The sequence below is a fragment of the Scyliorhinus canicula genome, chromosome 1, assembly GCF_902713615.1.
Source record: "Scyliorhinus canicula chromosome 1, sScyCan1.1, whole genome shotgun sequence".
Lineage (NCBI taxonomy): Eukaryota > Metazoa > Chordata > Chondrichthyes > Carcharhiniformes > Scyliorhinidae > Scyliorhinus > Scyliorhinus canicula.
In genome coordinates, this window is record NC_052146.1 from 186,180,998 (window position 1) to 186,302,893 (window position 121,896).

Consider the following 121,896-nt stretch of genomic DNA (forward strand, 5'->3'; position numbering starts at 1 on the left):
CTCAATTTCTGCACCACCACCAAAATGGACCCCATCAGTCTCGCGGCAGATACGGAGGAATTCATCAGGCGAATGAGGCTCCGGGAATTCTTCCACAGACCCCAAGAGGCCGACAGCGAACCCAGGGACACGACCAATGAACCGGAACAGCAGACCGCGAGATCTGCAGTGCAGCAACCGAAAAGGAAAGAGTCAAATTGGACCCCTCCGGAAGGCCGCTGCCCTAGACTCGACATGTATGCTCAAGCCGTCAGAAGTCGTGTCAATGCCAGATTCATCACTCGCAATCACAAGGCAGCCTCAAACGTCACCCAAGCACAACGCAACGCCATCCGCACTCTCAAGACCAACCGCAACATCGTCATCAAACCAGCAGACAAAGGAGGGGCCACCGTCATACTGAACAGAACAGACTACTGCAAAGAAGTATACCGACAACTCGACAACCAGGAACACTACAGGCAGTTACCCGCAGATCCAACCAAGGAACACATCCGCCAACTCAGCAGACTGATCAAGACCTTAGATCCAGACCTTCAGAACACCCTACGTGCTCTCATCCCACGTAATCCCCGCATTGGAGATCTCTACTGCCTCCCGAAAATACACAAGGCCAACACACCAGGCCGTCCTATCGTTTCAGGCAATGGGACCCTGTGTGAGAACCTCTCTGGCCACATCGAGGGCATCTTGAAACCCATCGTACAAGGTACACCCAGCTTCTGTCGCGACACGACGGACTTCCTACAGAAACTCAGCACCCATGGACCAGTTGAACCAGGAACATTCCTCGTCACAATGGATGTCTCGGCACTCTACACCAGCATCCCCCATGACGACGGCACTGCTGCAACAGCCTCAGTCCTCAACACCGACAACTGCCAATCTCCAGACGCAATTCTGCAACTCATCCGTTTCATTCTAGACCACAACGTCTTCACCTTCGACAACAAATTCTTCATCCAGACGCACGGAACAGCCATGGGGACCAAATTTGCACCTCAATATGCCAACATCTTCATGCACAAGTTTGAACAGGACTTCCTCACCACACAGGACTTTCAACCGATGCTATACACCAGATACATCGATGACATTTTTTTCCTTTGGACCCACGGCGAGACATCACTGAAACGACTACACGATGACATCAATAAGTTCCATCCCACCATCAAACTCACCATGGACTATTCTCCAAATTCAGTTCCATTCTTGGACACACTCGTCTCCATCAAGGACGGTCACCTCAGCACCTCGCTTTACCGCAAGCCCACAGATAATCTCACGATGCTCCACTTCTCCAGCTTTCACCCGAAACACATTAAAGAAGCCATCCCCTATGGACAAGCCCTCCGTATACACAGGACACCACTGACAGAGTACCCTTCGTCGTCCAGTACTTTCCTGGGGCGGAGAAACTACGACATCTTCTTCGCAGCCTCCAACACATCATCAGCGAGGATGGACATCTTGCCAAGGTCATCCCCACACCCCCACTACTGGCCTTCAAACAACCGCGCAACCTCAAACAAACCATTGTTTGCAGCAAATTACCCAGCCTTCAGAACAGCAACCACACCACAAAACCCTGCCAGGGTAATCTCTGCAAGACATGCCAGATCATCGACATGGACACCACCATTACACGTGGAAACACCACCCACCAGGTACGCGGCGCATACTCGTGCGACTCGACCAATGTAGTCTACCTCATACGCTGCAGGAAAGGATGTCCCGAAGCGTGGTACATTGGCGAGACCATGCAGACACTGCGACAACGAATAAACGGGCATCGTGCGACTATCAACAGGCAGGACTGTTCCCTTCCAGTTGGGGAACACTTCAGTAGTCAAGGACATTCAGCCTCTGATCTCCGGGTCAGCATTCTACAAGGAGGCCTTCAGGAGACGCGACAACGCAAAATTGCTGAGCAAAAACTTATAGCTAAGTTCCGCACGCATGAATGCGGACTCAACCGGGATCTGGGATTCATGTCGCATTACATTCGGCCCCCACCAACAAGCCTGGACTTGCAGAGGCCTACCGACTGAACTGGCTTGGGACAATTCACACCTCTTTAACCTGGAGTTACCTCTCTCTCTGCATCTTTGATGATTTGATTGCCTGCAGGTGCTCGCATTCCGGGGCATCTCTGACTGTGTCTATATAAACATTTCTGGAACAAGCCTTTCCATTCACCTGAAGAAGGAGCCGTGCTCCGAAAGCTCGTGTTTGAAACAAACCTGTTGGACTTTAACCTGGTGTTGTAAGACTTCTTACTGTGCTCACCCCAGTCCAACGCCGGCATCTCCACATCATAGGAACATAGGAATAGGAGTAGAAGAACGGGAGTAGCCAGTCAGTCCCTTCGAGCCTGTCCAACCATTTAATGAGGTCATGGCTGATCTATGGCCTAGCTCCATATGCTTGCTTTTGGCCCATGTCCCTTAATATCTTTTGATGTGGAGATGCCGGCGTTGGACTGGGGTGAGCCCAGTAAGAAGTCTTACAACACCAGGTTAAAGTCCAACAGGTTTGATTCAAACACGAGCTTTCGGAGCGCAGCTCCTTCCTCAGGTGAAGGGAGAGGTATGTTCCAGAAACATTTATATAGCTATAGACAAAGTCAGAGATGCTGGACAATGCTTGGAATGCAGGCATTTGCAGGTAATCAAATCATTATAGATCCAGGGAGAGGGATAATCACAGGTTAAAGAGCTGTAAATTGTCTCAAGCCCGAACAGTTGGTAGGGTTTTGCAAGTCCAGGCCTGATGGTGGAGGGTGGATGTAATGCGACATGAATCCAAGATCCCTATTAATATCCCTATTAATATCTTTTGTCAGTGGAGCTGGGGCGGGTGGATATGGTTAGCAGGATTAGCTCAGTCCTCGCTGAGATTGAAGATACCCCCTCAGTTAAAGTTAATCCATTTGGGGTTTTTCTTTTGGATTTGTATATTCATTGAATTAAGAATCCTGGGCAGAGCTTGTAGCCTGGGGAGGACTGGGTTCCTATGGTTGAGTTTTTCTTTCCCTTTGTTTGGGTCTCAGCATTCCTCTCCTGGGCTATTGTGGTGTTTGGGTTTTTGAGGAGGGAGGTTGCTCTCGATATCCTTTCTGTGACGGTGGTCGCTTTGAGCTAGGCTGGGTGTCCCCTCTCTGGAAAGGCAGAGGTTCAACGGGGGTGTGGGTTTTTTGAGGTGGGTTGGAGGCCCTGGAGTATAGTTTTTTTTTCATGTGCTGGTTGGTGCTGGGTTAGACTAGGCCTGGTGTTGTACCTATTATCCTGTTGCCCTAGGGCCTCGAGATATCCCTCTCCGAGGGAGTTGCGAGGGGCTTCTTGGGAGGCTGGGTTTTGTTTCCTTGTCTCTCTGGTGCATGGTGGCCTGGATCAGGTTCTGTACCTTGGTGGATATCCTCTTGGTGATTGAGTGGCCTGTTCTTCTCTCACTGGGAGTGGTTGTCATCTGGTGGGATCGCTTGGTAGGTCTGGGTTTATTTCGCTCTTCTTTTTCACCTTGGGAAGCCCTCGGGGTTTGACCATAGTCTGTTGCCAGTCCTCTCTTCCACTTGTTTCTTTATAATTGTGGTTCTAGGGCAGCACGGTGGCCTAGTGGTTAGCACAACCGTCTCACTGCGCTGAGGTCCCAGGTTCGATCCCGGCTCTGGGTCACTGTCCGTGTGGAGTTTGCACATTCTCCCCGTGTCTGCGTGGGTTTCGGCCCCACAACCCAAAAATGTGCAGAGTAGGTGGATTGGCCACACTAAATTGCCCCTTAATTGGAAAAAATAATTGGCTAATCTAAATTTTAAAAAAAAAATAATAATTGTGGTTCTGCCTTGGGCCTGTCCTTGCTGTTTAGTTTGTTATGTAGTATGTGTGTAACTCCCCGTAGATCTGGGGGTTTCCGTTCATTTTCTTTTGTTTTTGCAAGGGTGAGTATGACATCCATTCCTGGCTCTTAAATGGGTGCAGATGGTCTGGAATATGGAAAGAAAGGTTGTGTTGGGTCATTTGTGCCATTGGCACTACTGTAGTTGAATGGGATATATATTGGTGCACACCTTACCGTGGCGTGGGAAGTTTATCCTGATCTCCTGTGTTGATTACAGGGTTGTGCGGCGTGAGAGGATATGCGGCTTTTTTACCATAGAATTTACAGTGCAGAAGGAGGCTATTTGGCCCATCGAGTCTGCACCGGCTCCTGGAAAGAGCACCCTACCCAAGGTTAACACCTCCACCCTATCCCCATAACCCAGTGACCCCACCCAACACTAAGGGCAATTTTGGACACTAAGGGCAATTTATCATGGCCAATCCTCCTAACCTGCACATCTTTGGACTGTGGGAGGAAACCGGAGCACCCGGAGGAAACCCACGCACACACGGGGAGGATGTGCAGACTCCACACAGACAGTGACCCAAGCCGGAATTGAACCTGGGACCCTGGAGCTGTGAAGCGATTGTGCTATCCACAATGCTACCATGCTGCCCTTTTTGTCATGTTTTCATGATTTTATTTCTCACTTGGTCGTTTGTGGGGCAATATGAGCTCCTAGTTCTGTCTAATGATTGTAGTAAGCCATTTATAATGTCCATTCCATGCTGTGCTCATGTAGTTTAAGCTGTTTCTGTTTTTTCCCTTCCTTATGGTGATGTGTTATTTTGTAACTTTGTTGTTATTTTCTAAAATGTAAAATCTCATTAAACATATTTACTAAAAACATGTCCGCCTTCAGGTCCGATTTTGGGCTGGAGGGTTGGGCTGAAACAAGAGTCAGGGTGGGCGATCCCGGAATGAATGAGTAGGCTTCCGGGTGAGAAGTCAGGCCGGACGCAAGGCCTGTCTCTGTGCCCCACCACTGCATTTAAAGAAATACAAAATAATAATAAAACAAATAAACATGACTTCAGCCCTCACTCCCCACACTCTCCTCATACCCCTCCACACCAACCCATGCCCCCCAACCCATTCCCATGGCCCCCACACCAATGTATGCTCCTCAACCCACTGCCATTGCCTATACCCCTATACCATCTTAGTGCCAACCCATGACCCTCACCCACCACCCTTTGCCCTTAACCACCCCATGCCAACTCACCTAGTATCCTTGGTCAATTCTGGCACCTTCTGGATAACTTTGACAGCTTTAACATTTCCTGCATAGCCTTGACAGCTGGACAGTTCCAATGATTTTATGCATAAAATGTGCCAAAGAGTGCCTTACTTTTTCACACTCTGGATTCAATACTCTTGTTCTTCCAAAATACAGTGGAAGCAGCTGGTGATTTAAATGACAAGTCGCCTCTGCAATCATGGATGCATGAGCCCAGGCCTGACTCCAGTCCTGCCCCCGTCAAGATGTCCTGTCCCTGCGAAGATGGAAAATTCTGGGTTAAGGGGGTGGAATTAATGTTTTCAGCCATTTATGGGATTTTGCCATGACAAAGAGGTCCCAGCATCTCAGAAGACCCTCATTATATCCTTTTAATAAACCCAATAAATTAAACAAAAATGACAGCCTCTGGTGGGGCAGTGTAACTAAACACAAAAGTCAAACGGACACTTATTCAACCAAAATGTAATTACCAGAAGTGATGATGCATCCCAGCCCCAGTGACGGCCACCGGTCACGGAAGGCCAGAATCGTACCGGTGCGCATCGCGTGCTCCCTCTCCAAGGCCACCCGGCCATGGATATAGCCAGGGTACAGGGGAGGATAGTCAGATCGGATAACATCCTTGACTACCTGGACCTGTTAATGGCCATCTTGGCCAGGTGCAGGAGCAGGCTTAAGAGGAGGTTCTTCTCCCACCCCACCCACTTCTGCGCCGGGTGAAGTCTCTCTTTAAATACTAACTGCTGCAGTTCATAAAGAAAAACTCAGATATCCTCCTCTTAGTGTTTCTCAGTGCTTGTGGGTTGTGGTTTTATTCTTTTCCTTCCTCTTTTGAAGCAGATGATTTTGTGCTTCCTCTCTGCTGTCTGTTGCCTCCTTTCACGCTGTCCACTGCTGTGTGGCTCCAGACCCTGGGCCCCAGGTGTTGACAGAGGCCTGTTGATGGAAGCAATTGAAGTCTGAAACCTCCTAATGGAAATTAACAGTAAAATTAATTTTAAAACTGCTCTTATGCAGTTAGTCTTGTGTGGAGGAAGTGCCAGAGGTTTTCATCATGATCCTGCTGGTCATGGCCGCAGAGCCCATTGGTGAGCCTCCTGGCCTCGGATCCCGAACTTTAAAGTAAGGCTTTGGAGGTGGTACTGGAAGTCGAGCCCCAGTAATAGGGCAGCGCAGCGATGGGGAAGGACATAGAGTTTAAAGTTAGTGTACTCTACGCCCTGTATGGTAAGGGTTGCGACACAGTACCCCCGGATTCCTATGGAATATAATCCGGAAGCCAGGGAGATTTTCTGGGTTGTGTGTGGGTAAAATTGGGAGGGAGCAGCGCCTTACCGTATCTGGGTGTATAAAGCTGTCTGTGCTCCCGGAGTCGAAAAGGCAAGTCGTCTCGTGTCCGTTGATCCGGACAGTCATCGTAGATTTTGTGAGGTGATGAGGCCGGGACGGAACGTGATGGAGGCGAGCTTTGGAAGGTGATGGGTAGGCCGATCGGAGGCAGCAGTGGCCAGCGTACGACCGGGTGAGCTGGGCTCCCGGGAGGCTGCGGAATGGTCGCAAGGTGGCGGCCCCATGGATCGTGCGTGCCGTCAGGCTTGTGCCGTACTTGAATCGGGTGATGGCGGTGCCCATGAGGTCCACAAGGGTACCGCGCGGTCGGAGGTATAGGCCTCCATGTTCTGGAAGGCCACCTTGAGTGAGTTTGAGAGCTGCACTGTCTCTGGGAGGCTGAGTGTACCCCCTTCTAGCAATCGCTGACGGATGTAGTTTGATTTCATGCCTGCGACATACGCGTCCCTGATCAACAGCTCCACGTGTTGGGTAGCCGATACCGCCTGGCAGTCACAGTTCTGGCAGAGTACCCGCAAGGCACGCTGGGTGATTCCCCAGGGCGTTGTCGTCTTGTGGCAAGAAGGTGCCTAGCATACACTTCGGTAACAGACTTTACATAGTGTCCCTTCAGCAGCATTATCGCCTCCGTATACGAGGAGGCGTCCCTGATGTGAAGAAAGACTTGCGGGCTCACCCGTGCGTGGAGGATCTTCTTTTGGAGGTCGGTGACGTCGTTGGTGGAGGATCCGAGGTAAGCTTCGAAGCAGCTTAGCCAGTGCTCGAATGTTGCAGTGGCGTCGGCTGCCTGTGGGTCCAGCTCCAGGCGATCAGGCTCAAGTGATGAATTCATCTTAGATGTTTAGTTTATTAAAGCCTCAGTTACGTTCATCACTCGTCGTGTGTTCATTGATCGCATATCATCTTGATAGGTTTTTTTCAGCTCAACAGAATTAAAAACAAAGGTCAGAATGTTCCGTCCATTCACGCCAGCGAGATTCTACGATCCCACTGCAGTGAATAGAGTTTTGGCCGGGCTCCAAATTCTCTGTGCGCACTGGAAACAGGGATGATGATGCACCCCAGTCCCCACGGCACCCACCAGTCACGGAAGGTCTGATTCATACCAATGGACACTGTGTGCTCCCCCTCCAAGGCCACCCGGCTGCAAATATAGCTGTGGTAGGGCGGCAGACAGTTGGATCGGATGGTCTCCTGGACCAACTGTTGCCTGTACCTGTTGATGGCCACCTTGGGCAGGCCTAACTGCAGGCTTACAAGGAGATCCTCCTCCCACCCCACTCTTTCCTGTACTGGGTGAAGTACCTCGCGCTCGATCAACCAATGCTCTCCACCTGTACATCCTTAACCTTACTAATATAGTTAACATACCATTAACAGATTCTTTAAATCAAAACTTTACAACAGAGGCCTGGTGACTCAGTGGTAGCATCCCGACCTCTGGACCAGAAGCTCCGGGTTCAGAAACACCAAGACTTGTTGGCCATGGAAGGAGTGTTCATGTGGTTGAACAGGCTGATAATCAGCTCGGGAACCCTTCCACCACTCCCCCAGTGTTACCCAAAGGGAAAAAGGAAATGTAAAGATGCGCTGAGGATTTTGTTTCAACCCATATCTGTACACCACATCGCAATATAAGACATCTCTTTTCTAGGACTTTGATATTCTTTGTGCAGGCATCCATTTTGTAAAGCAATCCGACATTTGCATGTACCCACTATATCTTGGAGATTTCTTTCTAGTATCTCTTTTACATTAGCATGGTCAATCCTGAACCTTTTTTCAGTCATGTATATTTGACATATATTATCCCACAAGCATTTTGTTAAATATGCAGTATCCCACAGGGAATTATTATTGATCTAGCACTTGATGGGCACTATTCTCAGAACGCCCCCTGTGTAGAATCTCTTCTCAATATTTGGCAAGTAAAGCTCCATTTCTATTGTTCTTGCAACTAAAGTATTTTAGCCATCCTTTTCATTTTCTTAGTTTCCCAGACCAAGGGACAACATTTTTACCCAATCAAGAATATTATAAAACCAAAAGTACTTGAATATGCATCACTAAAAATTACCACTGTCTTTCTAGTCACCCAAGGCTGGAAACTTTATATCGGCATTTTCTGTATTTAAGCACAATTTACCAGGTACAAGTAACACTTTCTAGATAAGATTGCTGATTAAGGCTTCTCCAGACCTATTCCACTGAATATCTCACCCGATGTATTTAAGACCTCTCATATCTAATGTCCATTCTTAAATTCCCATTTAATTTTATTTATAAATAGGTGGCGCGGTGGTTAGCACTGCTACATCACAGCGTTGAGCACCCAGGTTCGATTCCGGCCCCGGGTCACTGTCCGTGTGGAGCTTGCACATTCTCCCTGTGTCTGCGTAGATCTCACCCCCACAACCTAAAGATGTGCAGGGTAGGTGGATTGACCACACTAAATTGCCCCTTAATTGGAAAAAGATAATTGGATACTCTAAGTTTATTTATTTTAAAATTTATTTATAAACAATTGCTCAAATTCCACAGAACCTCCTCACAGAAAAACACGAGCAAGTATTATAAAGATACACCCCCTTTGTTGTACCAGCACAACGTTGCTAGATCTGTTTTCAGTTGAGGTATGGGTAGCTTTCAGCAAGCCAGAGGCATCACTCAATCCATAAATACTTTTGTTTAGTTTCCGCAGCTTTCAATATTGCTTAGGTTTCAAAAACACATCTATGAAACTGCCTTTTTGTGGAAAAGAAACATTAATCAATCAACCTACAGCAGGGTTTTTCAAACTCCGGGTTGCACGCGACAATACAACCCCGAAGGCTGCGACCAGCTTTTAAGAATGCTGGCCGTGGACAGTACCTGATATTTTGTGCCATTTGAGGGGGCGGGGCAGCACTTGTACTCCCACGACGTGAAGTACGGGTCGGAAAGTGGTCAGTAGTCCATGAATGGGGTGGATGCAGCTACTGGACAGTGAGAGGGAAGCCAGGCCAGGTTTGTCGGTGAGGAATACTGATCAAATGAGGCCAGTCAATACGACTGACATATGTCAACTGGAAGGCACCTACCGTCATCTCTTTGTGCCCCCAGCCTCTGGAAACCAGGAAGTCAGTGCTTTTGGTGAGAATGGAGAAGGAGATAATTTGGATGTTTAATAATGTGGATGGGGGCGGCACGGTGGCACAGTGGTTAGCATTGCTGCCTACGGCGCTGAGGACCCGGGTTCGAATCCCGGCCCTGGGTCACTGTCTGTGAGGAGTTTGCACATTCTCCCCGTGTCTGCGTGGGTTTCACCCCCACAACCCAAAGATGTGCAGGCTAGGTGGATTGGCCACGTTAAATTGCCCCTTAATTGGAAAAAATGAATTGGATATTCTAAATTTATAAAAAAAAAAAAAAAAATAATGTGGATGGAGCGGTGCCATTGGATGGAGATCCTGCGGAAGAATGGACATGTAGTCAGTGAGAGGAAAGGATCATCATGCTGGCATGAACAACTCACGTGTGATAAGTCATCTGGGTGGGGGCTGGTGGATGACCAGAGGCATTCAAAGGATACAGTCTGTACTCAGCAGTGTGAGCAGCCAGGAGCCTGTGAGTAGCACCAAAGACGAGCATTTAAAAGACAGACTGCAGCAATGGCAGTCTGAGCCACCCCGATGGACGGACTCGGAACCAAGTCGCTCACTATTACTGCCCCAGCAGGGCAGCCACCCCCAGCAAGCCCAACAATTTTCAATGTTTTTCAGTGGTTTGTCAGCCTCCCACTCTCCCTCTCCAACCATGGCACCCAATCCCTATTTGTGAAGACTTGTGGCACCCCCAAGACCTCTGCCTGAGAGGGGTGGAGCATTGTGGAAGGGTGGAGCATACTGGCTCCAACCCACTAAGTACATGTAAAGCCGGTTCGTATGGACCCGTCAGTACGGGGTGCAAAACCCGTTTTCACCGTCGGGGAGGGACCAGATCATGGGTCCCTAATCGCCGCTAGGCGCGGATCTCGATTTTGGCCGGACGTCCGATTCTCCACCCGATCACAATTCGCGGTTCCGGTGTCGCGAGGCCGAGAAACCAGCCCAATATTTTAACCAATCTGTTCATATTGTCAAGGTGGAACTACAATATCAGATAGCACAATTAAATGAATCTGCGGTATGGACGGCACGGTAGCACAGTGGTTAGCACTGTTGCTTCACAGCTCCAGGGTCCCAGGTTCGATTCCCAGCTTGGATCGCTGTCTGAGCGTCGTCTTCATGTTCTCCTTGTGACTGCATGGGTTTACTCCGGGCGCTCCGGTTTCCTCCCACAAGTCCCGAAAGACGTGCTTGTTAGGTAAATTGGACATTCTGAATTCTCCCTCCGTGTACCTGAACAGGTGCCAGAGTGTGGCGACTAGGGTATTTTAGGATGTAAGCCTATTTGTGACAATAATTTTTTTTTTTTTTTTTTGGGTTGTTTTTTTTTTAAAATTTAGATTAGCCAATTATTTTTTCCAATGAAGGGGCAATTTAACGTGGCCAATCCACCTACTCTGCACATTTTTGGGTTGTGGGGGCGAAACCCACGCAGACACGGGGAGAATGTGCAAACTCCACACGGACAGTGACCCAGAGCCGGGATCGAACCTGGGACCTCAGCGCTGTGAGGCGGTTGTGCTAACCACTAGGCCACCGTGCTGCCCTATTTGTGACAATAATAAAGATTATTATTAACCCTACCTACCAGACTTGCAAAGTTCAACTTATGAAGCAGTCTCCAAACCAGGGCCAACTGTACTCCCAAATACCTGGGGCGGGATTCTCCGCGTATCGGCACAATGGTCCGAACTTGGTGGCAAAAATGGCGCGAATGACTCCGGCGTCAGACCCCCGGAACGTCGCGAATTCTCCGGCTGGGAATGGGCTAGCAGTGGCGTGACGCCATTCGCGACGTCACCCATCATGGACGTGCGCGCCGTCAGTGATGCCATGCCGCGTAGCAGCACAAAGGACGACCCCCCCATGCGTCGCAGCACAAAGGATGGCCACCCCCCGCCCGTTGCAGCACAAAAGAAGGCCCCCCCGGAGACCCGTCAAAATGTCCGCCTGCCGCGTAATGCTGAGGTTCCAGGAGCGGGACATCGAGACGCTCCTGGACGCAGTGGAGCAGAGGAGGGAGGCCCTGTACCCTGGACACGGCCGCAGGGTCGCACCACGCCTCAGCCGGCGCCTGCGGAGGGAGGTGGCAGAGGCTGTCAGTGCCGTGGCCGTGATAGCAAGGACAGACGTCCAGTGTCGCAAGAAGATCAATGACCTTGTCAGGGCAGCCAGGGTGAGTACCCCCCCCCCCCCCCACCTCTGATGGGCGGCACAGCCCTAGGTGCAACTGACATGGCTGCACCCACCCATATAGCCTGCAGTGGCAGGATGGGTTGTGAACCTCTGCCAACATACACACAACCGCTGGTCCGAATGTATATGTCTGCCTAACACTGTTGCCCTTAATCCCTGCCACCCTCCCACCCCCCACAGGAGAAGCGCATTCACAACAACCGGGAGCGTGAGAGGCACCGGAGGGGGTCCACCCGAACTGCGACCACTCACTATCCATGAGGAGAGGGCCCTGGAACTTGTAGGCAGACCCGGGGACTGGGAGGTTGCGGATGCAGAGGTACGGGGCGCACCACCAAATAAAACCCCCCCACTGCCGTTTCCCCTTCCCCATATCCCCTTCCTTCATATCCCCATTCCCCCATATCCCCCTTCCTCCATATCCCAGTTCCCCCATATCCCTCCTGCCCATATCCCCCATATCCCCGTCCCCCATATCCCCCTTCCCCCATATCCCCCATCCCCTATATCCCCTTCCCTATATCCCCTTTCTCCATATCCCCTCCCCCATATCCCATTTCCCCCTTTCCCCATATGCCCCATCCCCTATATCCCCTTCCCCCATATCCCCCATCCCCTTCCCCCATATCCCCCACCCCCTATAGCCCCTTCCCCATATCCCTCTTCCCCATATACCTCTTACCCCCCATATCTCCCTTCCCCCATATCCCCCTCCCCATATCCCCTTGCCCCATATCCCACTTCCCCCCATATCCCTCTTCCCCATATCCCTCATATCTCCCTTCCCCCATATCCCCATCCCCCATATCCCCCTTCCCCATATACCCTTCCCCCATGTCCCCCTTATATCCCATATCCCCTTCCCCCATATTCCCCCATCCCCATATCCCCCCTTCCCCCATATCCCCATCCCCATATCACCCTTCCCCCATATCCCACTTCCCTCATATCCCCCATATCCCCGTATCCCCCATACCCCCATCCCCTTCCCCATATCCCCTTCCCCCATAAACACTTATCTCTCATATCACCCTTCCCCCATATCCCCGTCCCCATACCCCCATATCCCCTTCCCCCATATTCCCCCTTCCCCCATATAACCCCTTCCCCCTTATCCCCCATATTCCCCCTTACCCCATATCCCCCCTTCCCCCATATCCCCTTCCCCTATATCCCCTTCCCCATATCCCCTTCCCCCATATCCCTCTTCCCCCATATCCTCCTTCCTCCATATCTCACTTCCCCCATATCCCTCTTATCCCCCATATCTCCCTTCCCCCATATTCCCCATATCCCCTGTCCCCATATCCCCCTTCCCCCATGTCCCCCTTGTATCCCATATCCCCCATATCCCCCCTTCCCCCATATCCCCTCTTCCCCATATCCCCATGCCCATATCTCCCATATCACCCTTCCCCCATATCCCCCTTCCCTCTTATCCCCGTCCCCATACCCCGTCCCCTTCCCCTATATCCCCCTTCCCCATACCCCCCTTCCCCATCCCCATATCCCCCACCCACTATATCCCCTTCCCTATATCCCCTTCCCCCATATCCCCTTCCCCTATATCCCCTTCCCCATATCCCCCTTCCCCCATATCATCCTTCCCCCATATCCACCTTCCCCCATATCCCCCGTATCCCTCTTCACCATATCCCCCGTATCCCTCTTCCCCCATATCCCCCTTCCCCCATATCCCCCTTCCCCATATCCCCATCCCCCGTATCCCTCTTCCCCATATCCCCCGTATCCCTCTTCCCCATATCCCCCTTCCTCCATATCCCACTTCCTCCCATATCCCTCTTATCCCCCATATCACGCTTCCCCCATATCCCCATCCCCATATCACCCTTCCCCATATCCCCCTTCCCCCATATCATCCTTCCCCCATATCCCCCGTATCCCTCTTCCCCATATCCCCCGTATCCCTCTTCCCCATATCCCCCTTCCTCCATATCCCACTTCCTCCCATATCCCTCTTATCCCCCATATCACGCTTCCCCCATATCCCCATCCCCATATCACCCTTCCCCATATCCCCCTTCCCCCATATCATCCTTCCCCCATATCCCCCGTATCCCTCTTCCCCATATCCCCCGTATCCCTCTTCCCCATATCCCCCTTCCTCCATATCCCACTTCCTCCCATATCCCTCTTATCCCCCATATCACCCTTCCCCCATATCCCCATCCCCATATCACCCTTCCCCCATATCCCCGTCCCCCATATTCCACATATCCCCCCTTCCCCCATATCCCCTTCCCCCATAAACTCTTATCTCCCATATCAACCTTCCCCCTTCCTCCATATCCCACTTCCCCATATCCCTCTTATCCCCCATATCTCCCTTCCCCCATATCCCCCGTCCCCATATCCCCTTTCCCCCATGTCCCCCTTATCCCATATCCTCCTTCCCCCATATCCCCTTCCCCCATATTCCCCCTTCCCCCATAACCCCTTTCCCCATAACCCCTTCCCCCATATTCCCCCTTCCCCCATATCCCCTTCCCCCATATCCCCCTTCCCCATATTCCCCTTCCCCCCTATCCCTCCTGCACCCTATCCCAGTCTGTGTGTCTAACCATGCATGCTGTATTGTGTATTGCAGGACCAAACGTCGACGACCCGTCCCTGCAGATGGCAACCGCCCCCAGGACGATCCAGGGCGGCCACGAGCCAGGAACAGACCTGGAGCAACAGGGAGACGACGCCCCCATCTAGCGCGAGTGCGGTGACGCCGGCGGGCCAGACCCAGCGACGAGGGGGGCAGCCACAGGAACAGGCCCCCGTCGCAGCCGACCCAGGACACACCTACCCAGCACACTGATACCCAGGAGACCGACGCACTGGACACTGACGCACAGGACACCCACACACAGGGGACGGATGGACAAGAATCACCACTCCAGGGGACCCTCGACTCCGGGTCGGATGAGAAGCATGACACAACGCCACTGCTATCTCCTACACCCTCCACCATCGCAGAGACACTCACCTCGGTTGGGCACTTTAGCGATGAGGCATCTGGGACACTAACTGGTGCGCACAACACCGCCGTCCCGGTACAGCAGGTGGAGGCAGGAGCAGTCGAGGGGTTGGGCGGTCAGAGGGCAGCCTGGCGCAAGCAACCATCTGCTGCCCAGACGGGTCCCGGGTTCCTGGAGTTACCACACCCACCCATAGACCCGTGCAGTCACGGACCAAGGGACAATCGAAGGGGGTGACGGCTGGCTTGCAGCAGCTGCAGACGCAGGTGGAGGAGTCCAGCCGTGTGCAGGAGCAGGGAGTGGTGCCCGTCATGCGTGCCACCCAGGCCGAAACCGCACAGGTAGCGTCCGCGGTGGAGGCAATGGGTGCGACGGTGTCAGACATGGGGAGCAGGGTGCGAGGCCTGGGGCGTTCCGTGCGGGTGGCGTCCATGGCCCAGCACATGGCCGCCCTCTCACAGGAAGCCGTGAGCCAGAGCTAGCAGCAGATTGCAGAGGTGCTCAACGCTGTGGCCCAGTCTCTGCAGGCCGTGGCCCAGTCTCAGCAGGCCATCACTGAGGGCATTGGCGCCATTGCCCAGGTGCTGGCTGGTGTCGCCCAGACACAGACAGGGATGGCCAACTCCCTGGCTGCAAACTTGCAGATACTTGTTGATACCAGGGCAGGCCTCCAGGACTGGCAGCTTGGTGTCGGGGAGGGGGGGGGCATTGGATGCTCAGTCTGTTCGCATTCCCGACCCATGTAGAGGCCGGGGGCCATCGGGCACCCTGAGGAAGGAGGAGGTGCTGGGGCCGTTCCGGGTCCCCATGTCGGGGAGGTCCCGGAACACCGCGACACCTCGGACTCCCCCCCACACCCCACCCCTTCCATCCCAGGTGCATCTGGTGGGCAGGACAGGCTGGCATCTCGCCATTCCAGTCGCCCGAGCCGCAGCCTGGCCCATCTCGGCCGGGCCACCCCAGGAAACAGCCGCCAAAGAGGTCCCTAGTCACAGGGCAGGAATCACAGGAGTCCACCTCCAGTTCTGCTGTACCATCTGGGGAACCACCTAGACGTAGTCAAAGGGCCCGTAAGGCCAAAATATTAGACACGGGTGCAGGACACAGATTAGTTATAGGGTTTAGGGCACGTGTATGAACTGTTTGTTATTAAAACCTCTTTCACACCTACAGAAGCTGCCTTTGTGCTCTGTCCGATGCGTGCGGGGGTGTGGTGTGAGGTGAGCGCCAGTGTGTGTGTGTGAGGGGTGATAGAACATCGGCCTCAGGTGAGTGTGCCCCCCCCCCCCCCCGGTTGCCCTCGCCATCCCCCCGGGCAGATGACGGGTCCGTGCGCTGCAGTGTCACGGCCGCTTGCAGGGACAGTCTGGGTGAAGGGGGGTACTGTGGCCATGGGTCAGACATTGTCCACCGATGTAGAGCCCAGAGCTCATTGCAGAGCGGGTTGTCATCATCCTCCATGGCCGACAATAGACCCGCTTCCACTGGCGACCGTGTGAGCCCGGCCTGATGTTCCGCAGGTGGACGTGCATGCGGGTGGGGTGAGGTGGTAGGCTGGTGGGTGGTTGGGTTGAGGGTGGTAGGCTGGTGACGTAGTGTGCCATCTGTGCCCATACTCGGCGATTCCCACGCCCACCCCTACTCCGTGAACCGGGCGGCTATCAGCCTGTCCTGTGCCCGCTGGCCCAGCCGGTAACAGTGGGCAGCCTTCCGTCCATGTCCAGCCCATCTGTCCTGACCATTGCCGCCATCCTCCTCATCTGGCGAGGTTTGCGCCTCGTCTTGTTGCTCCTCCCCTTTCCCCTCCTCTGCCTGCGGCACATTGCCCCTCTGCTGGGCTGTGTTGTGCAGGACGCAGCAAACCGCAACGATGGTGCCGACCCTATCTGGCGGGTACTGGAGGGCCCCTCCTGAAACGCATCTTTACCAGCCCAAAGCACCTCTCTATCACACTCCTGGTTGCTGCATGGGCATCATTGTAGCGGTTCTGCGCGTCAGTCTGTGGCCTCTATATAGGTGTCACCAGCCACGACCGCAACGGGTAATCCCTGTCGCCCAGCAACCAGCTCAGCCGGGGGTGGGGGGGCGTCCCTCGAACATGGTGGGGATGAAAGATTGCGCCAATACGAATGAGTCATGTACACTTCCCGGGTACCGGGCGCAGAAGTACAGGATCATCATGCGGTGGTCGCAGACCATCTGAATGTTCATGGAATAGATCCTCTTCCTATTCGTGAACACGGCCCTGTTATCCACAGGTGGCCGCACAGCGACGTGCATCCCATCGATCGCTCCCTGGACCATGGGCATCCTGGCTGCCTGGTCCACAGGGTACTGGATGTAGCGGTCCGCAATGGTATATAGGGCATCTGTCACTGCACAGATGCACCGGTGCACCGATGTCTGCGAGATGCCAGACCTGTCCCCACTTGGCGTCTGCAATGACCCCGTGGCATAAAGGTTCAGGGCCACCGTAACCTTGACGGACACGGGGAGAGGGTGTCCTCCCCCAGTGCCACGCGGTGCCAGGTGTGCCATCAGGTGGCAGATGTGTGCTACGGTTTCCTGGCTCATCCGGAGTCTTCTGCATTCCCGGTCCGTGAGGTCCTGGTATGACGAGCGGGGCCGGTTTACACACAGCATCCTCGCGCGTCTCCGTCGCCGTGGCACCACCACCTCCTCCTCCTCCTCGTCCTGTCGGGTGGACTGCCTTCCAGCCTGGGCACCTGCCTCCCTGCGGCACACTCCTCTGCAGTCGCCTCCCTGGCAAGCTCCTGCTCCCCCAGGGAAACATGTAGAAGTGCCGCTCCCGCCACGGCGGCCAACATTGCTGGGTGACGACCAAACAAAACGGCCTGGTGGGGGTGGGGGTGGGATAGACGACATGTCATCATTGCCCATACCCCCCTCCCCACCGTAGCCAGGTGCCATGGGCTGCATGGGCGTGACTGTTGGAAGCTGGCCAAACACTCCCCCCCAACCCCCTCCCCAACACGTACACTCTCCACCCCGGCACGCCCCCCCCAATCCACCCGCCCTCCCAAAACCCAACCCGCCCACCCCAAATACCCCCCCTAAGCACGCGCCCTCTCTTTCCCGGCACTCGCCCTCTCCTCCACAGCACTCACCCTCTCCTCCACAGCACTCACCCTCTCCTCCCCGGCACTCACCCTCTCCTCCCCGGCAGTCACCCTCTCCTCCCCGGCACTCAACTTCTCCTCCACAGCACTCACCCTCTCCTCCCCGGCACTCACCCTCTCCTCCCCGGCACTCACCCTCCCTCCCCGGCACTCACCCTCTCCTCCCCGGCACTCGCCACCCCCTCCCCGGCACTCACCCTCTCCTCCCCGGCATTCGCCCTCTCCTCCCCGGCATTCGCCCTCTCCTCCCCGGCATTCGCGCTCTCCTCCCCGGCACTCGCCACCCCCTCCCCGGCAGTCACCCTCTCCTCCCCGGCATTCGCCCTCTCCTCCCCGGCACTCGCCACCCCCTCCCCGGCACTCGCCCTCTCCTCCCCGGCACTCGCCCTCTCCTCCCCGGCACTCGCCCTCTCCTCCCCGGCACTCGCCACCCCCTCCCCGGCACTCGCCACCCCCTCCCCGGCACTCACCCTCTCCTCCCCGGCACTCACCCTCTCCTCCCCGGCACGCGCCCCCCAACTCCCTCGCCCTCCCCAAACCCCCCCCCCAAAACCCAACTCCCCCAGCACGCACACTCCAATGGGTCCTGTGCCCCCCCCCCCCCACCAACTGCGGCCGTGCCGTCACTTATCCTGCGGCCGCCCCACACCGAGTCCTACCTCCGCGCTGGCCGACATCAACCAGAACGACTGGTTGACGCCGTTAAATAGGTGGTTCGATTTGACTTTAAATAGGTGATTTGGCGTCAGCCCATCCGGCCCGGAGCATTTGGGCGGCCCTGGGGCCCATTCCGTCGGCCAGGTCCTCGCCAGCAGCCGCCGGGGGCGTGATTCACGATGCCCCCCCCCCCCCCCGATTCTCCGACCCAGCGGAGTGGGGGGGGGGGGGGTCGGAGAATCCCGCCCCTGAAGTGCGTTGTTGCAACCCAAAATGACAACCCCCGCACTCCAATTCCTGCCCCTGGAGAAGACACCACAAAACACACTTTTACTCAAACTCATCTTGTCGCCTCAAATCTTCTAAGCAGTCGCATTATATACCCCACCGAAGAGCTTGGGTCTGAAATATACATCAACAGATCATCATCGTACACGGACACCTTATGCTCCAATCCCCCCTCACTATCCTCTTCCATTTATCCGAGCACCTCAACGCTATGGCCAAGGGTTCTTTCAACAGTGCAAACAGAAATGAGGACATGGGGCATCCCTGCCTTGTTCCCCTGTGCAATGTAAATGTTGTGAGGACCACGAAGAATTCAGCACAGATTTGTAGAGTCAAACAGAAAGTAACTTTATTTACAACAACATGTACACAGCAGCAGTAGTTCACCACTGCGTCCTTCTCTACAGCACTGGCCAGCTCTATTTATACACCTGCAACTACTAGTGATTGTCCTGCCCCCCCCTCATTGGGGTAGCTTATATTCCCTTAGGCATGGGTAACCAATTGTCCCCAGCCAATAGGATCCGGGCAGGTTATAACAGTAAAGTACCCTGAATTCATTTCATTTGTTCGCACACGCCATTGGATCCTAAAACAATTTTACCCATGCCACAAACTTAGGCCCAATCCCAAACCTCACCAACACTGCAAACAGAGAGCTCCACCCTACCCGATCCATCGCCTTCTCTGCATCCAGCGCCACCACCACTTCCAACTCACTTCCTTCTGCCGGAGAAAGCACCACATTCAACAGCCGCCACATGCTTGACAACAACAGTCTGCCCTTTATGAACCCCACTTGATCCTCCTGTTGGTCGTTCTGGGTGAGTGTGCTTAACACCCACCTTGGCTCTGTTTCTTGTTCTAAGCTCTGGAGTCGCCAGGTGCCGTTAAGACACCGCCACAAGCTTCAAGGTGAAGTTCAAAGCAATAAAACCGTACACCAATTAGTAAGTCCAAACAACTAGAGTTTATTATAATACAATTATAATAACTACCCATGCACACGCTAAAGGATTAAACTTACTCCTACCGCTAAACAACTAATGCTTATCTCGAAGGAACTGCTGGGTCAGGGAACAAGGCCTCTTGCTCTGCTCTGGTCTGCAGACTTCGGATTGTTATCAATTGCAAAGGGTGTCAGGAGTGCCTATTTCTGGTAGCGGTCGTGTTGGTGGCTGCTGCTCGACGGCTGGAGTAGAAGACAGGAGCCCGGAGACAGGAGACTGAACCATGTGTGGGACCTTTCTTTTATAGGTCCCGGGGGTCCGCGCCCCTTTGGGCAGACTCCTTTACCTGCTTGGAATCGATTGGGTCTCTTCCCAATCGATATGTTTGAACCCCCCCCAATCATAGGGCAGTTCCTTGGTTGCTGGGGCGGTTCTTGGGACCTATTGTTTTGGGCTTCTCTGGCGCCACTGGGTCTGGCCTTCCATAGAATGTATCGATTTGTGCTTAACTTGTGTCCATTGTATCTGGGACTCGCCCGGTATTGCCTCATTAGTATGTTAACGGGTTTTCTTTCACAGTGCTGTCTGGTCTCTGCAGCAGTCAAAACCGATTTCTGCAGTCATCCCAATACACAATCGCCTTGCAAGCTGCTTGCTTTCCAACATGTCCATTTTCCCTGCATTCCTTGCAATCTTCCATTTTGTGTTGGGCAGTGGCCACCCCAGGTGGCTACACTCCCCAATCATCTTCAGAAGGCACTCCTCCAACCAGAGCGTCAGCACCTTCGCCACTATCTTGGCATCCATGTTCACCAGAGATATGGGCCTATATGACCCATACTCCACCGAATCCTTGTCCTTTTTAAGCAGCAATTAAATGGATGCCTGACCCATCATCTCTGGCAATGTCCCCTTAGTCACCGCACCCTCAAACATCTCCACCAACAGTAGCACTAACTTATCCTTAAACTTTTTATTAAATTCCACCGGAAAACCATCCTGTCCTGGCACCTTGCCCTTCTGCATTCTCCCTGTCGCCACCTGCTCTTCCTCTGGCTCCTCCAATTCTGCCCTCTCCTCCTCTGCTACTTCCAATCATCCCAAAAACCTCTCTCATATCCGATTCAACACATCCTCCGGCGGTTCTGATTTGTACAAATCCCTGTAGAACTCTTCAAAATCCTTGATCACCGGCTCCGGTGCCACCACCAGCTCTCCTGCCCCGCTCCAGACCCGAACAATCTCTCTCGTGTGGCCGCCTGCCGGCAGAGCTGGTCCACCAAGAAGTGGCTGGTCTTCTCTCCATACTCGTACACAATTCCCTTTGCCCGCCTCAGCTGCCAAACCGCCTTTCCTGTGGACAGAAGATCAAACCTTGCCTGTAGCTCCTTCCCCCTTGCTAGAAGACCCAACGTCGGGTCATCCTCGTACCTTCCATCTACCTCCACAATATCCTCCATCAAACTGCTGCCGTTCCTCCCTCACCTCCCTGTCAACCTGTGCCTTAAACAAGATGATCTCACCCCTCACTACCGCTTTCAACACTTATCATACCACTGGTGGCAAAACCTCCATTCCTATTAAACCCTCCATCATCTTCAATCATCTTCCCCATTTTGAAACAAAACATCAGGCCAGCCAACAGTCCCACATAGAACTTCCATACCGGCCTCTGAGCTGACCCCTCCTCCATGATCACGCCCACCCAATGTGGAGCATGGTCCGAAATCACGATTGCAGAATACTCTGCCTTCCTTACCTCAGCGAGCAGCATCTTCCCCATCACAAAAAATAATACACTGTGTACTGGCGAAAGAAACGAATGCTCCCTATCCCGCAGGTGCCAAAACCGCCACTGATCCACCCCTCCCATTTCCATAAACGTGGCTAACACCGTTGCTAACCTCCCTTCTAATGCACCCGTTACTATTACGTACCTACTCCCCTGGTCAGCCACTACCTTCTCCATCTGGAACCTCATCCACTTACCCACCAGAATCGCTATCCTCCCCAGGCCCTGTTGTCAAAGCCCGAGTGGAACACCTGACTCACCCAGCCCTTCTGAAGCCTCACCTGGTCCTTCATCCTCAGGTGGGTCTCTTACAACAGCCACACGTCTCCTTTCAAGCTCTTCAAGTGCGAGAAGACTCTTGTTCGCTTCACCGGTCACCCAACCTTTGCATTTTCCACGTCCCTGTCCCCCCCCCCCCCCACCCCCGGGCCTGCCTATCCACCATAACCACTACTTTTGCCCCCGCCCAGCACCAGCAGGCAGGGTCCAGCACTAACCGAGTCACTGTCAGCCCCCCACCCCTTTCCCCTTCCCAAAAAACCCCAACCACGTCCTCTCGAAAACACCTTACCCAGTATCATCCCTATCCCCCCACCGTTCATACCTCCCAGACCCACCAAAACCTCTCCATACAGGTTCCAATGACTGTGGCCCCTCCCCCATCTTGCTTCCATCTGTGTATACTTTAAAAAAATAAACTTAGAGTACCCAATTCATTTTTTCTAATTATGAGGCAATAATCCCTAAACACCCCATTCACCCCCGCCGGGTCCAAAACCATGTTCTCCCCCCCCCCCCGCCCCCCCCCCCCCCTTCACATTCCCGATCTCCTTCGCTGCCTCTTGTTTCCTCAACTGTTGCATCAGCATCCTGCTCACCTTCTCATCATATTCGTACACTACCCCTCTCGCCCTCCTCAGCTGCCCAACCCCCTTCCCCATAGATAACACCCTGAACTCCATCTGCAGCTTCTGCGCTCCTTCAACAGCCCTGTCTCTGGGGCCTCCAAATACCTCCTGTCCACCTGCAAGATCTCCTCCACTAGCCTTTCCATCTCCACCCGCACCGCCTTCTCCCTGTGCGCCCATGTCAAGATAAACTCCCCTCTCACCACTGCCTTCAATGCTTCCCACAATGTGGCCGCCGAAACCTCGCCGGTGTCCTTTAGCTCCGCATACCCCCGGATGACCTCCCTCACCGACTCACAAACCTCCTCATCTAACAAAAGCCCCACATCTAGCCTCTATTGTGGGCGCTGGCCCCCTCCCTTATTCACCCGCAAGCCCACCCAATGCGGAGCATGATCCGACAACACTATCACGGAATACTCCATGTCGACCATTCCCGCCAACAGGTCCTATCTAGGACAAAAAAATCAATTTGGGAGTACACCCTGTGCACATGTGAAAAAAACAAAAATTCCATCGCCCTTGGCCTCACAAACCTTCACAGATCCAACCCCCCCACACGTACTCCATAAACCCTCTCAGCTTCATTGCTACTGACGACACCCTCCCCGACCTCAAACTCGACCCTGTCCAACCTTAGGTCTAAAACAGTAATAAAATCCGCCCCTCCATTATCAGGCGATGTGAGTCCAGATCGGGGACCTTTCCCAACACCCACCTTATGAACTCCATATCACCCCAGTTCGGAGCATAAATATTCACCAACATCACCGGCATCCCTTCCAATTTCCCACTCACCATCACATATCTCCCCCCCCCCCCCAGAGTGAGCCACTATACTCCCCTCTTTGAATGTCACTTGTTTATTAATCAAAATCGCCACCCCCCTCGTTTTAGAATCTAATCCCGAATGAAATACCTGCTCTACCCACCCTTTCCTCAACCTAGTCTTGTCCACCACCTTCAGATGTGTCTCCTGTAACAGAGCTATGTCTGTCTTTAGACTTTTAAACGTGCAAACACACGGGCTCTCTTGACCAGCCATTCACCCCTCGCACATTACATGTGAACAGCCTGGTTGGGGGGCACCCCCCCCCCCCCCCCCCACCCTGCCGATCAACCATAACCCCCCTCCGCCCCGCTGATCAACCATAACCCCTTCTGTGCCAGCCTCCAGCTCCCGTCCCACACCTTCTCAGGCCTGCCCTCGGACACCCACTGTCATTGACCCTCCTCATACCATATTTTAGAAACCCCTCCCCTGTCAGCAGTTCCCAACCCTCCCCCACCACAAAATAACAACCTCAACACACCAACCTCCCGCTCACCCCCACTGTGCTTCCATGAACTAGCCCGCCCAGCTAGCCTGGTGCCCCCACCCATGGCGCCTAGCATCCAACACCCCCCCCCCACTGATTCCCCTCCCCCACGCTCAAACTTAACAACCCCACCAAACACGCAGAAAAAAGCAACCCACCCACCCCCCACCAAGAACAAACCCAGAGCAATGGTCCCAAACACGGTGCAAAAATAACCCAAACAAACCCCAAAGAAACAGAAAGAGAACATCTCCTCCAAAGTTCAGTGTCATCCACCTCATGCCAGTTCGTTGTCCCTGACAAATTCCATCGCCTGCTCAGGCGTCCCGAAATACAGCTCCCGACCCTCATAGGTCACCCACAGGCATGCTGGGTACAACATGCCAAACCACCTCCATCTTAAAGAGGTTCGCCTTCACTTTATTGAAGCCCACTCTTCTTTCAGCCAACTCCTCACCCAGATCCTGGTACACACGCAGTTCGTCACCCTCCCAGGTACAGCGCCTCGTCTGCCTGGCCCACCTTCAGGATCCGCTTCTTGTCCAGGAACCAGTGCGGGCGCACCACTATCACCCTCGGCGGCTCGTTTCCCTGCGGCTTCTTCATCAGCACCCTGTGCGCCCAGTCCACTTCCAAGGGCTGTACAAATGCCCCTTCACCCAGCAGTTTCTCGAACATTCGAGCAACATACACGCCGGCATCCACTCCCTCGCTGCCCTCCGGCAGTCCCACAATCCTCAAATTCTGCCAGTGAGACCGATTCTCATGGTCCTCCACTTTCTCCTGAAGCCGCCTCTGGTTGTCCTGCATCATCCCCATCGCTGCTGCCATCGAGGCAAGCTGCCTCTCGTGCTCTCCCACCATCTCCTCCACCTTCTGGATCGCCTGACTAAGCCCTCCAGCCTCGTCCCAAGGTAATCGATCCCCGCATTATCGGGTCCACCACAATAGCCAGGTCCTCCAGATTCTCCTTCCTCTGCTGGGTAAACGTCTTGTTAAGGAAGCCCACCAGCTGCTCCATCGACCACTGAAAGGGCAGGGCCGATCCCTGACCCTCTGCCATCTTCACCTGAGTCGCAGCTATCTCTAACTGTTCTATTTTTTTCAGCCACTTCTGGTCCACGAATCCATCCACTGGTGGGACACTCTCTCCTTCCACCCCTCCTGCACCTTTTTAAATCAACAAATCTGCCCGTTCGCCGGGGAAAAGGTCTGCAAATTCCACCACGAGTGGGAGCACCAAATGTGCAACCACTCACACCATGGCCACCACCGGAAGTTGATACAGTAGCAGAGTTAACATGCTTTCCTCTTGTGTATGCAAAATTGTTTTCTTTGGATCACAAACTATCTGTAATCCATGGTATAGGAGGCGATGCACTGATTATTAAAAGGACTCAGCCCATGCGAATAGAGTTTGGCCCACATGAATTGATTTCTCCAGTCTGGATAGGCCCAGAGGACCAGGCCATTCTGGGTCTGGATGTTCTCGCCCAACAAGCAGAGACCAACAGACCAGTTGCACCTCAGTCACTGATGGGGGACACCTAGCCCCTCAACAGATGGCTCGATTCCAGAGAAGCTGGTGGGGTTGAGGCTTCAAGAAACATGCCCAGGTAATGGCAGACCATTGTGTCACCTGTCGGAAGAACAATTCAGGACCTATGTCTCAGTTAAGAGCTCCTGGCCCTGCAGGACCATTCCAGCATATACAGGCTGATTACATTACTCTCCCGCCATGTCAAAGGTACACTGACATCCTGGTAATAGGGGAAAAGTTCTCCAGATGGGTGGAGGACGTCCCGGCCAGAAGAGCGACAGCTAGACACACAGCTAACTTTCTATGCAAAGACTATGGGCGCGATTCTCCAATAATGGGCCGACGTTCCCACGCAGGTGAATAAAAACGCGCAAATCACTCTGGACTTACCTGGAGTAAGTCCAGGATGATTCTGTGATTTGCAGGGGGGCTGGCAGGGCCCCCGAGTGCTCATCGCAGCCCCACTCCACCCCCGTGCCCTGACCGTCAGTCCCCAGCATATCCCAGCACAGGGATTGGATAGGACAGTGTGATGGCCTGGCCAGCACGCATGCAGGGATCACGCAGGTGGAAGGTGCTACTGTGGCATGAGTCAGAAGTTGTCATACGATGTGGACCATCAGAGCTTATGGCAGAGCAGGTTGTCATCATCCTCTGTCCCATGGACCAGACCCTCTGTCACTGCCAACCCAGGGCCCCCAGCTCGTAGTACTGCAGATATATATAGCGGAGGATGTGCAAGCTGGCGATTTGGTGGTGTGGGAAGTGAGGGGGTGTGGGTTTGGGATGTGGTGTCCGTGGCCCTGGCCAGAATCCCCCTCCCATTGCCTTTTTCCTAGTCGGTGAACCTGGAGGCGATCAGAGTGTCCCATATGCATTGGCCCTAGAGATGACGTTGTACGGCCTCCTGTGCCTGCCCGGGCCCCATGCCCTGCACATCTTCCCCCTCATCCTCCTTGTTGGAAGAGGCCTGCCCTGCCTCCTTCTCCAGCACCTTGCCCCTCTGCTGTGTGATGTTGTGGAGGATGCAGCAGGCCATCACGATGTGGAGACCCTCTCAGCCTCGTACTAGAGGGTCCATCCAGAGCGGTCCAGGCACCTAAAGTGCATCTTCAGGATGCCGAAGCACCGCTTGATCACACTCCTGGTCACTGTATGGCCATTATTGTAGCACGTCTCCGCGTCGGTCTGTGGCCTCCGGATAGGTGTCATCAGCTACGGCTGCAGATGGTAACCCCTGTCGCCCAGGAGTCAACCCCCCAGACTGGAGGGGGGCTGGAAATGACCGAGTGTGTCAGGATGAAGGAGTCACACTGCCCGGGTATCGGACGCAGAGGTGCACAATGCGCCACTGATGGTCACATACCAGCTGGATGTTCATTGAATGGTACCCACTTTAGTTAGTGTAGAGCGTCCTGTATCTGCAGGTGCCCGTAGGGTGACATGCATTCTGTCTATCACCCTCTGGACCGGGGCGCCTGGTGATGGCACGAATCCCACTATCCGGGTATCCTGGTGGGCTCGGTCCACATGGAACTGGATGTATTGAGGTGCCTGGGCATGTAGGGCCTCCGTGACGGCGCGGATGCACCTGTGAACCAAGGTCTGTGAGATCCCGAACAGGTCCCCACTCGGCAACTGGAAGGACCCCGCCGCATTGAGGTTCAGGGCAACCGTCACCTTGGTGGTCACCGGGAGTAGATGTCCTCCCACATCCCCAGGTGTGCCATCATTTGGCAGATGTGTCGGACTGTCTCTCTGCTCAGCCGCAGTCTCAGATAGCATGCCTGGTCTGTCAGATCCTCCAATGACAGACGGTGCCGGTATACACGAGGCCTCATGCGACGCCTCTTTGGCACCTCCTCCTCCTTGGCCTGTTGGGCGGCCGGGCCTCCAGCCTGTGTGGCCGTCACCTGCTCCTCTGCAGCCGGGTCCTCTGCTGGCTGTTCCGCTGCTGCAGGCCCCCCCCCACTCTCTGAGCAGCCCCTGCTCACCCGGCTGCAGGGCATCTCGCAGAGCTGTGACCATCGTTACGGCGGCCAGCATTGCTGGTTGAACGCCAAACACCATGGTCTGCAGGGGGTGGAAGACCAACATATTAGCATGGCATATATTCCCATGCCCAGCCAGATTCCATGGGCTACACGGGTGGCCCTGGGTGGCACTGCGGGTCCCTCCCACACATGTCCCTCCACGACCTCTTGCACCCCTGCCCTGTCGGTATCCGGCACCGTTTGCGCCCCTGGTCCTGGTGCCCGTCCCTGCTGCCAGGATTACCATTGGCTTGCACTGCCCCCACCGGGGGCAACCGTGGGCGGTTGCCCGGTGGGTGGTGTCCGATTGGGCGGGGTGTTCTGGGCGGGGAGGAGGGGCTCGCTGTGGCAAGGGTTGGGGTACAGGGGTGGGTACATTCCCTGAACTCACTGAGACACCCCTTTTCCCAAGCAACATCCAATTTTAGATCCAGCTAATAGTTACCACTCAATACTGCTTAGGTGACCAAGCTTTGGAAAGATCTCTTCCTGGTCCAGCGAGTGCACAAAACTGCGCCTTTTAGAGAGGAATATCTGCAAACTGCTGTGGCTCCAAATGTTAGATGGACCAGACCTCCAAGGCACGGATCATAGATAGAATTGCCCTATCTGACTGCTGGATAGAAAACTAGTCTCTTTCCCCAATGAGGGTGCTAGCAGTTATGTTCAGTCTCTTTGATATCCCACCCTGTGGATTTGGCTGTCTACATCTTTCAAATTTCTTGCCTTTAAAGGTTATCCTTTGTGTAGCCCCACTGATCTCTAATAAACAATGTTTCTCATATAGCCATTTGCACCTCAATGTTTCCAGACAGTTGCTAACCTTGTTACTGGGCAAATTGCATCTCATTATTCCTCTGGACGCCTGCTAGTCTTGTTACTTGTCTGTTATATTATTTATTTTTTTTTTTTTTTAAATTTAGATTACCCAATTATTTGTTCTATTAAGGGGCAATTTAGCGTGGCCAATCCACCTACTCTGCACATTTTTGGGTTGTGGGGGCGAAACCCACGCAGACACGGGGAGAATGTGCAAACTCCACACGGACAGTGACCCAGAGCCGGGATCGAACCTGGGACCTCAGCGCCGTGAGGCGGTTATGCTAACCACTAGGCCACCGTGCTGCCTCTGTTATATTATTTTGATAACAAGCTCACAGTTAACCTCCTTAATTTCCCAAATTCCTAACAGTATTAAACTTGAACTATCAGTGTTTGTGTAGGTGGTCTTCATTTTGAAATGTCAAAACATTCTGTTGTTGGTTGCCTTGCACTGTGTGGGCATGGCTTAAAGTCCCTGCATTGTGGCAACAAGTTCCATATCACTTTCTTGATTCCATCTGCTGACTTATGCTGCAAGCATAGCCCTAACTATGAATTTCTAAGCTACAAAATTGAGGTTACTCTTATTGCGAGTATGGCCCCAAATATTAGTGTATTAGTTGAAAACGAGGGGGCGTAGGGGAGGGAAGCTGATTTACACACTGAGTAAAGGGCTAAATATGTATTCTAGCCTCCAAAAATACCAGTAACTTGTATTTTCTAATTTGAAAACAGGCACAATATTTGCTTCTGTCTCTGCCATTTCCTCATTCACCATGATAATTTCTCCTGTCTCTCTGTCTTTAACGAACCTGAACAGAAAATGCTGCAAAAACTCAAATGTCAAAGTTGGAGTGATATCACCCCCACTTCTCTCTGGCATCCTACACTGTTCTCGTCAAGCTCACATTAGCTCAAGGAACAGCACCTCATCTTTCAATCGGACCCTCCCTGTACAGCCTTCCGAACTCAACATTGAGTTCAACAATTTCAGGTTGTAACCTTTGTTCCCTTTTTATTTCTGGATAGCAGGAATTGGTAGATTTTATTTCCATCTCCTTTAGGCCCATCTTTAGTTTCCTTGCTTCTTCCACAGCCATCTCTACTTGCACTTTCATCCTTGATGCACACCTATCTACTTCTTTGGCACTAACAAGTCCAATTATCCACCGATGATCCTGGTCATGGGTTCGCTGGGTCATTGCATGGCTGATGAGCCCGATCTTAGAGCCACATCTTTGACCGCACACTTGTCAGGTGTTTCCGGGTTGTGCCATTGGTCCTTGGACTCTAGACCGCTGGTATTCGTTTCTCAGGCTCTAGGAATTGTCCTATTATAGACCTCATGGACCGACCCTTTTCTTAGCCCCACCCCCCCACGCCTGGCTCTGTACTTGCTTAAAATCTGTCACATTTCTAATTTGTTCTAATTCTGTTGAAGGTCATTGACCTAAAGTGATAAATGTTTCTGTCTCCACAGATAGTCTGACTTCCTGAGCAACATTTTTTTGGCTTTTATGTTAGACTTCTGCAGTATTTTGCTTTTATAAATTGTCACTGTGCGGAGTCTGCACGTTCTCCCCTGTTGGCATGGGTTTCCTCCGGGTGCTCCGGTTTCCTCCCACAAGTCCCGAAAGACGTGCTTGTTAGGTGAATTGGACATTCAGAATTCTCCCTCTGTGTAACTGAGCAGTGGCCACTCGGGGATTTTCACAGTAACTTAATTGCAGTGTTAATGTAAGCCGACTTGTGACATTAATAAAGATTATTATTATTAGATAGATTCTGACTTAAAGTGTAACCTACTTTTATGCCACACCAGAGCAAAAGCAAATGCGGCTCTATCTTTAAATGAGTTGACAACATGCCTCTTCACAAATATCCCTTTCTGGGATATATTAGCGCTGCATGTCACATGAATTACCACATGTTTTTCCTATGCAGTGTTGTAGTTTCGACGAAATAGCACTGTTTCCCCTGAATAAAGGCGATTGAGAAAAGTTGTGATTTCGAAAGTTTTGGAATAAAATATATTTGCAGCCAAGTTTCGCAAAAATACATATTTCTTTCACCCGATGTGCATTCAGAAGCGTTTGTTTCGCATTTTCAGGTGACCATGTGTATTGTGAAGGAGGTAGCCATGATGTGGCGATGCCGGCGTTGGACTGGGGTGAGCACAAAAAATCCAACTGGTTTCTTTCGAATTACTAGCTTTCGGAGCACTGCTCCTTCTTCAGGGAGGAAGGAGCAGTGCTTTGAAAGCTCGTGTTTGAAACAAACCTGTTGGGACTTTAACCTGGTGTTGGAAGACTTTTTACTGTGACTGAGGTGACATGGAATCTTAACTTTCATATATGAAATATATATGTGTAGATACAGCGTCTGCTGATCCAAAGTCATTATTGTGTTGAAAGCACCAGTTTCTCTCACACAGACCAATTCAGGAGTGGCCACCACATTTATTTTCGATCTGAAAAATGACCTATTTTAATGGCGCCTAACTATTCTGAAAGTGAGGTTAAAATAACTTGCATTCTTTTGCCAAACCAATTCACATTTTTATTATCGGCCCTTCCGTTCAATGTCGAAATCTGATCTTTTCGTTATTTTCGCCTGTAAGTTTTTTTAATTTGTCCACCCTCTTGTTAATGGAATCGTAAAAGAACGGGTGCTAGGACCGCGCAGCGCCACGCTCCGAGGCGACACGCTCCGAGCCGAGCCGCGCTGATAAAAGAGCCGCTGTCAGCCTTTGACGTCAGTCACTTTGCCCGATTTAAACTGTCAAAGATGGCGGCAGACAGCGAGTGGAGAGGGTCACGGACCTGTGGCGGCGGCGGCGACGGCGACGTTGTTGAAGACGAGACCACCACTGAAGGTAAACGACCCGACCCGACGAATATGTCGTTTACCTTTAATCGTGCTCCGGGACCGCTTGCGGGAGGAATCCGCCCCGCCCCCAATGTGGCGTCCGGTAAAAGTTCGTTTGGAAGAATTTGAATAGCGCCGCGCGGCCGAGCAACTGCTCGCGTCGAGAGAGGGGGGGGGGAAGGGAGGAGGCTTGGCCTCACCTTCCCCGACACCCCGCGCGCGATGTGCTACTGCGCAGGCGTGGTGGTGAGGAGGAGGCGAAGGTAGGGGATTGGTGCGGAGTGATCTGTCCCCGCGCACGCATTGTGAGGCGGTCCCAGTCGGGGCGGAGAATCGCCTGGGAGCCCATGTCTCTAGGCGTTGGGGAAAGATGCTGCTGAAAGCGGCAGAGAGATCCGAGGAGATACGCCTCGGGCTCAGGCGGCCTCCGGGACGTAGAGTCGGTGAGTTTGAAAAGAAGAGGGCAGATCTTTTTGTTTGCGGGCGGCGGGCGGCGGGCGGCGGGCGGCGGTCGGGGGGGGGGGGGGGGGGGGGTTTAAACGTGGAAGGAGTTTTTAAAATTTTGGTGTCACACCTACATCCAGAGGTCCTGAAATCCGGGGTGCTCAGGCTCCAATAAAGAAAAGCGTTTACTTTCCCATTTTAAATAAACAGCGGGTACGGAAAGCCGCAGATGTCATGAGGAGCCAGCCTTACTGCCGCGCAATCCCGCAATCGGGGGTTTCGACTTTTTGAACAGAATCCTCTCTTTACAGCAGCTACCGTGTGGGAGTGTAAACAAACCCCTTGTGTCTGGGGGGAGGCGGGCAGGGAGGAAAGAGAACCGGCGGAAGTCAGATGAATTGGCGGAGAGTGTTTGGGAGGTGCTGACATTGTGGCCGAAGTCTCCCGCACCCCTATTGGCAGTTTTCTCTCCGCCCATGTGTTGGGGCAGTATCACGTGTTTTTTTTTCGAAGAAGAAAGTTGGATGTGGCAGGATTTTATTATCGTTTTGCAGTGCCCTAGCACTCTGAGCCTCCACCTGCAGCCGTGCCCGCTTGCCGGAGGATTGGCGCCCTCTTACCGGCCTGTGGCTCGCCGCTGCTGCTTTACCTCTCCCCGCCAGCGCTCCAGCCGCACCTTTCCCTTTTGGGGGGGGGGGGGGGGGGCGGGGAGGTGTTATATAACAGCACGCGGATCCTCCAGAGCACAGACAGCAAGGACACTACTTTAGGTGTGAGTAAAGTGTTTTTAATCCCCGCCTGCTTTGACATGAGCCGAGAGCAAGTTGCCTCCCCTTGCCTTTAACGGGTGGGCACAGTAATAAAATTTACAGTGCTCACCCCAGTCCAACGCCGGCATCTCCACATCTTTAACGGGTGGGGTTAAGGGAAGGACTTGTTTGCAAGGTACGTTCAGGAGCTGGCTGGGTGAAGCTGGAGCCGGGACACACATCATCCCGTCTCTTCAGTTTAGGCGTCGCCACAATTTATAGTCGATTGTGATTTCCGTACGAAGTCGTGACAAACAAAGCTTGTGCACATCCAGTCGGGGAGCACCAATGTGCGGCGGGTCTTAATATTTTTGTGTTTTGTTCGCATTCACTTTGACCTCAAAGATCTCCGTCATTTATTGTTATCGATCCTGGTCCCGGGTCTTTCACTTCAGTGTTATTTCGCTTGTGTCTAATCGACTACAGTGGTCATCGTTAATCGAAATGGGAGGCTCGCGAATGAATTCCAAGGCAGTATTTTTGGCACTATGCATTTTTTCCCGAGACTCGAGTGAGGCTGTTAATAATAGGTTTTGGAATGATGGCCCAAAGACGGAAATTATAAGCTAAATGCTCTCAAGATTTTGAAGTACAAAATTGAAGCATTAAAAAAGTATAGGTCCAATATTAGCGATTAACCACCTGTAGAACATGTTACATAATTCTGGCAGTTATTGATGCACTTGACATTTAACACAAACTTTCAAGTGCTTGTGTGGACTTTATCCCTCGTGATATGGATGGTTGGGGTGTAGCGTTTTGTCAGAATTTTTAACCTGCAATTTATCTTCTAATAACGGATGGCACAGTGGTTAGCACTGTTGCCTCAAATCCAGGGACCCAGGTTCCATTCCCGCCTCGGATGACTGTGTGGGTTTTCTCCAAGGGCTCTGGTTTCTTCCCACAGTCCAAAGATATGCAGGTTTGGTGGATTGATAGTGGCAAAAGGTTAGGTGGGGTTATGGGGATAGGGTGGAGGCGTGGGCATAGGGTGCTCTTTCCATGGACCGGTGAAGACTGGTGCTCTGGAAAGAAAGACTTCTTGGAAGCTGTGCCCTGCATACCCTCTAACTCTATCTTTTACACTCATTCTATGCTTCTAAAACTTCATTCTAACTCTTTTAAACACTCTAACAATGTTACTGCCATCAGACTTTTGAATGGACCTACCTCGTATTAAGTTGATCTTTTCTCTACACCTTGTGTTCACTGTAAATTATATTCTGCAGTCTCTCCTTCCTTCCCTATGTACAGTATGCATTGTTTGTACAGCATGCAACAAACAATACTTTTCACTGTATACTAATATGACAATGATAAATCAAAACTTGATAGACCGAATGGCCTCCTGCACTGTAAATGTCTGAAAGCTCGTGTTTGCAGCAAACCTGTTGGACTTTAACCTGGTGTTGTAAGACTTCTTACTGTGCTCACCCCAGTCCAACGCCGGCATCTCCACATCATGTAAATTTTATGATCTATAATGACTAGATCCTTGATAAGGTTATAGCAACTAACTCCAGATTCATGTATCAAAATCCTAATAATCCATAGCTATTTGATGTAAAGTAATTATTTCATGTTTTTTATCAAGCTATTGTACATGTTTTTTATTCAGATTTCCTCCCAATCTCCTGAAAGTGATCTGTTAAACTATCATTCTGTAGGTGCTAATAGCAGTTGTGTATCTTTTTCAGATGCTGCTAAATGCTCGGTCAGTGTGTGAACTATTTGCAGGTGACATAGAATTTACAGTGCAAAAGGAGGTCATTCAGCCCAACGAGTCTGCACCAACCCCTGGAAAGCCCACCCTATCCCCATAACCCAGTAACCCCACCTAACCTTTTTGGACACCCAAAGGCAATTTAGCATGGTCAATCCACCTAACCTGTACATCTTTGGACCATGCGAGGAAACCAGAGTACCTGGAGGAAACCCACGCAGACACGAGACTCCACACAGACAGTGACCCAAGCTGGGAATCGAACCTGGGACCCTGGAACTGTCGAGGAACAGTGCTAACCACTATGCTACCGTGCTGCCCACATGCATCCTGTATTCATCAGAACTTCTCGTGCGCTCTCCAGAAGTGAAAATCCTTTTTTATTTACTTGCATAGCCCAGGAATATTTTCACTCAGTGCTATTACACAATTCTGGAAATTAGAAAGCCAGTGTATTTGAATTTTTCCTACAGTACCATCAAACTGAAACAACAGACAGCATGGTGGCACAGGGTTTGCCTAATGCCTCAGGACCAGGGACCCGGGTTCATTTCCGACAGAGGGTGATTTCTGGTGGAGTTTGCATGATTTCCCCGTGTCTGCATTGGTTTCCTCAGGATGCTCTGGTTTCCTCTTACAGTCCAAAGATGTTCAGGCCCGGTGGATTGGCCATGCTAAATTGCCCCTCAATGTCCAACGGTTAAGTGGGGTTGCGGGGATGTGGTGGGGAGTAAGTGGGCCTAAATAGGGTACGGTGCTCTTTCGGAGGGTCTGTGTCGACCTGATGGACCGAATGCCCTCCTGCACTGTAGGGATTCTGTGAACAGTAATGTTTAAATATGAATTTCAGCGAGAATGTAATTGAAATGGCAGGTTTTTGGGCTATGAATCCTTCCTTTCAAGTTATTCTGTTTTGTCTTTTACTTCTCTCCGATTTGTGCCAACTGTGACCAAGCATGTAGATGACTTGTATCAGAACTTTGCTAATGCCATCCTGTAATGTCAAAGTGACCATTACAGGATGCATGTGACTGACCTAATAGTTCAAAGGTTCATTAAACTTTACAGTGTAGAAAGAGACCATTCAGCCCATTGTGTCCAGCTGGTCAACAAAGACCAGACTATACTAATCCTATTCTCCAGTGCTTGGGGCGCAAAGCCCTGGAGGTTATGGCAGCTTGAGTGAATGTCTAAATACTTCTTAAATGTTCAGAGTTTCTGACTTGACCACTCTTTTGGGTAATGAATTCCAAACTCCTACATCCTTTAAAAAAAAAAAAAAATTGACCTCAATTCCTCTCTTAGCTTTAAAGAAAGAGATAGAAGGCTATGTCCTCTGGTTTTTGATTCTTCTAATTGAAAAGTACCTTCTCTCCACCCTATTTATGCCCCCCATAATCTTGCACAACTCGATCAGGCCCCCTCTCAACCAAGGAAAACAGCCCCAACCTATCCACTCTTTCCACATAGCTCAGACCCTCCAGTCAAGGCAGCAGCCTGGTAAATCTCACATCATTCCTATAATGTGATAACCAGGACTGCACGCAGTGCCCCAGTTCTGGCCTAACCAGCATTTTACACAGTTCCAGCTTGACTTCCCAGCTCTTGTATTCTATGCCTCGGCTAATAAAGGCAAGTAACCCATATGCTTTGCTCAACAACCTTGTCTACTTTCCCTGCCACCTTCATGGATCAGTGGATATGTACTCCAAGGTCCCTCTGATCTTCAGTACTTTCCAGAGTCCTGACATTCATTGTGCAATCCATTGTCTTGTTAGCCCTCCCCAAGTGCATTACTTCGCTCTTTTCCGAGTTGAATTCTATTTGCCACAGCTCTGCCCATCTGACCAGTCCAATTCTGCTGCCTAACCTGCCATGAAGATTAGAGGAGATTTTTTTTTCCAATCGTTGACTGAGTGTTTATGGCAAGGCCAGCATTTTTTTTTGTCTGTACTGGTTGCACTTGAGAAGATGGTGAACCATCTGCTTCAGTCCATGTAGTGTAGGTATACCCACAAGGCGGTTAGACAGGAAGTTCCAGAATTTTAACCTAATGACTGAAGGAATGGCAATATAGTTGCAAGTCAAAGTTGCCTGGGACTTGAGGTAAACTTGCAGGTGGTAGTGTTTCTATGTCTCTATTGCCCTGGTCATGGATTTGGAAGATTCTCTTGGGCAATTACTGCAGTGCATTTTGTAAACCGTACACATGTGCTTTGGTGTTAGAGGGAAAAAATGTTTAAAGTGCTGGGTGGGGTGCTGATCAAGTAGGTTTTGTCCCAGATGTGTTATGTTGTTGGAGTTGCGCTCATTCAGGCAAGTGAGGTATTCCATCACATCCCTGACTTGCGCCTTGTAGATGGCGGGCAGAGTTCAGGGAGTCAGGAGATGAGTTAATTGGTGATTCACAAAACATTAACCAGTGCAGTACTTCAAAAAAGCAATTGGGATAATGTTTCACACTTGCTAGATTGGTAGGATATTGTGGATGTACTTTGTGGAATAGTTTGCATAGCTATTTGCTCAACTTGCACATTTATAAAATATCTTTTAATACTGTATCATGAATGAAAGGGTGGAAGGTTGCAGAAAATTAATTTGGGAGAGTAAAAAGAGTAGTCACAGGTACTTGATTACATTTTGGAAGAGATGGCAAATGGATTGATGCAAGAAGGAATTCAAGTTAGGGGCATGAAACATTGCAGTAGTAATCATGGAATGAATCTGTCATGTATAGGGTTTTAACCTGTTGCTATGTATTGGGTGGAGTTGGGAGCTAAATTTGAAGGAAGTCTGAGGAGTGAGTGTTTCTTATGGTTGTGACGAGAAGAGATATGGAAAGGCTAGTGTTTTGGGGTTCGTTGAAGTGGAGGACGGGTGGGAAGGGTTAAATTGGGGGCATGGATAAACCTCAACAGTTTCAGCGTTGAAGAAAATACATGAGTTGGTTGTAGTGGTGTGTAGAGGAATGATGGGAGTAGAGTTAATTGGAAGACTTGTTTAAATGGTTGCCGCCTGGATGAGTAATTTGTCCAATTGCCTGGTTGTGTTTGACTGTTGGGTCAGTTGCACTGTGCACCCCTGCATCTATCTCACTTTTCGATTTGAGGCCATAAAGCCAAGCATTATATTGGGGAACAGGGATTTGGCAGAAGTGGAAATTTGGAAACCAGGTCAAGGCTGTGGGAGTAGATAACTAATACTATGTGTGGTTTGTGGTAGCTACATTTTTGGAGTAAGGATGCTAGAGTACTGGATGGGGAGCAGGCATCTTGTTTTCCAGGAGCTGAGGATACAGGAATGGGAGTTGTCCAGGAAAATATTTCATGAACTTTGGACTTTCTAATGGTTTATGCATTTTTCAGTTGTGTAGGATTCATTGAAATTTAGGTATTTTACTGTACTGGTTTCATGGAGCTGGTAGTCTGTTTCATTCTGAAAGTTCCCACGAAAAGAATGCAGCTGATAGATGTGGTATTTGCTGTTTAGCAGTTGCATCCCAAGCACTGTAAACTTTGTTATCCGGTTCTTTAATTAGTAACCAAAATATCTGACTATACAATTTTCTTTTAAGCTGAGCACTGTTCAGAAAATGTATTAATCAAAAAATCACAATGAATTGTAAATAGGAAAAGTTCTTAATTCTTAAATTATTGGGTCAATTTTCTTTATTGAGTCTGAATAAAGCTGTCTTGCAATGTGGGAGTTATGTAACTCTCTGTTAACCAGCATTTTTAACCTGAGCATGTGAAAGACTTGATTTGCAACAATAAAACCAACAATAGATGCATCAATGCACAAAACTATGTGCTATTGGATATTGATTGTCTTGCAAAGAAAGTAAACTAGAGTCGATGCTGCATCATGGTACATTCTAGTCTTTTGAAATTGTTCAGCTTTTCCCCCAATGAAAAATGTCTCTTGGTTTGCAATATAAGTGGCATATCAGCATCCGTGGAATAGCCTGCTGCATGAAGGATTAATTTTAGTAATGGTAAGGGACTGAGAAATAAAAATATTTTTGATCTTTGAAGTTTACTGCACTGACTTTAAAATGACGCTTTCAAAATTGTTTAGATTGTTGGTTTTTGAATAGGTGTAATTTATGTATCGGTAATGCAGTTGAAAGCTGTGGCTTTTTTATTTGTATTTTTTTGTAGCCAGCATGTGAATGAGAAGCATTTAACATTAAAATATGATCTCCTTTAGCAGGAACAAAATCCTGTTGCCACTGTCCTCAAACTCAAAAATCATAAAGTTCTGGAATTTTTAATTAATGCATGTACTTTCAAATTCCAGTGATCGTAGCACTCTGCAGGTTAAATATTTTCTATATTACAGCTACTCTGTTTACTTCAGTATTGTCACCAGACTGAGCTAGTATACACGAGTTTTATTCTCTTATCACCCCACCAGTATAAGTAATATATTTCAAAGCACTCTCCAGGTGCAACCCAACTGCAGCAGAAAAAATCATATTTACTGTAGAGTTTCGCAGTTTGAGACTTATAAAATTTCACACACCCTTCATTATGAAGTTTGAGATTGTAAATAATAAAAAAATTGTCAAAATTTAAACTTGGATTGTAATGTGTAACTGAAAGCCAAATGTTTCAGAATGAATCCTTTAACCATCCACACATCTAACTCTTTCTGTAGATTTATATTTGCAGCACTTTCTGTTTGTACACAGTTGATTTTTTGATGGATTTTGTTGCATGAGCAAATGAAACATTTCTTGAATTCTGAATGAATATAAAATAAGTGAAGGTAAAACTTGTGCTGGCAGAGGAAAGAAAAGCATCTTTGAGGGGTGGCGGTGACAAGTGGAACTGATGCTGGACTCGTAATCTAGACCCAGGGTAATGATCTGGGTTCAAACCCCACCATGGCAGATGGTGAAATTTAAATTCAATACAGCATCTGGAATTAAAAGTGTAATGGTGACTATAAAATCATTGTCGATTGTTGTAAAAATCCACCTGGTTCACTTCGTGTCTTTTGGGGAAGGAAAGCTGTCTGGCCTCCATGTGACTCCAGGCCCACAAATGTGATTGACTCTCAAATGCCGAGCAAGCCACTCAATTGGAAAAAAAAAATGAAAGAAACTACTGACCACCTGGCATTGACCTCGGCACCGGAAATGGCAACATCAAACCCAGCCCTGTCGACCCTCCTTAGTAATATCTTGGGGCAGGGTGGCACAGTGGATAGATAGCGCTGCTGTCTCCCAGCGCCGAGGACCTGGGTTCCACCCGGCTCCGGGTCACTGTCCGCGTGGAGCTTGCACATTCTCTCAATCTTGCGCATTCTGTCTGTGTGGGTCTTACCCCTAGAACCCCAAAAAATGTGCAGGTGAGTTGGCCACACTAAATTGCCCCTTAATTGGGGGGAAAAAAAGAATTGGGTACTCTAAATTTTTTTTTTTTTTTAAACCTTCATGCCTGGGGGATTGCGTCCAGCAACAGCCTGACGTCATACAGAATAATTTGCCTTGCAAATAATGGTCCCAGGCACTAGCCATCACCATTCCTGGGTGTGTTCTGCCCCACCAGCAGGGCAGCCTCAGCAGAGGTGGAAACTAAGCATTTAGGTGAGCACCTTGAAATGCCATGGCATACATGGCTATGGACCAAGTGCTGGAAAATAATGATCTTTATTGTTGCAAGTAGTCTTGCATCAACACTGCAATGAAGTTACTGTGAAAAGCCCCCAGTCGCCACATTTCGGTGCCTGTTCGGGTACACAGAGGAAGAATTCAGAATGTCCAATTCGTTTAGCAGCACATCTTTCGGGACTTGTGGGAGGAAACCGGAGCACCCGGAGGAAACCCATGCAGACACTGGGAGAATGTGCAGACTCTGCACAGTGACCCAGCAGGGAATCGAACCTGGGACCATAGTGCCTTGAAGCCACAGTGCTATCCACTTGTGCTACTGTGCTGCCCACTTTATCATGGCCAGTCTACCTAACCTGCACGTCTTTGAACTGTGGGAGGAAACCAGAGCACCCGGAGGAAACCCACACAAACACGGGGAGAACGTGCAGACTCCGCACAGACAGTGACCCAAACTGGCGATTAAAATACATCGGTAATTGATGACCAGCATGTACATGATGGGCCGGAAGGCCTCTTTCTGTGCTGTAAAACTCCTGACTCTCACTCACCAAGTTCCTTCAGCAGCACCTCCAAACCCATGACCACTACGGTTGAGAGAGACCAGAGCATCAGAAACATAGGAACACTGCCATCTGGAGGTTCTCCCAACCTGACATGGAAATAGATCACTGTTCCTGGATCAAAATTTGGAATTCCCTCCCTAACAGCACTGCGGTGTACTTAAACCTCAGCCTGCTGTGCTTCAAGAAGGCAGCTCACCACTACCTTCTTGAAGGGAAACTAGGAATGGTCAATAAGATGGTCTGCCCCTAAATGGATATAAAAAATGTAACCAAAACCTTTCCCTCGCTTTATGTAGTTCAGACCTGTTGATATTACTAAATATTTTGCAGCAATGAAACATTTGGATGTGCATCTTGTTTTTTAAATTTTTAAAATATAAATTCAGAGTACCCAATTATTATTTTTCCAATTAAGGGGCAATTTGGTGCAGCCAATCCACCTAACCTGCACACCTTTGGGTTGTGGGGCAAAACGCACACACACATGGGGAGAATGTGCAACTACACATGGTCAATGATCCAGGGCTGGGATTCGAACCCGGGTCCTCAGCACTATGCACTGCGCCACATGCCGCCTGGTGCATTGTGGTTTGATTACTAATTTCATAATGTATAGTTTGGTGGGGCAGTCTTTGCCAAGGTTGTTATTGATGGGACTGAAACATGTGTATCTAGAAGTAAAGAATTCAAGTTTCTTTTTTTTTGGAAATGTTTTTTATTGAGTTTCATATTTTATATCCAACAAATTACTAGGAAAAAAAAACACAACCATTGACATGTATGTTTACAGGTAAGCATCTTCATAATAACATCCCTTTAACCGGCATACATATTCTACATTCCTCAATATGGCCGAGGCATATGTTTGTAGGCATTTGTTTACAATTTGGTTTTGGGCCTTAGCTTGCCATCAGACTGTCGCTTGCGGCTTTGTCCTTCCGTTTTTTTTTGGAATAATTTTTATTCAAGTTTTCAACAACAAATTTTTATCACAACAGAGAAAAACAGTAACCCCTCCCCTCCAATACAAAAACAATAAATTAACAAGAAAAAGAAATAAGTGTAAACCCATGCGAACAAACCCTCATAACGAACCGGTAGACCCCCCCCCCCGATTCCCACCCATTTCCCCCTGATTCTTGGCCACCCGACTATTCTTCCTCTTGTTCGTTGGCCACAAACAGGTCCCGGAACAATTGCATGAATGGCTCCCATGTTCTGTGGAAGCCGTCATCTGACACTCGGATGGCGAATTTGATTTTCTCCATTTGGAGAGATTCCGAGAGGTCAGACAGCCAGTCTGCAGCTCTGGGTGGTGCTGCTGACCGCCAGCCAAACAGGATTCTACGGCGGGCGATCAGGGAGGCAAAGGCAAGGGTGTCCGCCCTCCTCCCCAGGAATAGATCTGGCTGGTCTGAAACCCCGAAGACCGCCACTATCGGGCATGGCTCCACCCTCACCCCCAGCACTTTGGACATAGCCTCGAAGAAGGCTGTCCAGTACTCCACAAGTCTGGGGCAAGACCAGAACATGTAGGCGTGGTTGGCCGGGCCTCTTTGGCACCGTTCACATCTGTCCTCTCCTCCGGGAAGAACCTACTCATACGGTTTCTTGTTAAGTGGGCTCTATTTACCACTTTTAGTTGCGTCAGGCTGAGCCTTGCGCACGTGGAGGTGGAGTTGACCCTATGCAGTGCTTCGCTCCAGGGTCCCCACCCTATCTCAATCCCCAGGTCATCCTCCCATTTCATTCTTGTTGCGTCCAGTACGGTGTCGTCCCTTTCTACCAGTCGGTCATGCATGTTGCTACAGTTCCCTTTCTCTAGGATACTTGCGTCCAGTAGGTCTTCCAGTGGTGGCGGTTGTGGGTACGTCCTTGTCTCCTTTCGTAAGAAGTTTTTGAGCTGCAGGTACCGTAGCTCGTTCCTCCTGGCTAGCCGAAATTTCTGTCAGTTCGTCCAGTGTTGTGATCCTGTCGTCCGTGTATAGGTCCCTGACTGTCAGTGTCGTCCCCCCCCCCCGGGTCCTGCCTCCACCTTTTTGAAGGTGGCGTCAGTCAGTGCTGGTGTGAACCTATGGTTGTTGCAGATGGGAGCCTTGTCCGACATTTTGGTCAGGCCAAATTGCTGCAGCAGTTGGTTCCAGAATTGGAGGGTGGCTGTCACCACTGGGCTGCTGGAGTGTTTTTTGGGTGGGGATGGGAGTGCTGCCGTGGCGAGGGCCCGGAGGGAGGTCGCCTCCGCACGCACCCACTCGGCTTCTGGCTCCTGGATCCATCTCCTTACTCGCTCGGCTGTTGCCGCCCAGTGGTCGAATTGTAGGTTTGGGAGGGCTAGCCACCCCCTGGATTTTTTTTTTTTGTAGGACCTTCTTTGGGATCCTAGCATTTTAAAACCCCCCCCCCCCCCCCCCCCCCCCCCCCCCCCCCCCCCCCCCCATACGAACGCCGTGATAAGTTTGTCCAGCGCTTTGAAAAAGGCCTTGGGGATGTAGATCGGAATGGATCTAAACAGGAAGAGGAACCTGGGCAGTACGTTCATTTTGATCGTCTGGACTCTCCCCGCGAGGGAGAGTGGGAGTGTGTTCCATCTTTGCAGGTCCTTTTTTTACTTCCTCCGTCAGGCTGGTGAGGTTCCATTTGTGGATCCCTTTCCAGTCATGGGCTATTTGGATCCCCAGGTAGCGGAATTTGTGTCGGGCTTGTTTGAACGGCAGCCCCTTTAGTGCGGCTGCTCCCCCCCCCCCCCCTTGCGGGTGTACTGGGAAGATCTCGCTTTTGCTCATGTTGTGTTTGTAGCCCGAGAAGGCTCCAAACTCTTTTTCAGGAGCGCGATGATTCCGTCCATGTTGTTTTGGCGGTCCGAGATGCAGAGGAGCAGATCATCTGCATAGAGTGAGACTCTGTGCTCTCTGCCTCCCTTTCGGATCCCCTCCAATTTTTTGCTGCCCTGAGCGCGATTGCTAGCGGTTCGATTGCTAGTGCGAACAGCAGCGGGGACAGTGGGCATCCTTGTCTGGTGCCCCTGTGCAGCTGGAAGTATTGGGAGTTGGTATTGTTGGTCCGTACGCTCGCCATGGGAGCGTTGTATAGGAGCTTTACCCAAGTGGTGAACCCTGTTCCAAGCCCAAACCGCTCCAGTACCCCTCTGAGGTATTTTATTTCCATTCGACTCTGTCGAAGGCCTTTTCTGCGTCCAGGGAGATAATCACCTCTTGTGTTCCCTCCCCGGAGGGGGTCATTATCACGTTCAGCAGACGCCTGATGTTCGAGGTAAGCTGTCTACCTTTGACGAAGCCCGTCTGGTCCTCTGTGACCACCTCAGGTACACAGTCTTCTAGCCTTTTGGCTAGGATTTTGGCCAGTATTGTGGCGTCTGCGTTCAGCAGAGATATGGGTCTGGATGACCCACATTCCATTGGGTCTTTGAGAAATCCAGTTTCTTTATTTTTTTATCTCAATTTAGTTGTTGAAATCTACCATGCGATTTAAGTGTAGTCTCGTATACACTTTGAACTTGACCCTTTTACCTATCAGAAATAGCTGGTTCCCTTTGACAGTTAAGGGGCAATTTAGCATGGCCAATCTACCTAGCCTGCATATCTTTCTGGGTTGTGGGGGTGAGACTCGCGCAAATACGAGGAGAATATGCAAACTCCACATGGACAGTGATCCCGGGTCAACAGTGCTGTCAGGCAGCAGTGCTAACCACTGCGCCACCGAGCCACCCAGAATACCGTTTCAACTGATGCTATTTTTAACTGGATAGTTTCAAATTATTATTTTTAATTGGAAGCTAGGATTTTAAGGTCTTTTGACGGGTGCTTCAAATTACTAGCAGATATCTTGTTGTTCAAATTTGAACTGCTAAGATGACCCCTGAGCATTTTTACATGTTTTGGTACATGTTGCATAACTTTGACTAACTTGTGTACTGTTTGCATCTGAACCCTTCTTATTTTGTGTCCTGAAACTTTCTTTATCACATCCATCTGTGAGCCCTAGATGCACAGGGCTCAATGCTCATTGTTTTCTACTGTGAAATTCTTATCCGATTAATGTCCACAACAATTGTCAGTTGTATCCTTGAGTACAGTCAACATAGTCTTGCCCTATAACTCTTGGCAGAATGTTTTAATGAAAAAGTGAGTTTGATCCCACTTAACCTGAGGTTGGAATAAAATTACGAATGAAAATTGTTAATTGGTTTTAAATTCCCCAGGTGTAGCAAATATTTTGCAAGAAATCCCAGGAAGGCTGTTGAAATTTGGGTTAATAGGTTTTGGTACCTATACAGTAACATTAGGGAAAAACGAGACTCCAACCTAATTTGCCAATCATTGAGGTGCTTTCTAAAATTCACATCGGCCAATTTTGGACTGGAGACTATTTTTGAGGAGACAAAAATGCAAATGTTTCATTCATTTTGTAATGGGCTAGTAAACTTAAAGCCAGTGTGAAAAAATTTTTTTTGATTTACTAGAATGAAAATTGGGAGAAAAACCAGGTCTGCAACACCTCTAGACCTTCCTATATACTGTCAGGATCATTTTAACTTCATTATGGGTTTTTCTGCAGGAATACAGTGTTTTACAAACTTGACAGTTCTACCTTGGAAAGGGACATTTTATTGAGTGAAATTACTATACAAAAGAAGTTGGATGATTTAACTACACTAAAAATCCCATGTGGTCTGTACCTTTCCACTTTTGTGAGTCAATTCTGACTCTGAAACGTTCCATTTTTCTTATGAATTGCCCCTCACCCCTTTTTATATTTTACGCTGTGCTTCATTGTCAAAGGCACAATGTTGAAATCAAATTGCCATTGTTAAAATTTTTAAATATAATCTCAAATTAATGTGCTAATATTATTGCCCCAGTATTCAATTATTTTCCAGTTAAGTATTTGTTCTTTGCTCCAAGTGTTTAGGATCCTTCCCTTACTGTTGACATTTTTGTTGCTTGATGTGCTAAATTCAGCCACAAGGGCTGGGAGAGGGAGTGAAATAATTTGGAATCATAGGGCTGGATTCTCCGCAGCCCCGCACCGAATAACGCGGCACGTCTGGGGGTCATTGCCAAAGGCCCTCCCAGCAATACTTCGGTCCTGACTGCGTGGTTCTAACCATGTATGGCCAGTTAGGACTCTTGCGCGCCGGCTGCACACTCGGTCTGTGGCCACCCTGGTGGGGAGTGGGGGGCCTTGTGGGTGGCGATCGGGTGGGTCAGATGGAGCAGCGCGGGGTAGATCGGTGGGTCCTTGTTTGTTGGTCTGAGTCCGACATCTCGTTCGTCACGGCCGCTAGAGGCTGTGCGTGGACTCTGAACTGGAAGTACGGGGCCCGTATCTGCAGCCTGAGCTGTGAAGCACTCCAGGTCCCTGCCAGCCCCCTGTAGGTAAGTGAATAGCTGTATATTTTTTCAAGGAAATTCTGGAGTAGAAAGTCAGTGTTTTTACACCGGCATGGGGACATAGCCCCATTTTGGAGAATCCAGCCCATAGAGTTTACAGTGCAGAAAGAGGCCATTTGGCCCATCGAGTCTGCACCGGTCCTAGGAAAGAGCACCCTATCTAACCCATGACGCTACCCTATTGCCATAACCCAGTAACCCCACCTAAACTTTTGGACACTTAAGGGGCAACTTAGAATTGGCAATCCACCTAACCTGCACATCTTTGGACTGTGGGAGGAAACTGGAGCACCTGGAGGAAACGCACGCAGACACTGGGAGAGTGCAAACTCCACACTTTTTTTTTCCAATTAAGGGGTAATTTAGCATAGCCAATCCACCTAGCCTGCACATCGTTTGGGTTGTGGGGGTGAAACCCATGCAAACACGGGAGAATGTGCAAACTCCACACGGACAGTGACCCAGAGCCGGGATCGAACCTGGGACCTCAGCACCGTGAGGCAGTAGAGTTAACCCACTGTTAACCCATTGTTTCCTGTATTTGACAGTCCTACCATGACACAAATTTGATTTTATCTGCAAATTGAAATATTCCAATTCCCCAGCTCAAATTATGTTAATAGTGAATGAACAGTGATCCCAGCAGCTATCCCCGTTTAATATCACTAGCGAATCTGAGCAACCACCTTCAACCCGTACTATTTTACAACTATCTTGTTACCTATTCTGCTAGTTGCCCCAACTCCACATTCTGATGCAAAACCAAAATACTGCAGATGCTGGAAATCTGAAATAAATAGAAAATGCTGCAAATATTCCAGGTGAGATAGCTCCATTGAAAGAGAAACAAAGTTTATGCTTGATGCTGATGACTGTTGTCAGAACTGTTTAAGATCATTGATGTTAACTGTTGCTCCACAGATGATGCCTGACTTGCTGGGCATTTCCAGCATTTTGCTTTCAGTCACAAGCTAAATTGAGTCTGCACTGACCCGCTGAAAGAGCATCCTATCCAGACCCACTTCCCCACCTAACCTACACATTCCTGGACACAAGAGGTGAAATTTAGAATGGCCAATAGACCAAACAAGCACATCTTTGGATAGGAGAGATTGGAGCACCCAGAGGGAGCCCATGCAGACATTGGGAGAACGTACAAACTGCAGTCACCCAAGGCCAAAACTGAGCGGGGCTCCCTGCTAACCACTGTGTCACCTTGAAATATTTGCTAAAAATCTCATCTCACCTTATGTTACTTCTTCAAAGAATTGCGTAAAATTGGTCAAACACTATTTTACTTTGCAATCTGCACTGACCATTATATTTTAATTTCCTAAATGTTTTCTATTTCATCTTTCAGCAAGGGTTCAATTATCTTTCCTATCATTGATATTAAGCGAATTGAACTTGTTCCATCTCCTTTTTTATCTATTAGAAACACATTAGGCATCCATTAATCTTCTGGCACTATTCCCTCACATTAAAATCCAAACCAGAGGTTGAAGTTTTATTAGCTTTTAACTTTGTACTCCCCTATCAGAACAATAGAATAAAAACAAAAATTTCTAGCGATACTCAAGTGAAGCAGCACCCATGGAAAATGTTAACATTTTACCTCTATGATCTTTCATCAGATTTAGTCCAGGCACAAATACTTGAAACAGAAGCTGTTCATTACAAGTTCCACCATCTTAGTTGTTCTCCATTACACGGCAACACTTGATATCTGTAACTCAATTGGCTTGAAGCATCTGCAAGTCGAGTTGAGCACTGTTTATGTTTCACTGAATTATTCTTGCTTCTGTATAATTTTAATTCTTACAAAGCTCAATTAGCAATTTCTACAGAGCTATAATTATGATATTTCTCAAATTCAAGAGCTGATGAACATAGAAAGGGGGGCTTTGATACTTCAATATCAAACCTGACATCCAAAGCATTAATTGTTAAGCTTGCAGCCCAGTAAGAGACTCAGACTAATATAAATATTATCCTTCAAAATCGTCACACATTTGCCCAAACTTGCTTACTCAGGCCCAAGAAATCAAGGTCCAAATTTAGGGTAGTGTCACATGATGCACTGCTTAACCAGCTGGCTGGAGTATATTAAGTCAAGGGATAGCAAGATTACCAAACAAATAAGAGCGAGAAAACAGCTAGATTTCCCACATATCCAAAAGGTATAAATACTGTAGTTCCTTAGTAATTTAGCAGTATTGCGGGGTGGCACGGTGGCTAGCACTGCTGCCTCAGTTCCAGGAACCCTCAATGGTTGTGTAGTGGTCAGATGAACATCCAATCAATAAAGTGAGTAATTTTGGTGGGAAGAATAGAGAGGCTAAATACTCTTGGAAATTAAGTCTAAATGGGATAGGGGTACATATATATTACAAAGTTGCAAAGTGGGCTAATAAGTAATTTTAAAAAACAAACCAAGCATGGTTAGCACTGCCTCATAGTGCCAGGGGCCCAGGTTTGTTTCCAATCTCTGGTGACTGTGGAGTTTGCGCATTCTCCCCGTGTCTTCGTGGGTTTCTCTGGGTGCTCCGATTTCCTCCCACAGTCCAAAGATGTGCAGGTTAGATTGGCAATGATAAATTGCCCCTTAGTGTCCAGCGGTTGGGTAGGGTTACACGGATAGGGCGTGAGATTGGGCCTAGGCAGTGTGCTCTTTTGAAGGGTTGGTGCAGACGCGATGGGCTGAATGGCCTCCTTCTGCATTATCGGGATTGTGTTCATTTTTAGAGGGTTAATATTGAAAAGCAAAAATGTTATTTTGTTTAAAACTTTGTTTAGACCATGCTGGGACATTGCAAACAGTTGTAGTCTCCAAAAACATGGACACTGGATAAGATTTAATAATAATAGAATTGTATCAAACTAGAGTTTGCGGTATTGGTGACATATTGGCTGTAGAGGAGCTCTTTTCTTTTGAAATGAGAGGACTGAGGGGGTGACCTCTGGAGAGATCTTTTGAGGTGTGTTGTCAAGCTCGCCCTGTCTGTTTTATTCTGGCAATTTTAATATGCGTTTTATTTGACTTTTGAGTGACTCTTTAGATGCCTTGCTTGTCTCTAGGCAACAATGGATGCTGGTGTGATAGCTTCAAAGTCATATGCTACCATCTGTTCTCCATGCCAGAATCAACTGCAGTTGAAAATCCACGGTCTCTAACCAAATTGCAAATTTGATGCCAATTATTGTTTTGGCAATCTCGTCTACTGATGAGGATGAGCATAAATTGTATGCAGGAGTTTTACTTTCAATCTAGTGGAAGTAATGGGGCAGGATTCTCTGCCGTGCCACATTTCTGCCCCGAACCGGCCAGCGGGATTCTCCGTTACGCCAGCCGGTCAATGGGGTTTCCCATTGTGGGGCAGCCCCACGCCGTTGGGAAACCCCCGGACACCAGCATAACCAAGAATCACGCCGGCGGAGAACCCCGGTCATGGTGTCTTGTTTTTTTTCTGGTGAATGTGTGTTTTACTTTGATTATCCTTTCTATAGTGTAGTTTGCAACACTGCATGCAGTAGTCTATTAAGATTATTAGAAAATTTATTTTGAAACGTTTATTAAAATTGTTTCTGTTAACTTTTATTTAGCCAGTCAAATGTTTAATGGCTTGGGTTGAAAAGCAGTTTAGACTGATGTGTTTGACAGCCATTTGGATTGTTTAATGAAACTAATTTTACTGTTTCCACTTTGGCCGTGCACATATAGCTCCTTGTAATGTGGTGCTGAAACATGGATGTCAAAGGCACCTGATGGGAATTAGTAAAACCACAGTTGCGAAGTAGAGGACATTAAATTAGATTTTTGTGGAACATTAGCTAGAGTTTCTTATAGCTGATGTTTAAATCCTGTGGTGTGGCCATCTCTATTTGGCTTGTTGAAACTTGCAGCCACAGGATCATAGAATGACATAACACAGAAGGAGGCCATTTGGTCATCAAACCTGTGCTAGATCTTTGAAGGAGCTGTACAATTAATCTCATTCTTGTCCATTTTCCTAGTAGCTCTGCAAATTTTCTCTGAAGTATTTTTCCAAGTCTCTTGATCTTTGTCACCCTTTTATTAATTTTGCATTTCAGATCACCATAACACATCAATTTAACCTCTGACTCATTTGCCGGTTTCTTAAATGTGAGTCCTCTGGTTGCTACTTGTCACTGGAAATAGTTTCTTATAACTTGATTTAAGACTCCACAGGTAGTGTCTCAAAGTTAGCAGCCTCAGGATTGAGTCTGCCATTTTTATGAAAAAGGTCCTGAGGCATTTTTCAGTATTTAATAATCTTTATTGTCACAAGAAAGCTTACATTAACACTGCAATGAAGTTACTGTGAAAAACCCATAATCACCACATTCTGGCGCCTGTTCGGGTACATGGAAGGAGAATTCAGAATGTGCAATTCACCTAACAAGCACGTCTTTCGGGACTTGTGGGAGGAAACCGGAACACCCGGAGGAAACCCACACTGACATGGGGCGGATGTGCAGACTCCACACAGACAGTGACCCAAGCCGGGAATCTAACCTGGAACCCTTGTGCCTCCCCATAACCTGGAGACCCCACCTAAGCCTTTTTTGGACACTAAGGGCAATTTAGCATGCCCAATCCACCTAACCTGCACATCTTTGAACTGTGGGAGGAAACAGGGGAGAAGGTGCAGACCCTGCACAGACAGTGACCCAAGCCAGGAATTGAACCTGGGACCCTGGAGCTGTGAAGCAACAGTGCTAACCACTGTACTTATGACTCAAAAGATAGGTGCTTGAGTAAATTGTGAAGAGGAAGCAAGGAGGCCATAAAAGGACAAGTAAGTTAGAGTGGACACAATTTTGGCAAATGGTGTATAATGTAGGCAAATGTGAAATTGTCCATTTTGACGGGCACAATTTAAAAAAAAAAGCTTTTTAATCTAAATGGCGAGAGATTGCAAAGCTGCGGTGCAGAGGGACCTGGTGTCCTAGAGCATGAATCACCATGCTAGTATGCATGTACAACAAGTAATTGGGAAAGCTAATAGAATTTTACTGAGAAGAATTGATAACACATGTAGGGAGGTTATGCTTCAGTTGTGCAAGGCACTGGTCCAGCCACAGCTGAAGTATTATGTACAGTATTGGTCTCCTTATTCAAGGAAAGATGTAAATGCATTTGAAGCAGTTCCGAGAAGGTTTACTAGACCCACAACCGGAATAGACAGGTTGATGAGGAACGGTTAGGTTTATATCCAGAGTAAGAGGCAACTTGTTCAAAACCACAAGAACCTTGGGAGTCTTTACAGGGAGGATGTGGGAAGATGATTCCTCTTTTCAGAACCTATAACTAGGGGGTGCTCATTTATAAAAACAAAATAAGAGGTTGCTTGTTTAAGACCAAAATGAGAGATTTTTTGCTACAGTTTGAGAGTTTCTGGAAGACACTTTAGGCAGTGGAAGCATAGTCTTTGAATATTTTTCAGGTGGAGCTAGATGGATTCTTGATTAACAAGGAGGTGAAAGATTATTGTGGGTAGGCAGGGATGTGGGGTAGAAGTTATAACCTGATCAGCTGAGATCTTATTGAATGATGGAGCGGATACACGGGGCCAAGTGGCCCTACTCCTAATTTGTATGTTTTCACTCATTTAATAATACTCAAGATTTTGCATGGCCAGCTTAAAAAGAAAGTCAGGTTTTTTGATTTCTGGTTTTCGGATGGCTAGATTTGAAGTCCTGTACCTCTTAAATTTTTCAGTAGTGTTTATACTCTTAAGTCCAATCCCAGATTCTTTAGTGGCCATGTGACTGAAGTCCCACATCTTTGGTGTTTTCTTCATGTCGGCTCTGTATTCTCTCCAAATGCCTTGACACTTGACAACTGTGGTGCCCAGAATTGGATGCAGTATACCAGCTGAGGCCTAAACCAATGAGTTGTATAGGTTGGGTATAATGCCCAGTCCATCATGGTAGCATGGTGGTTAGCACAATTGCTTCACAGCTCCAGGGTCCCAGGTTTGATTCCCAGCTGGGTCACTGTCTGTGCGGAGTCTGCACGTTCTCCCCGTGTGTGGGTTTCCTCCAGGTGCTCCGGTTTCCTCCCACAGTCGAAAGATGTGCAGGTTAGGTGGATTGGTCATGCTAAATTGCCCTTAGTGTCCAAAATTGCCCTTGGTGTTGGGTCGTGTTACTTGATTATGGGGATAGGGTGGAGGTGTGGGCTTGGGTAGGATGCTCTTTCAAAGAACCGGTGCAGACTCGATGGGCTGAATGGCCTCCTTCTGCACTGTAAATTCTATGATCACAAGAACCCGTCTCCCCTACAGAAAGTATGTGGACCTGCTGGGCCCGTTGCTGGTGAGAACTTTTAATGAGGTGTGGGAGGAGGGGACCCTGCCCCCGACAATGTCCCAGGCACTGATCTCGCTGATTTTGAAGCGGGACAAGGATCCATTGAATTGTGGATCATATAGGTCGATTGCGCTTCTCAATGTAGACACTAAGTTGTTAGCGAAGGTTCTAGCCTTGAGGATTGTGTCCCGGGGGTGATTCATGAGGACCAGACGGGGTTTGTGAAGGGCCGACAGTTAAATACGAATGTGCGGAGGCTCTTTAAATGTGATCATGATGCCCTCGGTGGAGGGGGAAGCGGTGGTAGTGGCGGCCATGGATGCGGAGAAGGCCTTTGATCGGGTGGAATGGGAGTATCTTTGGGAAATGCTTAGGAGATTTGGGTTCGGGGAAGGGTTGTCATATAGGGCCCCAGTGGCGAGTGTGGCTACGAATTGGCGGAGGTCCGAGTATTTTAGGCTGTACCGTGGGACGAGACGGGGTGTCCCCTATCCCCCTTGTTGTTTGCACTAGCAATTGAGCCGCTGGCCATGGCACTGAGGGAGTCTAGGAACTGGGGAGTGGTCCGGGAAGGGGAGGAACGCCGGGTGTCGTTGTATGCTGATGACCCGTTATATGTTGCAGACCCAGTGGAGGTGACGTAGATCCTTGGGGAATTTTTGGGTTATAAGCTCAATGTGAGCTCTTTTGTGGTGCATGCGGGGGAACCAAGGAAGGGGGATAGACGAGTTACCATTGAAGAGGGTGGAGAGGAGCTTCCGATACCTGGGAATCCAGGTAGCTCGGAGCTGGGGGGCACTGCATAAGCTCAATTTGACACTGGAGGTGGATTTCAAGAGTTGGGATATGTTGGCACTCCCTGGCGGGTAGGGTGCAGTCGGTCAAGATGGTCCTCCCGAGGTTCCTGTTTGTGTTCCAGTGCCTGCCCATCCTAATCCCCAAGGCTTTTAAAAAACTGGTAAGCAGGAGTATTATGGGATTCGTATGGGCGAATAAGACCGAGGGTGAAGAGGGTGTTTTTGGAGCATAGCAGGGACAGAGGGGGGCTGGCGCTGCAGAATCTATGTGGCTATTATTGGGCGGCTAATGTGGCGATGATCTGCAAGTGGGTAATGGAGGGGGCGGCGTGGAAGAGGCTAGAGGTGGCGTCTTGTGTGGGTTCGAGTCCCACCCATGTGGGTGCGAGTCCCATTGCCGCTTCTGCCGACAAGGTACACCACGCGTCCGGTGGTGGCGGCGACTCTGAAGATTTGGGGGCAGTGGAGGTGACATAGGGGTGAGGTGGGGGCCTCGGTTTGGTCCCCGATACGTGAGAACCACAGGTTTGTTCCGGGTAGGATCGATGGGGGGGTTTCTGAGCTGGCATTGGGTAGGGATTAAAAGAATGGGGGACCTATTTATCGATGGGACGTTTGAAGCCTAGGGGCGCTAGAGGAGAAATTTGGGTTACCTCCCGGGAATGTTTTTGGGGACATGCAAGTGAGGGCGTTTGTGAGACGGCAAGTGAGGGAATTTCCACTGCTCCCAGCACTAATGATTCAGGACAGGGTGATTTTGGGCTTATGGGTTGGAGAAGGCAAGGTCTTGGCAACCTATCAGGAACTGCAGGAAGTGGAGGAGGCCTCTGTGGAGGAGTTAAAGGGCATGTGGGAGGAGGAACTCTGGGAGGAGCTGGATGAGGATCTGTGGGCTGGTGCCCTGAGTAGGGTTAATTCCTCCTTCTCTTGCGCCAGGCTCAGCCTAATAATACAGTTCAAAGATGTTCATTGGGCGCATATGATGGGGGCGAGGATGAGTAGGTTTTTTGGGGTGGAGGACGTGTGCCCAGCAAATCGCGCCCATATGTTTTGGACGTGCCCGGCGCTGGAGGGGTTCTGGAGGGGCTTTGCAAGGACTATGTCCAAAATGGTGAATACTCGGGTCAAGCCGAGCTGGGGGATAGCATTATTTGGGGTATCGGACGAGCTGAGAGTGCTGGAGCCGAAAGAGGCCGGTGTTCTGGCCTTTGCGTCCCTGGTAGCCCGGCGGTGGATCCTACTAATGTGGAGGGATGCGAAGCCCCCAGGTGTAGAAGCTTGGATTAACGATATGGCAGGGTTCATCAAGCTGGAAAGGATAACGTTTGCCTTGCGGGGGTCTGTGCAGGGGTTCTCCAGGCGGTGGCAACTGTTCCTAGACTTTCTAGCGGAACGTTGGGTGGAGGTCAACAGCAGGAGGAACCCGGGGGGGGGGGGGGGGGGGTTGGTCTTTTTTGGTTTGGATTAGAGTGGGGCATTTTCCTTACTGGCGTGTTTATTTGTTAAATGGGGGCTATTGTATTTTGGTGGAAATCCCATGTATAATCTTTGCTTGTTTTATGCTTTACTACTTTTTTGAGTGTTGGGTTGAAAATTTTGAATAAAAATATTTTTAAAGAAAAAACCTGTCTTCCATCCATTGACTGTCTATGCCACCCGCTGCCTTGGGAAAGCAGGCAGCATAATCAAAGACTCCTCCCACCCGGTTTATTCGGCATGTCCACATTAACTCTTACAAACTTTTACAAATGCACCACAGAAAGAACTTTTACAAATGCACCATAGAAAGATCCTATCTATCTGGCTGCATCACAGCCTGGTATGGCAACTGCTCAGCCCAAGACTGCAAGAAACTTCAGAATCGTGAATACTGCCCAGTCCATCTCACGAACCTACCTCCCATCCATTGACTCAATTCACACCTCCCGCTGCCTGGAGAAAATGGGCAGCATAATCAAAGACCCTGGCTTACTCGCACTTCCAACTTCCATCGGGCAGGAGATACAAAAGTCTGAGAACACGCACTAACAGATTCCACTGTTACCAGACACCTAAATGACCCTCTTATGGACTTGTGGGCTGATCTAATCGACTGCACTCCTGTATGCTTCACCCAGTGCCTGTGTCTATGTATTTACATTGTGTATTTCATGTTTGCCCTATTATGTATTTTCTTTTTCTGTATGGAGTGATCTGTTTGAGCTGGATGCAGAACAATACTTTTCACTGTCTCGGTACACGTGACAATAAACCAATCCAATCCTTTCTTTTATATTCTGCCTCATTTTATACAGTCAACCCAGGAGTCTCTATTCCTGCACCTCCAAAATTGTTACTATTTTGGTTTGTATTGCATCTTCTGATTCTTCCTACTACAATGGTTCACATTGTTGTGTGTCCACCAACTGCACTTCTAAAATCTATTATCTAACCGTTGAACCTCTGTTCACCACAACCTTTCTGAAGCTACTGACTGGCGCACAATTTGGTGGATAACTAGTCTTGTCATTCACAGGTGGACCTAGCTGGGCCACATTTTTGTAAGGGGTACATGGAAATCTCCATCACTAAGGTTCAGACGAACTAATGCCACTTTCCACTAGGCCAAACTTCATCTAACATGGCCCCTTCTTCAACCCTGAACTTGCATCTTTAGTTCTTTTCCTATCTCCTCATATGCCCTCTGAGCTCACCTTGTCCTTGAGACCTAGCTCCTGCTTTCTCAACCTTATTCCTGCTGACCACCCAGCTTCATTTCATGGTCTTGATGTTCTTAACAATTCGGTTCTCTTGAGGTGCTGTTCCCCTCTCCACAATCCAAAACAGTCGTAGAGCCCAGTGTCCTTGCAAGCCCCCATCCCTAAACTCTTTCCTTTCCAAAGTCCTTGAACATATCATTCCTAAACCCATGCCCATCTTTCCTGGCATTCCATGTCAAGAGCGCCTCCAAATAGGGCCTCTGTTCCAGCCACCATACCGAAACAACTCTTGCCAAACTCAAATGATGTGCCTGTGGCAAAGGTGTACTCTGCCTCTTTCTTCTATCTCATGCCACCCATCTCTGTCACCCAGCTAGCTGTTTCTGGGGCGAGGTATTTCTGCTGTTTGGCAGAATTCTGACTTGGGATCTCGGAATTCCGCGCTTAGTATCTTAACTGAACTCCACCTCTGTAGAGGCGTATTTGAAATATATTGGGCGTTAAATATTTTCAAAGAACACTGACAGCTTATGAACACATCAGGAAGGGAACTTGCTTAATTTTGATTCTGGCAGAGGGAAATATATATGCCTTGGCTGCTTGTGCAATATGTTGATAAAGCCATACATCAAACATGGTGCTGGAATGTGACCTTCAGTGTGAGGAAAGGAATCAGTGATGTTGTGAGGTCACAAAACTTGATAGAATAGGGCTGCATTTCCTGCCAATGCCATGAATGTTCTGAGCATGTGCAGTTTGAGCATGTTGCTCCATGACTTCATTTGAAGTGCCTGAGCAGGCAACGGCTAGTACCAAAGATTATGCTGCTGAAATCATCACAGCTGGGCATGGCATCCTTTTGATGGGCACGTGAAAAGAAATATGTGAAACTGTATTAACGTATACTCATCATTGTGGAGTAAAATATAACCTTTGAACCCCACTGATTTTTAAAAAGGCAAGGATATCCCAAAACCTATAAGATAACTTGGGACACTGGTTCTTAGTTGTGTATATTTTCAATTTGGTATAGTGAGGAAAGATGCAAACCAGTGAGGAACAGCCCAGTCTTGTTATCGATTAATAAAGAATATTTTTTAATTAAAAAAAATACACTACACTGACCTCTATAATGACTATACAACCACAATATCTTGAAGTGAACCCTGTTCCCAGCTATTTCTTCACTCGTACAGATGCACCATTATCGGTTCCCATTTTATCCAATTCTTTTATCCCAAAATTTTTTAATATTTTAATTGAGTTTTTCAATTTTTATAAAATGCAGCAAACCCTCAACTCGTACAGTGCAGCATAAATATTTTTGCACAGATGAATACAGAAAATGAGGGCACTACACAGTTAATTCAAAATTAATTAAACTTGGTGCTTCTGTTTATACAAAGAGAACCAATGGACTGATAAGTTAGAGAATGGCGGAAGAAGAGCATAAAGAAATGAAAACATGGTAAAATGATGCTCACCTCCACGTGTAGTGTTTGCTCATACCGCAAAAAAAAATAAGATTTTTGCTTAACAAAGCATAACTCCTCCAACTCCAATTTTACCAGACGTGCCAATGACACATTATAAAGTATTTTTCTCTGATATGAGACCTACTTTGCTGGAGCCAGTTAACAATTCTTTAAACCCCTAAACAACCACAAAATGAAGATTAGTTCTAGGGATATTTTATATTTAACTACAAGATGCAACAAATCTCCAGCACAGAGGGACTGTTATTTCGCACATGCATACAGAGAAGACCAGCCATTGTTCATACAATTGGTTCAGATTATCAGCCATTGTAATTATTGTAGTGGATACCAAAAAGAGTGGGGGATCTCGGCATAACAGGATAAAGCCATGAGCACATGGCACTGTGGTGCACAACCTCCATAGGGCAACAAAGAAAGCTACACAATATACGAGATCCCTGGGGTACAATATTACCAATTGGAACCAAACTCGGCCTCAAGATCTCCAAGCAACAAAAGGTGACCGCAGGAAAAGGGAAACAACAGAATACTGCCATCTGTGCAAGATGTAGCTTGGTAGTGTACACATGTACAGGAGCCAGTTAGCAAAGGATTCTTCTACTATGCCATCACTTGCTGCACCACAGACCTCCCTCTTCTCCAGTCAAATTAGAGGCACAGTTCAGGACTCTCCACCATGGGAAAACTCAAACCATCTTCCCATCAAGTAAACCCCACTGACAAGAGAAAGAATAGTCAAGACATTCATCATTGGGATATCTCGGGAAGGGATACAATTTTCCCCTTGACAAGATACGGAAAACTCTCCAGAATTAAATATAACAAATCCGAGCACTTATCAGCAGTAAAAGGAACCCCAGTAGGAGGGGAACACCAGGATTAGCCAATAATGTCAGCCAAGATCGAGCAATGTACACTTTTTTTTTTAAATTAAAGGATACCAGGAACAGAACTGCATAACCTCATAATAATCTTTATTAGCGTCACAAGCAGGCTTGCATTAACGCTGCAATGAAGTTACCGTGAAGAGGACACTGCTGCTTCAGGGAATGAGGACAGTCCGGAAGTCCTATATAAGATCATTTGGAGAAGTGTGCCCTAGTCTCCCATCCAGCCTAACCAGTCATGATCTCATTAAATGGCAGAACAGAGATGAGGAAGAATAGTTTACTTCTGTTCCTACATTCCAATCGTCCTGTTAATGGACTGAACAGGTGCCAACTACAGGAAAAAAAACCCTGTCTTCTTTAGAAGACATGATTTGTCTTCTCCTTCATAGAAGACGAGCAAGGATTCTTTAATCCCAAAGTAACAGTAGTACAAAAGAAAGACATGACACCAATATTCTTAGTGGGGGTTTTCCTCAACTGCAATGAGGACTTTAAGCCATACCAACCATCTATCTGCCACCTTGCTGTGGTGCCACTCAGCTATAAATAAAGTGAAGGGTACCTTATAAAATGTACTGTGTTAAAGCAAGGATTACAGCACACCAAAAAAAGCAAATAATAATGCACAACTCACATTGTGCAACCACATCAGCATGATTGTTGCAGTTGACAAACTCCTGTGCTCATACATCATACAACCTTGTCAGGATAAAAGGCAATAACACAAGTCGGGTATACTTACATGGGAACAAAGTTCAGGATTAATCAACTGCAGGATAATATAACCATACACTGAGCTTGGAATGGTCAAAGCCATGACCGGATTATTGAGGAACCCAGGATCCATCCAGAGTTTCACTGAAGCTTTTCACCTCGGCCATCACGTTGTCCCTACGCCCTGGCAGGTAGCGAAGACCCATCTCGTCCGGCTTCTTCCACACGTTGTCCCTACGCCCTGCCAGGTGGCGAAGACCCATCTTGTCCGGCTGCTTCCAACCTTTCTCAATGAACACATGGTCCAAGTCATCGACTGACTTAAGACAATATGCTCCATCGAACTCCCAATGCCCAACTTTCAAATCGAGATTGTGAAAGTATGGCAGCCAGTTCTCAGTTCAGCTGGGGATTCCTCCCCAGCTCCCGTTGGGAAACCAGGAGCACAGATGCTCCTTTCCAGCCCCATCTCCGAATCAACCAGGATGTTTGACATACTATGCAGCAGAATTTCCAAGGACCGATGGTGAGCCCCCACCAAGGACATTGCCCTATCGACTGACAGGATTCTCTTTGCTTCATCCATTCTCTTTAGAATATCTTGCAATAGCCTGTGCTGGTGAGCTGAGATTGTCGTTCACAACTTCACTCGATGGCAGCCATAATCTCAACGCCAGCAGCATTGCCTGCTCACCATTGAAACTACTACTGCGAACTGTACCCACCCTGGCCAACTGCACCCACCTAAATCAAGCCAGGATTTTCTTGACTTATTCTGCTCTCTATCGCCAAAATCTAGCTAGGATTTTCCAGGAGCACAGCATCAGGATTAAAAGATGAGTAGAGTTTGCAAAAACCCAGCTACTACTCCTGCGCTTACATCACATGACCCCGCATTTTATTTTACGTTTTCATTTTACTCCGCTCTTGAATCTTCCTTTTACGCCAGTATCTAATCAAATACATAAAGGAAAAACAGACTCAAAACATTAGCTCCCGTCTCTTTCCACAGATGCTGTCAGACTTGCTAGATTGTCTAGTATTTTCTGTTTTTGTTTCAGCTTCCAGGATGTGTAGTAATTTGCTTTTAAGTCATTTAAAATGTATTGAAGGTAAGAATTGGAAATAGTTTGGCTGCTGGACTTCCCCGTTGATAGCTGATGGAAAGATAGTGGGTCTTGGGCTGAAACTGACAATTTAACTCCAGATATAGGCAAACTCATTAAATAGTTGTGAAAGTTAATTGTAGCCACCAATGCTTTTGAGCACCAGAATAAACCTTTAAGCAGACTCCTTTTTATGCTTCTCTGGCTCATATGGTGACCTATCCGAGACAGAAAAGGGAAAAGATTATATTTCTCTGAAGTGCACAATGTTGTAATTTAAACGTATGATCATCAATGCTAGTTTCTCACCTATCAAAAAAGGTAAGCATTTCACATAGAACTCCTACAGTGCAGAAGGATGACATTCAGCCCATGTAGTCTGCACCAACCCTCTGAAGGAGCCCCTACCCTTTCCCTGCAACTCCGCCTAGCCTTTTGGACACTAAGGGGCAATTCATAATAGCCAATCAACCTACCTGCACATCTTTGGACTAAAGCCAGAGCACACATGAACGGGGAGAAAGTGCAAACGCCATACAATCATCCAAGGTGGTAACAGAATGCGGTCTCTGACGTGGTGAGGCAGCAGTGCTAACCACTGTGCCACCGTGTCACCCAGACTGCTGTCTCAAGCATGTCCAAGTAAGCAAGACTAGTTATGTACTCTGTTCTACTCTATATTGGTTTGTCACGTGTACCGAGGTACAGTGAAAAGTATTTTTCTGCGAGCAGCTCAACAGATCATTAAGTGCATGAAAAGAATTTTTTTTAAAATACATAATAGGCAACACAAGGTAATGTAACTACATAAACACCAGAATCAAGTGAAGCATACAGGGGTGCAGTGTTATCAGGTCAGTCCATAAGAGTGTCATTTAGGAGTCTGGTAACAGCGGGGAAGAAGCTGTTTCTGAGTCTATTTGTGCGGCTCAATTAATGTCCACCACCTAATCTAAATTAAACACTTTATTAAATGGGAAATTTGGAGGTAACAATTAATCTATTTATAATGTTTAAACCTACCACACAATTCGGCTGGGCCTTTTTAAAAATTGATTCTAGTAGTGTGCTGTTGTGGGTAAATGTTGTTGAACCTGTGCCAAAACGAAAGCATTTTAGTTAATAAGTTAACTTTGTCTAAAATTTTGAACTGTTCACCAAAAGGTTATTTGTTTAAAGGAGGAGGCCAAAATGTTCACTCTGCATTTTTTTTGCCGTGGATCTTGTGTGCTAAATTGACAAAATGCTGAATAGCTTTGTCGGATGGAATGAAGGATACATACAACATAGAATAGTACAGGCCCTTCTGCCCACAATGTTGTGCCAACCATTTATTCTAATCTAAGATCAACCTAACCTACAGCCCTTCAATTTACTGATGTCCATGTGCCTGTCCAAGAGTTGCTTAAAGTCCCTAATGACTGACTCCACCACCTCCGCAGGCAGTGCATTCCACGCACCCACCACTGTATAAAAAAGCCTATCTCTCGCATCTCCCCTTTACCTTCCTCCAATTACCTTAAAATTATGACCTCTCGTGACTGCCATTTCTGCCCTGGAGAACGGCCCCTGGCTATCCACTCTATCAATGCCTCTCATCACCTTGCACACCTCTTCAAGTCACCTCTATTCCTCCTTCACTCTAGTGAGAAAAGCCCGAGCCCCCTCAACCTTTTTTCATAAAACTTGCCCTCCAGTCCAGGCAGCACCCTTGTAAATCTCCTCTGCACCCTCTCCAAAGCAGCCACATCCATCCTATAATGAGGCAACCAGAGCTGGACACAATATTCCAAGTGTGGTCTAACCAGGGTTTTATAAAGCTGCAGCAAAACCTCGTGGCTCTTAAACTCAATCCCCCTTTTAATTAAAGCCAACACACCATATGCCTTCTTAACAACCCTATAAACCTGGGTGGCAACTTTGAGGGACCTATGTACATGGACCCCAAGATCCCTCTGTTCCTCCACACGTCCAAGAATCCTGCCTTTAACCCTGTATTCAGCCGACCTTCCAAAATGAATCGCTTCATATTTGTCTAGATTGAACTCCATCTGCCATGTCTCAGCCCAGCTTTGCACCCTGTCACCGTCCTGTTGTAACCTGCAACAGCTCACAACACTATCTACAACTCTACCAACCTTCATGTCTAAACCACCCTTCCACTTCCTCATCCAAGTCATTTATAAAAGCCACAAAGAGCAGAGGTCCCAGAACAGATCCCTTTGGGACACCACTGGTCACCGACTTCCAGGCGGAATACTTTCTATCCACTACCACTAGCTGTCTTCTTTCGGCCAGCCAATTCTGTATCCAGGCAGCCAACTAAATTACCCTGTATCCCATGCCCCCTAACTTTCTGAATGAGCCTACCATGGGGAATCTAATCAAATGCCTTACTGAAATCCATATACACCACATCCACTGTCCAATCTTCATCAATGTGTCTTGTCACATCCTCTAAAAGAACTCAATGAGGCATGACCTGCCCCTCACAAAGCTATGCTGACTACCTTTAATCAAACTATGTTTCTCTAAATAATCATAAATCCTATCTCTCAGGATCCTTTCCAGTATTTTGCTCACCACAGACACAAGACTGACTGGTCTGCAATTCCCAGTGATTTCCCTATTCCCTTTCTTGAACAGGGGAACAACATTCGCCACCCTCCAATCATCCGGTAGTACTTCAGTGGTGAGTGAGGGCGCAAAGACCATAGCCATTGGCGCAGCAATCTCCTCCCTCGCACCCTGTAGTAACTGTGGGTATATCCCGTCTGCCCTAGGGGACTTTTCTATCCTGATGCTTGTCAGAGTTTCCAGCATGTCCTCCTTCTTAATATCAACCTGTTCGAGCCTATTAACCTGGTTCATGCTGTTCTCACGAGCAACAAGGTTCCTCTCTAGTGAATACTACAGCAAAATATTAATTTAGGACCTCCCCTACCGCCTTGGACTCTGGGCACAAGTTCCCTCGTCGGCCCTACTCTCACTCTGATCATCCTCTTATTTCTCACAAGTATAGAACGCCGTGGGATTTTCCCTAATCATTTTCGCCATGGTGTTTTCACGCCCCCTTCTAGCTCTCCTAAGTCCATTTTTTAGTTCCTCTCTGGCTACCTTGTAACACTAGAGCCGTGCCAGATCCTTGCTTCCTCAACCTTACGTAAACTTCCTTCTTCCCCTTGACTAGAAGCTCCACTTCTCTTGTCATCCAAGGCTCCTTCACCGTACCATTCTTTCCTTGTCTCAGTGGGACAAAACTATCCAGCACTCGTAGCAAGTGCTCCTTAAACAACCCCAACATTACTGTTGTGCATTTCGGCCTATCTACATATTGAGTCAGTAATCTTTCCTTGACAAACCTGACAAAATCTGCCCCATCTAAACCATTTGAACTAAGGAGGTTTCAGTCAATAGTAGGGAAGTTGAGTCAGCTAGTGAACGGAGGTGAGGAGGGAGCCTGGATAGCAGGCTTCAATGGGCCTACGAGGCGAGCGAGAGGGGGAAAGGGATGGATGTTGGGGAATGTTGTTTCAGGGGGAAATGGAGGGGGGGGGGGAGAGAAGGGGTAGGAAAAGGATAAAACTGGAGGGGATCAAAGCAAAGTGGGAGGAAGAGCTGGGAGAGGTTATAGCGGAGGAGGTCTGGTGTGAGGTGCTCCGGAATGGTGCTGGTGTGAATGCCTCCACCTCATGTGCGAGGTTGGGGCTGATACAGCTGGAGGTGGTGTACAGAGCACACCTCACGAGGGCGAGGATGAGCCGATTCTTTGATAAGAGTAGATGGCAGCAGATATTATAGCCTTCGCCTCGTTGATCGCCCGAAGGCGGATCCTGCTGGGATGGAGAACAGCCTCGCCACCTTGTGCCCTGGTGTGGCGGGGGACCCGTTGGAATACTTGACCCTTGAAGGTTAAGTTCGAACTGAGGGCAAGCTCGGAGGGGTTCTACAAGTCATGGGCACTATTTATTATGCACTTTCAAGAACTGGATAACATTGAACATTAGTTTGGGTGGGGGAGGATGTGTATATTAAAGATCGCTATGGGTAATCCCTGATTCCTTTTTTGTCATTTGTTTATGTTAACTTGCGGGCTGATGTTTGGGGGTTGGTGGGAGGATGGGATCGTTGTTATTGTTGTGGGGTTTGACATTTGTTGTTGATTATTGTTTGTTGTTGGTGGGTGTAAATTCAGGAGAAAATGTGAAAAAGGAATAAAAATATTTTTTTTAAATATAGTAGGGAAGTTGGACCCACGACAACAACTCTGTTACTTCTGCACCGTTGCAAGATCTGCCGCCCAATCTGTTCTTCCATCTCTCTACTGCTATTGGGGGATGTATAGAAAACTCCCAATAAAGTGACTGCTCCTTTCCTGTTTCTGACTTCCACCCATACTGACTCAGTAAACATACACTCCTCGACTATCTCCTTTTCTCCAGCAGTGATGCACTTTCTAATTAACAGTGCCCCCCTCCCCCTATTCTTCTTAAAACATCTAAACCCCGGAACATCTAACACCCATTCCTGCCCCTCTGAAATCCATGCCTCCATATTGGCTACAACATCGTAGATCCAAGAGCTTTATTTTTTTAGAAAATATTTTATTGAAGCATTTGTAACTTTCACAGTTTAACACATTAACATTTGTTAAACAACCGTGCGGGCCGACACACTCACAACACCGAAAAGAAGAGAAAACAGAAAACAACGTCCCCGTCTACGCTCGACCTATTCCTTAATTACCCCTATACCAAGTCCCCTGTCCTTATTTAACATTGCCATACCTCCTGTTCCCCCCCCCCAAATACTGCTGACGTTCAGTTTTCCTTGAAGAAACCGATGAATGGTTGCCATCTCCGTGTAAACCCCTGGGTTGATGCTCTCAAGGCAAACTTGATTTTTTTTTTCCAGATTGAGAAACCTGCCATATTGCTGACCCACATTCCTGACTTTGGGGGCTCCAAATCCCTCCATGCCAGCTAAATCTGTCTCTGGACCACCAGGGAGGAGAAGACCAGGACACCCCCCCCCCCCCCGGATCTTCTGATACCCCAAATATTGCCAGTTCTGGAGCCGGAGTTACCCTCCCTCCCAGGACTTCTGACATAACATCTGCAAATCCCTGCCAGAATCCCCTCCATTTCGGACATGCCCAAACATATGTACATGGTTCGCTGGGCTACCCCTCAAAGAACCTGCTCATCCGGGCTGCCGTCTTGTGGGCCCTGTGGACCACTTTGAACTGGATCAAGCTAAGTCTGGCACATGCCGAGGATGAATTGACTCTTTTCAAGGATTTTTCCCACAGTTCAATTTCCAGCTCTCCCCTCCAACTCCCCTTCCCACCATCTCTTCACCTCTGATGGGGGCCCCTTCCCACTCCATCAACTCCTTGTATATCTCCAAAGCCGTCCCCTCTCCAACTCCTGTTTTTGACATCACCTTGTTCTGTAGTCCCCGGGAGGCGAGGAAAGCTTGGAACCTGCCTCCGTACAAAGTCCCCCACCTGAAGGTACCGAAACCCGTTCCCACTCGGCAACTTAAACTCCTCCTTTAGTACCTTCAAGGTCTGAAAGCCCTCCTGGATGAATAGGTCCCCAAATCTCTCAATCCCTGCCCGCTGCCATCTCTTAAAGCCCCCATCCAGCCCCCCCAGGGCAAACCGGGTGGTTGTCACAAATCGGTGACCACGCTGTCGCCCCCTTCAATCTCATATGCTGCCTCTATTGCCCCCACACCCTTAGGGCTGCCACCACCGCAGGGCTTGTAGAGTACCGAGCTGACGAGAACGGCAGAAGTGCCGTTAGTAAAGCCTCCAAACTCGTACCCTTGCAGGATGCCGCTTCCACTCGCTCCCAAATGGACCCCTCCCCCATTACCCACTCCCTGACCATCGATATGTTGGCCGCCCAGTAATAGTTAATAAAGCTCGGGAGGGCCAAGCCCCCCACTCCGCGACCCCGTTCCAGGAGTGCCTTCTTTACTCTCGGGGTTTTACCCGCCCCCACACAACCTGATATCGCTGCGTTCATTTTCCTCACAAAAGCCTTTGGGACAAAAACCAGAAGCCATTGAAAAAAGAAGAGCAGTCTGTCATCTTCACCGTCTGGACACTCCCCGCCAGCATCAGCGGGAGCATGTCCATTTGCGGAAATCCATTTTCATTTGATCGGCCGCTTTGCCCAGATTTAACTTATGAAGCTGCTCTAATCCTTAGCCACTTGAATCCCCAGATATCTAAAACTCCTCTCAGCCACTTGAAAAAGGTAACTCCCTCAGTCTCCTTTCCTGCACCTGTGCCTGGATCACGAACATCTCGCTCTTTTCCATATTTAACAATATGGTCGTCTGCATAGAGACCCTGTGCTCTCTTTCTTTCCCCCCCCCCCCCAAAACTATCCCCCGCCAGGTATTCGATGATCTAAGGGCCATTGCTAAGGGCTCTATGGCCAGGGCAAACAATAATGGGGAGAGTGGCATCCCTGCCTTGTACCCCCACAGAGACTAAAGTATTCTGACCGGACTCGGTTGGTTCTTACATTTGCCACCTGTGCCTGATATAACAGTCGGACCCAATCCACAAATCACTGCCCAAACCCAAACCTGCCTAAAATATCCCATAGGTACTTCCACTCCACCCGGTCGAAAGCCTTCTCTGCATCCATGGCTACTGCCACCTCAACAACGCGCCCCTCCGCTGGTATCATTATAACATTAAGAAGCCGTCTAATATTGGAAGTCAGGTGCCTGCCCTTCACAAATCCCGTCTGATCCTCCCCGATTACCTCCGGGATACAATCCTCTATTCAGGCGGCCAAGATCTTTGCCAGCAATTTAGCATCTACATTCAAAAGGGAAATTGGCCTATACGATCCACAGCTCTCCGGGTCCTTGTCTCGCTTCAGGGTGAGAGAGATTGATGCCTGTGATATTGTTGGGGGAAGTTCTCCCAGCTCCTTGGACTCGTTAAAAGCTTTTACCAGAAGTGGTAATTTTATAAAATTATAAAATTCCACTGAGAATCCATCAGGTCCCAGGGCCTTACACGATTGCATCGACCCGATCTGTCTATCACCTCCCCTAGCCCAATTGGGCCCCCCAGGACTTCCACCAGCTCCTCGTCTACCATCGGGAACTCTAGCCTCCAGGAATTGATTCATACCCTGCTCTCCGACCGGGTGTTCCGACTCGTATAGTCGATTATAGAATTCACGGAACACGTCGTTAACCGCCCCCGGGTCCATCACTACCGTTGTCCTTGTATCCTTTATTTTCCCTATTTCTCTTGCTGCCTCCTGCTTACTCAGCTGATGTGCCAGCATCCTGCTAGCTTTCTCCCCATATTCATACATTGCCCTTTTTATCCTCCTCAGCTGTCCCTCCACCTTACCTGTGGAAAGGAGCTCAAATTCCATTTGGAGTCTCTGACGCTCCTTCAGGAGTTCATCACTCGGCGACTCCGCATATGTCCTGTCCACCTGTAAGATTTCCCCAACCAACCTGTCCAGCTCCGCCTGTTCAGTCTTCTCCTTCTGAGCCCGAATCAAAATGCATTCCCCTTCAGGCTACAAGTTATGTATCGAAAAGAGTGAGATGTTCGTAATAACCGCCTTCAATGCTTCTCTCACCACCCCAGCCGCGGTGTCGCCCGTGTCGTTGTTCTTTATATACCCCTGAATGGCCTCCCTCACTCGCTCACCGATCTCTTCGTCCGCTAACAGCCCTGCATCTAATCTCCACTGCCGGCACTGGGACTTTCCTGTGCTTACCCGCAGGTCTATCCAATGTGGCGCGTGGTCTGACACCACATATGCTGAGTACTTGGTGTCCTCCACCCCCGCTAACAGTGTTTTATCCAGTACAAAGAAATCTATCCTGGAGTATGCCTTGTGCATATGAGAGTAGAATGAATATTCCTTGCTCTGTAGCCTTTCGAATCTCCACTGATCCACCCCTCCCATGTGCTTCTTGAACCCCGCAATTCTTTCGCCATTGCTGATACCTTCCCTGGCATTGAACTCGACCGGTCCATTCTCTGATCTAGGACCATGATGAAGTCACCTCCCATAACCAACACTGGCGAGAGTCGAGGTCTGGGATCCTTCCCAGCACCTTCCTGACAAATGCGACGTCATCCCAGTTTGAGACATATATATTTACCAGCACTGCCATTCCCTCCAGTTTCCTGCTGACCATAATAAATCTGCATCTTGGGTCTGCCTCTATCTTCCCCACCTCAAATGCCACCCTTTTGTTAATCAGGGTGGCCACCCCCCCCCCCCCCCGTTTTAAAGTCCAGTCCCGAATGGGATACCTGTCTGACCCATCCCCTCTTCAGTCTAACTTGGTCTCCCAACTTCAAGTGTCTCCTGTAGCATGGCCACATCCGCTTTTAGCTGTCTCAAGTGTGTGAACACACTGGGCCCTTGACCAGCCCATTCAGTCCACGAACATTCCACATGCTGGATCCTCACTCTTTCCCCCCCCCCCCCCCCAAAATTCTTAATGTAAGTTCTCAAAACAATAGCAACAGACAATCTCCCAAGGCCTGGGCGCATAGGCCCACCCCCCCTCCCTTTTTAAAAAAAATAATTTTTATTGAAAAATTTTGAATTTATACAACAATAACGAACCATAATAAAATACCAAAATAACAATAATATTAGCAATCATAAACATTCGCCCCACCTCCATGAACAACACAGCATTTTAACAACAACGCAAATTAACACAATATGAAGTTACATAATAGAAACTACAATAGGGAACCCCCCTCCCCCGGGTTGCTGCTGCTATTGACCAAGATACCTATCTTTGAGCCAGGAAGTCCAGAAAAGGCTGCCATCGTTTATAGAACCCTTGTATTGATCCTCTCAGGGCAAATTTGACCCTTTCCAATTTTATAAATCCCGCCATGTCACTGATCCAGGTCTCCACACTTGGGGGCCTCGCATCCTTCCACTGTAGCAAGATCCTTCGTCGGGCTACTAGGGACGCAAAGGCCAGGACACCGGCCTCTTTCGCCTCCTGCACTCCCGGCTCCACCACAACTCCAAAAATTGCAAATCCCCACCCTGGTTTGACCCTGGATCCAACCACCCTCAACACTGTCCCCGCCACCCCCTTCCAGAATTCTTCCACTGCTGGGCATGCCCAGAACATATGGGCGTGGTTAACTGGACTCCCCGAACATCTGGTGCACCTGTCCTCACCCCCAAAGAACCTACTCATCCTAGTCCCGGACATGTGGGCCCGGTGCAGCACCTTAAATTGGATGAGACTAAGCCTCGCACATGAAGAGGAAGAGTTGACTCTCTCCAAGGCATCCGCCCAAGTTCCATGCGGTGATCAAGCTCCTCGAAACGTTCCTGCCACTTCTTGTGGAATGCCTCGTGTCCCTCCACCTTACGAGGATCCCGGCCTCCTCCTCTTGTTCAGTGGCCTGCATCTGCAACTCCTTGATGGCAGCACCCTGGGTCGTCTGAATCTCCGACAGCCTTCTGTTTGTTTCCTGCAGAGAGCTCAGTACCTCAGCCTTGAAGTCTGCAAAACAACGCAGGAGAGCAGCTTGTTGCTCCTGGGCCCACTGCTTCCACTCCTCTGGAGCTCCACCGGCCGCCATCTTGGATTCCTTCCCCCGTTTTTTCTGGGGAGCTGCTGCTGTTTTTTCCCCCTTTCCACTCTGAGTTTGAGTCATGGACTGCGGGCAAAGTCGATCAGCACACCTTCTCCCACCGGGAGACGTCGAAAAATTTCCGTTTTGGGCTCTTAAAAAGAGCCGAAAAGTCCGTTTAAAACGGGAGCTCCCAAATGTGTGGCTTCCTACATCATCGTCGCCACCGGAAGTCCCACCCCTCCTCCCTTTACAGCATCTTATCAGTCCCAAAACCTTCAAACGGAGCCAAAAACAATAGAAAAATCAAACCAGATGAGAAAAAATTTTTGCATGCAAAAACTCAAACAGATGTGAAACCTTCCCTCCTGCACCAGCCCTGTAGCCACGTGTTCAGCTGCACTTGCTCCCTGTTCCTTGCCTCACTAGCACGTGGCACCGATAGCAATCCTGAGATTACTACTTTACTCGTCCTGCTCTTTAGCTTCCAACCTACCCCAGCATCCAAAACGGTATACTTGTTTTGAAGATGGACGCCCACAGGGGATCCTGCACTGTCTGCTTGTTCCCTTTCCTTTCCCTGACTGTAACCCAGCTACTCTGTCCGGAACCTTGGGTGTGGCTACCTCTCTGACACTTTAGGAACTTACAAGCGGTTATTGGATAGGCACATTGAGCACACCAGAATGACAGGGAGTGGGATAGCTTGATCTTGGTTTTGAACAAAGCTTGGCACATCATCGAGGACTGAAGGGCCTGTTCTGTGCTGTATTGTTCTGTCTAATTACTAGCCATTACTTACATAGGCCATTTTAACAACTTGCCTGCAAACTAAAAGCAGAAGCATCTCCATGCTAGAGAAATATTAAATGTTTTAGATTAAACTAGGTGCACACTAGACAGCGACGACATGCCCTGCACAGAAATTGCCTCAAAGTGCCTAAGATGCCTCAATACAATTCGGGCAACTAGATCAGAATTGGTATTTCTAACTTGCATTGAGAGCATGCATACAGCATTTGGATTGTTACTAATGCAAAAATAACACTGACTTTCATGAGAATTGGAGTACACAATCTGTATCCCTGAGTTGAAGACCCATTTAAAATTTGGTTAACATAACCTGTGATTTGTAATGTAATACAGTAATTTGGAATTGATAGTCTGACTTGTCTTTAGAGTGGATTACTTTTGGAAGAAATTGATCTAAAAAATCTTATATCTCCTGCAGCAAAAAAGCCTGGCTCTTTCAATCTCAGTAGCGCACAAGTGAAAAATGTTTCTAACTTTTGAGCATTGTTTTTTGAGGTCTAAACAGTAAACACTGAAGCTCCTGTATAGGGGATGAAATATTTGGTCCCTGTCGTCACTGTCTAGTCTGCGCTCCAGTTTCATCTAAAACACTTCTAATATTTCTCTAGCATGGAGCTGCATCTGCTTTTAGTTTGCAGGCAAATTGTTATCCTGAAAAAAAAGTGAATGGCCTGACCTATGTAAGTAATGGCTAGTAATTATTGTTAGTAATTTTGCACTTTTTAATAATGAGCTTGTGGTTAACACACAGGTTCCAGGACTTGTGCATGAAAATTTCTAGGCTGAAACTAATGCAATACTGAAGGAAGTACTTTACCTGCCTTCTTTCGTGAGATATTAAACTGAGGCTAAGTCTGCCTGTCAACCAACATATTTAGTATTTGCTCAGGTTTATTGACGGCTGAGCCCAACATTGAATAAGTGAGGTTGGAGGAGTCCTCCTGCAAGGGAACAATCATTTGGGCCCTCGCCAGGGCAGCCCCCCCCAATACACATCCTCTCCAGTGGTGGTAGCCACACTAAAGACATGAGGCAGCATTTCGGTCAAACCAAGATACCCCAGGGCCCTTTTAGACACATTACTAGAGGTACTAATAAGCAGGGACAGTAAGGTGTGTGTGGTTGGGGGGGAGGGGAGCTGTGGGAATATCTATAGACGGTTGCTGGATAGGGCAAGACTACCGCTGAACAAAGCCAGACGAACTGGGGACAGAAGTGAATTGGGGACTCTGGAGCAAAGCTTTGGGCAGGGCCAACTCCACTTCCTTCTCAGCCTCATGCAGTTGAAAGTGATGCACAGAGCTCACCTAACCAGAACCCGAATGCACAGGTTCTTCCTGGAGATGGAGAATAAATGTGAATGGTGCCGGTGAGGCCCAGCCTCCATGCCCACATCCCAGACTTGTTGGGTTCTGGACAGCCTTCTTCGAGGCGATGTCCAAGGTGTGGGGGTGAGGGTAGAGCTGTGCAGAGAGTGGCAGTCTTCGGGGGTATCGGATCAGCCAGAACTTCATATGGGGAAGATGGCCGATGCCCTTGCTTTTGCTTCCTTAATTGCACGCTGGAGAATCCTGCTCATCTGGTGATTAGCAGTACCACCCACAGCTGCAGGCTGGCTGGCAGACCTGTCGGAATGTTTCCACCTGGAGAAGATAAAGTACACCATCCAAGGGTCAGACGAGGGTTTCCACAGCATGAGGGCTACTCGTCAGCCTGTTCCAAGACCTGTTTGAGGCCAGCAGCGACTGGGGAAAGAGGGGGAGACGGGAGAGAGCAGACCCATGCAACGAGAGGGAGCGAAGGGGGGAGGAGATGAGGGAACCCAAGGAAGTCACCGAGAGAAACATGGGGAGGGGGCAGGAAGCCCCCTCCCCCTCAAGTCAACAACAAAAACTCCAGAAAAGAGGAGCGGAGCTCAGTAGTATGACATCCAAGGGGGCTACTGAGGGGAGGGGTGAGGGAGACGGGATATTAAAAAGTATGTAAATAATAAACTGTACAACATGTAAATATCAGGTGCACTATCCGTTAAATTGTTCTGTAAAAATTGAAAAATGGCAATAAAAATATTTTTAAAACAATTTATTGAAGCGTGTTACTCAGACTTGCAGATAAAAACAGTTGCATTATTTTTGTTTTTAAACCGTTCAATTAATCACCACTTATACCTTATTATTTAATTGGGTAATAGTTACTTGTATTCCAGTCTGCTAACCATTAATTTCTGTGTCTGGCGCGGGTTTTGGGGCAGCATATGTTCGTGTCTCTTTAGTTTGGGCAAAATAACTTTTTTTTTTTTAAAAGTCACTTTTGATGCCTGGGTGTACTGAATTTAAAGGATTTCAATTGGGATTAAATTTCGTGGATGTGATTTCTGGACTAGGAAAGGAAAAATCTAACCAGGTGAGAGTGGATCAAATCACATAGTTAATGTGATTGTCATTTATAGCTTGGGCTAAAATATTTTTGGTTTTCAACAGATGAGTTTGGTAGCCAAGAAGCTGCTATGAATTCAGACGATGTACTCATGAAAGAAGCACGACCGATACAGGTAGTATTGGCACATGAAGATAATCATCATTTTGATCTTGATGAAGAATCCTTGGAACGAATTCTATTGCAAGAACACATTCGGGACTTGAATGTTGTGGTTGTCTCTGTGGCAGGAGCATTTCGTAAAGGCAAATCATTTTTGTTGGACTTCATGTTGCGGTACATGTACAATCAGGTAAGAGACGATGCTACCATTTATTTATATTTTACTTCCAAGTCGAAATGTGAACATTGTTGAAATACCTTCAGTCACTTATCAATGACATCCGAATGCTCTCTATTTGCAATCTTTTTGCCTCCATTGAAACTAGTTGAGTAGCTAGAACATAGAACAGCACAGAACAGGCCCTTCGGCCCTCAATGTTGTGCCGAGCAATGATCACCCTACTCAAACCCACGTATCCACCCTATACCCGTAACCCAAACAACCCCCCCTTAACCTTACTTTTTAGGACACTACGGGCAATTTATCATGGCCAATCCACCTAACTTGCACATCTTTGGACTGTGGGAGGAAACCGGAGCACCCGGAGGAAACCCACGCACACACGGGGAGGACATGCAGACTCCGCACAGACAGTGACCCAGCCGGGAATCGAACCTGGGACCCTGGAGCTGTGAAGCATTTACGCTAACCACCATGCTACCGTGCTGCCCCAAGCTACTTGTGGAATGCTTGCTTGGTTCTCCTCCAAATGCTCATGGGCTCTGAATATTTAATTTTTCCATTTAAGTCCGGAAAACAAAAATCTACAAGTTCAACCTAGATTCTTTGTAACTATCTCTACAAATTCATTCCCCCCCCCCCCCCCCCCCCCCCCCCCCCCCCCCTACCGTTCTTGACTCCTGAAGTGAATCATTTGTGACGATAGGATGTCCCTCTCACCCACACACCTCATAATTCCTGAGAACCTGGATTGTGACTGTTGATGGAATCAATTGTGATATCCTTTGCAATTAATCAAGAGCCTGTTCAAGTCTGACCTCTATCTACTTCTACAGGGGGTCAGGTCAGTTGCTGACTATCATCGTGCTTCGAGTCCTCTTACTTAGCCATCCACAGCCCGGGCTAATTATAGGACCAGTAATGTCACCTACTGAGAACAGATTGACCCTGGAAGCTCCCTAGATTGTGGTGATCAAGTACTTGCAAGATGTAGTTTTCGATCAATTAGGGAAATATTCCATAAAAATGTAATCTTGTAGGGACTTATTTTGTGTAAATTTCAAGAGCAGAACTACTTGCATTTTCTCTCCTCTCTCGTAGCATTCCCACCTCGAGTCAGAAGGCCGTGAGTTCAAGTCCCACTGCAGAACTTGTGCATGGAAGTCTCTAGGCTGAAACTAATGCGATACCAAGGGAGTACTTCACTGCCATCTTTCTGCCATTAAAATGAGGCCATGTCTCCGTCAAGTGGCACTGTTTCAAAAGAGCACGAGAGTACTCCTGGTGTCCTAACTGATGTTTATCCCTCAATTATAGAAACTGGTTATCTGGCCTTTTGTGGAGAGTGTTTGCTGTGCAGAAATTGGCTGCCGCGTTTCCTATATTACAACAGTGATTGCACTTAATTGACTAAAATACTTTGGAATGTGGTTCTGAAAGGTGCTATAATGTGCAATACTGTGAATGCTGCTGGAAATCTGAATTAAACAAAGTGCTGGAAATATTCGGGTCTGACAGCATCTATGCAGCGAGAAGGCTAACATTTCAAGTCCAATACGTTTCCTTTTCAGAACTGAAGGAGGGTCAAAATGTTGTTGGCTTTTATGCTGTCCAAGTGGAGAGGGGGAAGATAATGGGGAAGGTCTGGGATAGGGGAGAGAGTTGGTGAGATTAAATGACAAACATGTCATGGATCAAAATGCAAAGGGAGTTGTAACGATTGTGGTAAAGATACAAAGTATTTGTCTAAAATTCACACAGCAAATAAAGGAATCAAAATGGGAGACAGAGTTCATGGTCTGAAATTGTTGAAGTCGGTGTTGAGACCAGAAGGTGCCCCTAATCGGAAGATACGATGCTGTTGTTTTGAGATTGAGTTAAGCTGAACACTGCAGCAGGCTGAGGGCAGAAATGTGAGCATGAGAGCAACATGGTAAATGTAAGCAATTGGAAGTTTGGTCTCGTGCTTGCAGACTTGAGTGGAGGTGTTCACAAAAGGTCACCCCATCTGTGTTTGACCTCACCAGTGTAGAGGAGACTGCATAATGAGCAATGAATGTATCAAAAGAAGTAAAAAATTAATTGCTGCTTCAGCTTTGAAGAGCAAAAAGTAAAAGGGCAGGTGTTGACTTCCTACGATTGCATGGGAAGAGGACAGGTGTTTGGGGGGGACAGAAGGTGAGCTGGTTTAGCACAGTGGGCTAAACAGCTGGCTTGTAATGCAGAACAATGACAGCAGCGCGGATTCAATTCCCGTACCGGCCTCCCCGAACAGGTGCCGGAATGTGGCGACTAGGGACTTTTCAGAGTAACTTCATTGAAGCCTACTTGTGACAGTAAGTGATTATTATTAGTATCCCTCTGGACTGCTGAAATGGTTGGGTAAGATACGTTTTGGTGGCACCATGCTGGAGGCGGTGGAAATGGCGAATGATCATTTGAATGTGGAGGCTGGTGTGGTGGAAAGTGAGGGTGAGGAACCTGATCTGTTTGGGGGGGGGGGGGGCAGGCAGGAATCCTGTGTTCAGGAAAAAGGAAGACTTGTCAGAAGTGCTGTTGTGGAAGGTTGCATCTTCGCAATGGAATAAAATCTTTCCAGAAGACTAGGTGTGAGGACTAGGTGGCTGTGGAAGCCTATGGGCTTATTATTAGTTGACTGTCTATCCTTGGAAATGGAAACACAGGAATCAAGACCAGGAAGGAAAATGCTGGATATGACCCATGTGAATGTGAGAAGCAAAGTAAAATTTTCCTGTTCAGATGAGAATGCATCCATACAATCTTTTATTTGCTATTTTAGTGAATTTGTGAAACTGCTAGTTATTCCTTGTAGCATTCATTGAGTGAAAATTCAAACCATGCATACTAGGAATACACAATGTATGCCACACTTTTTTAATACACGTGAATAAGAACTGTATGCAAATGACTTTGCCCCCTCTCTGAACCCCCCCCGGCCCCCTCGCTGCCCCCCCCCCCCGCCCCCTTAAAAAATACTTCAGACTACCCTGGTGTGAATTTAGAATGTCATTAATTCCCTTTTCAACTTTTGTCACTGACTTGACCACCTGATTAGATTCCAAGGTTTGCATGCCCTAGTCCTGACCATGTGTCTTTCTCCAGTTTTCCTTTGGTCTTTCCCCATGCCCTGCCTGAACTTGCTCTTGTCCATGAGACTCGCCTCTTGCGCCCTTTTTCCTATTTGCACCAAAATACTAACCAACCTAGCTGTTACTTTCTGTTGTCCCCAGAAAAATGTTTAACTGGCTCATTTGGGACATTTTTCAGTTTGAAATGGCCTCCATCCTTACTGTTCATCTTTCTGCTTCATTGGCTTTTTGCTTCTGGCTTCTCCCATTTTACTTGGGGGTTGCTACAATGTTGGTTGATCACCCTTCTACATGCCCTCCAGTCAGCCACCCATTCCTCTGCCAGTTCTGCTGCGTTTGTATCTCACTGCTTCATTTTTCCACCTGGACTTTGGCCTTCCTCATCCTGGCAATCAAGTCTTAGTTGCCACACCACATTTCCCCCTTCTTTCTGTGCAGCAGATGGCCACACCATTTCAATCTCAAAAATATACCAATCACGAATTGTGTCAAACTCTAGCAATTTGTTACTTCAACCAAATTAAATGCATCCATAAGTTAGCAATATGTTTCACTTTATGTCTCAGCACTGATCTATTACTAAAGAGATAAATGTTTTGATTTAATACTTGTGGCAAAAAAGTTGGTGTTACAGGGATTTTCTATCTAATAGATACGGATGGGTAGTTTGAACCCTTTGGACAAAATTCAGAACTAACTTTTTGCTACCAAACTCTCCCAACAAATTAAACATTTTTGCAACTATTGTGATGCTTGTTTTTCCTCCTGCAGAATCCTGGTACATGGCTCGGTGGAGATGATGAGCCGTTGACCGGCTTTACTTGGCGGGGTGGATGTGAGCGTGAAACTACTGGTATACAAGTTTGGAGCGAAGTTTTTGTAATCAATAAGTCTGATGGAAGCCAGGTATGCTTAACGGTGAATGTTTACAAAAATGTTGAATACTTCACATTCCATTTCATGTGAGCTTTTTCTATAATTGGGAATACTATAACACAATCTACAAATTGGCTCTCGCTCTCACTCTCTGGCTGGCGCGCTCTGTCTGCCGCACGCACGCTCGCCCTCGCGGTCTGGCGTGCTCTGTCTGCCGCGCGCTCACCCTCGCGGTCTGGCGCGCTCTGTCTGCCACGCGCGCGCCCTCGCGGTCTGGCGCGCTCTGTCTGCCGCGTGCTCGCCCTCGCGGTCTGGCGCGCTCTGTCTGCCGCGCGCTCGCGGTCTGGCGCGCTGCCTGCCGCGCGCGCGCTCCCTCTCTGTCTGTCTGTTGCCCGCCCCCTCTGTCTGTCTTCCGGTGTTTGTCCTCCCTGCTAGTATGTTGGTCCCCTCCCATGACTAGTCTAGTCCGTTGCCTATGCCCGCCGACTCTCTGCTTTCTCTGCCTGCCCCCTCACCTGCATTTCCCTGTTCTCGCTCTCTCCTGTGACTGGTCTTTCTGATCAGAACAAGGCAGTACAGTCCCACGCAAACACGTTACATTGTCTGAGTTTCTGATTCTTTCGGCGATCTTCCTCCGACCCGCCTTCATATCACTGCCTCATCTGACCTTTGTCCTGGCCGTTGGTCTGTACAAAGTCATTTCCCTCCGCCGGGGTATTCTGTGACCCAGAGTCTGTCTGGAAATAGCATGCTAAATCGCACCCCACGTTTATGAAGCACCGACTTTGCCTGATTAAACTCAGCCCGTCTTTTTGCCAGGTCTGCCCCAATGTCTTGATAAATACAGATTCTATGTCCTTTCCACATACTCGCTTTCATCTGTCTTGCCCCCCGAAGGATCCCCTCAGGGTCCTGGTATTGGTGCAGCTTTGCAACGATCGCTCTCGGCTGCTCCCCTGCCTTGGGCTTCGGTCTGAGCGACCAGTGTGTCCTGTCGAGTTCTGGGGGTTTGGGGAAGCTGTCTCTCCCAACTAGGTTGCCTAGCATTTGTGCAATGTAGTCTGTCGGATCTCTGCCCTCGATCCGCACATTCTGCCGTCGGGACTCATTTTCCTGGTCCTCGACCTTCCCTTTCAAGCTCCTTTGGGCAGCCACCAACCTTTTCACCTCTGCTTCCAAAGCGACGATCCTGAAGTTCTGGTCCGTCGAGGCTTTTTCTCAAGGTCCTGGATCGCCCTCTCCTCCTGCGCCTCTACTTTCTTCCCCAGTCCATCAATCGACTTCTGTAGGGTGACCATCGCCTCCGTCACAATACATTAACCGCCACTTGGATCTCTATTCTGATCGCCTCCTTCATGGAGGCCAGCTCCTCTTTGAAGGTCCTCCATCTGCCTCTAGATGGCAAGGGGTAGGCTGATGCTCGGGTCGATGGTCTGCCTCTCAAGGGTGGCTGGGGCCCCTCCGCTCATGGGTCTGTTGGTTTGTCCGCTTGCAGTTAGTGGCTCTTTCAGCCACTTCTATCCCTTCGGCCCTTGAGCTCCCGTTCACTGGAGTTTTTGTAGTTCTTCCGTTGGGGTTATTTTGTTATTGAATTTTCGGGCAAAATTTGCCCAAGTGCCTTTTTTGATTCTGGTTGGGATGAGAGCCACCTGATGAGCGTCCGCTCAGCTCATCACCGGAAGTCTCTTTTTACATACTTTCGAAGACAAATGTAGGTCCCTTACAGCCCAAAACAGGAAAATTGATAATGGAGAACAAAACAAATGGCCAAGCAATTAAATAACTACTTTACTTTTGTCTTTGGGGAGGAAAACACCCAGAAATACTGGGGAACAAAGAGTCTAACGAGAATGAATAATTAAAAGAATCACTAAAATTCCTTATTTAAGGTATCACTAAAAATGGCACTGAAAGATTAACGAGACTAAATGCTGATACCTCCCCAGGGTGCTAAAAGAGGTAGCCATGGAAATATTGGATAAGTTGGTTGCCATCTTCCAAAATTCTGCATCCTGGAGCAGCTCCAGCAGGTTGGAAGGTGGCAAATATAACCCCACTAAGCAGTTTGGATGGTGGCAAATATAACCCCACTTTTTTAAAGGAGGCAGAAAAGGGGCAATTACAGACCAGTTAGCCGCACCGTATAATGGATTTGAGCAATTTTCCTATGAAAGAATGTTAAAATAGGACATTTAGGGAAGCCCGGTGGCGAAGTGGTTAGCACTGCTGCCTATGACACTGAGGACCCGGGTTTGATCCCGGTTCACTGTCAGTGGAGTTTGCACATTCTCCCAGTGTCTGCGTGGGTTTCACTCCCACAACCCAAAGATGTGCAGGGTAGGTGGATTGGCCACACTAAATTGCCCCCTTAATTGTAAAATAAATAATTGGCTACCCTAAATTATTTTTTAAATACTTGGAAAATATCAACGGGATTAGACAAAGGGTTTATGATGCGGAAATCCTGTTTGACAAACCTAATGGAATTTTTGAGGACATAACTAGCAGAATAGATGAGGGCAAACCAGTAGATGTGGTGTATTTGGATTTTTGGAAAACTTGATAAAGAGATTAGTGTGTAAAATTAAAGCACATGGGATTGGAGGCAATATATTGGCTTACATTGAGTATTGGCATACATTGAGAATTAGGTAGCAGACTAGCAATGAATGGGCCTTTTTCAGAGTGGCAGGTGGTGACTAGTGGGTTCAGTGATTGGGCCCCAGTTATTCACATATATTCAATGATTTGGATGAGGGAACCAAATACGATATTTCAAAGTTTGCTGATGATGCAAAACTTAGTGGAAAGTTGTTAGGATACTGTTGTAGACCCTTTGCCTGTTCTGTGTTTCCTTCTTAATCCCTTCCCTGCTAGCTGCCTTTAATCTGCCGTTCTTGCTGGCTGCTGCCACACAGACATTTGCTTAAACTACAAACTTCAGGCAAGCACAAAAGCCCTTGGTCTAATAGACTAGCCAGGATTTCCCCTTTGGGTTCTGTGGTAGCCCATGATGTCCGTTTGATAGACTTGGCAAGCAGCCAATCGGTGAATCTGAAATTCTGAGCCATCTCCTGTTGTTGCTTGCAATTGGTGGAGTCATTCAGAATCTTCCAGAAGAAAGGTGGGTCATGTGAAGAGCTCCATTTTATCCTGAATCCTGTGAGAAGAGATTCAGCAAGTAAGCAACTGGAAGACACTCTCTCTCTGCCAGACAATTTAAAAGGCTGGTATAAAAAACCTGCAACGGCATTCCTATTTAAAAGACTGACAGCAGCCAAAACAATGAAGAGATCACCTGGAGGGCAAGGCTGCCAGGAGTTTCTCACCATTCTGTTATTCTTTAATCCTCTGCCTGAATGGCTGGCAAGAACCTAAACTGAGAACCCTGTTTATAATACAACTGGAATTTCTGCACATAGATCAGGCAAATGAAAAGTGTAAGATTCTTGGGAATAAAAGCTCCAGTAATATGAGACGGAAGCTCCATCTCATCGAAGGTCAGAATTGCACCAACCTGAATCCCTTGTATGAACCAATTCCCCAGAGGGCCGCATTCTGAGAAGACATGCCACAACCGCAGCAGCGAGGATTCAACTCGAACCTTTTCTCCAATTCCCATTATTCTAACCCTTGGGTAGCACAGGGTGCTGGGTTCGATTCCCGGCTTGGGTCACTGTCTGTGTGGAGTCTGCACATTCTCCCCGTGTCTGCGTGGGTTTCCTCAATGCTCCGGTTTCCTCTTAAGTCCGAAAGATGTGCTGTTAGGTGAATTGGACATTCTCAATTCTCCCTCAATGTACCCGAACATGGGCAGTAGTGTGGCGAATATTGGATTGTCACAGTATCTTCATTGCAATGTTAATGTAAGCCTACAGCACTAAAAGATTATTATTATTTTCCTATCTCTTCAGTGAGCTTGGGTGAATGGTGGGATGGGGTTTTGAGAATAGGTAGACTAGTAGACCATAGTTCCAATTAATTAATATTTTACTCTTGTTATAAATAGTTTATTAATATTTTGCTGAAGTTCATTGAAGCAGTCGAGGGTTATAGTTCTCGGGGTTGGGGGGGGGGCAACACGGTGCAATGGTTAGCACTGCCTATGGTGCTGATGATCCGGGTTTGATCCTGGCCCCGGGTCACTGTCTGTGTCGAGTTTGCACATTCTCCCCGTGTTTGTGTAGGTTTCGCCCCCACAACCCAAAGATGTGCAGGGTAGGTGGATTGGCCACACTAAATTGCCCCTTAATTGGAAAAAAAAATAATTGGGTACAAATTTTTTTTTTATTTTAAAAAGATTTCTGGGAAACACAAGTTATTGGTTAATTCACTTAAGTTGGGACTCTGGGGTCTGTAGGGCTGGAACTGACTGCACACTCGCCCACGGTGTTGAGTGCTGAGGAGGATGTAAAGAAGCTTCAAGATGATTTTGACAAGTTGAGCGAATGGACAAATGCACGGCAGATGCAGTATAATGTGGATAAATCTGAAGTTATCAATGTCAGGAGGCAAAACCGAATGGTAGAGCTATTTAAATGGTATAGATTGGGAAATGTTAATGTACAACGCAACCTAGGTATCCTTGTACACCAATTGCTGAAAACAAGCATGCCGTGCTTAAGGCAAATGATATGCTGGCCTTCATTGCAAGAGGACTTGAGTACAGGAGCAAGGATCTCTTGTTCATGCCTGTACAAGGCCTTGATGAGATCACAGCTGGAGTATTGTGTAGTTTTGCTCTACTTTCTGCTTACTAAGAAAATATATTTCCATAGAGGGCATGCAGTGAAGGCTCATCAGACTGATTCCTGGGTAGCAGGATTGTCTATATGAGAGGTTGGGTCGATTCGGCATGTTAACTTTAGAACAGTTAGGAATCTCATTGTAATGTACACAATTCTGTTGGGATAAACTGATTTGTACAGGGATGTTTCTTTCCTCTGGCTGGGTGGGTGTCTAGAACAAGGGGTTACTGTCTCAATGAGGTTGGCCATTTAGGACTGATGAGAGAGAAACCTCTTCACTCATTGCGATTGAGCCATTGGCTATTGCGTTAAGAAGTTTGGGGTATGGAAAGGGATAGTGTGGGGGGTGGCGGGGAAGGGGGGGTGTGGAATAAAGCATAGGGCGTCCTTGTATGCCGATGACTTATATGTGTCGGAACCGAGTGTGTCAATATGGGGAATACTGGAGCTGCTTCGGGTGTTGGGTCTTTCTCTGGGTATAAATTAAATCTAGACGAGTGAATATTTTGTGGTGTCTTGGCCAGGGGTGGGGGGGCTGCCATTCCGTAGTGCAGGGACTCAATTTAGATACGTGGGGGTGCAGATTGTTCGGGATGGGGGGGGGGGGGTTACGTAGGTACATTTCTAGTTTGGTGGGGAGGGTGAAAGTTGATCTGGCAAGGCGAGATAGTCTCCCTCTGTCACTGGCGGGTTGGGTACAGGCGGTTAAAATGAATGTACTGCTGCAATTCTTGTTTATTTTTCATGCCTGCTGAGGCATTTTTTAGAGAGATTGAAGGGATGATTATCTAGTTCATATGGGGAGGGAAGATGGCCAGAATTAGAAAGATGCTGCTACAGAGGGAAGGAAGACGGGGGGGGGGGGGGGGGGGGGGGGGGGGGGGGGGGGGGGTTTGGGTCTTCCGAACCTGATGTATTATTACTGGGCGGCGAATGTGGAGAAGGTGCGGAGCTGGGTCACACGGATTGATTCCCAGTGGGTCAGAATTGAGGAGAGTTCGTGCAGGGGGTCGGGATTGAAGGCGCTAGCGACAGCGCCGCTTACGACGGCCCTGGAGAGACACTCGGGGAGTCTGGTAGTAATAGCTTCATTGAGAATTTGGTGGCAGTTTCGCCAGCACTTTGGGTTGGGGGCGGGGTCAAGGGAAATGCTGTTTCGGGGCAACCATCGATTTGAGCCAGGGAAGTGGGATGGAAATTTTAGGAGATGGGAGGAGAAAGGAATTAGGACACTGAAAGATTTGTTTCTTGGGGGTCAGTTTGCGGAATTGAAGGAGCTTGGAGCGAAGTATGGACTGGAAGCGGGGGGAAATATTTAGATACATGCAGGTTCGAGACTTTGCCAGAAAGGAGATGCAGAGCTTCCCAGTAGAGCCGGCTTCCACATTGCTGGAGGAGGTGCTGATGACAGGGGGACTGGAGAAGTGGGTTGTATTGGCGGTTTACTGGGCTATTTTGGAGATGGAGAAGGCTCCGCCAGAAGGGATCAAGGCAAAGTGGGAGGAAGAGTTGGGAGAGGGTATGAAGGAGGGGTTCTGGTGTGAGGTGTTCCGGAGGGTTAATGCCTCCACACAAGGGCGAGGATGAGCCGGTTCTTTGTGAGGGTAGCATTTGTGTGTGAACGTTGGGTTGTTTTTTTTGGGGGGGGGGGGGGGGGGGGGGAGGGGAGAGGGGGAGAGGGGAGAGGGGAGAGGGGAGAGAGAGAGAGAGAGAGAGAGAGAGAGGAGAGAGAGAGAGATGAGAGAGAGAGAGAGAGAGAGAGAGAGAGAGAGAGAGAGAGAGAGAGAGAGAAACAAACCACATTCCTATGTTTTAGTCCTGTCCAAAGGTGGAGGATTACTGGAAGGAGGTTTTTTTGGGTAATCTCTGAGGTGCTGCACGTGAAGCTTGACCCGGGCCCTCGGGAGGCCATATTCAGGGTGTTGGACCAGCCGGGGTTGGAAACGGGTGCGGAGGCGGATTTGTGGCCCTCACCTCGTTGATCGCCCGAAGAGGAGTCCTGTTAGGGTGGAGATCAACCTCTCCACCCTGTGCCCTAGTGTGGCTGGGGGACCTGCTGGAATTCTTGACGCTTGAAAAGGTCAAATTTGAACTGAGGGGAAGGATGGAGGGGTTCTACAGTTCATGGGTGTTATTCATTATGCACTTTCAAGAACTGGATAACAACGAACATTAGGTGGGGGGGGGAAGGGCTGTGAGGGTTCAGGGGAGAGGGACTGTATGTGTTAATGGTGACTATGGGTGATTCCTGATTCCTTTTTGTCATTTGTTTAACATGCAGGCTAATGTTTGGTGGGAGGATGGGATCGTTGTTATTGATATGGGGATTGACATTACATTTGTTACTGATTATTTACTGTTGGGTGTAAATTTGGGTGAAAATGTGAAAAAGGAGAATAAAAATATATATATATTTTTAAAAACATCTTCACTCGGGGTTGTGAACCTGTGGAATTCTATACCCCAGAAGCTGTGGAGCAAGTCGCTAAAAATATTTAAGAAGGAAATAGATTTCTAGACTCGAGCGTGGAATATGGCGTTGAGATAGAGGATCAACCGTGAACATATCGTTTGGCAAGCAGGCTAGAATGATCTATTTTCTATCTTTGTTAAATTTAATAAATCATTGGCTTAAGGACAAACAACAAATCATGGTTAATGGTTATTTTTCAGAGAATGGTACACAGCAGTGTTCTTCAAGGTTTGGTGCTAGGACTGCTGCTGTTTTATACCCTTTTTTTTAGCTATATGTACATGACTTGGGATATTGGAATAAAAACATGGGAATGGCAGACGTTTTTTTTCTTTATTTAAAATTATGCGATAGCAGCTGGTAACTAGTTTGATTTCTTCCTGTAACTTGCTCTTAACGTCCCTGTGTCATAATGTAAAAATAATCAACAAACAACTTGATCTGTGCTCAAATGTATTTTGAATGCAATACTCAATTGATAAAACCACTGCAGCAATTCAGAAACTACCAAATGCTGATGTTTTCATGCATTTGAAAACTATTACCTCAAACTTTGGAATTTTTTTTTCTAGGTTGCAGTGCTTTTAATGGATACTCAGGGGGCCTTTGACAGTCAGTCAACCATAAGAGACTGTGCTACAGTGTTTGCTCTCAGCACCATGACTAGTTCTGTTCAGGTAAAGATCAAATTTCTAACTGCTTACTGGTGCTGCAGCAATTTCTGTCCAATTTACTGTTGCATTATCATTTATTGGGAGATCTTCTGTCCTTCATTAGTTTTTTTTTAAAGCCTTCCCAGTTTTAATATTCTGTAATTAATTTCGTTTGTATTTAATCGTTTGTATTTATACATCCAATAATTAAGTTATTTTTTTCTTTAAAAAATAAATTTTTAACGTCTAATTAAGGGGCAATTTTAGCGTGGCCAATCTACCTACCCTGCACATCTTCGGGTTTGTAGGGGTGAGACCCACGCAGACACGGAGTGTGCAAACTCCACACGGACAGTGACCTGGGGCCGGGACTGAATCTGGGTCCTCAGTGGTGTGAGGCAGCAGTGCTAACCGTGTTGCCCACCAATAATTAAGTTAATGCATGTTGAATCAAAATTATGGTCAGTTATTCAGCTTCTCAAAATAAATAGCGAATGGATGAATAGCCAGAAAATGTCACCAATATATTTAGTAATGCAAAATTATCTGAGATGTATAAATAGATTTAATAACTTTAAGAAAGCATATTTAAAATGTGAATAAATATGTGGAAAGAAGAGGGAGTGGGATGACTTTTGACAAGGGAAGCATTTGTGACGTTTTGTGGAGGCTGTCCGCCAACCCTGGGGGAACCTCTGGTCCTGCCATGGTCAGCAGAGATTTCTGTTTTATGGACTGGAAGATCCCCTCAGTGGGAACAACCGTTAAATTCTGGACATCGGTCCAAGTCCGGATAGTGTGTGGCTTGGAGGAGAACTTGCAGGTGACAGTGCTCACATGTATCTGCTGCCTTTGTCCTAGGTGGCAGAGGTAGTGGGTTTGGAAGGTTCTGTCAAAGGTGCCTTGCTCAATTGCTGCAGTGCATCTTGTATAAGGTACACACTACTAACACTGTCGGTGGCTAAGGGAGTGAGCATGGAGGTGATGGATGATCTGCAGATCAGGTGAACTGCTTTATCCTGGATGATGTCGAGCTACGCTCATCCAGGCAAGTGGAGAGTCATTTTATCACCTTTTTCTATGAAAACAAATGTTTATCTAACTTTCTGTTGTAGGTATACAATTTGTCTCAGAACATTCAAGAAGATGATCTGCAGCACTTGCAGGTATTGTGGCCAATTAATTTTGTGGGAAATCTTGATATAGTGCACTTTGATGTAATATTTTCTTACGTTGAAGGTCTGGATGATTCCAACTTCCGACGCTAGATTGCATTGGGATCTACTTCAATGTACTAATACTTGAGTGTGAGTTATTTTGGTCTAGGTTTGTTTTCCTGCACATTAGTTCTAACCCACTTTGTGAATCTACCCTGCATATGTTCCTGCGGTCCTACTAAACCTTCCCAATGTGGGCCCTCTGCTACACATTTTAAATACATTTTTCTATCTTCTCTGACCCCTTTGTCAGCATATGGAATGATCAGCACCAAATAATTATTTGTATGTACTGGAGCCAGTGACTTGGGAAATACCTGGAGCAAGATTTTTGGGCCTGATAAAGCAGGGCAGCCAATTGGACTCAGTAACAGCCCTTCAGAAGGCTCTCAAAGAAGACTGACTGGAGGTTTTCAGTTTGGCTTCCAGTTTTCTGACCGCATGGTGCAGTTTAACTGTCTGGACAGTTGCCCGGAGCAGCCGACTAGAGTGTCACTGCTCTTGGCAGGGCTGCCTACCTGCCTGTGCACTGTAGAATCGTTTTTTTCTGCCTTGAATCAAATGTAGTCCCCATTCTTTGATCCCAAAATTGATGCACCCTGCATTGTAGGGATAGTACTGCTTCTCATTTAACGGCTATCAAGTAGATCAATCTTCACTGCCGGAGTCTAGCTATGTCTGTCGGCTAAGTTTATGAATACAGATGTTCTTAAGTAAATATAGATAAGGTGCGTGCGCCTGCCTGGTACAACCTGCCCATTCTGGGAAAGAAACGCTAGCATAAGCCGAAGTCTCTGTACTTTGAAATCTGCCTGTTCTTACTGAGCGCCTTGAACTTTGGTATATATAGAATGTACTGGGTTCAATTATAAGTTCCAATCATATGCAAACTTGCTGATTACACACCCTTTCTGCCCTTTGTAGCTCTTCACCGAATATGGCCGACTGGCAATGGAAGAAGTATATCAAAAGCCCTTCCAGGTTTAGTATATTTTAATAACTTGTATATTGTGTGAATGCATTCAACATTAGGTGTGACTTTCTTTCACCACTATTCCTTCAGGATCACAAGGATTTTTACTTCAATACCCAAGACTGTGATGAGAAATAGTTTATTTCTAAAATAACTGAATATATTTAAAGTACCAAGATTCCCCCAAATATCAATCAAATAATGGAAAAGCACACGCTTAAATTTATTCATATAACCAGCTAAGCAGAGTACTAGTTTTAACTTACAACTTGAGATTTAAATCAAATCAAAGTTAACAATACCCATGCTGTAAAGATAGCAGATTGGCCTGGCCATTCAAGAGTGTCGGAATACAGCATTTGTGAAAAAATAATGTTGGCAATGAATTATATTAAGAGCAGAGAAAGTTGAAATATTTGCCTGCAATTGTGAAATGTTCAGTTTTTAAATTTTAATCTTTTTTTTTTAAAAAAGCATTTTATTCAAACTTGTATCAAAGTAGGTTACAGCAAATAAACGCCCCGGAAACATTGTTCCCATTAATCAACTATACAGTTTGTACAGATTTTTCTCCTTTTTCCCCCCCACCCCCCCTGCAACGAACAGCTCCTCAAACACGGTCACAAACATCCCCCACCTTTTCTCAATCTCCCCTGTTGAGCCCCCTAACTCATACTTTATCTTATCCAACCGCAGGAAGTCATACAGGTCACCCAACCATGCTGCTCCGCCTGGTGGCAATGCCAACCGCACCCAGCAAAATACGTCGACGTGCAGTCAGAGACGAAGGCCAAGACATCGGCCTTCCTCCTCTCCATGAACTCCGGCTGAAACCCCAAATATTGCCACCAAAGGGTCCGGGCCCACTCCCTCCTCCACTACCCTGGCTAAGACCACGAACACTCCTGTCCAGAATCGTCCCAATTTTTCACAACCCCAAACATGTGAGCATGATTAACTGGGCTCCACCCACACCTCTCACACTCATCCGCTACTCCCTGAAAGAACCTACTCATTCTCACCCGAGTCACATGCACCCTGTACACCACCTTAAACTGTATCAAGCTCATCCTTGCACAAGAAGAGGTCCCGTTTACCCTTTGTAGTGCCTCACTCCATACCCCCTAATTGATCTCCATTCTCAACTCCGCTTCCCATTTCTCCTTGATCTTCACCACCCGCTCACTTCCTGCTTCCCCCAGCCACTTGTATATATCCGCAATTCTTCCCTCCCCTTCCACATCCGGAAGCAGCAGTCGCTCCAGCAAGGTGTATCCTGGAAATCTAGGGAACCCCTCTGTTTTTTAATCATAATGAGCTTGTATTGCTAGAGTCATGGGTTCAAGTTTCACTGAGAATTGAGCTCATAATTTAGGTTCATACTTCAGTTTAGTGCTGATTCGAAAGCTCCACCAAGTTGAATGGAACATTTAAACCTGGGGGGGGGGGGGGGGGGGGGGGGGGGGGTGGATTTGCATATTTTTCCCCACTCGAAGCCAATGTCCAAAATTAAGAAAGCTAATGTTTTGCACAAATATAAATACATTTCAAAGAAAAATAAAGTTTAAGGAAAAAAACAATTGCTGAGGGAATGTCATGGTAATAAATTGTTACGTTTTAAAGTGTAAATAATAAAAATTACCAACCTGTGAGGGTCCACGTATGTAGTTGTGAGTGAGATTGGGTGTATATTTTAGTAGGTGGTGATAAGAGTGAGTGAGAAACCAGGGACTGGGCTCACTAGTCCCCTTTCAGAAGCAAAAGTGAGAGAGAAATGTTCCATGATTGGAGGAGGAGCTCCAAGAATAATTGTTTCATTGAAACTCACCTCTTTCACTGTGATTTTGAAAACTGGTGCTGGAAGGTAGTACATAGTGGGGTTTTGCAGGCTGCATCCAGACTGCGGGCCAGACTTTGGACCAGCCTGCTTTTAAACAAAGGTCCTTTAGTTGCTGGAAGAAAATCTAAATTAAGTTTATTATGTTTTTTTTTTATGTAGACTCTTATGTTTTTAATAAGAGATTGGAGCTATCCCTATGAACATCCGTATGGGTTGGAAGGAGGCAAGAGCTTCTTGGAAAAACGGTTGGAGGTAAGATTTTAAATGTTTTAGAGCCATAGAATCCCAACAATGCAGAAGGAAGCCATTTGGCCCATCGAGTCTGCACCAACCCTCCGAAAGACCACTCTTGTCAAGACTTGCGCCCCTGCTCGATCCCTGCAATCCTGCATGTTGATCATGACAAATCCAACTAATCACATCTTTTGGACTGTGGGAGAAAACCAGAGCACCCGGTAGAAACGCGCGCTAGCACTGGGAGAGCATGCACAAACCCATTCGGACAGTCGCCCAAAGCTGGAATTGAACCTGGGTCCCTGTCGCTGAAAGGCAGCAGCACTAACCACTGTTCCACATGAGTTTTACAGCACAGAAAGAGGCTCTTCATCTTATCGTGTCTTTGCCGGCCATCAAGCATCTATCTATTCTAATCCCATATTCCAGAACTTGTTCCATAGCCTTGTATGCTATGGTGTTTCAAGTACTCATCTAAATATTACTTGTGTTGAGAGTCCTCACCTTTACCACCCTTTCAGGCAGTGAGTTCCAGATTCCCACTAACCTCTGGGTAGAAAATGTCCCCCCCCCCCCCAAAATCCTTTAAATCTCCTGCCCATTTACCTTAAACCATAACCATATACCAATACTCTAATATGATTAGATTTGGCTTTCCTCAGCATTCCTATGAGCTGGAGAGGAATTCTGCATTTTAATAAGATACGGTTCTGTGGCTAATAGCCAGTAAGGGCACTTAGAAAAAATGAAAAATTGCTTATTGTCACGAGTAGGCTTCAATGAAGTTACTGTGAAAAGCTCCTAGTCGCCACATTCCGGCGCCTGTTCAGGGAGGTTGTTACGGCACTTGTGGGTAAGTAAGACTTTCTGTTACTGCTTTGAGAAGATGTAATGACAGGGTTGAGCTCTGAGGACTGGTAATGTTTTAAATAGCTTGTACAAGAACAAAGAAAGCTGGGATCTGAAAGCAGCATCATGCGTGTAACAATTTACAGCATTGAGATCTATATTTCTGTCTGAATTAGAGGCATTTATTTTGGTTTGTATCCCTGCCAAATGAACATCATCTCATTTAAAACTTTTTTTTATTTGTTCATTGGATGTGGGTGTCGCAGGCTGTGCCAGCATTTATTGCTCATCCCTAATTGCCCTTGAGGGGCAGTTAAGAGTCAACCACATTGCTGTGGGGTCTAGAGTCATCATATAGGCCACACGAGGCATGGAAGGCATATTTCTTCCCCAAAGGACATTAGTGGAGTTTTTAAGACAATCAATAATGGTCTCATGGTCAACATTAGACATTTAATTCCAGATTTTTATTGAATTCCAATTTCACCATCTGCAGTGGTAAGATTTGAACCAGGGACCCCGGAGCAGTACTCTGGGTCTCTGGATTACTAGTCCAGTGCCAATACCACAATGCCACCACCTCCCCTTTGATAAGACATATGGTGTTCTTGCTGATTTCTGTTGTTGCGTTTCTCATGTGTGGTTTGATTTTTCTCCACCATCTGTATTTCATGTCATGGACTGTATTAGAACTGAAATAAAGAATAGGTGAATTGGTTTGTCTAATGTTAGTTTGAGATACCTATTGGGGAAATGCAAAACAAGGCAGCATCGTATCTTACTAGGAGAGTCTGGGTGAAAAGATACTAAAATAATAATCGGCCCCTCTCTCCTCCTGGGTCTTCCAACACCCCAAATATCGCTACCTCTGGGCTCGGGGCCACCTTCACTCCCAATACCTCGGACATTACGTCCGCGAGCCCCTTCAGTTTCGCACACATCCAAAACATGTGGACATGGTTCGCGGGTCACATCTCCCTACGGGGCTCCCTCCCGGGCCATCAACTCCTTGTAAATCTTGGACACCTTCCCCTCCCTTCACAGCACCTTACTGTGGCGGCACGGTAGCACAGTGAGTAGCACTGCTGCTTCACACTCCAGGGTGCCAAGTTCGATTCCCGCTTGGGTCACTGTCTGTGTGGAGTCTGCACGTTCTCCCGGTGTCGCCGTGGGTTTCCTCCCACAAGCCCCAAAAGACGTGCTTGTTAGGTGAATTGGACATTTTGAATTCTCCCTCACTGTACCCTAACAGGTGCCGGAGTATGGCGACTAGAGTATTTTCACAGTAACTTCATTGCAGTGTTGATGTAAGCTTTCTTGTGACACTAAAAGATTATTAATGCGCCCCAACACCTCCCACTGATATTCCCACTGTACCCAACCAAATGCCTTCGCCGCATCCATCGCCACTGCCATTTCCACTTCCACTCCTTACACCAACTCCTCGTCCACCCTGGGAAACTCCAGCCCATCCAGGAACCGCCGCATACCTTCTCTTTCTCTCCTTCCGGTGCGTGGTCTGAAATCGCAATTGGAGAATACTCAGTCAAACACCCCCGCAGGTCAGGAATCTTTCCCAGCACCTGCCTCAAATTCCACATTGTCCCAGTTTGGGGCATGAACATTTATCAGGACCATCGGTTTGCCACTAACCATCACCCAACCACCCCCCAAATCTGCCATAATGTTCCCCACCTCGAACACCACCCGCTTGTTCACCAGCACTGCTACCCCGTCTCGTCTTCATGTCCAGTCCTGAATGGAACACCTGCCCTACCCATCCTTTCCTCAGCCTTGTCTGATCCTCTATCTTTAAATGCATCTCTTCTGGAAAAGTCTTGTCGGCCTTCAGCCCCGTCGCATTCCATGTGACCAGCCTGGTTGGGCAGCTCACCACGCCATCCTCTGCCAATCAACCATATTTCTTTTTCGGCCAGCCCCTGTCACATGACCCTTCAGGCCTAACCTTGGATGTCCTGTCATCACCCCTTTTCCAACTGCGCCATGACAATCACACCCTTACCGCTGCTGTTCCTGTTGACCATTATTTGCAGTGAATAAAGGAATTTGAGGGTCAGCTACAGTTGCATTTAGTCACTTGATAGTACAGAACTTGAATATTACTGAAAAAAGAGATCTGTTGAAGAAAGATTTTTCATCTTTCACTCATCACGACAGATTAAAGATTGCCAAACTTCTTTGCCGAACAACAATTTATACTGATGAAAAACGGGTGTTGATTGGTTGGCAAGTCTGCCCTAGTCATAAGACCATAAGAAATGGGAACAAGAGTAGGCCTTTGAGCCTGCATCGCCATTTGATAAGATCTTGGCTGATCTAACAATCACTAAATCCACTTTCCTGCCTTATCTCCGTAACTCCTAACTCCCCTACTAATTAAAAACCTGTTGATCTCCACCTTGGAAAATGTTCAAGGACTTTGCCTCCACAGCTTCCTGGGGCAAAGAATTCTAAAGATTCACTGCTCTTTGAGGGGAAAAAATTCTTCCTCAAATCAATCTTAAATGAGAGCCGTCTTATTCAGCAATTATAGAATCCCTACAGTGCTTAAGGAGGCCATTCGACCCATCCAAGTCTGCACTGACCCTCTGAAAGAGCATCTTACCTGGGCCCACTCCCCTGCTCTATTCCCATAACCCCACCTAATCTTTGGACATTAGGGGGCAATTTAGTATGGCCAATCCACCTAACCTGCATTTCTTTGGACTGTGCCCTCTGATCCTAAACTCGCCCAGGAGTGGAAGCATCCTCCCAATGTTCGCCCCCTCTAACTCCTTGGGAATCTTGCATGCTGAAGGTGCGGGGAAGCTATTGTCCCTCATGCCTTTTGTTTAGTTCAAAAAAAGTGCAATGCCTGAACATGTTCTTTCTTCATGCAGAGAGCTGGACCCTATATATGAATACATGTAGCTTCCAGAAAGCATAGGTGAACATGTTGCGACTCCAACTGGCTGTTAATGTAATTATTCATGGACACCAGATTGTTCAAGTGACGTCCATGCATGGAATCACCTTAACTTTAGACATTATGGCTCAGAACTTTTGTTCACCTGGGGATCGTACCCCAGAAGATGCACTGGGGGGGCCTATCAAAGTCCCCATGCATAGACTGCACAAGAATTGCCAAGAAGTTTGAATTTCTGATGGGTAATTACCCTGTACTGGGAACCATCCAATTCTCCAAATTAAACCTGGGACTTTGGATGGTTTTGACTCTCAGCAGAATAGTTACCCAAGGGAACTTAGAATTAAAACTACTTCTAACTCCTGGGTAACTACAGTACTAACAACCACCCCCTCCCTAACTCCTCACCCACTTACCCTTTCCCTGGCTTCTCAAAATGGCTAGAACCGTTTAAACTTATCTGGTTTACATCAGCTGGTAATGTAAAAATGAGGCATGGCTTCATGTTCCCTGATGTTGCTGCCATGCACAAAAGAGTCCCAGGATCCAGTATGCTGCACATTTTTCAACAGCTCAAGTTGGAAGGTTGGGCGAGAAATATGCCGCTCCCAACTCTATTTTCGGAAGTTTTTATAAGCACAAGTTGGTGGAGTACAGTCAGTAAATGTGAACGCCAGAAGAGATGTGCTGTTTGATGCGATCCACCAGTCAGCATAGCTGACATCACACTGACACTTAAATTTATATACCACGTTGTTCATTTATCTGATAGGCAGAATGCATTTTTTGGCGCGGCTACAGCTTCCTACTTTTGGAAAATACCACTCCTCTTAATGCCTTGACCATTCGGAGTCAATTTACCAACCAATCAATCCCCTTTTTCTCATGCAGTGTAAAAGGTTGCTCCGTTTGTAACTCGGCATTCTTGCGTCTCCTGATGAATGCAAGACAAAAAGCTTTGACAGCATGTTTCTTTTTTCAGCAATGCAGTTACATTTCTTTATTTGGCTATTATTTGATCCTTAGATAAAACAAAACCAGCATGAAGAGTTGCAGAATGTGAGGAAACATATTCATTCCTGTTTTGCCAAGATCACCTGCTTCCTAATGCCGCATCCAGGTCTGAAAGTTGCCACAAATCCTAGTTTTGATGGAAGATTAAAAGGTATCCCAAAGTTCTCTTTGATACTAATGTATAAATTGCATGCATGTATTTACTGGATGATAAATTCTCACAATCCAGGTGACCTGGTTAGTATGACCAGATTTGCCAAGATATTTGACATCTTTTGAATTCTATTTTGTGTATGCATGAAGCTAACCGGAATTGCAAATTCTGTACCTACATGGATCAATATTTTCAGTCATTTATAAGGATATATCTATCATCCCTGATATGCTGTTAGACCTAGTGATTCTGACTGGAATCCCTTTTTTGCTTGCTTACTCTTCTACTTTGAGCCTTGCTTACTGGCCTTATAAATTAATTGGTCAGTATATTAAGCACTTAGTTATGCCCACCATGGTGATGTGCTGTATAGGTGCCGCCTTGAACACAAATTTTAATTTCCCACTGTTGCTGACAGCAATTTTTGTTCTATAAAACTTAATAGCAAAAGGCACAGTTCAAGCTGTTACATCTGAGAATGATCACTGATCTGAGAGGTGAATTATCATAAGCATGAGAAGCTAACTTGCTAAGATTTCTATATTCGCCTTCCATAAAGATTAATCTATGCTCCATCCTTATATTGGAACTTGACAGAGTTCTAGCAAAGGGACCTGCCTTAAATCATCTAATTGATGTTTTCTTGTCAGTTCTTCATTCAATCCAATGATTACTTGGGGAACCCAAGGAGATATTTATCGCTGGGCCGATTTATATTAAAAAAAAATTTAAATTTCCAATTTCCCTAGACAGGAAGAATGGCAGAAACTTTATGAATAAAACCTTACTTCTCAGATTTAACTGAAATAAATATCTAACCACTAATTGCCTATCACGGACTTGTTCTGTACACTGTACTTGCATCTGGTGCAATTCTTAATAGGAATCTGCAATTGGATATTTAATCTGGAAGGAAATAGACTTTGTTTTCTGTTCAGTGGTTAAATTTACCACTCAAAACAATCAATGCTTCAATTTTATGGTGATATTTTAAGTTTGGAGCTATCATTTTATATTCAGAAACTGTAAGATCCAACAAACTTGCTTTATTTGGAGCAGTGAACTGATTTTCCCAGATGTATTTTAAAGATTATGGGACACATGTTCATCAAACTTTCTAAACAAAACCGTTACACACTTCCGTTACACACTTTACTTGATGATGGTATTTGTGGGTTTTCAGTGTCCGACATACTGCATCTTTCCTGTCACGCTCATTCTGGTGACCCAGATAACAGTAATGAAGAATTTTTGGTAGGGTTTTAAATATTGCTGCCCCAGTCTTTTACCTCTTATATTTTGGATTTGCGCATTTGATTTAAAAATTAAATAGAAAATCTGAAAGGTTAACTGAGTTACTGCCACAGAATTCATCTCCCTTTAAGAATTTGTTAATCAGATGCTGTGGTTTAATTCTGTTAGATCTCCAAGAAGGTGCACTAGTCTCTGAGTTAAATACCTTGATTAAACTGAGCTAATTGTTCACTGGAGAGCTAGGTTTTGCCAACTTATTGGTGGAGGCGGGATGCATTGAATTTAATAATGTTTATTAGTGTCCCAAGTAGGCTTACATTAATACTGCGATGAAGTTACTGTGAAAACCCCGAGTCGTCACACTCCTGTGCCTATTTGGGTACGCTGAGGGAGAATTCAGAATGTCCAATTCACCTAACAAGCACATCTTTCGGGACATGTGGGAGAAAACTGGAGCCCCTGGATAAAACATACGGAGACAGTGACCCAAACCAGGAATTGAACCTGGAATCATGATGCTGTGAAGCAGCAGTGCTAACCACTGTGCTCCTGTAATTCAATACTTGGAAGACTTGAGAGGTTGGGAAAAATGCTGGAGAATGTTGATTTGGGTGTGGACAGGAACAGCACAGAGTCTTCGACTACTCCTGGGGCCCAAAAACTGGTGGCAAAGTTCTTGGGAGGAAAATGTAGAGAATCTTCAGATGCATTAAACAATCTTGATTTAAGGGGAGAGTATGACCCCACTCTTTTGCTGCTTTATTACTGCTTCCTTTGCTTTCTGCTGTCATCCATCAAGTAGTCAAACACCCTTCAGTCTTCAACACGAAGAAGAGCTTCTGTCGTTTCTGAGCTTGTCTTTCTGGCTTCCTTCTGCTTCTCCCTCTGGTTCTGGTTTAAAATATAGGTTAAAAGCAAAGTGCTGTGGATTCTGGAGATCTGAAATAAATAAGTGCTGGAAAATTCTAAATATCTGGCAGCATTTATGGAGAGAGGAATAGAGTTATGTTTAGAGTCCAATATAAGCTTCCTCTGAACTGAAGAGAGGTAGAAATGTGATAGGGTTAATGCTGTTGGAAAAAAGGGGACGGTCAGTTGGAACAAAAGGGAAGGGTGGTTTGCAGGTGGGGCGGGTAATTAAATACAATAGATGTCATGGAACAAAAGGGAAAGGTAACGGTAATGGTTGAGCAAAAAAACAAAAGCATAGGTCCAGCATAGGTGTTAATAGCAGAATAAAGTCCCAGACGGGGCCCTTTGAGGGCAGCACGATAGCACAGTGTCTAGCACAGTTGCTTCACAGCTCCAGGGTCTCCGGTTCGAATCCCGGCTTGGGTCACTGCCTGTGTGGAGTCTGCACGTTCTCCCCATGTCTGCACGGATTTCCTCCGCGTGCTCCGGTTTCCTCCCACAGTCCAAAGATGTGCAGGTTAGGCGGGTTGGTCATGATAAATTGCCCTTGGTGACCAAAAAAGTTAGTTGCGAATACTGGGTTACGGGGATAGGGTAGAACTGTGGGCTTATGTAAGGTGCTCTTTCCAAGAGCCGGTGCAGACTCGATGGGCCGAATGGCCTCCTTCTGCACTGTAAATTCCATGATATCTATAAAGATCAGTCCAGTCTGAAAACAGAAACAAGACAGACTGACAATTGGCAAAAATCAAATCAAATTGGAGGACAGAGTTCATGGTCTGAAGTTGCTCAGCTCTTGTGTTGAGAGTCCATAAGGCTGTAAATTGCCTAATTGAAAGATGAGGTGCTGCTCCTCCAGCTTGCGTTAGGCCTCACTGGAACAAGTATAGGTTAGAAGCTCCCACCCCTTAACATTCTGCCCTTGGCTTTAGAGTAGCCAGTATTTTTATATTGCCAACGGTCAACTATTTTGAGAAAATTTGTGCTCGGACCACTGTTGTTTGTGATCTACATAAATGACCTGGAGGAAGGTATAGATGGTCTGATTAGCAAGTTTGCAGATGATACTAAGATTGGTGGAGTTGCAGATAGTGAGGAGGACTGTCAGAGAATACAACAAAATATAGATAGATTGGAGAGTTGGGCAGAGAAATGGCAGATGGAGTTCAATCCAGGCAAATGCGAGGTGATGCATTTTGGAAGATCAAATTCAAGAGCGGACTATATGGTCAATGGAAGGGTCCTGGGGAAAATTGATGTACAGAGAGATCTGGGAGTTCAGGTCCATTGTACCCTGAAGGTGGCAACGCAGGTTGATAGTGGTCAAGAAGGCATACAGCATGCTTGCCTTCATCGGACGGGGTATGGAGTACAAGAGTAGGCAGGTCATGTTACAGTTGTATAGGACTTTGGTTAGGCCACATTTGGAATACTGCGTGCAGTTCTGGTCGCCACATTACCAGAAGGATGTGGATGCTTTGGAGAGGGTGCAGAGGAGGTTCACCAGGATGTTGCCTGGTATGGAGGGTGCTAGCTATGAAGAAAGGTTGAGTAGATTAGGATTGTTTTCGTTGGAAAGACGGAGGTTGAGGGGGGACCTGATTGAGGTATACAAAATTGAGAGGTATGGACATGGTGGATAGCAACAAGCTTTTTCCAAGAGTGGGGGTGTCAGTTACAAGGGGTCACGATTTCAAGGTGAGGGGGGGAAAGTTTAAGGGAGATGTGCGTGGAAAGTTTTTTACGCAGAGGGTGGTGGGTGCCTGGAACGCTTTACCCACGGAGGTGGTAGAGGTGGGCACGATAGCATCATTTAAGAGGCATCGAGACAGATATATGAACAGGCAGCAACAGAGGGAAGTAGACCTTGGAAAATAGGAGACCGGTTTAGATAAAGGATCTGGATCGGCGCAGGCTGGGAGGGCTGTAGGGTCTGTTCCTGTGCTGTAATTTTCTTTGTTCTTTTAGCCGTTTTGCAGTTACAGCAAGGAGATACTAACAAGTATGTAGTTAAATGCAGATTAAGATTGTAAAGGAAGAACATAAATATGAGCAGAACACTTCCGGTGACAGTGTAGTGCTGAGCCGTCGCACATCAGGTGGCTTCCTCCAGAACACAACCAAATAGACATTTTTAGTCAAAATTATCCTGAAAATTCAGACTTATCTCACCCACAATTAAGAAGGGAGAGGACAAGAGCAGCATGCCAGCAAATGGGAGCTCAAGAGGCCTTAGACAAGGCAGGAGCGGAGGAAAAGGCCACGGGTAGCGGGTGGAAAAGTTGATGGACCCACAGGCCAGATGGATGGAAGATGTCCCTGACGAAGGAACTGATGGCAATGAGGGAGGGGATAAAAGTGGCGATCCAGGTGGCAGTGACGAACGCATTGGTTGCTGTGCAGATGCCGATCGATGGAATGTGGAAGAAGCTGGAAGCTTTTGGGAAGACTATCCGAGAGCTAGGAAAGGTGTTGACGGACTAGAGCAACAGGATTGTCACACTGGTGGCCAAAATCAACAGGTTGGTGACGACCCAGGGGAGCCTGAAGGGGAAGGTCAAGGGCCAGGGGAATAGGTCGCAGTGCCAGAATATTCAGATCATTGGTCTGCCAGAGGGAATTGAGGTCGAGGACCAGTCTAGGTGGCCAGTTGGAAGGGACAGCTTCCCCAAACCGCCGGAGATTGACAGAGCACACCAATCGCTGAAGCCCAAGGTGAAGGAACAGCCTTAAACGGGGTAAATTGAATCGAGGGCCCTGGAGCTGAGTCACTAGTGCTAGCCACTGTGCCATCGTGCTGCCCCAACCGTGTTAGGTGAATTGGACATTGAGAATTCTCCTTCAGTGTACCAGAGAAGGTGCCAGAGTGTGCCGACCAGGGGATTTTCACAGTAACCTCTTGCAGTATTAATTTAAGCCTACTTGTGACGATAATAAAAATTATTATTATTGTAAGACCAAAGACCCGACGGAATGTGAATCACATAGACCCATTTCACTGCTTAACGTAGATGTGAAAATACTCTCAAAAGTCCTGGCCATGAGGCTGGAAGGCTCTGTGTACCAAAAGTGGTTACAGAAGACCAGACGTACTTTGTCAAGGATAGACAGCTAACTACGAACATCAAACAGCTGCAGAATGTGATACTGACCCCATCCGGGGAGAGAACACCCGAGGTGATCGTCTCCCTGGACGCAGAAAAGGCCTTTTGAGAGAGTCTAATGGAAGTACCTCATTGAGTGGTTTTTGGATCGGGACCTGGATCACCTTGTTGAAACTCCTGTACAACACCCCCCAAGGTGAGCGTTCGACCAACAGCACCCGCTCTGAATACTTCCAAAGCATGAGGCAGGGACGCTCGTTGTTCCCGCTCCTGTTCGCCCTGGCAATTGAACCCCTGCCGATCACCCTGCGAGACGCGAGAGTTTTGAAGGGCATCCAGAGAGGAGGCAAACAGCACAGAGTCTCACTCTAAGCGGATGACCTGCTTCTACATCTCGGACCCATAGAACTCCTTGAAGGAAATCATGAAGCTCCTGGAAGAGTTCAGCACCTTTTTGGGCTACAAACCCAACCTGAGCAAGAGTGCGGTATTTCCGGTGAACCCGAATGGGGGAGAGACTGAGCCGGAGGGTCCACCATTCAAACTAGCCCAAAACAATTAGACTACCTGGGCCCACAACTGGATACACATCCACAAGTGGAATCTGACCAGTCGGCGGAGGAAGTCTAAAAGGACCTACAATGATGGGATGCTCTCCCTGGCAGAGAGGGCGCAGACAATCAAGATGAACGTACTGCCAAGGTTCCTCTTCCTGTTTAGATCCATACGGATCTTCATCCCAAAGGCCTTTTTCCAAAGAATCGATAAAATGATGTGTGTCCGTCCCAGGACTACACTTCAGAGGAGAGGGAACAAGGGCGGCCTAGCCCAGCATGGTAGCTATGCTGCCAGAAAAGACGACACTTCAGCTTAACTGAGGTGTCCACCATGGCCCCCATCTGGAGTAACCACAAATTCCCACCAGCCATGCTGGATGCCACTTTTAAGTAGAGACAGGACGGGAGGGATGCTAGCGATTAAGGATTTTTCTTTAGGAAATATTTTATTAAGCATTACGATTTTAACACTCTTAAACAGAAAGATCCAACAAAGCCAAAAAGCCCACAAGAAATAGCCATATCCCCCCCCCCCCAAAACACTGACCCCAACCAACGTGGTCCATGTAAAATACTCCATCTCACGGTCATTCCTTCATTGGTTTTCTTACCCTTATTCGTCACTTCCATCCCCTTAAGGCAAATTTTATTATCTCCAACCTGGGAAACCCCACCATGTCTGTAACCCAAACCCCTGACTTTGGGGTGTCTGGAGTCCCTCCATCCCAGCAGAAACTGTCTCCAGGCCACCAGGGAAGCAAAGGCTAGAACATCGGCCTCTCTTCCTCTCCTGACACACGACAAGGACGCGTTAAATCTCTGCAGGGCCTCCTCCCATAACCCAACTTCCAACTCTATTTCTCCCCAGCCCCCGCCAACTCTCCTTCCCACTTCATCTTCACCTGCCCTACTGGAACTCCTTCCCACACCATCAGCTCCTTGTACACTTCTGAGACCTTCCCCTCCCAAGTTCCTGTTTCTGACATCACCTTGTCCTGTAGTCCCCTTCGTGCGAGGCTTGGGACCTGCCTCCGTACAAAGTCCCACACTTGCAAGTACCAGAACCCGTCCCCACCTGGCAACTCAAACTCCTCCTCTAGCTCCTCCAAACTTGGAAAGCCCTCCTCCAACCCCATGTACTGCTCGATGCCCCCTCCAATCCTATGTGCTGCTCAACGACCCCTCCAACCCCATGTGCTGCCTCCACTGTCCCCGCACCCTCGGGGCCACCACTACCACCAGGCTTGTGGAGTACCGAGCCGCTGAGAACGGCAGAGGTGCCGTAAACAATGCCCTCGGGCTCATGCCCTTGCAAGATGCCCCCCCCCCATGTTCCCGTTCAAGTAAGACCTTCTTCACCCGCGGGGTTTTCCTGGCCCAAATAATACCAGAGATCGCCACATTCATCTTCCTAAAAAACGCATTTGGGATGAAAATTGGGAGGCAACTGAAATAAAAACAGCAATCTCGGGAGGACTATCGGTTTCAGTCAGTACCCTCCCCGCTAGAGACAGCGGGAGCACGTCCCACCTTTGGAAGTCCCCTTTCGCCTGTCTATTAATCTACCCAAACTCAATTTGTGACGCTGACTCCAGTCCCGTGCCATTTGAATACCCAGGTACCTAAAGCTCCCTCCCACCACTTTGAACGGCGTCTCCCCCAATCTCTTCTCCTGCCCTCTTGCCTGGATCGCAAAAACCTCGCTTTTGCCCGTATTCAATTTATAACCTGAAAACAGGCCAAATTCCTCCAATATCCCCATAATCCCTCCAACGGGCCTGTTATATAAAGGAGCAAATTGTCTGCATAGAGCGAGACCCTGTGTTCTTTCTCTCTTTTCTCCCCCCCCTTCCCCCTTGCACTATCCCCCACCAAACGTTTGACGTTCGCAGCGCAATTGCCAAAGGCTCTGTGGCCAGAGCAAACGGTAGTGGGGAGAGTGGATACCCCTGACTTGTCCCCCGACACAGGTTAAAATGTTCCAACCGCATCCGATTCATCCTTGCATTTGCCACCGTTGCCTGATAAAGCAACCGGACCCAATTCACAAATCCCTGCCCGAACCCAAACCATCCCAGGACCTCTCACAAATATTTCCACTCCACCTGGTCAAAGGCTCTTTCTGCATCCATGGCCACCACCAACTCGACCTCGCACTGCTTCGCAGGCATCATTATTACATTTAGGAGCCGCCTAATGTTGGTCGCCAGGTGTCGACCCTTAACAAAACCCGTCTAGTCCTCCCCTATTACCCCTGGGACCGCAGTCCTCGATCCGTGTGGACAGGATCTTTGCCAACAATTTATCATCCACATTTATTAAGGAGATTGGCCTATATGACCCACAGCTTTCAGGATCTTTATCCTGTTTCAAGATCCGAGAAATCGATGCCTGCGATAATATCGGGGGGCGCACTCCCAACTCTCTTTTGACTCATTGAAAGCCTTCACCAAAAGCGGCCCCAGCACCCCGGAAAATTTCTTTAAAAACTCCACCGGGTATCTGTCCGGTCCTCGGCTTTGCCGATTGGGGGCCCCCAGACCCTCCACCAACTCCTCATCCATCCTTGGGAATATCAGCCCCCCAAAAAATTGTCTCATCCTCTCCTGCATGGCTGGGGGTTCCGATTTATACAACGTACTATAAAACTCTCAAAACACACCATTCATAAGCACATCTTCCAGAGTCTCCGCATATCTCCGGTCCACCTATAGGATTTCTCCCACCAATGTGTCTAGCTCCACCTTCTCCTTGTGGGCCCGAATTGAGAAGTTCTCCCCTGTTAAGATAAGTGGTAAAGCGAAAAGTGCAGAGGATACTGGAAGTCTGCAGAGGGATTTGGTTAAGTCAATGGGCTAGGGTCTGGCAGATGGAATACAATGTTGACAAATGTGAGGTTATCCATTTTGGCAGGAATAACAGCAAACAGGATTATTATTTAAATGATAAAATATTAAAGCATGCTGCTGTGCAGAGAGACCTGGGTGTGCTCGTGCATGAGTCACAGAAAGTTGGTTTACAGGTGCAACAGGTGATTAAGAAGGCAAATGGAATGTTGTCCTTCATTGCTAGAGGGATGGAGTTTAAGACGAGGGAGGTTATGCTGCAATTGTATAAGGTGTTAGTGAGGCCACACCTGGGGTATTGTGTTCAGTTTTGGTCTCCTTACTTGAGAAAGGACGTACTGGCACTGGAGGGTGTGCAGAGGAGATTCACTAGGCTAATCCCAGGGCTGAAGGGGTTGGATTATGAGGAGAGGTTGAGTAGACTGGGACTGTACTCGTTGGAATTTAGAAGGATGCTTTTTTTTTTGAAGAAACATATAAAATTATGAAGAATAGATAGGATAGATGCAGGCAGGTTGTTTCCACTGGTGGGTGAAAGCAGAACTAGGGGGCATAGCCTCAAAATAAGGGGAAGTAGATTTAGGACTGAGTTTAGGAGGAACTTTTTCACCCAAAGGATTGTGAATCTATGGAATTCCTTGCCCAGTGAAGCAGTTGAGGCTCCTTCATTAACTGTTTTTAAGGTAAAGATATATAGTTTTTTGAAGAATAAAGGGATTAAGGGTTATGGTGTTTGGGCCGGAAAGTGGAGTTGAGTCCACAAAAGATCAGCCATGATCTCATTAAATGGCGGAGCAGGCTCGAGGGGCCAGATGGCCTACTCCTGCTCCTAGTTCTTATGTTTTTTTAAAATAAATTTAGAGTACCCAATTATTTCCTCCAATTAAGGAGCAATTTAGCATGGCTAATCCACCTACCCTGCACATCTTTTGGGTTGTGGGGGTGAAACCCACGCAGACACAAGGAGAGTGTGCAAACTCCACACGGACAGTGACCCAGGGCCGGGATTCGAACCCAGGTCCTCAGTGCCGTAGGCAGCAATGCTAACCACTGTGCCACCGTGCTGCCCTGTGTTCTTATGTTAACTGCCTTCAGTGCCTCACAGACCACCCCCGCCAACCTCACCCGTATCATTGATCTCTATGTATCCCTGAATGGCCTCCCTCACCCACTCACACACCTTGTCTGCTAAAAACCCTGCATCCAACCTCCATTGCGGGCGTTGGTCCTTTCTTTTACTCACTAGCAGGTCCAACCAGTGCGGGGCATGGTCTGACACCACTGTTGCTGAATATTCTGCATCTACCACCTCTGCCAACAGCGTTTTGTCCATCACAAAGAAGTCTATCCAGGGGGGCACCCTGCCCCACCCTCCTCTGACGATCAGCCATAACCTCTCCTAGGTCAGTCTTCAGCCCCGCCCTCAGGCATCCACCGTCATCAACCCCCCGTCCTCAACTTTAAATACACCCTCCCTGTCAGCAGTACTGCCCCCCCCCCCCCTCACTCCACCGATCTTCAGCGCCCCCCCCCACTGTGCTTCCATTAACTAGGTAGCCTGGTATCCTACCCCCCTCACTAATTTCTTCTCTCCCTCTCTTCCCCACCCCCACCCATCCACTCGAACATTAGTGCAAATAATCAAGAAATAGGCAAGAAGTCAAACAAACAACCCCTTCCAAGGCCCGAGCACAGAGACCCATCCCTTAACAAAGAACGGTAAACAAGCCTGAAGCCAGAGTTTTTTTTCACCTATATAGTAACTCCAGATCCCCTCCACCAAAGTTCAAAGTCCTCCTTCTCCTGCCTGTCCATTGTCTTTCATGAAGTCCACTGCCTCTTCCGCTGAACCAAAATATAACTCTTGGCCCCCATAGGTCACCCATAGGCAAGCTGGGTACTGTAGTCTGAACTTTATGCCCTTCTTGTATAGGGCCGACTTGACATTGTTAAAGCTCACCCTCCTTTTAGCCAGCTCTGCACCCAGTTCCTGGTACACACGGATCTCGCCACCTTCCCAAGTGCAACGCCTCGTCTGCCTGGCCAACATATGATATGCTCCTTGTCAAGGAACCGATGCAGCTGCACCACCATCGCTCTAGGCAGCTCTCCCCCCTGGGGCTTGCGCATCAGCGCCCTGTGGGCTTGATCCACCGCTAACGGCCGGTAAAACGCATCTTTCTCAAGCATCTTCCCCACATATGCACCAGCATCCGTTCCTTCACTCCCCTCCGGCAGATCCACGATCCGGATGTTCTGTCTGCGAGACCGGTTCTCCAGATCCTCCACCTTCTCCAAATGAAATGAAATAAAATGAAAAATGAAATGAAAATCGCTTATTGTCATGAGTATGCTTCAATGAAGTTACTGTGAAAACCCCTAGTCCCCACATTTCGGCGCCTGTTCGGGGAGGCTGGTACAGGAATGGAACCGTGCTGCTAGCCTGCCTTGGTCTGCTTTAAAAGCCAGAGATTTAGCCCAGTGTGCTAAACCAGCTCCAGCAGTTGCTTCTGCTGGTCTCACATCAGTCCCATCTCCGCTGCCATCGAGGTAGATTGTTCTTCATGCTCCTCCGCCAGCTCTTCCAACCTCTGGACCGCCTGTCCGTTGCTGCCAGTCTCATAGATTTCATAGAATTTACAGTGCAGAAGGAGGCCATTCGGCCCATCGAGTCTGCACTAGCTCTTGGAAAGAGCACCCTATCCAAACACACACCTCCACCCTATCCCCATAACCAAGTAACCCCACCCAACACTAAGGGCAATTTTGGACACTAAGGGCAATTTATCATGGCCAATCCACCTAACCTGCACATCTTTGGACTGTGGGAGGAAACCAGAGCACCCGGAGGAAACCCACGCACACATGGGGAGAACGTGCAGACTCCGCACAGACAGTGACCCAAGCCGGGAATCAAACCTGGGACCCTGGAGCGGTGAAGCAGTTGTGCTAACCACTATGCTACCATGCTGCCCTCGGTCTCCTCTCGGTCATCCACCATCTTGATTGAGTCCACTGCCCAGGCCAGGTCCTCCAGACTTTCTATTGTTGGGCGAGCTTCTCATTCAAGAAGCTCACCAGCTGATCCATCGACCACTGAGCCAGCAGGGCTGGCCCCTGCCCCTCCGCCATCTCCGCATGCATTGCCAGCACCACACCCGCTTCAACCAACTGGTTTGCTCTTTTTCGGGCACTTCTGGTCTTCCGCTCCATAAACTTGGGGGTCGATCTCTTCTGCTCCACACTTACACCTTCAAACCGGGGTAAAAGCCACAAAAGGACCGCCACGAGCGGGAGCTACCACAAATGCGACCACTCACTCCATGGCCGCCACCGGAAGTCATGGTTAGGGACTTTTACATGAGGGAAAGACTCTCAACCGAGCTGACGGAGAGACTGGAGCTACCAAACGGACTGGAGCTCCGACATCTACAAATCAAAAACTTTCTCTGCAAGGAGACGACAAGGCACCCTAGGGCCCCGACGGACACGATGCTGGAGGAACTGCTGGACGTGGAAATTATGGAGAAGGGAAACCGTGGGGACATTCACGGATGACTTTTAAAAAGGGCGAGAACACCACTAGACGGAGCAAGACAGCAACGGGAAAACGAACTAGGGACGGAAGTACGCTGGGGACTTTGGAGGGAAGCACTAAGTAGGGCCAACTCCTCTGTCTCCTGCAGAAGGCTAAGCCTCATGCGATTTAAAGTGGTTCACAGAGCACACCTAACCAGAACCAAAATGGACAGGTTCTACCCGGAGGTGGAGGACAAGTGTGAACGGTGCCAGGGAGCCTGACCAACCATGCCCACATGTTCTGGGCCTGCCCCAGACTTGTCGGTCTCTGGTCAGCCTTCTTTGAGGCGATGTTCAAGGTTGTGGGGGTGAGGGTGGAGCCGTGCCTGAGAGTGGCAGTATTTGGGTTTTCAGACCAGCCAGAACTACATATGGGAAAGAGGGCCGATGCCCTTGCTTTTGCTTCCTTAACTGCAGACCGGAAGATGATGATGATGATAATCTTTATTAGTGCCACAAGCAGGCCTACATTATCACTGCAATGAAGTTAATGTGAAAATCCCCTAGTCGGCACATTCCGGCGCCTGTTCGTGTGGTACAGTGACCCAAGCGGGCATCGAACCCGGGACTCCAGTGGTGTGAAGTAACAGTGCTAACCACGGTGCTACCGTGCCGCCCCACAGGCATGTCTGCAGCATGGAAGACCTGAGGGATAAGGTAGCCGGGGCAGTGGGGGGGCGCCCATGCTCGCAAACCTGACTTGAAGGACCTGAGCGGTGACACCCGGGAGGCATGAGCTGGCAGAAGGGGCAAATGGCAATCGCCCTCCTGTGGCAACTAGAGGGTACAACTCGGCAAGTGGCGCCAACACCAGCCTGAAGTGCCATGTGGCGGCTTCTGGTGCAGCATCTGTGGCAGATCCTGTTGACTGAAGGATTGGCTTCCACACCCATTAGCGAATGGAAGACCCTCGAGGGGAAACCATGCTTCCAAAGCCAGGGCCGCATTCAGCTGCTGGACCTACCCCGGCCAGAGGAGACCACTTGCCCATTTGCATCTGTCTTTAATCTGGTTTTTAATTTATTTAATCATGCTCGGCTGGTGATCAGCACTACCCAAAGCTGCAGACTGGCTGGCAGACCTGTCAGAATTTCTCCACCCAGGAGAAGACCAAATACACCATCCGAGGGTTGGATGTATGTGTGTGAGATGGTGGTGGTGGGGGGTTACACCGATGAAAGGAAAACATGTTCATTGTACGTAATCACTCGCCTACTGCGGTGTTTCTCAAACTTTTTTGTACCCATTTTTTAACAACTGGATATCCTTCGGGACCCACACTGGCTATTGTGACCCAGCAGTTTCACGAACCTTTTAATGTGACAGGTGAGCCTGCTCGGTCGTCAGGATCTAATTTCATAGTATCATAGAATTCCTACAGTGCAGAAGGAAGCCGTTTGTCCCATCGAGTCTGCACTGTCCCTTTGAGAGTGCACCCTACCTCGGACCAATCCCTTACCCTATCCCTGGAACCCCATCTGGTGACAATTTGTCATGGCCAGTCCATGTAACCTGCACGTCCTTGGAATGTGAGAGGAAACTGGAGCACACCCAGAGGATGCCCACGCAGACATGGAAAGAATGTGCAAACTCTACTTTATTATTCAATGTTACATTTCTGATGAGTTAAGATCTCACTGCATCCGTTGAAAAAAACAATTAAGAGCATTGTCCTCGAACTCTCCTTTTAAATGCCTTTGAAGTTTTGAGGATTTTAAATCTTTATTTTCCAGTGTTTCCCTGCATAGAACACACATGAGCTTTGAATCCTGATTTGCAGTGGCACAATTAATAAATGGGCAGCACTGTGGAACACTAGTTAGCACTGCTGCCTCCCAGCTTGGTACGGTCACATTTGGAGTACTGTGCACAGTTGTGGTCGCCTCATTTTAGGAAGGATGTGGAAGCTTTGGAAAAGGTGCAAAGGAGATTTACCAGGATGTTGCCTGGAATGGAGAGTAGGTCTTATGAGGAAAGGTTGAGGGTGCTCGGCCTTTTCTCATTTAGAACGGAGAAGGATGAGGGGCGACTTGACAAGCGGTTTATAAGATATGGGGAATAGACTTTTTCCTCGGGTGGAACAAACCATTACAAGGGGACATAAATTTAAGGCGAATGGTGGAAGATATATAGGGGGTTGTCAGAGGTAGGTTCTTTACCCAGAGAGTAGTGGGGGCATGGAATGCACTGCCTGTGGAAGTAGTTGAGTCGAAAACATTGGGGACCTTCAAGCGGCTATTTGATAGGTACATGGATTACGGTAGAATTGATGGGGTGTAGATTAATTTGTTCTTTATCTCGGACAAAGGTTCGGCACAACATCGTGGGCCAAAGGGCCTGTTCTGTGCTGTATTTTTCTATGTTCTAGCTCGAGGGTCCCGGGTTCAATTCCAGCCTTGGGTGACTGTATGGAATTTGCACTTTCTCCCTGTGTCTGTGTGGGTTTCCTCCGGGGGCACCGGTTTCCTCCCACAGTCCAAAGATGTGCAGGTCAGGTGGATTGGCCATGATAAATTGCCCCGTAGTATCCAAAAGGTTGGGTGGGGTTACAGGGATACGGTAGAGGTGTGGGCTTAAGTAGAGTGCTCTTTTCAAGGACCGGTGCAGACATGATAGTCTGAAGGGCCTTTTTCTCCACTGTAGGCCTCTTTCTGCACTGTAGGGATTCTATGAATAAACCCAGACCTCAAGTAATCATCTTTATGCTGCTTTGTTCCTATTTTCAGCTTCTTCATGGGTTGTTCACCAGAGACCCTGGAGTTCAGACCAGCACTGCTGGCAGCTGCAAAATGGAGGAATCTCTGCCCAGAACACATGACGTCAGCTTGCGTGACCTGCTCTCTGCCACCTTTCCAGGCAGGAAGACTCCAGCGATTTAAAAAAAAAAAAAAAAAAAAAAAATCATCTGGTCCTGGGTCAGTGTGCTGACGTCGAGAGGAGTCGTTCTTCCTCACTGGGCCCTGGGCCTGTGCACCGCTAATGCGGCATGCATGTGTGGAATGTCCAGCATTCTGAAAGCCAGTCGCGGTCAGCATTTCTAAATGCTGGTTGTGTCATTGGGCACTATGTGCAATCTGGAACACCGTAGTGCATAGACCTGTGATCGGGAACGCCGTGACACATGGGCCGCGACCCTGGTTTTGAAAATGACTAGCCTGCTGTATAGTGTACAGATGTAAAATTCAATTTAAAAATTTTATAAAAAGAAATAGGAGCAGAAGTCAATCAGCGAACTAGTATTTCAGTGTAGTTACTATTGTAATATCTAAAACGTGACAATTTGTACACCTGTTGTATGGTCAACTACTACTGTACTAGTGTAGTGTTAGCAAGAAGCAAACTTTAAAGTAACTACCTGTATCCTATACTTGGATATTAAAATGATGGACCTAGGATTGTGTTGCATCTATATTTATGCTTCGATGATCCAGTAGTTCTAACCTTTCGGCCACCCCTTTTTCATCTTTTACATTGAATTTTGGATTATGACTTAGCTTGTCAATTTCGGAGTGCATTTGAAAGGATGTTGCATCATAAAGCAAGGTGCTAGAGTGAAAACTGCAAGTAGATATAACGCTTTGTAATGTATTCAAACCACCAGCATTTTCTCCTAATAGATATTGATGGTGATTTCAAGAAGGAGCTCCGTAATGTGGTGCCATTTCTGCTGTCTCCTGAAAATTTAGTAGAGAAGGAAATAGGAGGGTCCAAAGTGACTTGTCGAGATCTTGTTGAATATTTCAAGGTAGGAAAAGTGAATATTTAGTTCATTTTTTAAAAATGTTTTTGTTCATTCAGATATTTTTGTGAAGATGTTTTATTTCAGAAGATGCTTTTTGCATGTTAATGATCCAGTAACACTTTGTGCTCTTCAGGCTTACATCAAAATTTACCAAGGGGAGGAACTACCTCATCCAAAATCTATGCTACAGGTACTTTTAATCACTATTTTAAAAAAGATGTAGCTTCTTGGTACTGGTAAAAGAAGGAAAAATGTTCATAGTTTTTTCTGGGCGTGGAGTTGCTGAAAGATTTAAAACTTCAACAGTGGAATATTGACTTCGACACTCAGAATCATTCTGTATGCAAATTAATATTGCAATTGAAGGAAATCAGACTTTGTTTACTCTTGTCGTGCAGATATACAGGAGTTTTAATTCGTATTGATGGAGATTTCCCCTATGCATGGAAGACATTTTATAAATGTTTAATGTCAATACCTAAATTGGTATATAGTTGTTTCAATGACTTTAACACAATTAAAAGATCTCCAGTTTAAGCTTCTGTACAGCATGATGTGAATTAACATTAAACTCTTGACCTAAAACAAACCCTTTCCAATTACATTTGCCTGGTGGTGTATATTTGATCAGCTGTTGAGTTCTAGCTCACGGATGTGCTGAGTCAGTAAGTGCATTAAGTGGAAATTTAAGTTTTTTTTATCCAATGAGTTTTTAAAAAAATTTAGAATACCCAATCCTTTTTTTTACAACTAAGGGGCAATTTGGTCTGCCCAATCCACCTACCCTGCACATCTTTGGGTTGTGGGGGTGAGACCCATGCAGACACTGGGAGAATGTGCAAGCTCCACACGCCAGTGACCCGGGGCCAGCAATGATGCCCCAGCACTGCGCCACAATGCTGCCACCATATCCAATAAGATTTTATCATCTTCAAATCTCTTGAACAAACTGATAGGATATCCATTACAGATTTTCCCATCCCAATGAGAAGATCATAAGGCTTTTCCCTTCCAGAAGGAGCACACTTGCCTTTTATCAGTTAGTGTGTAAATTATAAGAGAGCATGAGAAATTGCATGTCATCCAATGGAACTCTGGTACCTTAGCACCTGGCTGTGTCTAACCAAAGTTTTTATTCATTCTTGTTGAGTTCTTAAGTTTTTTGATTTTAAAAAATTTGTGCCCTGGTCTTAATTAATGGGCGGAACCGTGGTCAGCACTGCTGCCTCACAGCTCCAGGGAACCGGGTTTGATTCCAACCTTGGGTGACTGTGGAGTTTGCATGTTCTGCTGTGTCTGTGTGGGTTTCCTCCGGGTGATCCGGTTTCCTCGCACTGTCCAAAGATGTGTAGGTTAGGTGGATTGGTCATGATAAATTGTCCTTTGGTGTCCAAAATGGTTATGTGGGGTTGCATCGATGGGGTGGAGGCGTGCGCCTAAGTAAGGTGCTCCTTCAGAGAGCATTGGTGCAGACTCTAAGGCTGAATAGCCTTCTGCAGTGTGGTGATTCTAATTCTTGGTTTGCCTTCTACTTCAGACTGTAGATATTTCCTCTGATGTTACATTGAGAAGTCTAGGTATTTTTCTTTCGGTACTTGTATACTGCAAACTAGTCCTTTATTTGCTGTTATCTCTGGAGATGTGTCCTTTACTCTTGTTATTTGATCCAGCGTTCTCAGTTTTAACACCTTTAAGTTTTGTGATAAAGTGGAGACCTGCAGCATTATCAACCACATCTGCTAATCTCATCACGAATCCTATTTGATTCAATTTCTGGTGAGCAGGTTCCTGGATCCTTGCATAATTATCACACTGGTTTGCCCAGAATTGAACCGCTAAAAGTGAAAAAAGCTTTGAACTAGAATCTGCAATCTGTGAATATCTGATCTGTAACTGTCACTTAGGTTGATGTATCAGAAAGTACCTGGCAACAATGTTAATTTGCAGTACTTTGAAGAGAAAGATGATTTAAATAAGTAATTGTTTTACAGGCAACAGCTGAAGCCAACAATCTAGCTGCTGTTGCAGGAGCGAAAGATGTCTACGCCAAAGGCATGGAGATGGTATGCAATTGTTGCTCTCTGAAAAATTGCTTCTGTTCTTTAAAATGTAGTGTAAATGTTCTGTTTTGGTATAGTTTTCATTTTGCATGTTATGCTACTGCTCTGTCCTGTTTTCACTGCTGTATCTTATGTGATGCCTACATATTTAAAAGGTGAAAACCTTTTAATAATGTTACATATTATGCAGGGTTAGAGTAAATTACAAGCCAGTGGACTGGATAGGGAGACACATATCTAAGATTGCTGATGCCATAAAACAGGTGGCCTTGCAAGCAGTGTAAAGTCACAATGAAAGGGGAAACTGGCAAATTGATTTTGATGTCAGCAGATATCAGGTCATCTGTTTTGGACAAAAAGTACTTTCAAGATGGTGGAAAACTAGAAACGGTAGTTGACTTCCAGAGTGAAGTAAGTGTTTGTGTGCAACGGGTGATGGATGTTTGAGACACTTCCTGATCTGGCAGTTGAAACTTGTCAGTTTTAAATGTTGAGTTTGATTGTATCTTGGTAAACCAAGAAAAGGAATGATATCTGGCAGTTGCAGGTATATAGGGTTGGTTCACAAATCTGCCATGATCTCATTGAATGGTGAAACGGCTCTTATTCTTGAATTCCTTTATGCTCCCTTCTTATTTCCTTTATTGGAAACCTTGGTAATAAAAATAATCTCTGGTGCCTTGTGATGTCAATGAGATGAGTATGAATGTGTATCACTGCCGTGCAAAATCGTAGTCAGAAGTCTTGCAACACCAGGTTAAAGTCCAATGGGTTTGTTTCAAATCACTAGCTTTCGGAGCACTGCTCCTTCCTCGGGTGAATTATCGAGTTCAAACTCGAAGACTGCTCCTTCCTCGGGTCCATTCACCTGAGGTGTTGTAAGACTTCTTACGGTACTCACTCCAGTCCAACGCCGGCATCGCCACATCATGCTAAATCATCTAATTTTGTATCTAGTGATGCACCACTGCTGCCCCCACCCCCAAAAAAAATAGATCCGAGCATGCCCAGAATAAGAACCTGAGCTGTGGATGAAAATGGATGGCCTTTTGATGCATGTTCTATACTTTGTTGAATTATCTCTTTCCACTCAGTCAACAGCATATTGTTACAGCTGGTTATTTGGTATGTTTCCAATCTCAAAATATATTGTACCCACTTGAGGTCAATAGACATATTTGTATGTCAAAATCAGAACTAGTATCAACATCAGCCAAGAGCTTTCAGGTCAGCTTGCATTTATCTTTCAAACTGTAGCCTAATTGCATTATGCAGTGCTTGGAAATAACCATTGTATTCAAGAATTGTAAATATATTTGTTCTTGCAGTTCTGTGGGGGAGATAAGCCTTATATAGCACCAGCAGATCTGGAGCAACAGCACCTGACCTTGAAAGAAGCTTCTATCAAGCAGTTTCGATCCATCAAGAAAATGGGTGGGGAAGAGTTCTCTCGGCGCTACCAAGAGCAACTCGAGCAAGAAATGGATGAGAACTATGCAAACTTTGTAAAGCACAATGACAGCAAAAATATATTTTATGCTGCCCGCACACCTGCCACACTTTTTGCTGTGATGTTTACCATGTACATAATCTCAGGAGTGACTGGATTCATTGGTTTGAACTCGATAGCTTCTTTATGCAATCTTGTGATGGGGATAGCTCTAATATCCCTCTGCACCTGGGCTTACACTAAGTATTCTGGTGAATTCCGAGAATTTGGAGCAATCATTGATCAAGTGGCTGAAACTATATGGGAACAGGTTAGTACAATCCCCCACACTACTGCCCTTTTATTGCCAATTTAATGTAGGGAGCAGTCTTTATTCTAGTTTTTTAAAAATCTGTTGACATTTTGTTGCATATGATGTGTTGACCTTTCCAGTAAAATTTAATACTAATATTACAGTCTTGGTTGGTAAGTTTACAATGTTCTTTTCTAAAGATGTCACTTAGAGTTATGTGGGTGTAGATTCATAAGCACGTGATCTTCAACATGCTGCTGATTTGGAAGTTTGCTTTAATTCTTCAGCCTTACTTAACATCTGTTAGCAATTTCCTACCTTTCATGCTTCTGCTTCTGAACCTATACATCTGCCTGGTGAAACTAAATGACCTTTTTAAAAAACAAAAACCTTGAATTACGTTTGACCAGATTTAATAGATGAGCTTTGATAAATGCTATGTGTTACTCTGATTTTAATCACCTGCTCATCTCGTCTTCCACTGACGCATCACTTAATAAAACAATAATTGCAGCTTCGAGGGGTGCAGACTACAAGATCCCATAAACAGCAATGTGGCATGGACCAGATACTATTTTCTTAGTAATGTTTGTTAAGGGGTAATTAATAGCCAGGACACCAGGATAATTCACCTCCTCTTTGAAATGGTGTTGCTGACTTTTTTTTTACATTCACCTGTGAGATGGCCTTCGTTTAACATTTAATCTGGGCATCACTTTGAACGGCGCAACATTCTTCAGAACTATACGAGTAACAGCCTAGAATAGGGATTTGGGTCTCCTGGAGTGGAACTTAAACCCGTATTTTTGACTTGGGTGAGAATTCAACTGACGAGTCACGGCTATCATATTCTTCCTCATCTGTGCTGCCTGTTGCTGGAGAGTAATCAGGGTAAAACAAATATTTTGGAGAGAAAAGCTAGAGTTCAGGGACTTTTTTGTTGTTCAGCCTTTTGGTCACTATTTGGAACCACACAAGCTCAACTGAAATTTCTTTTATAAATTTAGAGTACCCAATTTTTTTCCAATTAAGGGGCAAATTTAGCGTGGCCAATCCACCTACACGGCACATCTTTGGATTGTGGGGGTGAAACCCACGCAGACCCAGGGAGAATGTGCAAACTCCACACGAACAGTGACCTGGGTCCGAGAGCAAACCCAGGTCCTTAGCGCCATGAGGCAGTAGTGCTAATCTGTGCCACCGTGCCGCCCTCTGAAATGTCTCTTAACTCGATGGCCTTTTGACTATTGAAGTAATCCAAAGTTTTAGTTGCAGACATCATTCTAAGAGTAAAATAGAATATTTAATACACTATTTGAATTGATTAAAACAACCTTGTTTTGTGATGCGTATGATTAGGATGTAGCTAATCTGTTTCCAACCAATACTTTCGTTTATTTTTTTTTTTATACGGAGAGGCTCCAAAATGAAATATTAATGCTTGGAATTTTAAAAAAATATTATTATTCTCCTTTTTCACATTTTCATCCAAATTTACACCCACCAACAAATAATCAACGGTAACGAATACAATGGCAATCCCCTGGCCAACAATCTGTCCCTCCCACCAACCCCCAGACAACCCTCAACATTTTAAATACAAACACCAAAGAAGAAGAATCAGGAATCCGCCATCACCCCATACATAGTCACCAACAACATACACAGTTCCACGCCGAATATTCGATGTCATCCAATTCTTGAAACTGCATAATTAAAAACGCCCATGAATTGTAGAACCCTTCCATCCTTCCCCTCAATTCGAACTTCACTGTCCGAGTGTCAAGAACTCCCAGCAGATACCCCTGCCACGCCAGGGCACAGGATGGAGAAGCTGACCTCCACCCAACAGGCCCCGCTTTTAGGCAATCACCGAGGCGAAGGCCTCCACACCTGCTTCCAACCCCGGCCGATCCGATACCCTGAATATGGCTTCAAGGGGACCCAGTTTGAGTTTCATGTCCACGACCTTGGAGATTACCCTGAAGACCTTCCTCCAATACCCTTCCAGTTTTGGACAGGACCAAAACATGTGAACGTGATTTGCAGGGCCTCCCCACATTGCTTACAAGCATCTTCTACCCCCTCGAGAGTCGGCTCATCCTCACCTCTGAAGGTGCGCCCTCTACACCACCTTCAGCTGTATCAGCCCTAACCTCGCACACAAAGTTGAAGCATTCACCCTCTGGAGCACCTCCCACCACAACCCCTCCTCCATTCCTTCCCCCAACTCTTCCTCCCGCTTTGTCTTAATTCCCTGCCGCCATGCCTTATCTTCTCCCTGAATCACCCCATAAATCGCCAACACCACCCCCCTCGCCATTCCCCTTGTTGTCAGCAACTCTTCCAACAATGTGGGGGCCGGCGCCACCAGAAAGCTCTGTACCTCCTTTCTTGGCGAAATCCCGGACCTGCATATACCTAAATATCTCCCTCTGCCCCACCCATGTTTTGCCTCCATTACCACAAACTGGCCCCCCAAAAACAAACCCTTGAGTGCCCTAATTTCCATCTCCGAAAATTTCCATCCTACTTCCCTGGTTCAAGTCTATGATTCCCCCGATCAGCATTTCCCTTGACCCCGCCCCAGCCTAAAGTACTTGCGCAGCGGCTTCCATATTTTCAACGTCACTATTACCACCAGAGTCCCCAAATATTTCCCCAGCACCATTGGGAGCGGCACTGTTGCAAACACCCTCCGCCCCGATCCCCTGCACAAACTCTCTCTCCATTCTAACCCACTGGGAGTGTGTTTTTCTCTCTTTCCTCTTCCCCCCTCCCCCCCAAACCCAGATCCTCGCCTTCTCTGCATTCACCGGCCAGTAGTAATACCGTAAATTTGGGAGACCAAAGCCCCCTGACTGCTGTGCTCTCTGCAACAGCACCTTCCTAATCTGGCCACTGATGCTTTAAATGATCAAGTCAATGCAAGGTTAACTGTACAGCATTCTGTTTCAGCAACATGGATAGATGAGGAAATAACTGAAGGATGTGCAGCCAGAAAATCTCAGCTGGTCCCGTCCCGTCCGTCCCCTCCCCCAATTAAGGGGCAATTTAGCGTGGCACATCTTTTGGATTGTGGAGGTGAAACCCAGGGAGAATGTGCAAATTCCACACGGCATTGATCTGGGGCCGGGATTGAATCCAGGTTTCAGTGCCATGAGGCAGCAGTGCTAACCACTGCACCACCATGCTGCCCTAACTCTGTTTCATACTTTACAGATGCTGCCATACTAGCTGAGATTTTCCAGCATTTTATTTTTATTTCGGATCTCCAATATCTGTTGTATTTTGCTTTTTATAATTTTTTAAAAATAAATTTTGAGTACCCAATTACTTTTTTCCAATTAAGGGGCAATTTAGCGTGGCCAATCCACCAGCCCTGCACATCTTTGGGTTGTGGGGGTGAAATCCATGCAAAAATGGAGAATTTGCAAACTCCACACGGACAGTGACCCAGAGCCGGGATTGAACCTGGGACCTCGGTGCCATGAGGCTGCAGTGCTCCCACTGCGCCACCGTGCTGCCTGCTTTTATAAAATTTAACGGGTTACTAATAAGGGCAGTACGATAGCACAGTGGTAAGCATTATTGCCTCATAGGGCCAGGTCCCAAGTTCGATTTGGGTCACTGCGGAGTTTGCAGGTTCTCCCAGTGTCTGCGTGGGTTTACTCCGGGTGCGCCGGTTTCCTCCCACAAGTCCCGAAAGACATGCTGTTAGATAATTTGGACATTCTGAATTCTCCCTGTGTATCCGAACAGGCGCTGGAATGTGGCGACTAGGGGCTTTTCACAGTAACTTCACTGCAGTGTTAATGTAAGCTTATTTGTGACAAAGATTATTATAATAGAGGGAGATATAGATTTGAAAAATGTCTGCTACATTGGGAACTTCAACATCCTGTGCAATGGATCAGATGTACCATTTAATGATATCTTTGATCTTCCAAGTGTCAATTCCCAATCTCTGCAATGAATAACCACTGTCAATTGGGTATTTTTCCACTGAGAATGTTGCTCTGGGTTCTCCGAGTAGATGATTCCAAAGTGACATTGGCGACTTGTGGGTAGAGCACCCTAGGATCCAGGAAGCGGTAAGACAACAGCATCAAACTGAATTTGGGGCCAGTCGAGTAAAGACCAGGAGACTTTGTTTTGTACTAAATTGTCACTAAATTAATTCAAACTGACCCAACTCTTGAGATTGATTAAGACTGATCAGAGTAGAAAAATCAGTTTTGCAGAGGAGTGTTTATATTTTTTAAACCAATCTTTATCTGGCCCTTTCGAGTTACTTATTGACTCACTCAATATTATATACCATATATACTCGCGTATCATTCGATCTCGCGTATCATGCGACCCCTAAATTTTCGTCCCCAAAACATGATTTTATGGTATACCTTATGTATCATGCGAGTCACTTTTTTGGAAATTAATTTTGGAAACTTAAACTTCCAAATGGTATCATTGTGTGTGGTTTCTGCAGAGTGGATTCTGCTGTGAAAACTGTTCGCGATTCGAACAGCTTTCCTGCTGGCTTTACTAGCGTCGTTCAGCCACTTGCCGTTTCCATTCATAAAAACATGAATGGAAACGTCAAGTGGCTGAACATCTTCCCATCAGAATGCTGTGGTCAAAATCTGAAGAGTAGTATTCTGATGGGAAGATGTTCAGCCACTTGACGTTTCCATTCATGTTTTTATGAATGGAAACGGCAAGTGGCTGAACGACGCTATTAAAGCCAGCTGGAAAGCTGTTCGAATCGCGAACAGCTTTCACAGCAGAATCCACTCTTCCCATCAGAATACTACTCTTCAGATTTTGACCACAGTATTCTGATGGGAAGATGTTCAGCCACTTGACGTTTCCATTCATGTTTTTATGAATGGAAACGGCAAGTGGCTGAACAACGCTAGTAAAGCCAGCTGGATGCTATGTGACTTATCTTGGCCAGCATTTCACACCCGCGATTTTTGTACCTCGCGTATCATGCGACCCCCGAAATTTAGGCTTCAAATTAGGTGCTCAAAAGTCGCATGTTACGCGAGTATATACGGTACTCATCTAGGGTGGATTTGAAATCATTTTTAAAAAATAAATGAGTACCCAAGCCACAAACACTGAACCAGGGCCAGGATCGAATCCGGGTCCTTAGCGCCATGAGGCAGCAGTGCTAACCACCGCAACTGCTACCCTTGGTGGATTTGAAATCAAATGAATGATTATGGCAACTGAAGTATTCTCAGATGTCTCATTTCCCTTGTGCTGTATTAAGAGCTAAGGAATCATAAGTAGTTGTGAAAATAAATAATTGAAGGGGGTCCATATCTAGAACTACTTGGGACGGAACTTTAGATAAATGGAGGCATATCTTTCACCAATCCCAATGTCCCGTATGATCCACTTTATAATATTGATCCCTGTTCTGGGGTAAATATTGAAATATCTGCTCTTGCTGCATTACATATTCTGATGGTGGTTTGTGTTTCTTGCAAGAAATCTTTGATGCCTAGTCTTTCTCTGTCTACATTGCATGCTTTGACTGCTTATTTTCTTTCTTTCCTTTCTTCATGCAATCCATCCAGAGGAGTCCAAAGAAGGTGAAAACCTTGTTTTCTGAATTATTACCACAAACAAACTTTGTTTAAACAGTTTACGGTCTTCCCAATTGATAACTGAATTAGCAAATCAAATGTTTTGGTGATCACTAATTAACAACTCCTTGTTTTAGGTATTATGCAAGCTGTTCACTTCAGCTCGAAATAGAGTGGTACATCGTTCTATTACATCAGCATTGAGACTTCCGTCAAACAACAACAACAAGAAGAAAAACTAGCTGTTGCCTTTAAACATCTGTTCTTTTTTTGGGAGGGTGAAAGTGTGGACATTTACTATCTGGTCAGGGTCTTGCTGTGTAACAGGCTGTAAAATGTGCACAGCTATTTCGATAATGTAGGGTGCAGAACTGCTAATTTCTTTCTAAGTGACTGTTAAGAAGTCAGGCAGACCCACTTGAGGAAGAATTGTGGTAAATGCACCTTCAATTTTGTGATTTTTAAAAGAAAATATATATATATATAAAACCATGTATTCATACCAGAATAGCACAGGCTGCCATGGTCCAGCATATTTTTCACTTAACATTATTTTTCCTTTTAATATACAGGGTTGAACTTAATTTTCCATTCCATCTTTCCTCATCATTCCTTTCCATTCAACATTCTTGTCGCAATTCTGCAACTATTTAATGGACATAGTATTGTTGCTCTCGTTTTGTTAATAGCGTGTTGTTGGTTACCCCATTTTAAGTCTCCCTTTCTTTCTTTTAACATTCCCATATTACAGGTGTTGAAGCCACTGAGTGACAATTTGATGGAGGACAACATAAGACAGACTGTAGCAAACTCCATCAAAGCAGGTTTGACTGAGCAGGGCTCCCAACATACCAAATTAAAGACAAACTGACAATCCCTTGTCTGGTTCTATTGCTGTCAAGTGCTTGCTGTAGGTTACAGACTTTGAATCAGCTTAAAATTAGTCTGCGTAGATTTTGAAGTGAAAGGCCGACTTCACTGGACACTGCCAAAAAAGTTCTGAAGAAAGAAGAAGGAAATGTTCCTGGAGGTGATTTTTCAGTGGGTAGGTAGTTATTACTGAACCAGATGGTTCAGGAGTATGAGACATTTGTAATTTGAATGTTGACACAACACTAGTCAAATTTCCTTTTCAGGTCTCCTTTTGTGTTGGTGGATGTACGTTCGAGGCTGGTTTGCACTGTAGTATACTGTACAGATAAGTCAATGGAATCATTGAGATAGCCATGCATAATTGAGCTTGAAATGAGCCAGTTTTATCTTTATGTTAATGCTTTGCTTCTACCAGTATTACACTGCATGAATCCCAACTACGAGGCCACTGGATTAATTTGAGGGCAAAATTACTGTTAGATGGGGATAATAAAGCTTGCCTTGTCTTTTTCCTGAAAGCAGCCCTGGAACAGTTGTGTGAATCGGTGACAGTCGAACTGCTCGGAGATTTTACCATTTCACCACTGGCACTTGAGTCCATCCAATATGCCTTTTTTCTTTTGAGGGGGAGGGAAAACCATCCAAAATGAACTGTTGCTCTTAGCTGCCAGTTAGCATTGTACAGTGCATTTATTTTTTAAATTTTATTTTCTATCAAATCATAGAGGTGGGGCATGTATATTAAATATAAATATATAAATACCAAATTTTGTATCAAAGTTTTTGTAGTTAATGACAAAATCTGGTACAGTGGTAGGCTCTGTGCAGTTTATTAAAGGAATGTTATTTGTGATTGATGTAAACATAAGTGCACCAAATCTGAGGTTTTGATATATTTGTGATATTACCTGCCTTGAGCACTGCAATCCCACCCCTTATGGCAAAGCAATGGGAATGTTAGTTGTGGAATTTAGTCGTTTTCTGTTGCATTTTAAAGTTATTTCCTGTAATTTATTTTTCCATACACAATTAAAGTACGCTATGAAACTTCCTGCATCTGATACATTCTTCAGTGAAATAAATGAATTCTACAAGTTGTCCTGTAAAAGAGATTCAATGTCAAGAGAAAAGTGTTAAACATTTACATGTTTTGAAGTCTCATCTCTCAAGTATGTAAGTGCATGTGTTATTGTGGAAGTCTAATACAAGTTGCTTAGACACTAACTAAACAATTTTCACACAACCGTATTTCAGAAGAAAGTATTTGGGTATTTCTGTATTGTATAACATGGCTTCAATGGAATAAAATATTTTTCTTAGAACATCTGCCATCTCTTAAAAGAACAGAACAGTTGAGAACTGCATGTGGTTATTATAGGTTAATTGCTATGGTTAGGGCTGCAGTTTAAATCGGAAAACGGGACTTTTGAGCAGTTGGAATAGTCAATTGTCCCTTCAAGGAGATCTGTTATATATTGCAAAACAGCAGTTCTTTCAACTGTTTCAGTCTTCCAGAATACTAACCTTCCTGTTTTATTATTGAATCTCTTTAATGCTTCAGCGAAAACACCGTACCTCTGACAGTGTAGTGTTCCCTCCGTACTGGACTGAAATATTAAACTAAATGGAGTGGGCTTTGAGCTAACTCTTGCCCCAGTAAGAGCCATGCTGGTGCCCACAAATAAA

The 121,896-nt window shown here is 47.2% G+C and overlaps 1 protein-coding gene across 8 annotated transcripts; it reads left to right on the plus strand.

The window, feature by feature from the left end:
• The first annotated feature begins 30,965 nt into the window (after positions 1-30,965).
• On the plus strand, positions 30,966-121,532 carry atl2 (atlastin GTPase 2). Of its 8 annotated transcripts, none has more exons than XR_005461570.1 (15): positions 30,967-31,125; positions 72,639-72,886; positions 76,759-76,893; positions 84,657-84,761; positions 85,853-85,903; positions 86,879-86,935; positions 88,927-89,019; positions 93,803-93,941; positions 109,814-109,941; positions 110,072-110,128; positions 111,930-112,001; positions 113,327-113,758; positions 119,329-119,343; positions 119,475-119,771; positions 120,089-121,532. XR_005461570.1 is itself a non-coding variant. In XM_038804575.1 (15 exons), exons 2-15 carry the CDS (start codon positions 34,079-34,081, stop codon positions 120,206-120,208), a joined length of 1,659 nt encoding a protein of 552 aa, XP_038660503.1. In that variant the 5' UTR covers positions 31,030-31,125; positions 34,069-34,078; the 3' UTR covers positions 120,209-121,532. The 8 variants fall into 8 exon arrangements, 7 of the variants coding, with proteins under 7 accessions (XP_038660445.1, XP_038660487.1, XP_038660455.1 ...); XM_038804575.1 differs by lacking the exon at positions 119,475-119,771 and adding an exon at positions 34,069-34,085 and having other exon boundaries at positions 31,030-31,125; XM_038804565.1 differs by lacking the exons at positions 30,967-31,125; positions 119,475-119,771 and adding exons at positions 31,437-31,561; positions 34,069-34,085.
• Positions 121,533-121,896: the final 364 nt, after the last annotated feature.

Coding starts and splice junctions, on each gene's coding strand:
- atl2 (XM_038804517.1), top strand. CDS start 31,038: ATGGCGGCAGACAGCGAGTGGAGAGGGTCACGGACCTGTGGCGGCGGC. Junction 76,894..84,656: donor ATAAGTCTGATGGAAGCCAG/GTATGCTTAACG, acceptor TTTTTTTTCTAG/GTTGCAGTGCTTTTAATGGA. Junction 89,020..93,802: donor TCTTGGAAAAACGGTTGGAG/GTAAGATTTTAA, acceptor TTTGATCCTTAG/ATAAAACAAAACCAGCATGA.